The 144,179-nt window shown below is 46.6% G+C and overlaps 2 protein-coding genes across 2 annotated transcripts; one reads left to right on the top strand and one right to left on the bottom strand.

The window, feature by feature from the left end:
- The first annotated feature begins 17,743 nt into the window (after positions 1–17,743).
- ATP5F1E (ATP synthase F1 subunit epsilon) lies at positions 17,744–52,762 on the top strand. The gene is made up of 3 exons (XM_085619456.1): positions 17,744–17,902; positions 41,986–42,127; positions 52,603–52,762. Exons 1-2 carry the CDS (start codon positions 17,871–17,873, stop codon positions 42,113–42,115), a joined length of 162 nt encoding a protein of 53 aa, XP_085475582.1. The 5' UTR covers positions 17,744–17,870; the 3' UTR covers positions 42,116–42,127; positions 52,603–52,762.
- A 29,954-nt stretch (positions 52,763–82,716) lies between these two features.
- Positions 82,717–138,588, bottom strand: TUBB1 (tubulin beta 1 class VI). The gene is made up of 4 exons (XM_085619455.1): positions 138,107–138,588; positions 128,296–128,404; positions 92,010–92,120; positions 82,717–89,264 (listed from the first exon to the last, which is right to left on the bottom strand). The coding sequence occupies exons 1-4, from the start codon at positions 138,161–138,163 to the stop codon at positions 88,177–88,179; spliced, it is 1,365 nt and encodes a 454-aa protein (XP_085475581.1). The 5' UTR covers positions 138,164–138,588; the 3' UTR covers positions 82,717–88,176.
- Between the last annotated feature and the right edge of the window lie 5,591 nt (positions 138,589–144,179).

Below are 144,179 nucleotides of genomic sequence, written 5' to 3'. Positions count from 1 at the left end.
CGACATAAAGTCAGCTTTCCGGCAGCTTCCAGTTCACCCTGATGACTGGGATCTGTTGGGCATACAATTCGGCGGTCACTGGTACGTGGACAAAGCTTTGCCGATGGGCTGCTCCATGTCTTGCGCACTTTTTGAATGTTTCAGCACGTTCCTACAATGGTTGTTTACGGAACGGACGGGTCACCAAGGAGTTACGCAATACCTGGATGACTTCTTTTTTGTGGGCACCTCAGACTCCACGGACTGCCAGAAGGCTCTGGACAGCTTCAATGAGATCATGAGGGAACTGGGTGTGCCGCTGGCCTCAGAGAAAACGATGGGACCTAGCACGGCCCTGGCCTTTTTGGGAATCGAGTTGGATTCAGGTTTGATGGAGGCACGCCTTCCTGCGGACAAAAAGCAGCAAATGTTGGGGCTGCTGGCAAGCGTTTTGGCAAAACCTAAAGTGACGGTTAAGGACATACAAGTTCTGCTGGGCCATCTTAATTTTGCCTGTGGGGTGGTCAGAGTAGGGAGGACGTTCTGTAGGCGACTGGGGCGGGCACTGGCGGGGCAGAGGCCCCCACATCATCATGTACGTCTGTCAGCCGGGGTGAGGGAAGACTTGAGGATGTGGCAGTTTTTCTTGCATCAGTTCAACGGGATACCTCTGATGAGGGAGGCGGACATGGTGTGGGACGTACAGATTTTCTCAGACGCAGCAGGGAGCACTGGATTTGGTCTTTACTGGCAGGGGAGGTGGTGTGCCGAACCCTGGCCCGCGGTATGGTTGGATGGGGGCAGGTGTATTGCCTTTTTGGAATTTTTTCCCCTAGTGGTGGCCGTCACGCTGTGGGGGGCTCTGTTGGCCCACAAGAAGGTCAGCTTCAGGATTGACAACATGGCAGTGGTGCATGTGGTCAATCAACAGTCGGCGAGAGATGAACAGGTTCTGAAATTGTTGAGGGTTTTCGTGTTGGGGTGCTTGAAGCATGATATTGCTTTTCGCGCGGTGCATGTGCCAGGTGTGGACAATGACATTGCGGATGCTTTGTCTCGTTCACAGTGGGGGAGATTCCGTGGGCTCGCCAAGGACGCGGACGTGACCCCGATCAGAATGCCGCACCAGCTGTGGTACGTAGGCAACACCGGATGTTGCAACTGGTTTTAGGCTCAATAGCACAGTCCACGAGGTCAGCATATGGAGCGGCATGGGAAGAGTTCTTACGTTCGGGGGCAAGGCGGCGGGCCTCCTGGGTGGTTAGACAGGAGGATGTAATACAGTTTATTTTGGACTTGGTGGAGAAGGGGCTTACGAAGGTCACGATTGTGGGCAAGCTGGCGGGAATTTCTTTCGTCTGGAAATTGTTGTGGGGCTATGCCCCCTCCGCGGGTGAACTGGGGGCACGGATTTTGGAGGGCTGGGCACGGGAGTGTGGGCGCGCCTCTCGAGTGCGGAGACCTTTGTTGTGGGAACTGTTGGAAGGGGTGCTTGGGATTAGGGGTGGGCGGAATTTGCGAAAGCGACTTTCGCAAATTATTGCGGAAATGTTAAAAATCTCCGCAAACAAGCGGAAATATCGCGAAGATGCGGAAGTTTTTTTCCCGCCCGTTCGCGATATTTTTTGCATGGTTGCGGGTCGCTAACTTACCCCTGTGGTTGCTCGCGGGCGCGGCCATCTTGTTTTCAGTTGTCTCGCGGTGCATGATCGCGAGAAAAAAGACGTGATCGCGCGACGCATGACGTCACTGCGGACGCGAACTGTCGCGAGACAGCGCAAATGGCTAAAACAATACAACATCTCATGGAGAACGCGACCGGATCGGGAAAACTTGTCGGCGAACACGGGGATTCAGGTAAGGCGATCGCGCGCGCGCGAGAATGTATTATTTTACAGCGCGAGCAAGAACCAATTTATCGCAAAGCTGCGGAATGCGGAAATTTTGACATTTCCGCGCTCTCCGCGGAACGCGGAAATGCCAAATTATCGCAAATTCCGCGAACGGAACGGAAATTTTGCCCAGGCCTACTTGGGATGTTGCCTGGGGTGTGTTTTGATGAAGGGGAAGCAATCCTTTTTTCCTCACTCATGTCCTGGATGTTTTTCGGGGCCTTTAGAGTTTCAGACTTGTTGGGATTCAAAGGGGAGCGGGGTTTGTCTTGGGGGGAGGTTTCTTTCGGTACAGAGGAGGTCAATATCTGGCTCCGGAAGGCGAAAACGGATTAGAAAAGCAATGGGAAATGGGTACCTTTGAAAAGGGGGCGCACGTCGCCTGTTTGTCCTTTTCGGTGGGGCTTACGTTAGAAATCCTTGTCAGGGGATGTGGGAGGGCTGGTCTTTTCTCATGGGGATGGGCGGTGCGTCAAGGCTTCACAGCTGTTAGCGGTGCTGAGGAAAGCGCTGGGTAGACTGGGGATCGACGGGAAGGGGTTTGGCACGCATTCATTTCGGATTGGGGCAGCGTCAGAGGCCCATGCTAGGGGTTGGGGCGAGGGGACATTATGAAGCTGGGTAGGTGGTCATCGGATTGCTATCAGCGTTATGTGCGCAGCGACGCTGGGGGAGGTTTTATGTAAAAAAAAAAAATGTGTTGTTTGGTTTTTTCTTTAGTCTCATTCTCGTTTCTCTTTTCAGGTTCGGTTATGGGTCCCCTCACCAGGGAGATGTCCATCTGGATTGTGGGGCATTCCTTTGAGAAACAGGCGCAGGTCCAGGCCCGCTCGAGTTACTTTGGAGACAGTTTGGGTTCAATAAAGACTTATTTTCGGTGGCTTGGAGGGGTAGGGGCGGTATGCGTTGGAAGGAGTTGTTATCGGTGCTGAACGGGCTTTTGGTGGCTGGTAGGTGCCCGGATGTGTTGGTGTTACATCTGGGGGAAAATGATATGGTCAGGGAGACTGGTTTGGTGCTGATGCGGGCTATGAAGAGGGACTTGTCATTGATCAAAGCTCAGTGGGCAGGGTGCTCCATTGTATGGACGGAGTTTGTCCCCCGGAGAGTTTGGAGAGGGGCTGTCAATCCTGGGGCAGTTGACAAAGCCAGGAGGAAGTTGAACACTGAGATGGTGAGGTTTTGTCGGCACTTAGGGATTGGTAGGATTGCTCATAGGAAAATTCGTTACGACACGCAGGATTTTTTCAGGGATGATGGGGTACACTTGTCTCGGCTTGGCATGGACCTGTATCTGTTGGAGTTGCAGGAGGTGTTAGCGCGGTTGTTAGGAGTTTACCGTCGTTAGGCACAAAAAAAAAACAAGGCACAGTGGGGGGGGGGCAGAAAAAGGGGGAGGCGGCGTATCCGCCTACACTCCCGCCTTTTTCTGGGTGGCGGGGTGGTTGACAGTTGGCCGGGATTGGCTGGAGTTTGTTGTTATATGTTTGGTAGTTTGTGAGCAGGAACAGGGAAAGGGTAACCAGGTAGGATAAGTTTAGTTTAGAGGTTGGTTAGTTACAGTAGCACAAACGCAGGTAGGGATTACGGTCAGGGGAGTTTAGGATTTGGAAAGGCTAGGTAGGATTGGGTTATATTATGGGTATGGAATGTTATGTTGTATTTTGTGGGATGGGGGAACTGATGTAGGGATCGTAGGGGTGGGGGGAGGAACAAGGGGTCAGGAAATTCTTGTATAGTGAGGTGTTTAGTTTTGTAAGGCAGTGGCCAAGGGATGAAATTGTGATATGCACTTGTTTCAATAAAGCGGTGTAGGAGAGTAGGGTCTGCTATCCTATGGTCACCCCAAATTTTTGCTTTTTGCTTCACTGGTTTTTGACATATTGAGGCTGTGGGCCTGCTAATCAGACCCCCAGCCTGCTGTTCTCTCTAACTAAATTGACACTATGCACCCTAGGTGCATAACCAATTGGAAGTGGATCACCCTGTGAGCCCCTGTACCAGTGTACACTAGGTACCCAGGGCATTGGTGTATCTAAGGCCTGCCAGGGGCTGAAGCATGTATTATGCCACCCCAGGCTTGGCCTAACAAATTTGACACAACTGGCTGATCACTCAGCTGGGGTAAGTTGGTGTAACCACCTCTTACTTAGGTGTAGTATACCTATACCTAACCTTAAATGGGACACATGTTAACCTATAAGTCACTCCTATGGCAGGCCTTGACAATCCTGAAGGCAGAGTGCTTGGTTCCATGTGAGATGGTGCTCTGGCATGAGTTGAGCCTGTCTGCAGTGGTCGGAACAACTTCCTTCTACCGTTTCCAGATATCGTCATACCATATACTCTTAAGTGCATTATGAACCTCGCGGTTAAATGCTATCTTTGGTTTGGCTTTATCAAAACATGTCGAGTAAGGTGTCATACGAATTGGAATACTAACCCCTCGCCAATTCTGGCGACGGGGTTAGCATTCCACCCTTCTAGAGGGACACGACATGTACAGTACCTGGAACCCGGGTAAAATCAGACATAGCCTCAGCTCCACAAAATGGATGCTGCCACCACAGACACAAGTCTGCCCTCCTGCTGCTGGGAGTCCTTCCAGCTTGGGAGACGTGGACAAAGGGTTTCCTGTCAGGGGAGGTGCGAGCACCACCCCAGACAGGATTTTGTGTATTGGTCAGGTAGGGCTTGAAAGGAAACAGACATGCCTGAGGCTCACAAGGAGCCTCGGTGCATATGCCAGTTCAAACCGGTCCTGGGGCACACCAGCCCCGGACCTGGGGCGAGCTGGACAAAGGATTGGGGGTGTAACCACCCCCCTTCCTGGTCCCACCCTTAGGGAGGGACCTAGCAGGTAGTCCGGCCCCTAGAATCCGCTTAAAGGTAGGAGCTGTGTCCTAAGACTTCAGACATCCTGGAATCAACTTACTACAAAGAAGAAGACGGGAACTTCGATGCTCTGCTGCACAGAGGACTGAAGGAAATCTCCCCTATGGTCAGGGAGTGACCATCTTGCTAATGCAAGCACCAACCAGCTATTCGACGTCTGCTCTGCCGCCGCCTCCCGCCGGAGCCGGAGCCCAGAGCCCGATAAGACCTGGACCTCCAGACCTCTCACCGCCCGATCCACAGTCCCTGAAAAGAAGGAACCCGTGGAGGCACCGAGACACGTGGAGCCAGCCATCTTGGAAGACCGACGACAAGCTGCAAGCGCAACAGCAGAGGCTCCCTCCAAGTTGTGCTTTGGGTCCTGAGAAGCCCAACCACCGAGCAGCATCTGCACCAAAGGTGAGCCCTCCAGCATCTCCACGATCTGCGTGGGACCCCTCTGCACTTTGCATCTCGACGCGCCTGCCCGGTCCCTGGCCCGTTGGCTAGTGGCCATTTTGGCGATCTAACTTGAAACCAACGATGCTGGTCTGGTTGCTCCAGACTGGCCCCAGCTGCTCTCCACAAGAGCAGCCCCTCTGACCTTGCTGGTCAGAACAATCAGCTTACTTCTCTTTCCACGACTCCTGCCTTTGCCAAGGCTTGTTTGCCTCTTTCGAGTCGCCCGCCGACAGCGAGAACCTGCGTGGGACAGCTCGTGAACCGACTCCTGGACGTCGTCGACCTTCAGGGACCACGTGGCTGCGGAGACAAGCTACACCTCATCACCTGTTTGCACCCGACATCGCCTGGTACCTACCTGGTGCCACGCCGGTCACTGGCTAGTGACTGTGAACACTGTCCCCTCTGCTTTCAGGTCTTCTACAACTCCGATCCACTCTTGGATCCACCGCATCTCTTCTGGACCGACCGCCTGCAGCATCTTTGTCATCAGGCTCCATTGAATCGATAGAAGAAACCCGACGCACTTCGAGACCTATGCACTCGCTTCCTGTGGGTGAGGTAAAGCTGGCACTCCGGTGCCCAAGTGTAGAGAAACATCTCTAGTGTCTGTGTTTTGAATCTTAAATTCGTAGTCCATCCAGAAGACCCTTCTAGCAGTAACTTTTGAACTTTTACGCACCCATTGAAAACCTATGGGAGCACGCGTGTAACTTTCCTCACTGCACACGCGACCCGTGGACCTCCTGGTCACTAACTGAAGTTAGCTCCTTGTAGGCCCAGCGATTCTAGAGGCCCTAGGCCTTTTCCCTTTCCTGTTCGTGGTACTTATACCACTATTTTAGTATATGGTTTGAGTGGCCACCAGGGCCCATCCATATAAAGTGCAACTTCTGTATATTATAACGTTGTCTTGTTTAACGATTTGTGCTCCTGTGCTCATAAAGAGTCTAGGGGATACTTTGAGAAATAAATACATATATATTTTGAATATATATCTGTATGGTGCCCTTTCATTGGTATAAAGGGGGGTTACATATGGTAAAACAGCTTGCTTAACACGCTTTAACGAGTTTAGCCTCAAAGACTGCTTAGCCTACGCTACCACTAGGGCAGCTAGTCCGACAAGGTTGACTTACAACCACACCATAAGGGTTGCTTGGCATGGTACAAGGTGGTCACTTTAACTAGTGAACAGCATATACCAGGCCAACTTCTCACATTGGTGAGCAGCGGTTGGATTTGAGCTTGCTGTGTTTTACCTCTGTAATCTCTTTGTTACCAATTGAAAGATCATACAGGTACCTTTAGGTACATATAAAACAAGATAGATATACTTAAGTTCTACTGAACTTAGTTGTTGTAGAGCAAAGGGAGTAGCACACCCTGACTACAACTACTAGATAGGTTTAGTAGGAAAACCCAAGTGTAGGTAGATTGCAACACATCCACCCACACTTAAGAGCAATGGCTGGGGCAGAGGGGTCAAATGTACCCATCTCTGTTGAGAGTGACCCCCAGAGGGCACCATCCATCTTTGCTACCCTAAACCAAAATGAGCTCAGGCAGTTGGCAAATATCAGGGGCCTTAAACAGCCCAAGAACCCTACCTCTGCTGAACTCAGAGAGCTTTTACAAGCTGATGAAGATCAGAAAGCTCTCAAGAAAGCTTCCCAGTTAGGCCCCTTAGGGACTGGAACAGGAGGCCCCCCTTCTGAAGATGCTACTGAGGTACCCCTTTCCAATAGTCACCCCTTAGATGAGAATCATACTACAGAGGATGAAAGTGATAAGGGTACTGATACAGAAGGTAGTGGGGATGAAGGGAGAACTAGCCCAGTGCCAAGTGTTATATGTGGCCCAGCTAACCTAAGGCTACTGGGGACTGACAATGGGGTCACCCCATTGGATCTCCCTAGTGGACTTAACCAGGGGTTTGGGAGGCAAAGGAATCACTCAGGTGAATCTAATGCTTCTCATGCCTGTAGAGGCTCTCAAGGTCACTCCAGAAGAAGGATGACCACCCCTCAGAGGAGGGAACATGAGGCCAGAATGCAGGAAGCTCAGCTGAGAATTAGGAAACAGGAGCTAGAAGTAGCCCTGATGCAAGAGAAACTGAGTAAGGCTAGGCAACCTAGAGAGAGTGGGTCTATACCCACTGGTGGCAGCATTGTCCCTAAGGACAAAGATAGGGTCTTTGACAATAGGAACCTGTCCAAGGTTGTGCCCCCCTACAAAAGTGGGGATGACATCCACAAATGGATGACTGCTCTTGAGAGAGCCTGCAAAGTGCAGCAGGTTCCTGAAGACCAGTGGGCAGCAATCTTATGGCTCTCCTTTGAAGGAAGAGGCAGAGATAGACTCCTCACTGTTAGGGAGGAGGATGTCAGAAACTACAGAGCCCTGAAGAGTGTCCTAGTTGATGGGTTAGGCTTAACCACTGAACAGTACAGGTTAATGTTCAGAGACACCCAGAAGACACAGACTCAGGACTGGTCTGAATACATTGAATGTGCCACTAAGGCTTTGGAGGGTTGGTTGCTGGGAAGTAAGGTATCTGATTATGCAGGATTGTACAATTTGATGATGAGAGAACAGATTTTAAATAACTGTCAGAACCAGCAACTGCATCAACACTTGGTTGACTCAGATCTGACCTCTCCCCAAGAATTGGGAAAGAAGGCAGACAAATGGGTCAGAACCAGGGTTAAGCAAAAGAACCAGAACCAGGGCCAAGGGGGTGATCAGAAGAAAACAGACCAAAAGGGTGGAGATCAGAAATCTAAAGACCAGAAGTCTTCAACAGGGCCCCAAACTAGTACTAACGAGGGTGGGTCCCAGCCTAAAGGGAAGAAGAAAGAAGGTCCAAAGAAACCCTGGTGCAAATCTTGCAAGAATACAACTCACTGGACTAGTGATTGTAAGAAAGGTGGAGCCCCCAACACTGTTGCCCCTAAGGCACCTGCTCCCAGTACTACTGTTAGCAGTGTTGGTCCCCAGACAAAGGGTGTAGTGGGAATCACTATGGGAACTGAAGGAGATTCTGACTTAGACAGAACCCTGACACAGGCAGTCTTGATCTGTGATGGGGACATGGATTTGTCCCTGACTGTGAGCCCCAGTAACCTGGGCAAGTACAGACAGACTCCTTTAATACATGAAAAAGTGGCTCAAGCCTACAGGGACACATGTGCCAGTGTCACTATGGTGACACCAGGCTTTGTGGACCCTGGACAGTACATACCAGGTGAGAATTACCTGGTGACCAATGCCAGCAATGCCACTACTTCACATAGTGTGGCAGTTGTTAACTTCTCATGGGGAGGGGTAACTGGCCTCAAAAGGGTTGTGGTTAGTGCAGACCTCCCAGTAGAATGTTTGTTGGGCAATGACCTAGAGAGTTCTCTATGGTCAGAAGTGGAGTACAGGACACATGCAGAGATGTTAGGTATATCACCACATGTCCTTGCTGTGACCAGGTCACAGGCCAAAAAGTGCCTTACTGAACCACAGGTCTTGGATCCTGGAACAATGGACGAAGCACCTACCAAGAGGAAGAACAGGAGGGTTAAGGCTGTGCCTTCCCCACTGCCTCCAAGTGATGATCAGCCTTCCCAGGAAGATGATCTAGAGAACCCTGAAGGAACTGTCCCTGAAGAGCTTGAACCTGATCAGGTTGAGTTTCTGGGGACAGGGGGACCTTCCAGGGCTGACTTGGGGCAGGCTCAGTTAACCTGTCCATCTCTTGAACCCCTCAGACAGCTGGCTGCTGCTGAGGCTGCTGGGAATGCTCAAGGTACCCATAAAGTGTATTGGGATGATGGGCTCCTTTATTCAGAGGCTAGAGACCCAAAACCTGGTGCAACCAGGAGGTTGGTTATACCTCTGCAATTTAGGGGCTTCCTTCTTACCTTGGCCCATGATATTACTCTAGCAGGACACTTAGGCCAGAACAAGACTTGGGACAGGCTTGTCCCTCACTTTCACTGGCCTCACATGAATGAAGATACCAAGGAGTTTTGTCGCTCCTGTGTAACCTGCCAAGCCAGTGGCAAATCAGGTGGCACAACAAAGGCCCCCCTAATACCACTACCTGTGGTGGGGGTTCCCTTTGAAAGAGTGGGAATAGATATAGTGGGTTCCATGGATCCTCCCACTGCATCTGGGCACAGATTTATACTGGTGGTAGTGGATCATGCCACCAGGTATCCAGAGGCAATTCCCCTTAGGACCACTACAGCTCCTGTTGTGGCCAGGGCCCTGCTACGAGTATTCTCCAGAGTGGGGTTTCCTAAGGAGGTGGTTTCTGACAGAGGTACCAACTTCATGTCAGGATACTTGACAGCTATGTGGAAGGAATGTGGTGTCAACTACAAATTCACCACTCCTTATCACCCACAATGCAATGGGCTTGTTGAGAGATTCAACAAGACCCTAAAGGGTATGATCAAAGGATTACCTGAAAAGCTCAGGCGAAGATGGGACATCCTTCTACCCTGCCATCTGTTTGCTTACAGAGAGGTCCCACAAAAAGGAGTTGGCTACAGCCCCTTTGAATTGTTGTTTGGGCACCCTGTAAGAGGCCCACTGTGTTTAGTGAAGGAAGGATGGGAGTTACCTCTCAAAAAGCCTAAACAAGACATAGTGGACTATGTACTTGGTCTCCGCTCCAGGACGGCTGAGTATATGGAGAAGGCATCCAAAAACCTTGAGGCAAGCCAGGCCTTACAGAAAGCTTGGCATGACCAAAAGGCTGTCTTGGTTGAGTTTCAGCCAGGACAGAAGGTATGGGTGTTGGAGCCAGTGGCCCCAGCAGCACTCCAAGACAAATGGTCTGGACCCCATACAATTCTGGAAAAGAAGGGAGAGGATACCTACTTGGTGGACCTAGGAACTCCCAGGAGTCCCCACAGGGTACTCCATGTTAACAGGCTAAAAGCATATGTTGACAGGGCAGACATGGGCTTGCTCATGGCTACAGATGAGGGACAGGAGGAAGAGAGTGACCCTCTCCCAGACCTGTTGTCTCAGAACCCTGAAGATGGTTCAGTTGAAGGAGTGACCCTTGGAGGCAACCTCACTGAGCATCAGCAGATTGAATGTAGACAGGTTCTACAATCATTTCAACACATGTTTTCATTGATACCTAGTCAAACTGACTGGTGTACCCATGTGGTGGACACTGGTGACAGTCTGCTTGTAAAGAACAAACTTTACAGACAACCTGACCACGTCAGGGACTGTATAAAGGCTGAGGTACACAAAATGCTGGAACTGGGTGTCATTGAGCCCTCAGCGAGCCCCTGGGCTAGCCCAGTGGTTCTGGTCCCCAAACCTCACACCAAAGATGGCAAGAGAGAGATGAGGTTCTGCGTGGATTACAGAGGACTCAATGCTGTCACTAGGACAGATGCACATCCTATTCCAAGGGCAGATGAGCTCATAGATAAACTGGCTTCTGCTAAGTTTTTGAGCACATTTGATTTGACAGCTGGCTATTGGCAAATCAGGTTAGCGGAGGAGTCCAAGGCCAAAACAGCATTCTCAACCCCAGGTGGGCATTATCAATTTTTGGTGATGCCCTTTGGTCTGAAGAATGCACCTGCCACCTTCCAAAGGTTGGTGAATCAAGTCCTTACTGGGTTGGATGACTTTTGTGCAGCATATCTTGATGACATTGCTGTCTTTAGCTCCACCTGGGAGGATCACCTGATCCACCTGAAGAAGGTACTTGAGGCTCTGCAAAAGGCAGGCCTCACTATCAAGGCTACTAAGTGCCAGATAGGGCAGAGTAAGGTTGTGTGTTTGGGCCACCTTGTAGGTGGAGGCCAAGTTCAACCACTGGAGAGTAAGATACAATCCATCAAGGACTGGTCTCCTCCAACCACCCAGACTCAAGTTCGAGCTTTCTTGGGCTTGACTGGGTACTACAGGAAGTTTGTGAAGAACTATGGGTCCATTGTGACTCCTCTTAATGATCTGACATCCAAGAAGATGCCCAAAAAGGTTCAGTGGACAGTAAGCTGTCAAAAGGCATTTGATGACCTGAAGAAGGCCATGTGCTCTGCACCTATCCTGAAAAGTCCTGACTACTCCAAAGAGTTTATTGTCCAAACAGATGCTTCTGAGTTGGGTGTGGGAGCTGTGCTGTCACAACTTAATGTAGATGGTCAAGACCAACCCATTGCTTTTATTAGCAGAAGGTTGACCCCCAGAGAGAAGAATTGGTCAGCTATTGAGAGGGAGGCCTTTGCTGTGGTGTGGGCCCTGACGAAGCTGAGGCCATACTTGTTTGGCACTCACTTCAAGATTCAGACCGACCATAAGCCCCTCTTGTGGCTAAATCAGATGAAGGGTGAAAACCCCAAACTGCTTAGGTGGTCCATTTCCCTACAGGGGATGGACTTTACAGTGGAGCACCGGCCAGGTACAGACCATGGGAATGCAGATGGTCTCTCCAGGTACTTCCACTTAGGACATGAAGACGAGACTGGTCAAGGCTAGTTTAATGTCCCTGCGTTTGGGGGGGGGGTTGTGTAGGAGAGTAGGGTCTGCTATCCTATGGTCACCCCAAATTTTTGCTTTTTGCTTCACTGGTTTTTGACATATTGAGGCTGTGGGCCTGCTAATCAGACCCCCAGCCTGCTGTTCTCTCTAACTAAATTGACACTATGCACCCTAGGTGCATAACCAATTGGAAGTGGATCACCCTGTGAGCCCCTGTACCAGTGTACACTAGGTACCCAGGGCATTGGTGTATCTAAGGCCTGCCAGGGGCTGAAGCATGTATTATGCCACCCCAGGCTTGGCCTAACAAATTTGACACAACTGGCTGATCACTCAGCTGGGGTAAGTTGGTGTAACCACCTCTTACTTAGGTGTAATATACCTATACCTAACCTTAAATGGGACACATGTTAACCTATAAGTCACTCCTATGGCAGGCCTTGACAATCCTGAAGGCAGAGTGCTTGGTTCCATATGAGATGGTGCTCTGGCATGAGCTGAGCCTGTCTGCAGTGGTCGGAACAACTTCCTTCTACCGTTTCCAGATATCGTCATACCATATACTCTTAAGTGCATTATGAACCTCGCGGTTAAATGCTATCTTTGGTTTGGCTTTATCAAAACATGTCGAGTAAGGTGTCATACGAATTGGAATACTAACCCCTCGCCAATTCTGGCGACGAGGTTAGCATTCCACCCTTCTAGAGGGACACGACATGTACAGTACCTGAAACCCGGGTAAAATCAGACATAGCCTCAGCTCCGCAAAATGGATGCTGCCACCACAGACACAAGTCTGCCCTCCTGCTGCTGGGAGTCCTTCCAACTTGGGAGACGTGGACAAAAGGTTTCCTGCCAGGGGAGGTGCGAGCACCACCCCAGACAGGATTTTGTGTATTGGTCAGGTAGGGCTTGAAAGGAAACAGACATGCCTGAGGCTCACAAGGAGCCTCGGTGCATATGCCAGTTCAAACCGGTCCTGGGGCACACCAGCCCCGGACCTGGGGCGAGCTGGACAAAGGATTGGGGGTGTAACCACCCCCCTTCCTGGTCCCACCCTTAGGGAGGGACCTAGCAGGTAGTCCGGCCCCTAGAATCCGCTTAAAGGTAGGAGCTGTGTCCTAAGACTTCAGACATCCTGGAATCAACTTACTACAAAGAAGAAGACGGGAACTTCGACGCTCTGCTGCACAGAGGACTGAAGGAAATCTCCCCTATGGTCAGGGAGTGACCATCTTGCTAACGCAAGCACCAACCAGCTATTCGACGTCTGCTCTGCTGCCGCCTCCCGCCGGAGCCCGAGCCCAGAGCCCGACAAGACCTGGACCTCCAGACCTCTCACCACCCGATCCACAGTCCCTGAAAAGAAGGAACCCGTGGAGGCACCGAGACACGTGGAGCCAGCCATCTTGGAAGACCGACGACAAGCTGCAAGCGCAACAGCAGAGGCTCCCTCCAAGTTGTGCTTTGGGTCCTGAGAAGCCCAACCACCGAGCAGCATCTGCACCAAAGGTGAGCCCTCCAGCATCTCCACGATCTGCGTGGGGCCCCTCTGCACTTTGCATCTCGACGTGCCTGCCCGGTCCCTGGCCCGTTGGCTAGTGGCCATTTTGGCGACCTAACTTGAAATCAACGATGCTGGTCTTGTTGCTCCATACTGGCTTCAGCTGCTCTCCACAAGAGCAGCCCCTCTGACCTTGCTGGTCAGAACAATCAGCTTACTTCTCTTTCCATGACTCCTGCCTTTGCCAAGGCTTGTTTGCCTCTTTCGAGTCGCCGACACCGCCGACAGCGAGAGCCTGCGTGGGACAGCTTGTGAACCGACTCCTGGACGTCGTCGACCTTCAGGGACCACGTGGCTGCGGAGACAAGCTACACCTCATCACCTGTTTGCACCCGACATCGCCTGGTACCAACCTGGTGCCGTGCCGCTCACTGGCTAGTGACTGTGAACACTGTCCCCTCTGCTTTCAGGTCTTCTACAACTCCGATCCACTCTTGGATCCACCGCATCTCTTCTGGACCGACCGCCTGCAGCATCTTTGTCATCAGGCTCCATTGAATCGATAGAAGAAACCCGACGCACTTCGAGACCTATGCACCCGCTTCCTGTGGGTGAGGTAAAGCTGGCACTCCGGTGCCCAAGTGTAGAGAAACATCTCTAGTGTCTGTGTTTTGAATCTTAAATTCATAGTCCATCCAGAACACCCTTCTAGCAGTAACTTTTGAACTTTTACGCACCCATTGAAAACGTATGGGAGCACGCGTGTAACTTTCCTCACTGCACACGCGACCCGTGGACCTCCTGGTCACTAACTGAAGTTAGCTCCTTGTAGGCCCAGCGATTCTAGAGGTCCTAGGCCTTTTCCCTTTCCTGTTCGTGGTACTTATACCACTATTTTAGTATATGGTTTGAGTGGCCACCAGGGCCCATCCATATAAAGTGCAACTTCTGTATATTCTAACGTTGTCTTGTTTAACGATTTGTGCTCCTGTGCTCATAAAGAGTCTAGGGGATACTTTGAGAAATAAATACATATATATTTTGAATATATATCTGTGTGGTGTCCTTTCATTGGTATAAAGGGGGGTTACATATGGTAAAACAGCTTGCTTAACAGGCTTTAACAAGTTTAGCCTCAAAGATTGCTTAGCCTACGCTACCACTAGGGCAGCTAGTCCGAAAAGGTTGACTTACAACCACACCATAAGGGTTGCTTGGCATGGTACAAGGTGGTCACTTTAACTAGTGAACAGCATATACCAGGCCAACTTCTCGCAAGCGGCCTTTTTCACACACAATAAACTGGTCTTGTGTCGGCTCGCCCCCCCCCCCCCCTCCCCCCTTTATCTCCCAATGGGAGCTTGGGGGGCAGCTGAGCACAGCGAGGTCTGCCCCCGGGCAGATTGGGAGGGGGGAGGGGGGGGGGGAGTGGCTGGAGCGGCCATTTTGGAGGATTTGGGCTATTTTTGAGAAGTATAGCCCAAAGGGGATATAACGTATTTTACGCGCTAACCCAGCCACTATTCTAGGTTTGGTGACCTGGTGGCTGGGAGCGCTTGTTTAGGGCAGGTTTTTGTCCCCACCCTAGTTTCTAGGGTTTTAGGGGGCGTTTTTTGCGGTTTAGCCTTTTTTGGCATGGGGAGTTTTTTGCAGGCGGCATTTGTTGGAACAGGCACATAAGGGCAACTTATTATTATTATTATTTGGAGTTTTATACCGCGCACGGTTACCCTTGGGCATCCCAGCGCTATCAATAGATCGGAGCAGCACCCAGCGCATGTCATCTCAAACCGGGAACAGGTGAGTTTTTAATAGTTTGCGGAAACGCAGAGTGTTGGTTTCTGCCCTCAGTCTGAGTGGCAGGGAGTTCCAGGCGGAGGCCGTATTCACTGAGAACCGTCTCCCTCCGGTACGGGCTCGTCTTACTCTATAAGACTGGAGAAGAAATTTATGATCAGAGCGTAGAGCCCTTGCTGCTTTGTAAGGTTGGATCATGTTCCTCAGGATCGCTGGGCCCTTCCCCTGCAGACTCTTCTGTGCCATGCAGAGTGCCTTGAATGTTACTCTTTCCCGCATCGGGAGCCAATGCAGTGCCATCAATGCTGGTTTAGAAGACTGTCTTCTGGGGACATTAGTTAACAGTCTGGCTGCTGCATTTTGCACCTGCTGCAACTTCTTGAATGTGGATTCCGGAGCACCCAAGAAGAGAGCATTGCTGTAATCCAGCCTAGAGATAATGAGCCCCTGTATAAGCAACTTACGAGAGGTCTCAGGGAGGAGTGACAGAATCTTGCGGGCTGACCGAAGCATACCAAAACAGACACCCGCGGTCTTTTTGGCGTGTGTTCTGAACGTCAGGTCTTGCTCCAGCCACACTCCCAGGCTCTTAATCTCCTTCTTTGGGCTGGGAAGAGCTCCCATGCAGTCAGGCCAACTACTGGGAGACAGGGAGACGGAAGACTGACCTAAGATCATGAGCTCGGTCTTAGAGCCATTCAATTTCAGGGATGAGTTACACATCCACCCGAATACTGCCTCCAGGCAGGAATAGAGCGCCGCTGGTTGCTTCTCTAACTGAGAAAGCCCCACCACCAACTGCGTGTCGTCCGCATAGCTGATGATATTAATTGGTGTATTGTCGCTTGGAACAGGTGCAGGCGGGGTGGTTGACAGTTGGCCGGGATTGGCTGGAGTTTGTTGTTATATGTTTGGTAGTTTGTGAGCAGGAACAGGGAAAGGGTAACCAGGTAGGATAAGTTTAGGTTAGAGGTTGGTTAGTTACAGTAGCACAAAGGCAGGTAGGGATTACGGTCAGGGGAGTTTAGGATTTGGAAAGGCTAGATTGTGTAGGATTAGGTTATATTATGGGTATGGAATGTTATGTTGTATTTTGTGGGATGGGGAACTGATGTGGGGATCGTAGGGGTGGGGAGGAACAAGGGGTCAGGAAATTCTTGTATAGTGAGGTGTTTAGTTTTGTAAGGCAGTGACCAAGGGATGAAATTGTGATATGCACCTGTTTCAATAAAGCGGCCTTTTTCACACACAATAAACTGGTCTCGTGTCGGCTCGCCCCCCACCCCCTTTATCTCCCAATGGGCTGAACATTTTAGAGTTGCTTTTCAACGGAAAGGTTTGAAACTGCTGCAGGGCAAGGGGCGTCCTGTGGTGCCTCTGAATGGGCAGCAGGACGGGAGGCCTAATTGTGGGACAACCCTGCAAAAGGTGTCGCCTTGCAACTGTGCCAATAGGAGGGGCCCCCTCCGCTAGGTCTAGCCTCACTATACCATGGTTGTGAGGCCCAGGGAAGGGGCATCTCCTGTGGGCACAATTGCAAGGAGCTACCTTTCTCTAAAATTAGATAAGAAGGCGTCGGGAGAGAACCAGTGTGCTGTGACACACTGGTGTGGGGCCCTGTGTTCGTGAGGGGAAACAGCCTTTACCACGAAGCATTTTCTACGCAATACGTTTACAACGATACACTTACCTCGTAAACGTCTTCACAACGCGTAATGCTTCAACAACCATCTTCACCACGCAAGCAACGTCATCACGGAACAACGTCATCCTAATCCGAAAAAAAGCATCAGTCCGTTTTCAGTGTCGGCGGAGACCTGCGGAAAAAAAAAAAAAAAAAGGGGGCTTGGGGGGGTCTCCCCCCAAAAAAAGGAAAAGCGGAGTAAAGGTAAAATCGGGGTAAGGGTAAAGCGTGGAAAACACATTCCGTTGTAACGCATGCGTGCTAAAGGCATGCGTTGCAACGGAATGCGTAGTAACGACATATATTCGTTCGTGAGCTGACAGCGGGGCCCTGGGCAGCTGCCCATGCCTAGCGCCGGCCCTGACTACCGGGACCCATGGACAGCAGTCTTTATATCTCGAGATGCAGCGGTGACTCAGAGACTTGGTAAGTGTAAAAAACGAGAGCTGCTGACATTATAAATATTTCTGCAAAGGTCGAAGTTGTAGTTTTAATATCATTGTTTAAGTCTTAATTAAATGGCTAAATATTTTTTTACGGTGCAATCAGGTTACAAGGGCACTAGGTTAGTGCCCCTTCTGTCTCTGCTTTACAGCAGTTTCAACACGTTATAGTTTTTTGTCGCTCAAATGAGTATAATTTCTGATATTTATTTCCCTCGTATTCATTGCTTGATTTTGGGCGAGAAAGTGTCACTCATAGTTGTTGAAATGTAACTCATAATTACACAAAAATTATGAAAATGTCACACTTACAAATCTGAAACCTTGGCAGCTATGCAAATGCCAGACCGACTACATTGCAAATGCTTGATAAACATGCATTAAGATCGTCGTTTCTGTATCAATACGAGGACCATATGTTTTCATTGACCAATGTGTTTCTCTCTTCCTTTCGGCCTGCACAAATAAAGTCACCCGTTAGTATTTCGTCTGTTGGAAATGCAGCTGTATCAACACCTTCTTTTATTTTTAGTGCAATATGATTTGCCTTTCACTCTGACCTGTTTTTCCGCCGGATTCTGTAGTATTTCTTTTATGTTCATGCCGACCGGCGCGCTGTCTAATTGGCTGATTACAAGCTTTTCTCCTTTTACCCTTGGCCGAGTCCCACCCCCTGCCTGTCCGCCATCGCACGAGCAGACACTGCAGCTCCAGCACCAGTAGCAAAGATGGTGGCGTTCTGGAGACAGGCCGGACTCAGGTACAGAGGATGGGGTGTTCCCGGATCAGAGATTGCCCTGAAATGTTTGGGGCTTTTAAATTGAGGGGTGGGGTGCTCCATGAGTTTTTTTCCCAGGTACAGGGGTCGTTGGAGGTGCTGTGGTAGCTTTTGCTTCCAGAATCTCAGTGTTCGCTACAGACATGCTGGTCTGAGATGAGTACTAACCGGGTTCAGTTGGCGATCGATTTCCGTTGGACGTTTACTTATATTTCCAGGTTGAATTACCTGGAGTGGGGCAGTTCGGGATTCAGATCACGAGTGGTGGTAAGGAGACATTGTATATTTGCCGCAGAGAGCTGTTTGGTTTTCAAGTCCTATACGTTCTCATCGGTGCACTTTTAATTATTCTGGTGTGACAGCCAGCTTTGGCTCCCATTAACGCTTTTCTTTTTATCTCATGGTGTTGGCTGTTTGGTGTATCGTTCATCTTCCTGTGCGGTGCTATTACTGCAAACGTTCAAGGGCTACTCTACAGCTCAGCGATACATTGAATCCTCGCACTTTAAATTCAGTATCTCTCTGGCGGCCCTCAACATTTTGAACAGGCTGGAATCGTACAGAGCCTGATCCACCCCACTCAAAACCTTTTTGAAGTTGTCACTTTGTTGCCGGTCTACAGAATAGCTAATTAGTCTGTGGGGAGGCTGCTTCAAATAAAACAGACCTACTAGGTTACTGAAATTTTTCAATATGTTGAAAAGTAAATAATCAACACAAACAAGGTTTCTGAGCGACTGCAGCAGGATTGTCAGAGTGCTGTGTGAAATATCTAAGAGAATGGTGTCATAACTGACATTTTCACTCATTCATCCTCCTAAATATTCCTCTCAGTGAGTTGAGCGCACACTAGAGATCTACTTGTCACTCCTTAAGTGTACATGTTCTGTGGACGATGAAAGCTTGTACAAATCTGTCCTGCTGGATCTGTGTTGCTGGGAAATGAAAGATTGCACTTATTGACTTCTGAGACAGAGGGAAGCTTGTTTCGCTACTGCCATGCAGTCCCTATCCTGTAAAGTAGTGAAGCTACTGCCCAACTTGTAACTTCCCAGTAACGGAAAAGCTTGTGCTGATGCTGCCCTAGCTGTGCCCGTCATCTGAATGAGAGCAACTTGCAGTGTTTCTGCCCAATGGTGTAGCTGTTCTATGAAAGGGTGTTGCCATAGCTGGTGCCCCATCACCTAGAAAAACAAGACCTGCATTACCTACCCAGGCCAGTCAGAAGCTTTTATTGGACACAGGGCAGAACAAGTGGCGGGGTCCTGTTTCAATCACAGCTTTGCAGCTTGACCAAACTGATTCTGCACAATTCTTTTCTTTCCTGTGCTTCCTTTTCAAAGTTATCACATTTGACAGTATCTTAAAATCATTAAGTTCAAGATGTACATTTTACAGAAACCTCTTGTGGGTGTATATAGTTTGATATACTATAATTTTGATCCTTCTATAACAGTAATGGCTTGTACGGGAGGCATTAGACATCCAACTTGGGTCGCTAATAAAATTGTCATCAGGGCTGATGGGGGAAAGAATGTTATAGCCATCCAGGATCTCAATTGTACAATGTATAAATCAAGAAACCTGGCTTCCATTCCAGCTTCCAATCTTCAGCAAGCAGCATGACACTAGAAAATTACTTTTCAGCACTGCACCTTCTTTTTAGTGTTCTTCACATTTGAGAGCACCTGGAAATATTTCAGGAAGTACTCTGTACAACAACCTCTCTTGTGTATTATTTAATAGATCCTAAAGTTGCTCCCTTCGTACAAAAATAGGCTTATTTAGAAGAAACAGAGCAGCTTGTCGTTAATAAAACTGTCACAGCAGAAGGGGTGTGGGTTGCTCATTTTTATGAAGGTCATTTAGTGCAATTATATAATCTAAGGTGCTAAAGTGAAACAAAACCTGGCAGTCACTGTCTCACTTCCATTGCCCTTCTGGCAGTGATAACAAGATAGGAGATTATTTGGTGTTGGGTGCTTAGCTCACAGTATCAAGGCCTACGCACTCGCTCTGCCCACACCCAGTAAGCTGCAACTTGAGCATGGCCTGTTCATAGCACAGGTTGCGATTAGTGACTTACCATGTAAAACGTGCAGCCTTATCAATAGCAAGTTGCTTGACTTCTTCAAGAAGTGGGACCTCAGGACCCCCCCCTTCCCACCCCCAAAAGGCTGGTTAACATGCCCTAAGAAGCGGGAATTATTTTACAATATTTGATGTAAGGTTGTATTGTCGGGAACACAGCCTGAGCCCATATGGGCATATTCAAGCACCGAAACATGTTGAGGGAAAACAGGAGTCTGGCCTGTTGCTCTGCCCTCCTGTATTTAATCTTGCTGTAGAAACTCCAGTAAAGCACCTTCTTAACACACCTGAATGCAATTTTAATATAGATGTGACAATTTAACATAGGGAGAACATAAATGACGTAACCTCACCCAAACCACAGCAGCCATAGCTGGCAAACTGTACAACCAGTGAACAGTAGTACTCTTGAATGTGTTGTTTCCCAGCGTAAGATCTGGAACACAGTAATGTAGCGTACCATAGTAGGTAGGTGAGAGTTCATCATCCTATGTGAGTACTTAAATAAATGGTAATTCCATAACAGGTTTGGCTGTTTCTTGCAGGAGTTTTGTACTTCTTATGGTTGTCATTAAAATCATACAATAGTCCTTAAGTGCTGCTCCCGCACTGGTTAGTGTGTAAGCTACTTGTGTTGTACCCGTCCTGCTCAGTGTTAAACTTTCCACTACGCGTTAGAAAAATGTATCTACGTTGACCATGCTTGTTTAAATGCATGGAGTGAGTGAATCCTCACAAAATATGTGAGCAGGGTTTGCTTTTGGTTTTACACACCTAACAAGACGTTTTTTAAATGTAGTAGGCAGCTTTACAACATTTTAAACCCAGCTTATAACTGACTTATCAGCACTTTGCATGCTGAGGGTTTGAGCCCTTAATGAAACTGCTAAAAGCAAAAATGCAATGTAACAGGATGTTGACTTAATAAAAAAAATAGATAATAGAATTCTATGTGGTAGTGCCAAAGTCCAGAGTGGTGAAATGCAAAATAAAAGGGAAGTTCCTAGCTTTTTGTCTTTTTTGTTGTAGGCTCACAGTTTGAACATCCGAGGAGGTAAGAGGGCAGAGGCAGCCTTTCAGATGCAAATGAAAGCAACTCCTCGCTAACATTAACACTTCTCCTAAAAACGTACGTTCTAATTTGCAAAAGCAGTGAGAGCAAAAGCAGTTTGATGTGATAGTCCTAGGGAAAGGAACATGAAAAACATCCTAGCAAACATAAAGGAAAGTTTTAATTCTATTAAGGTCATAGAGGGGAGGATTATGCTCAAACTTTCTTTACATTCTCCCACAGCAGACATGTGACCTGCCATACCCAGTAGACATGTGAAGGAAAACTACTGTAAATCACCTGACCCATAATGTCCAATTATGTCCTTTTTAACCATATAAACGCCTGTTATGATTCTTCTCCCTCTTACTGTGTGCAAGGATGCAGCGATGATTGAAGTCAATGTAGCCAGTTCTTGTGAATGTATCCATTTAGCCTTTAACTACTGCTTTTCTTCTCTGGAACTTTAAAGATAAAATCTAATCAGAATGTTGTTGTTTGTATAGAAGTATCCGTATCTATAATGCATATTGCCTATATCACCATCTAAAAAACATGTTAAAATCAATCTGAAGACACATTGCAATGCAATAAGATTCTACCTAATGCAAGATGTAGGACAGTACAATTTTAAATAAAACCATTCCATACTTGTCAGAGTAGTCCTGAAGGGAGGGAGGAAACACTACTCATGTTCAGGTTGGATAATCCATTGCCTCTGTGTCCTTAATGAAATTGAAAGATTTAATTAAAGAATCTTTATTTTATCGTAGTTGGTCATAAGAGAACACAAATGATAAAAGCAGAGAACAAATTGTCCACGGTAAAAATATCTGCGGGTATCATAAGATACTAACAAAAAGCGAAAATAACAGTAATCGGAGCACACCTAAATTAGCAGCTATCCTGGTTAAATTGTTTCAGGTACCTTATCACATTAATCGTCCTTTGACCTAAAATTTCACAATTATAAAAGTCAAATAAGACTGCTAGTGGATGGCTTTTGTAAAGGACAAATGTATATTTAAGCCAAAATACAAGTTACACTAAGAATAAAATAATCGTGCCTACATGCACAGTGAGTTTCTAGTCCTTACTACAGATTTGAAAAAGGAGCTCTTCCAAAAACATTTCGGGGGAATTCAATAATTGCATGTGAAACAAAGCTTCTCTATACCTGCAATGCCCTATATTCTTTAGTTTAGGTTTAGGAAAGTGTTTGCGTGAAGAAGAAAAATGTGCAGCAATGATTGTTCACTTGTATTATCACATAGGCAAGGCAGAGCTGAATCCGCCGACCAATCGGGGTGTCTATTAAAACACAGAAACCACCATATCGTTACTGCTCTGAAATAAAAAAAGTGGTCTTTCCCAGTGTGTAAGATCTAATGATAAGAGGCTCCAGATGCTAAAGATCTCTAATAAGCCAACACTGACTGTTCTGATAATTCTGTTCTTCATTCTTCTTCCTCGTTATACTCCAGAAAATTAGATTTAGCCCTAAATTTGTCTTTTTTGTTAATGCTTCTTGGGTCTGTAAACAAAGAGGATAGTCACAAAATCGTCAAGTTTTATAGAGATAGTTCAGCCACGGGATTTGAAGACTCCTTATCCAGGCTGAGGCAATCTGAAATTATATCTCTGCATAGTGCGGCCTCCGGATTTGGCCACACGCTAGCCCACACCAGTAGAGGGGCCCGATGACCACAGAAGTGGTTTTCCTCATTTTGGAGGAGAGAAGTGCTGTTTGGTATTGTATACTTTCAAAGGAGGGGAAATGGTCCCTTTGCCCCTTGATCTTGAAAGACTGCATATAGCTCCTGCAGATCTGCAGAGTTTAAGGCGTGAACTATTTAGCTGTGAGTGCCAAGACCCAGAGGAACCAAAAATTACACCTAGGTAGCTAAAATTGCTAACACTAGTAAGCAGTTGGCCTTTAATCTTGAGTCTGCTTGGATTGAATTTACCAGGCTCGCATGCCATGATGTGTGATTTCCATAGTTGGTCGCTAGGTCAAGACTGCACATAAAGAAGGTGAAGCGATCCACCAACAACCTCAAAGCGTTGGGAGTACGGGCTAGGAGGATCGCGACGTCTGCGTAACGCAGTGCAGGCACCTGCATGCCTCCATTCCTTAGAGTACCAGATTTTAGTTAAAATAGGGACCCAAGCTGTTGATGTCAAAGATAAAAAGCAGTGGAGCCAGGGTGCAGACTAGGCGCACCCTTCCACTAAAGAGAATTCAGGCAACATTTCACCAGTTCTCATCCTATGGCAGGACCCTGAGGCTTGGGTTATGCTTGTTTAAAGCTTATTCACCACCAACGTAGCCATGTCTGAAATTAGTTTAATGTAGAATTATTGAAAGTGTAATCCGATGACTCTTCGGCTGCTTGAAGGATGTCATCTAAACTAGCACCTAGGGGTATAGTTTTGGAGGACTTTGCACTCCTGGTGGAATGGGTGCCAAATGACTAGGTGTGCATCACCCATCTAGCTAGGGTAGGGGAGGACACTGACTTGTGTGGTCTTCCAGAAGGGAAACTGCTAACTGCGATTGCTGTAGGAGAACTCAAGAGTTGCCTGACATCATGATGTTGTCCAGGTACATTTTCAGACGACAGTCCTGAGATCGCAGCCAGGACCTATCAATTTTCAGCGTTTTGGGAAAGCACCATGGTGCTGAGGAGAGGCCGAAAATCAAGGTTTTGAACTCCCAGATCTGTTCCTTCCATATGAATGGCAAGAAACACTGGTGAGGAGGAAATATTGGGCTAGACAGGTGTCCTTCAAATCAAACAGATCTTTCCGTCGCCTGTCCTCAAAGATGGATGTCCTCCATCGTGAAGTGTCTGTAGACAAGCTATGCGTTGAACTCTCGTAAAATTATTACTAGCCTCACTCCTTTCTCTTGGTTGACTACGAATAGATTTCTGAGAGAACCTCTCGGGTGTAGGACATATTGCTATATGCCCCTTTGTCCTTGGAGCTCTTGATCTACTGTATGAAGGAGATAAGTCTCCTGAATAGGCTATTTGATTTAAGCCTGTGGGTTGTTAGGGGGAACCCAAAACTCTATATGGAAACCTACGCATCTGAAGAAATGTCCAGCTCTTTTGGGAGACATGGCGCCATCCTTTCCCCCTAGATTTTTTAGTAGAAAAAAATGGAACACTCCTGTCCACCTTGTTGTCGTCTATTGGAACCTCCGCCAGTGAGTCCACTTTGAAACTTGTTCCAGGAGGGGGAAGAATGGGGTATAGCCTCTTGGCTCTGACCATTCTGCTCTTCTATTGCCCTATGCTCCTGGGGACTATTGGTAAAATCACAGCTGGACGAGCATCTCCTGCCACTTCTGACCCAGCTGAAAACTTCAAGGGGGGGAAAAACCTTTTAGGGAGGATTGGGCTTTTTCTAGTGCCATAAAGGCTTGGACAAACTTTGTCAAGTTTCTGATGAAAGCTGCTCAAAAATGGTTCCCCATCGCGTCTGCTTCCGTTGTTGACACATCCTTTAGTTTGAGGTCTAATATTGGTAAGATGGAGCATTTCCTCTCTGTTGAATTGGCAAAGTTTGCATTGCAAGCATGCAAACTGCCCAGCTTATCAGGATTTCAGGGACCACAGGTTCACCTGTCTGCTTGGCGGCCTCAGCTAACTCCATAATTTTGGTAAGGGCCCTGGCTATGTCTAAGATCTTGTACTGGCAAGCCCTCCAGGATCAATCCATTCTCCTCTAGAGTCTTTGATCAGTTTTCCAAGGAATGTTACCATTGTGGCATCCATCTCGGGAGTTGAGACCACTTTACCTTCAATTGCCGATCGGGCATTCCGATCGTAAGCGTTTATGCACCTCTTTGTCTCCAGTGGCTGCCTAAGCCTTTGTTTGAGGTAGAATGCCATTTTTGGGAGAGGGTTCTCACTACAAGGAGCAAGGGTATTTAATGTGCTTGAAGTCAAACAGGTCTGTATGTTGACCTCGGTCTGGGTTTGTCCTGGTCCGTTTTTTTGGTTTCTTAGTGACCCCTCCTGAGAGATGCCATTCCCTTGATCTTTCAGACTCCCGATCGGATTTAACTGAAGTATGAGTTTTTTTCTCCCTTGTCCTCAGTCATGTTGCTGTCAGGAGGACTATAGAAAATAGATGGAAGTGAAATAGAAGTCCCACTAGGGCCTGGTATTTCCCCCTGAAGAAATACTCCATTGGGACATCTGGATGAGGCGCAGTAACTTGGCAGAGGATTCCAACTTATGAGAAGGGCCTTCGAACCTCATGTCTCCAATGGAGGCCTGCCCTGCACCCGAAGAATGCATCGACACTGGATGACTGTGAACCCTGTGGAGACGGGGTGGTAGTGTCCAGAATCTTTTTGTGCACTGTCCGAGGATGAATCACAAGAGTGGGAGTCTGATTGATCAATCATTGGATCAGTTAAGGATCCACCTCATGTTTCTAGGTCTGCCTCCTGGTGTACGTAGCCGCGATACTCAGCCATTATGTGGTAAATGTGTAAATTCAGAATCCTGTGGAGAAACCTATCCTGACTAACTTTACCCCATATGATAATAGGTTGGTAACTAAAACTAAGTATTTGAAGGAAATAAAACGGCCCAGGGCAAATTTGTTAAATTCACAGAACCAGTCTAATGAGGGAGATTTGAATGTTGCGTTGCATCCGCAATGCCTGTAAAGTGGCTGCCACACTCCATAGAGGAGCGAGGTAGATCGAGGGCTATGTGCTCTGATGGAAGCGTGCTGTCCCTGAGGTACCGGAGGTGGGCCACAGGCCGCTCTGGGCCCCCCCCCACCCCCGGGATGACTTTGTGGCCCACCACACACTTTCCTGCACCCTTTAATCATGGATGCAACCTCGAAATTGTCCTGGCCAGCCAACTTACCGCGAAGAACCAAGTCAAAGCTGTCTCCTCCTCTTGCTTCAACACCCTCTGCATGCTCCTCAAAATCTACCTCTGGATCCCCATCGCCACCAGGAAAACAGTCACCCAAGCCCTTGTCTCCAGCCACCTCGACTACGGCAGCCGACTGTATGCCGGAACCACCAAACTACTCAACCTCTTCCAGAACACCGCAGCAAGACTCCTCCTCAACCTTCCCAGGAGAACTTGCACCATTCCCCACCTGAGAGCCCTCCACTGGCTCCCCATACAGAAAAGATGACTCTTCAAGCTCCTGGCTCGCACCTAAAAGGCGCTCTCCCACTCCGGACCCGCCTACATCAACCACCGCTTGACACTCCATCGCCCCACCAGGGATCTCCGCTCCACCTTCCTTGCCCTGGCCCACACCCCCTGCATTAGTCGGCACCTCTGAGGAGGCCGTTCTTTCTCCTACCTTGCTCCCAAGTACTGGAATGACCTCCTCCTTCACCTACGCGCCTGTACTTCACTTTAAGAATTCAGGAAGAAGCTCAAGACATGGCTCTGAAACCAATGACGTTAGGACCTAGAGCCTGTAGACCACCTGGGGGGACAAGTCTTGCTTTACAATAACTCTTTGATAATATAATGACAGTAAATCACGTGACACATAATGTCCAATCAAGTCCCTATGACTGGACATTATGAGTCACATGATCTACTGTTTAAGTCTCGCCTGAGCCAGCACATGCGCTGCACTGGTGAGACATTTAGTAAGCGGCTTTTCGAAGTGCTACCAAAGCGGCCAAGAGCTTGCGGTCACGCGCACAAGCATGCGCCACGCTCCGCCTCTCCAATAACTGCTGCACGCGCATCCCTAGCGTGCTTTAGCGAGGACTTTTGCTTTCACGGCCGCGCGGCTTTACTTTTACGGCTGCGCGGCCAATGCTTGTTTGCGGGGTGATGGTGTCAAAGAATGCTGTGTAGCTGTAATAGAAAAGCTAGTGCGACAATAGAAGATCCTTGTCGCCAATGAGTGCTGAATCTCACTCGCCCAGCTTGCGATTTAAAAAAGAAAAAGGAATTTTTTTCTTCTCCCCCACAAGTCTCATATTGGAGAAAATCTCACACATGTAGAGAGAACTGAACCGTTTACACAGAGTCGGGCAAGGTTAACCCCTTTGTTGGGAGCACTTTGTCACCATTAGCATATCTTTCCTGGACCTGCATGATGCTTTGGTGTGAGGTATATTCTCCCCCCGCCCCCATACACCCTTCTGGACTTTCTCTCTCTCGCTCTGTCGTCCTCTCCTCCCCACCTGCCCCTCCCCTCTCCCTACCCCACAATTCCAGTGTTGAGGGGCTCTATGGCAAGCAGGCTCTTCCAGCAGAGTAATAATCGCATGTGTAATTTATTGGTTCTGTGTACCATACACCAATTATGAGCGAAGACTCACCGTTTGCATCTTGGGTTTTTATTAGGAGTTGGCGAATGCCACATGTGAAACCAAAGCTGAAACCAACTGCACTTCGGAGCCAAAAGCTGGGACCTATAGAAGCACTTCATTCAGTCCAAATGCCTCAGTCACGGTCCGAGTTTCTGTCATCCACTGTCATTCACCTAAGTCCTTCACGCAGGCGCATACAAATGGGAACTGGCTCAGAGTTCTTGAAAAATAAATTTCAATGGTATATACCTAGGCTGTCCGGAATTCGGTTTAAACCGAATATTACCGACAGTACACTACCGGACGAAAATCAGCGGACTCGGTTTAAACCGAGTGTCACTGATTTTCGTTGCCGTTGCACCACTTGGCCACTTGATGGAGCCAAAGCGTTAGAGCCAAAGGCCCGAGAACAGAGCAGTTTACCATTAACCTTTAAACGGACAAGGACACTCCATCTGCAAGATGATTGACATGAATCTGCGGGAGGACGCGGTGCGGGAGGTCAAGCTGCTGTGTAAGGGGCGGGGGGTGGAGGGGGCGAGTCGGGCGGTTTTAAAAAGACCTACTTTAGTGCTGCAGGAGTGAGGGCTGGAAAGCAGGGGCGCAACGGAATTGGGCTCAAAGAGCTGTCCGTGTGTGTGTGCGCCCGGCTGAGACAGCTTCCCACACACACAGACAGCTTTGAGATTATCGTAGCCGCACCCGGGTATTTCACAGGTCTTTACAAGACCATTTACATGTTAACGAGGCTTTGTTTAATTTTTCTCTCCTTCATCTCCACATGGCGAAAGGGACAAATCTTTTGTTTGGCACTGGATAGCAGACCCTACTCTCCTACAACTCTCTATAGTCGGACACACTACAGATAGTGCAAAGTCTTCTCTTCAGTCAGTTTATGAATTCACAAGTACTGCTAAAATAATATTTCCCATCAATCCAAATGTATTCGAAATTTGTATGTTCTTTTACTCTTTTGTGCTTTATTCATTTGTTCCTAACTTACTGTACTCTCATCTTCATTATCATCTCTGCTATGAATCCATAAAAATTATTCTACGTACCCCAAAGCATTTCACGCTGTATACACTTCATCAGGAGAATGTTTCTCAGTGGTAGTTCTGGCACCTTCCATTACCGGTCTTGCTTCACCCCACCCCCCACTTTGTTTGTTTGCTTCCCCTTTCAACCTCCATTGTCCGTTTGCTGCCCCATCCCTGTTCATTGTCCGTTTGCTTCCACATCCCTGTTTGTTTACACGGGTCCGCCATTATCCCATACTGCCATCAGAAGACCACCAGTAGCCCACTCAGAGGTCCCCATGGATGCAAGTTCATGAAGAACTCCAAATCTGTTCCGAACAGGGGCCCCCAAATCCTTAAGATTTTCTGCCCTCAGCCCTTCCTGGTGCCAGGGGTGCCGCCACGTTTTCAACAAAAATTAAATATTTTCAAATGTAGTTACTCATGACCTAATCATTGTTGTTTAGGTAGCTAATACAGCGCATCGGCAAAGCCAAAAGGTCAGTCTTGTTTTTAAGCAGGCTGTTCAAAGACCAGGATTTCAGTTTACATGGTTAACGCATGCCTTGAATTAGGTGAGGCACTCCTCTTGGAAAAGAGCCTTAATTTGCATTTCTTCCGCCACGACCATTTAGAGACCCCCTCCCCCTCTCACCCAACCAGGCCCGGTTCTAGCCTTGGCCCTCTCAGTGAGGGCTTGAAGGCAGGCGCACAGAGCACACGTGGTGTGTGTCAGCCCAGACCGAGACAGTTTGCCGGGCGCGCACACACACAGACAGTTTTTGAGATTATCGCAGCCGCACCCCTGTACTTAACAGGTCTTTAAAAGACCATTTACATGTTAATGAGGCTTTGTTTATTTTTTCACCCCTTCATCTCCACATGGCGAAAGGGACAAATCCTTTCTTTGACAAAGGTAACCTTTGCCTACTGTCCTGCTGCGTGGATATTTCCTTTTCTATGCAGTGCAGGAGAAAAGAAGTTTGCTTATTCCTGTCACCTTTCCTGACCCCTGCAGCAGTTTATCACATCAGGCTGTGACAGTTTGACTAAGTAGTAGGTAAGAGAATTTGTCGCTATTTGTTTTTCGGTTTAAAATGTGCACAGGACCAGCAGGACACATACTTCGTGTACGCTTCATTTAAACAGTTTTTATCATTATCATGGCCGATGCAGAATAAAATAAGACACCACAACATGCCCAGATAACGCTGGTGATCCTGCTGGAGAGCAATCTTTGTCCGTAGTTTTTAAATGCAGATGAACTGTATTTTATGTGGAAGCTCAGTGGGTTACTGCCTTTGACACAGAGATCCTTGTGTTACTTGCAGTTCAGAAGTTACAATCCTAAAATAGGACAGTGACCAATGAACTGTCAAAGAGCTGCATACAAACATGAATGGTGTAGTTAGAAATTCGCTTATTTTTGTTTTGTAATATAGTTAGAACTTCCTCAGTCTTTCATTATTCTAATGTTGCTAAAATGAGTATGTTTGGGCAGACATACATTTTTATCAGTAAAGCTGACCCCCATGGAATACTCTTAAATCCTAAAGTTGTGTTTCCCCACACCAAACCCTCTTAAAATATATTGCCCACCAGTATGGATGACGTGATTCATACACCTTGTAATCCTCATTGGCTTATGTGACATTCCCTGTAGACTGATTTACATACTTGTATGACTCATTGTCTCTGTATAATGTGTGCGTGGTGTAAAGTACTGACATGAGTAGCGCTGTACAACAAATGAAATGCATATGAGAGAGGGGCTACGTAAAGATGAGGGGCACTGTTGGAGGGTGGCAGTGAGGGAATCTGAGGAGGAGGTAGTGGGAGGGGCTATGGAGCGATGAGGGGCACTGTTGGAGGGCGGCAGTGAGGGAATCCGAGGAAGAGGTCATGGGGTGGAGGGGGGCAGCTAGGGAGAGACAAGCCGCACTGGTGGAGGGTGGTAGAGAGGGAATCCGAGGAGGAGGTCACGAGAAGGAGGGGCTATGGGGAGATCAGGGGCACTTGTGGAGTGTGGCAGTGAGGGAATCTGAGTAAGAGGTCAATAGGGGGAGGCATGGAGGGATGAGGGGCACTGTTGGAAGGTGGTAGTAAAGGTATTTACGGAGAAAGAGGTTATTGGTGTGGCGCCAAGAAAGACTTTTGCATCAGCGCTAAACCCGGCCCTGTCATGGCCTTTCTGTTTTTGTTTAATTAGCAGTCTGGTCATACAGGCTACTGTGGAACATACTTTCAAGTGCGTGCTAATTATATTTACTGCTTTATTCAATGTTTTAAGTTTGAAGGTGATTTTACTATTGTTTTTACCGGGAAAAATGAAAGTGGAGACCGATGGTGCCTGATATAGGGCTGGGGCCCAAGGTCAGCTGTGAGATAAGGTGCACTGGAGAGGAGTAGTGGATAATCAAACAATATTTAACAAATTAGATTTTGCTTCGGGGTTGTGCAAAAAAATTATGCAACCCTGATGCAAAATCAGGGCCTTAACAGACAAGAGAATGGGGAGCCGAGGTGTGAATGGCCAAAGGGCCAGAGCAACACCAGGCCCCCTGCCTGGCTCACATGGGGAGAGGAGCTATTGTGTTCTGCCGTCTGTCTTACTACAGCCGCACCGGAGTACTTCACAGGTCTGATTTTTTGCTTAGTGATGATGCAAAAGGCAAGAAATGTGAGGATCTTCGGGTGCATATTGATAGTGATGTCAAAAAGTACATTGTACTGCATTCTTAGATTCCTACAGGAAAACATGACTGTTGTAGTGGACATAATCAAAAAACTCGAGTCAGAAAACACCCTGGTCTACCAAGTGTTCAGCATAATTGGTGTAGATGTCAAACATCTCCTCGAGAGTAGGCTTGGCGACACTTTTAGTGACTTTGGCACTGCAACATGTTCTCTGTTAGAATGCTTGCCACTTGGTAAGCAGAGAAGTGTTGAGGACCAATTCAGGAAATTTTATTTTACAGTGCATGAGAAATGGCTAGCTATGATGCATAGAAATGTCCCTTCACCAACCATGGCGTTTGAAGCCAATGAAGCCTCACTTTGGTACTCTGCGCAAGTGTTAGATCCCTTCCGTAAAGGGGAATTTTCTCCAGACTTTGCGAAGTACAGCTTCATTTTTGACCGCTTTAACACCTCTGAGGGCATATGCACCCAGTTCAACGCATAAGTCGCAGAACCTGGCCCAGAGAATGTCAACCTTGAGGTGCGCCAGTATTGGCATGGAAAGCTACGTCAGTGGCCAGAGTTGGCAAATTGTGTACTGTCTGTTTTAGCGTTGCCAGTCTCAAGTGCCAATGTCGAGAGGGCCTTTTCCCAAATAAAAGTGTACATGGGTAGGAAAGAGAGAGCGCGAATGACCAACGATTCACTGAAAAAATATTGTATGGTGTACTACAATAAATTCGACTTGTAAAAATGTATTTTAACCTCATATACACTGTACATAGACTGTCTATATTCCATGCACCAATTAAGAAAGCAAACAATAAAAAAAGCAAAGCGTCCCATAAACACCGGTAAAACACCGTTGCAGTTGTTTTTTTTGGGGCGAAAATGAGTAACCACTGAAAAGCACTGTTTTTTTGAGGTTTTGAAATCACTGGAAAACACTGAAAAACCACCACCAGAATTCACCAAAAATAGAAACTGAAAACAGGAAAGCCTATATATACCAAAAAGAGTGCTGCGGTCATCAGAAGCAAAACTAATATTAGTACCCAAAGTGCACAAGGCCAGTTCGGGAGGCAGAAGCTTTGTTGCATGTGCAGCTAAAGCATGGAATGACCTGCCGCTGCAGCTTAGGTCCATGACAAATCCTGTCTCTCAGAAAAGTCTTAAAAACCTGGCTTTTCTCCGCCTAAATATCAGCGTTCCATCCTCTCCTCTCAGGCCCCAAAAGGACTCTACAGCGCCAGGACATCCATGGGTAACAGTGCGCTCTATAAATAGCTATAACATAACAAATGGCTAGGGAAGCTTTCTGTACACTTTGAAGAATTGCACTTCTGGTCCCGTAAACAGTCATTCCATTTCTTAAATGTCATGAATGAATATCAAGTGCTGCATAACATTTGGGTCAGTTTTTACAGATCTGCACCTCAATGTCACAATCCTAACGGGAACAAAATAATTCATTCACAGATACATTATTTCACACACATCCTTTTACACACACGCACAAATACAGACTGCACTTACCTTATTTTTTCCATTACTGTTTTTTTAGGGTCAGCGATCTTATTATGTAATCTACATAATCATTAATGAGTGTCGGAGGATAATTTTATTTCAAGATGCAAATGTCGAGCATGATGCTGCTCCATTAGTTGTTGCAGCCAAATGCTTTCCCGTACCAGTGAAGTCACCACATCAGACAAATATGAACAAACGCTGTTTCTCCAAGCATTTTTTTCCTTCCATCCATGTCATTGTCATACTCCGACGTTGGATTTGCAAGACAAACAGTATTGCAAATTTTCTTGAGATGGTGTTTTAGCAGTCGAATGCTGGGACACCTCTAAGGGTGAAAAACAAATGTATCTCTTCTTCCAGATTAGAACTAAGAATTAACAAGCATTGGCATAGCCTTTGGGACCTTATAAGTGTTTAGCCATGCAACAGTTGATGTTGTTGCACCAAGGATTTTGTGCTGCATAACTAAATACTTATAAGGTCCTAAAAGCAAGACCTATTGGCTTTGCCAATGCTTTTTATTTTAACGTGACTACTGGGTATTGTAGTTTGTTTATTGGCTGCTGTTAGAGAAAGTAAAGAATGTCTGGGCATTCGCTGAGCCTCCGGGTCCTGCCATAGATTTACTGACCTGTCACCCCCCTGCCCATCCTCAGGGTGTGTGTGATTTAGGGGGCACATTCACAACACCACAGTGAGGCGCCTTGCGCTGGACAAGTGCAGCATAGTCTGCAGGTTATCCCCCTAGAGGGCCGTTGGTGCTGTATCTCACCTTAAGTGTGGAGGAGGCTTCTATATGTCTGCCGTGAGATTTAAAAAAGACAAACCAACGCGTGCCTCACGGATGGCAGGACTTGTCCGAAGAAAGGCATTTGTACACCCCGGCCTTCGTGGACTACCAAAAGTTCGATCAAATAAAAACTGCTCCCCCCCCCCCCCCCCCCTTTGTGGATATTGAGGCCTTTAAACATTACTCTTACGGTGACAGCAATTAAATGGAGTGCTGCAATATGTTCAGAAACGAACTGCTGGGCTCGTCTTTTGACCACTGTTAGCAGCATTCACGATTACAAATAAGGTAAGTGCTTTATGAAAACGGGTCTTGCTGCCCCTCTTGTGGAGGTAGTAAAAAAAAAAAAATACTAAACACGTTCTAATTGCTAATTATAAACTAGCCACCACGAGGGTTCTTTTTCTTGCCCTCTAATACTCTTCAGTTTTTCTTTGTCTAGCTACAGAAAGCTCAATGCCAGGCGTGACTCGTGCAGGTCGGCGCAGATAGTGAAACCAAGCAAGTAAAAGGTAGTTGGCAAAGCCTAAACTGAGGAAGTGGATTGCAGATTGCCAGATACAATGTATGCAAAATGTTTGTGAAAACACGAGATGCAGCTGTGACTTTTAATAGAAGAAAAGTGTAAAACAGATCCAAGAATTGTCGAATTTTATTATTTATTTTTTTAAAGCAGTCTCTCCTTTTTAGGGCTTGCGCCCTGCGTTGCAGAGCGCAGCAATGCTCGCGCAGGAGAGAGCCCTTTTGTATGCGGTTTGAAAACTGACCCTGGAATTGCACACGCTCGTGCGTGTGCGTTTCCTTTTGGGTTCTGCTATTAGGCTTTGAGTGCGTGTTTTTGTTTTTTTAAACAGAGCACGCAATAGGCCAAAGGGGGGCGCATTGCTCCGCCCATGGCCTATTGGTGTCTGTTACGCACACCAAAGCCCATGTGGTTTCAATTATCATGCCCAGACACGGTTGCGATAATTGAAAACATATGGCTTGCTGTGGCGCGGGCGTGGTTTTTTTTTTAAATTTATTTTTTTTAAATCCCGATCGCTTTCAGTGCTGCTAGTTTAATTTTGAAATGGGCAAATACATACCGCGTGGGAGGGAAGTTTGCTGTTGCCTATGGTGTAATATAAGGAATGAAGATCCATTCGTTTTAGCATTGCGCGCCCTGCATCTGCTCAGTTCGAGTCCGGATATCAAATTCAATCTGGGGGTAAGAGCGTCTCCTCTCGCGAGATCCCGCCGCACCATCCACAATTCCTCGCTGGCAGTAACCGGGGCTCCGCAGTGAGAATGAACTTTCTTCAGCCGGCCCAGATGCCCTATGAAGAAGCAGAGGAGCATCCGTAGCTTTCTTGACAGGCGAGTGGATGGCGCACGTGGACACTGAAGAAACATTGGGCTCCGTGTAATAATGAGATCACATGTTAACTCCTTTCTTTCTGCCTGGGGCCTCTCTCCAGCCATGCGGGCTTCTGGTCCTGTGGCGGGGTTTTTTGATGTTGGTCTTGAGGTCCTGGCCTGGTCTCCGAAAGTCTTGCAGTTGTAGTCCAGGCGTTCCTGCTCTGGTGGTAAGTAAATATTCAGGTCGCTTATGTGTGACATTTCTATCTACTGTCAAGTGTGACACTTCAAGTGACACATTCTTGCGAGCAAATCAAAGCAATGACCATTATGTGAGTGTTTCCAGTTAATTTATACAGACATATCACACCGCAGTAAACGTACACATTAACTAAGACATACACAGGGCTTTAAGTGGGATGGAAAACTGGAGGGGGGGTCTCTCAAAGGGGAGTGGCGATGTAATTAAGGGCGTGACTTTAAATGCATAGGCTTAAAATCTGTGTTTAGCATAGTGCGCCGTCCGACTGGTATTTTGCTGCTTGTCACTGCCTCCATATATAATAAGAGTAACACTACACCTACCACGTCAGGGCTATTAGCTTCGCTCTCGTGTTGGCTTGTTTGCGCCACCTCGCAGAGAGATGTGCAAAAGCCCTCTCTCGCCGGCGAGACGGCCCGCTCTCGCCCTGCCGGTGGAAATCCTGGGCTCCCACTCCCTCGAAGGCCTGAAGTAACTGCCTGTTTCTGTGCCAGCCATAACCTCTGATGCATGTGAGAAGCCGCTCGTTTGACCTAATGGAAAGAACACTGTATGGGCCGAGGGTGTCGTGTGTAGGAGGGACCTTCATTTCTGAAGGGTGGCTGCAAACGAGGCGCTCATTTTGTTGTGCAAGTCGAACATTGAAAAGCAGTGACCTGTTTTCGTCTTCGAGAGGTGCACATTTTTAGCCTGGTCTGTAGTGATTTTGGAAAGGGGAGCCCTGATCAGTAAATTGCACTGGTACAGGGCGATTCTACACAGCATTTGAGAAATTTTGTACCGTGCTGGTTAATTTTGGACTAGTTCTCAGTACTTTTGCACTGGTTCTGTGCAGTTTTGTACCAGTGCAGGGTCAGTTTGCACTAGTTCTGTGCAGAAAGTGTTGTACCCAGCCGGGCAATTTGTTAGTAAGCGATAGCAAATTGTGCACTGGTGCCGGTTAATTTTGTACCACTTTCAGGGCATATTTAAGTGACGTTTGCACTAATGACTCGTGCAAAAACAATATGCGCACCAACCGAACGTTAAACATTTTCTGTAGTCCATCGGTGCACACGTCAGTTCATGACTGATACAAAATTGCCAACATTTCACTTTCTGGCGATGCGGGGGTGGGGCATTTTGCCAATTGCCACCACAACACCCCTGCGAATTGCACCCATTTGCATTTTTCAGAGTTTGTTTTGGGAGCGGGCTTTTTACCGGATGGAACAATTTTTCTGGAAGCAAAGTGACTCTTGTGAGTTTCACAGTGCAACACAAGGTGCTCCTAGAACCGGCGATTTGCGACTGGGCGCTAGGTCCCTCGAAGGGGTGTAGATCTGGTGAATATGAGGCAGCCCCCTCCCCTCAAGAGAAGGGTGTGATAAGAGGTACCTTCACTCAGCCCCGTTCTTAGCCATCTTGGCAAAGGAGAGCTGACAGACGCTTTGCAGAAAAAAATGACAAGACAATTCATGAACTATTCCAGAATAACTAAACAATATATCTATCCTTCCTTTTGAACTAAGGGAGTATAGCTTTTGGAAATGCAAGAAAAGCTTTGCTAGGATCATGCGGGGTAATGTGCCTCAAAATCCAACCTTTCTGTGAGCAGGAGTTTTCATTCAGGCGTCAGCGCAACTTTTCAAATAGTTCGCGAGAATCCTGACCACTCACTTCCTATGTATTTTTCAGACCGTAATATAAGGGGTCTTGGGCACTCGTGTTCTCATTCCAGCGGCAATAACGCAAGACACACACGGCAGCTTTCGTGACAAGAAGGCACATGAACAGGATCCACTCCCTTACTCGGGCTCTTACACTCCCATCCATGTGCCTCCTCACCCCCACACGCAAATACTCACTCACTCCCAGACATGTAGATACCCACACACAGGTACACTCACTCACTTAATGCTCTTTCTGAGTAGTGTTTTAGGCGCCAGTACCTTCGCGATTGGGTCTGCAGTGTTTGTCAGCTGAGGCGTGGCCTTAGTTAAGAATAGTCTCACTGCACAGTGATGCCTTACCCGTACTGTCTTCTCCATGCCTCATTTCACCAGCTCACATGTCTCGTCATTTCTTCTTCTCTCTGCCCCCAACACACTTTATTTTTATTCTTATTTTTTTAACTTTAATAAGCGTGGTACCGTCTTCACGAACACCGTGCTATGCAATAAGTGTTGCTTTTGGTTTTGTAAACAACAATGCCTTTTAAGTTTTTTTTTTTTTTTTTTTAAGGCATTGCCATTTACAATGTCAATAGCTCAAAATAATGTCATTGCGAGACCTATTGCATTGTAAATGCTTGTTTTGTCTGTGGTACATGCAGGCCTTCCCCAGGCACTCTGTTTAGGAGAAACCATGCACTTGTATTTTTTCTGTGGGCTGTCCCATGTATGCACCTTTCTTACACCTATGTGTTGGTGCTACTTTTACGTTAAAAACCCAGCCGTTTCCTGTTGTAATTTCTAAAAGCTTCACTAGCCACTGCTTTTGAAGGCTGATAATAGTCATAATCTTATGTAGGAAAATTGAAAATGGATTATAAATTGTGTGGACTGTGCTCCTTTAAAGCAACATCTATTTGAATCGAAAATCTGCAATACATAGTGTCGAACGTGAGTTCACAAGTGGAAAATGTGTACCATACAAATCTAAATTAAAATTAGTCTGTTATCCTGAAAATGTGGCATTTAGAAGTCCTTCGTGGGCAAAGTCTGTCAACCTCTGAATTTGAGTGTCTTTTGTAGAAGCGTACTTTTTGTGGCTCTGATGGTAGTTAGTTGAAAGTGCTTTAATTTACAGTGCTTTAATAAAAATGCATATAATATAAACGGTTCAGTTTAGAAAACTACCTTTTTGCAAAAGAAACAATTTAGAGGTCTGAAAGTCACTGGCCAGAATTTCCCTCTTTTGACTTCAAAATTTCCAATTATGTGTGTTCCTCTTCCTCCACGCTTTCTCTCAAAGATGCACAAACCGGTGAACCCATGCAGGCATTTAGGTGCTTTACTGTTTGTGACACCATCCCCATTTGGATGTCCGTATTCAGTCAATGGCTTGCAATCACAGTTGAAGTCACAATCCGTTATATTTTAATTTATTGAATTACAAATGATTTGGAAGTGGAAATGCTTATTTAAGGCCCTTTTTCCCAACTTTTCGTAATAGTTCACATAGTGTATATTTCCACAAACAAAGGAATTTTGTAAATTTCTTTGATTTTGAAAGCTTTTGCTTTAGTGAATTGCAGGCTGCGCAATTCCAAAAGCCAGTGGTACATCAGGCCATAAATAACCCCCCCCCCCCCCCCCCCCCAACGCCTGGAATTGATAACGCACCCATTTTTAGGTTTCGTCTAGGCAGCGCTTGCTCTGTCCCTTGGATAAATGCTGTATTCAGGACTGAGGTTGGCAAAGTGAGCTGAAGAACGATGATGGATTCAGCACAGATCTGTGACTGGGAGTGTATCTGAAAAGTGGCAGTTCTCCGTCCATCTCCTTGTTTGTTTTGTTCACCCTAAGTTGGCAGGGTATGCCCAGACTAGTGTCCTTTGCTGACTTTGCCACTGGATTCAAGCTAGCCTGGCTGATGAGGGGTGTTACCCCAAAACTGGTCCCTGGATGCTTATTTCCAGTCCAGAGAAGACCCGCTGGCAGTTCAGGCTGGACTGTTACCAAGAGGCACAGGGTCAAGACTGATTTGCATATGCTGGGTCTGAACTAGGGTGGCAAAGTGAGCTAAAGAAGGATGATGGATTCAACCCAGATCTGTGACTGGGGAGGGGGGGTGTCTGAAAAGATTCAGCTCTCCGTCCATCTCCTTGTTTGCTGTATTCAGGATATGGACATGAAGCCCACCCTTTTAATTGGCTCCTGTCGCGGTCCTTTATAAATGGTCTTTTCTTTGGTCAATAGGCTTAGTAGCCTTTTCTCTTCTTGTAACCTCCCATGAGGACACCCCTGTTGCATCTGTTGGTACTCTGTTCCTTTTAATTATAGCCTCGGAGCACTATTTTCTTAAATGCCCTTCTGCCTGCTATTACAGGCAGGAAAGGCTCTTCCCACATTTTTTTTTTATTTTACCAGCGTGGCACACCTCAATGGCGGCCACACATTTCTTTTATTTGTCTTTCTTCTGCCTGCTGTTGCAGGCAGGACAGGCTCTCCGGCAACGTTTATTTCTAAAAAAAAAAAAAAAATTCAACTAGCGAGGCAGTCCTCAGGGGCGGCCGTGCCTTTTTTTTTATTTGTTCTTTAAATTCAATTGCCAAAGCTGGAGTTTTTTTTTTTTTTTTTTCCTGTTCATTTACTTTTGTTTACAATAACAGCACACGCGCTTTAGCTTTAAGCATCTTAAGCTAAAGCCGGGGTAACGCGATTGCTTCAAAAATGAAGTAATAGTTTTTCTATTTCTTTACTTTTGAAGCAATCGTGGCGCTTTAGCTTCATTTGTTCAAAACTAAAGCGAAGGTGCCGCGATTGCTTCAAAAGCAAAGAAATAGAAAAGAAATGCACATTTTCTATTTCTTAACTTTTGAAGCAATTTTTACCCACGCTTTAGCTTCAGATGTTTAAAGCTAAAGCGCGGATGCCGTGATCCATTTGTAATGCAATAGGTCTTGCATATCTGAAGGTTTGAGCTAATGGTGTTGCATTACTATTAGCAACACCAATAGCTCAAACTTTCAGTAATGCGAGACCCATTGCATTGCAAATGCTAGTTATATTTTCGAGTTAAGCGCCAAAAACAGCATTCAGTGATTGACGCAGTACACCTGATTAAACAACCTTGCTGAACTTTAGTCAGAAACAAACATACAAGTTCTTATTTTAATCATCGTTGCATTGAGATGCTGAGTACTACCAGTAGCTCCAGGTTCGTTGGAAGTTTAGAGTGAAAATCTGATTTTATTAAAGGGGCAATCCTAATAATAGATTGAGAACCCAAATCTTAACTTTGACCTTCGTATGAGTGAGTGGAAACTGAGAAGGCGGATGCCTTTGTGGCAAGGGAAAACATTGAAGATATGGGGAGTGGGTGAGAAATAGGTCCATAAATGGCCAAGGGCCCGTTTATCTACAAAATAAATTTGTTCCCTACATTCCGCTCCGATCACTAAGATCTAGTAATAACCTCCTCTTGGTGATCCCTCGTGCAAAAAAAGCCAGACATGGGAATAAAGCTTTATCTATTACAGGCCCCACATTGTGGAATAAACTTCCTTTATCATTAAGACAATGCAAGGAACATCTTACCTACAGGAAACTTCTTAAAACTGTGCTGTTTAAGAATGAGATCTAGCCCCTCTTTCATCTTATCCTTGCTTTACCGATTACTGAAAAGCGCAGAGATACTCCATTGGAGTCGATTCTAGCGCTATATAAACTAATAAATAAATAGTCAAAAATGGGTGGAGGCATCGGAGTGTGCAGAGTACCTCCCTGTTCTTTGGAGCCCTAGCTAGCTTCAGTTTTCAAATAAGTCTTTCAGGAGCAACCTCTAGAACTCGGAGGGCATAAAGAAGGGCAGCTATCCTATACTGGTTTCTTAAATGGTTTTTAACTCCTCTTCATGTCACTACCTTTTGGTAATGTAAAATATGTTTGAGGAAATGAGGCATTCTATGATGCATGATCATTATGGATTTGCAAAATAAACTTTTTTGCATTATAGATCGTTTTCTCTAAGCATACCAAGCTGGAACCAGTAGACTTCAACTAGGTTTACATGTGTTATTATTTTATTCTTCGCTTTATGTTGTGCAAAAGTGCCTGACGGTGCACCTTCAGTAATGTCAACTCAATTGGGTGTTGCTAACGTTTAAGCTTTTGCCTGCTGTCCAATCCTAAATTCTTTGGTCAGCCAAGTCCCCTAGTTAGCCCTCGGCAAGGGCTAGGCATCAGCATGAAATTCCACTCTGATTAGAGTTTGGAGTCTTTCCTCCTCTGTAGCGCTCGGAGTTCTACTTGAGCTGGGAAAATCTTACTCCAGACCATCTCCCGGCGAGATTTCTCAACACTGGCGATTGCAGGTGGCTGCTATCGCTGGCATTGAGAAACTTTGCATTGAGGAAGCTGCTGCTAGAGTAGAATATCTACTCGAGCGGCAGAAAGAAGCTGCGCCCTCTTGCGCTGCGCAATGGACCGTTTGCGCTGATTTTCTAGCACTGCTCAAACATCCGGTGCTAAAAATCAGGGCAAACTGCGCGACCTAACACGTTCCGCATGCAGAATGCTGCAGAGTTTTTGGGACACTTTGCAAACTCTGCCCGGGCCTAGCAATGACGTGTGCAGTAGAAACCATGCACTGATGTTTATGGCCTTTGAACAGATCTTCATAGAGTGAACACTTTATTTTTCAGCCTTTGTTCTTAGTAGTAGTATTAAGCAAAGGTGTTCTCTTTTTTTTTTTTTTTTTTTTTTTTTTCCTTCGTCGAACTTGGTACATTTTACTGTCTGTCTTTCCTGAGTGGTAGTGCTTTTTTCCCAAATTTGCAACATAATTTTTGCTTTGGCCAGAACCATCCAATCTGGAAAATGCATGCAGATATTTTTTTTTATTTCTTTCACGTGTACCTTTTTCAGTCCTTTGTACCGTTCAGTGACATAGCACAGTAAAAGAACACGGTGCATGTAAAGTGCGTTTTAGGCAAAGTCACCTTTTATGTAGAATAAGGAAATTATGTGAAATAAGTAGTCTCAAAATGCACAATTTTTGGTCAGAAATGGCAACCGAAAAACTTGGCAACCATCGCAAAGTTTTCCATCGACCTTTTAATGAGGTTGCCAGCAACAAAACTTTGCTTGGGGCCTGGTCTTTAGATCTGTTGGCTGATGCTTGTGATGCCTTGGATTTGTGGGGTCTAACCGAATTGTGCAGGGGTGTTTTTGAGGCCTGTCGATCTTCTGGATTAACAATTTGAAATTTTCGGTAGATTTGTTCTCTATGAAAACGGACTTTTTCTAACCAAATGTTTTTTTATCTTCCCCCAGCTACATCCGTTACTCTCACATCTGTGCCAAGGCGGTACGTGCTGCCTTGAAGCCAGAGTTCAGAGTAGAGGCCGAAAGAGCTTCTGTAGCCAGCGTCAAACTTGCAAAACCCAAGAAGGAGGGTTCCTAGAACGTCCACAAGGTGAGTTAAAGTCTATAAAGTATTTTAACTGTTCGTCTTTAGTGGGTCCTCCTAAATGCCAAGCCTCATTTCTTTATGGAGCCGGGCTAACAACTTGCAAAGAAATGCTTCCCACAAAGGCACTGACTGACTGTCCGGAAGAGTAAGCTCAGGGACATCTTAAGGATTTTGTGGGCCCTGGGCCAAACGTTTTTTGGAGGCCCCTGTTCGGGACAGCCTTGAATTTGATACAATTTCAGCTCTTTCATGCCCTCTTTGGCCAGGTCACTGTCAGCGCATAGACACACTAGTCCAAATTCTAAATGTGTTTACATCTGATATTCAGGGATAGTGACGTGTTTTCAATATTGTACCCCTGCAGCAGCTCACTAATATTACTTCAAATTTCTGTGATATCCTCGCACTTCTCATACGTGAGGTCATGGTTCATCTAAAAGATACTTTTTTATGCCTATTGCATAAAAACATAAACACAGCATTTCTCTTCAGAATGTCTGTAATAGACTCGCACATCCCCCACATTAAAAATAAATGAAAGGAAAAGGGTATTAAAAACATCTGTTTAAGAATTATTCAAGGTAACCAGGGCAAGACTGCAGAATAGACGGGGCTTCATCGGGGCCCCCCTGACAGGCTGGGGCCCTGGTTCAGAGCCCACTTTGCCCATGCCTTAAATGGCCTCAGAGTAAGCTTTTCAATAATCACCGTAAGAGGCAGCAGATCATATATTATAACAGTGCACTGCAGAAACCAAGAAGGACGTAATATCTTTCTCACACATTGCTTCCCGTTCCAGACAAACGACTGGAGGAAGTTTTTAATGCTTCTATGCAAAGGCAATACCCACATTCTGCATACTACTTCCCATTCCTGGCTCCCAACAACCTTTAGTTTAAATGACACGTGTTCAGTTTCAAAGAGAGCAGTCAGATCTATTGGGAGCGGGGGCATTGGCAGCAAATCAAGGTTCAGGTCTTATTTTTCCAAAATAATACAGTCCATTTTTTAAAATGCAAGCTTTTAAGTCTTTTCTGTGACTGCACAAAATTATTTGGTTTTTAACGCACTCCTTTTAAAAAAACATTTTTTTTAAACTATATTATTCATTATTCTCATGATTCCAGAAGAGGTGCAACAAAAAAGCATTTCCAAAAGAGCTAGCTCAAACATTTTGTATCATTTAAAATCAAATCAAAGACCATCTTAAGTTCTGTATATCAAATGCTCAATCATGAGCACCTCCATCCTCTAATGTGTAGCAGAAGACCTGTATTACGTTGTTCTAGTTGGGCCCAATTCCAGCTTCGATTCTTCAGATGGAGCAGGTTTTAAGCATCCATAATACTTTTTTCATAAGAATACCCTCTTGCTCCTTAAACCATTAAGGATTTTTTTTCAAGTACTCAGTCTCATTAAAGAATATTGGAGAACCATTTGACTTGTGTCTACTTTACACTGGTTGGCAGAAACCGAGGAAAAAGGTTCTTTTGGAAGACTATTCGATCTCAAACAAGATATAGTGCTTTCTCCTCTTGCGCTATTCAAATAAAATACTTAAACAAGAATTGAGTTCTGTAGATTGGCTAATGCATGCCTTATCATTAATTAGGCCTTTTAGACAGTTTTATTAAGATAAAACTGTCTAAAATGTATTTTAATTCAAATTCTTGCTGAAGAACCCCCCCCTACAGAGACACCAGCAAGAGGGCCAGCTGGTTCACCCTAGAACTCCTAACCTCCAAGCAAGCCTGCCGGAAGCTAGAGAAGAAACGACACCATGAACAGACCCCGGACAGCCTCGCAGCACACAAGAACGCCATCCGCAACCGCCACCTCATCAAGGCTGCCAAGAGGACCTCCTTGACGACAACGCACACAACAGCAAGGAGCTCTTTAACATCGTGAAGGAACTCTCCAACCCCAGCTCCAACACCAACGACATCCCGCCGTCGCAAGCCCTGTGCGACTCCCTCGCCACCTTCTTCCACCGCAAGATAGCAGACATGCACGACAGCTTCAACACCCAGACAGCCCCAACAGACAGCAACACAACAGACTCTTCTCACATAATCGACTACGACCCCCTGCTAGCCTGGGCCAACGTCAGCAGCGATGACACCATCAAGACCATGAGCACAATCCACTCTGGCTCTCTGTCAGACATATTCCCGCACCACGTCTTCAACAAAGCAAGCAGCTCCATCGCACCCCACCTGCGCAACGTCATCAACCCCCTCCCTCGAGACCGCGACCTTCCCAGAGAGCTAGAAACACGCCGAGATCAACACTCCCAAGGCAGACCCAAGAGACCTCAAGAACTTCCGGCCCATCTCTCTGCTCCCGTTCCCGGCCAAAGTCATCGAGAAGATAGTCAATAAACAGCTAACCCGATACCTCGAAGAAAACTGAATCCTGTACCCTTCTCAGCAGCACCGAGACCGCCGCCACCGCCGCCATCCGGGCCCTGCTGGACAACGGTGAGACCGCAGCACTCATCCTCCTAGACCTCTCTGCCGCCTTTGACACAGTCTGCCACCGCACACTATGCGCACGCCGCAGGGATCCGAGACAAGGCTCTGGAATGGACCATATTCTTCCTCTCAGGCAGAACCCAGAGCGTACCCCCCCCCCCCCCCCCCCCCCCCCCCCCATTCCGATCCAAAGCCTCCGAGATCATCTACGGTGTACCTCAGGGCTCCTCCCTCAGCCCGACACTGTTCAACATCTACATGACCCCGCTTGCACACGTTGCCCGACAGCACGACCTCAACATAATCTCCTACGCCGACGACATTCAACTGATCCTCTCCCTCACCAAGGACCCAATCACCGCCAAAGCCAACCTCCACGAAGGAATGAAGGCCGTCACTGACTGGATGAGGGCCAGCCGCCTGAAGCTGAACTCTGACAAGACGGAGGTCCTCATCCTCTGCTCCAACCCTTCAGCCTGGGACGACTCCTGGTGGCCGACGGCACTGGGGACAGCCCCGACATCCACAGACCACGCACGCAACCTGGGAATCATCCTAGACTCAACGCTCTCAATGACCAAGCAAGTCAACGCCGTCTCCTCCTCTTGCTTCAACACCCTCTGCATGGTCCGCAAGATCTACAAATGGATCCCAACAGATACAAGAGAGACAGTCACCCAGGCCCTCGTCAGCAGCAGACTACTACGGACCGCCCTCTACGGCATCCGCGCTTTAGCTTTAAACCTCTACGCGGGAGCCCCGACCAAGCTCATCAAACTACTGCAACGCATCCAAACCGCCTCGGCACGACTGATCTTCGATGTACCATGCCACAGCACCCCCCACCTGAGAAACCTGCACTGGCTCCCCCGTCAACAAGAGGATATCCTTCAAGCTCCTCATCCACGCACTCCAAGACCAGCCCTGCCTACCTCAACAGTCGTCTCTCCTACATTCCCAACCGCCAGCTACGCTACGCTGACCTCTCACTAGCCACCCTTCCGCGCATCTGAAGAACTACATCTGGCCGGAGATCATTCTCCCACTTCGCCACCAAAACATAGAACACCCTCCCACTGAGCCTACGACAGACCCAAGACCTGGCTGTTCGATCAGTAGCAGCCCCGCCCCCCCCCCCCCGCCCCCAGCACCTTGAGACCCTCGCGGGTATGTAGTGCGCTTTACAAATGATTGATTGAGTCCAAGGACACAGCGAACACGTGTTTCATGATTTTAAAGTTGTAAATGTTGCTTCATCAAGGCCAGACTGTTTAACAGAGTGTTAGGTTGAAGTGTACTGAGACAACAAATGGAATTAAAACAAATATTAAAGATAATCTATACAGGCCACGTGTCGCAACAAAAATACCAAACGGTGAATAAAAAGAAATCGGACAAATAACAGAAATCGAGATAGAACAGAGAATAGATGACCATTAATCCTGTGCATTTCCAATTTTTACACAATTCTTACCAATGCGGCAGAGCCTCGAGCAGTAAAAGGTTGAACTAACTTTAATCGCAGTATTGTAACTCTTACAAATAATGCAAATAGACCTACGAGTGTTGGAGCTCTCTTGCAGTTTACTCTTAGTCTTGTGCCTTCTTTGTCTCACTGTTCAGGTACCTTCATACTAATGTTAATGGTTGCTAAGGTAGTGCAGTAGGATTTTGATAGCCTTATGTAAAAATGGAAGATGTTGCATATGCCCCTGTGATCATTTATTCACAAACTCCTTTGCTCATTTATTCACCAGTTCACGGTGTAACTGCCTCTTCTACATTCCAGGAAACCTTAACTAGCTATTGTATTGTCCAATAGGTAGTACGGGTCTCAAAAGGCCACTAGAGGGCAGCAATGGTTCATTAGATCCACTCTTAGTGATGGCATGTAATTTTTAAGTACGGTTTCCCATGTATACTTAATTTATATGCTGGACATGAATGTGATTGTGTTTTTTTTTTGAATACCTTTATTTAGAGATACAAGTACACAGCCTACAACCCTGCGGGCCGGCCGCGGAGGATATATCTTGTATGTCGCTAAATCACACAGCCCTTTGCCATCAACCCGGGGGTACGGCGGCGTTAATGGATGCGATTGTACCAAGTTTTAAAGAAGGATATTGCAGGTCTCAATTTCTCTTAAAACAACTATACAGTAAAGACATGGTGCCTCGAACAGGCATAAAGGTGTGGAACAATCAACCACCTAACTACTGGTCAACACTGTGCGTACCGCATGCATTCCACGTCCCGGGGCTGTGGCCTCCGCTTCTCTCTCCAGCATTCCGAGCAACAAGAGTTGTGGAATTCTACACATCTCCAGGGTCATCCTGCGCGACGGAAGGAGGCTCGCAAATGCCCCCCCTAAAATCATTCCACCTGGACCACACCTCGACCCACTTACGGGGGCACCCTCTCGCCACGTACACAGTCTTTTCCTGCAGCATGCACCAGTCCATATCACTGTTCCATTCTGACAGTTTGGGTGGAATAGGACTTCCCCAGAGCCTGGCTATATTCCTCTTCGCTACCATTTGCCCGAGCGTCACCCAGAGCCTCCCTTTTGGTGGCAGGTCCGTTGGCTCCCATATATTAAGGAGACACCTCTTAGCCTCCGGGCGAAGCTCCACCTCCCACACCTCCTCCATACACCGCACCACTCTTCGCCAGTACCTCTGAATCTTCGGGCAGCCCCATAACACATGAAAAAAGGTACCCGTGCCCCCACACCCTCTCCTACAGTGGGCTGTGTCCACCCTCCCCATTGCGTGGAGTCTCGTGCAGGAGATATAGACTCTGTGAAGAGTCTTTAGCTGAATAAGCCGCAGTCGGGCTGATATCGCGACCTCCCGCGTGGAAGCCAAGGCGTAAAGCCACTCGTCGTCGTCTATCTCTAGCCCTTCGGCGACCCATTTGTCTTTTAGGGGAATGAGCATATCTGGGGGGTTTTTGATGAGCTTTTTGTAGGTGAGGGATATGGCGTGTTCCGTGAGGTGTCCATCCAGCAACCTATCTTCAAGCGGGGAGGCTGGTGGCAGTTTGACCTCCGTAGGGATATTGGCCTGTAGGGAGTGACGTACCTGCAAATATCTAAAATATTCGGTGTCCGCCAGCTCATATGCTTCTTGCATTTGGGCGAACGTGCGGATCCCTGTAGGGCCCCAGATGTCTTTAATTTGAGAGATGCCGATCAAGTCCCAGTTGCGGAACCCCTTGGTGCGTCCCAGATTACCCAATGTTTCAGAGGCCCAAAGTGGCGTGGCCATCGTGAGGGCCCCGGACCAGCCGAGCCTCTTCTGAGCGATGTGCCATATCTGCACCGAGTGGAGTGTGGGTCCGGTGAGTCGGCGCCTACCTCGTCTCGAGTAAAGTGCTATTTCATAGTTCCCCCCCCCCCCCCCCCCCCCCCGGGGAAGCAACCATCTGTCCATACCGTAGGCTGGATTGTTCCCGTCTCCGTACGTCCCCTGGTTAATCGCGGATAGGTGGGCCGCCCAATAATATTTACGGATGTCGGGGAGAGCTATACCGCCATCGTACCATCCCAGCGTGAGCTTGGCCAGTGATATTCGGGGTGACCCAGCCCAGAGGAGGTCGCGCAATGCGGCTTCAATAGCTAGGAAGTAGCTATTCGGAACCAAGTCCGGGTAGTTTTGTAGCGCGTAGAGAAACAATGTGATTGTTGAATTCTAATTTTACATTCCAAGTAAGCTTGTCTTTAGAAGCCCTGTACACTGTATCTGTGTAATAGTTGCAAATTAACAAAACTTTGTGTTCAGATGTAAATGTATTCAACACTGTTGGGGACCTTTAGGGGTGCTAATAAGTGAAACCCTGTACCATGACGGGGACCTCCTCATGGGTGTCGGGGGGGGGAGGGGGAGTAGCTTACTGGTCATTGAACTAGGAGTGTGGTTGTCCAAGAGCAAGAATGCCCTCTCGTCACTCTAGTATTGATCATGATGTTACTCCATGCCCTTCACTTGCTAACTCTGTACATTGTTTAAAAGGTCGGGCACGGCCATAGGCGGTTTAGATATTGGCCTTGGAGCTCATTCATCTGTAGGGTGAACTGGTGGCTCAAATGGGTGTTTAAGAAGTTCTCTCGGTTAATCATGCTCAAAGACTTTCAGCGCTTCTACTGAGGTGCTAGTCTGACCTGTCCAGTTAGGTTCTTATGTTGCAGTAGTTTAACAAAGCTCACTCGCCTTTTGTAAATGAAGGCTTTGGGTACATAGACAATTATTCTGCAGAACGGCGCCCCTGTGAGATAAATGGGAGTCACGGGGGAGACATTCTAGGTAAGTAATAGCTTATGTAGAACTATGCTTATGTCCCAATCCTGTGGGCCTGAAATACCTTTCAAATACCTGTGCCATTATTAAGTGCAACTTAGGATGTGTGCAGCAAGGTAATTTAGCATGTCATAGATTTTTGTTTTTGCGAAACACCAACTATATAAATTCATCCTGGATCTAAAAAGCTAGGTGCACTACTTCACCAAACAATGAGAAAAATCAAGAAGGTAAAATACCTACATAAGACCAGTTCAACTACCACCAACTCATCACAGTGAACCATAGCACAGTAAAGTTTCCACAATCAATATATTGGAAATTAAGTTGAAACACAGTAGAAGATAATTTCCAAGACTGGGGAGAAAGAAAAAAATGAAACCTTTGTCACGGCAAGCCGTTCTGGGTACTAAATCTCAAAGGGGATTGATTAGCTGTTCCATCATGGCTGAAAGAACCGTAAAGTTTCTCTGAACATCACAAATGGATGCATCTGCTTGTAATATAAATGTCTAGCAAATCATAGGATTCACAAGAGAAGTGGGCAGGTCCTCCAGGTGCAAGGCTGTTGCTACTAAGAGATTAGAAAATCCAAAGTCCGAAAGAGCCAAGCTAGTCCCAGTTTGAGCTGAGATGAGGGTAAAATTTAAATCGCATTGAGTCGTCTGATATACAAAACCAAATAAACCTTCTACGTGCATGCGCAGTGACCAGAGCGGCGGACTACAGAGCGCGGTTCGAGCGCCGGCCTCAGTCCAGTATCATGTGACTCTGGGCAGTAGCTCACTTAATCTCCCCGACAGCCCCCCAGCACCTTTTGAGCCCTTAATTGGTGATATGTTTGCACTTTGCAAATAGGAATTATAATCCACTTCTGGAACAGTCAATCAAATCATATGAAAATATCATAAAGGATTTGCAAATCGAATTAAATAACTACTGTTCATTGCCGCCTGTTGAATAAGATGTCCAACCTGACATTCAGCCACATCTGTTCCTGTTTTGAGGTCTAAGCAAAAAAAAAAAGGGGATAATGGACCGAGTGTTGAACAATGCAAGCACTCTTCCCCCAGTCAACTAATCTGGGTTTAATCCATAATTCTTCAGCTCACGCCGCCACCCCAGTTCAGACATGGCCATGTGCAAATCAGTCGGACCCTGTGCCTCATGGGAACAGTCCAGCCCGAACTGCCAAGCCATGTCTTCCCTTGACCAGAAACAAACATCCTGGGACTGGTTTCTGGCTCATCAGCCAGGCTAGCTTGAATCCAGTAGCAAAGTGAGCAAGGGACCCACGTCTGGGCATACCCTGCCAACTTAGGGCGAACAAAGGAAAACCAAAGGGGATGATGGACGGAGTGCTGAACAATGCAAGCACTCACCATCAGTCAACTGATCTGGATTTAATCCATCATTCTTTAGCTCACTCCACCACCCCAGTTCAGACATGGCCATCTGCAAATCAGTCTGACCGTGCTCTCCATGCCACTGGAATCCAGCTATCCTGGCTGTAGAGGGGTGAAACCCCGAAACCGGTCCTAGGATGCTTGTTTCCAGTCCAGGGAGGACCTGGCTTGGCACTTCGGGCTGGACTGTTCCCATGAGGCACAGTCGAGATTGATTTGCATATGACTGGGTTCAAACTGGAATGGCATGGTGAGCAAAAAACGATGGATTTAGGCCCAGATCTCTGTACTGGGGTGAATGTATGACATTGTTCTGCATTCTGTCCATCTGTTTTTGCACCTGTTTTGAGGTCTGACACTGTGTGGAAAACCTTTGTTTTCCACACACAAATATGTGGAAAACACGTACATAATAGAAGGGTGTTTCATAGCAGTCGCCACTCATTGGTTTGTTGTATTGTTGAGATTTTGCTTCTACCCACAACAGCATATTCCTGCGGCAATAGGTCAGCCCACTTAGTTATTGTCTTTCCTTGGTGACCGCTTTGTGCTTGTGCTCAGCAGCTTGGAAAATGGACTCCTTCAGTGCCAGACTCTGGTCGACCAAAGGTTCTTTTTTAGTTTTCAATATTCTCTTGTTTTGTTTCTCCCTTTTGTTTTGATTTGTGGAGTGCATGCGCAGCCCTTCGCTTTGTGTAGTATGGAGGAATGGCAGTCCATCACATGAGTTTTGTTTACAGCATGCACCTTGGGAAGAGCGAGTGGGCACCACCATTCTCCAAACAACTTTGAGAATAGTGGTGGTCTCTGAGAATAGTGGTGGTCTGCCTAAAACGTCCACGCGCCTGCTTCTCTGCTCACCTTTGCTCTGCGTGGAGAAGGCTTAGCTGACCTGCACAGCCTCTACGCATTTAATGTGTGCAAGTTTTTTTTTCGGGGGGGGGGTCTTTTTTTTTTATTTTTTATTTTTTTATTTATTTATTTTTGCTGCTTCACAGTACTACTGTTGTCTGTGAGCATTTGCTGTTTACATCATTAGTTTGTGACTCCTGATTTGAGCATGAGTGATGCATTAGACGTTCTTGCCTGTTGAAACGCGTAGCTTTGACTTTGAGAACACGTTTCACCCGGTATGTGAGCAGTACTGTGCATCACAGATTTAACGATTCTGTAAACAATAAAACATTTGGACAGTACAGTCGGGGGGGGGGGGGGGGGATACACACCCCGTATAGTTATTTACCGGTCCTGTGCTTTTTGATCCTCCAGTATTTATTATTCGGAAGACCGCGCTAAAGGTACTAGCATGTAAACAAAAAACCACGACTAAGTGGAAATACTTACACCTGCTGGTGTACAACCACTACAGATCCCTGCAGATGGTCGTATGGAAAGTTGATTGATAGTTGAGTTAAAGGGATACTCCATCTCGAGAGTATCCATGAGTATTGACTTCCAATCTAAGACGAAACATGGTTGCTATCTTTCTAAACGCTGCTTTTTAAAGCACATTTTAGAAAATGCTTAGAAATCCTGAGGTATTAGTGTTTCTGTCTGGTAAGTTCTCAATATTAAGTTTAGTAAAGCAAATATTTATTGCACTTCAAATGGAAGGACAGGTGGAAAAAGCATAAGAGAAGTTATACATTGGTTGGCGTTACGGGATGGCTCAGTGTTGCAAAGGCCTCGTAGTTCCTGTTCTTGGCTTTGATTTAACAAATCATTGAATTTTGAGACTTGTAGTTTTAATTTAGTTTACTTGAGCTATTTGGCAGTTTGCGAAATATTAAGCCTAGACTGGAAATTTGTCTTATCGGCACAGTCATTACTAACCCTGTCCTTTTATTCTTTTGTGTCAAGGTAAGGCAGTAGGGTAATAACACATTATACAGTTGTCAGGTGGTCCTATTCCATTTGTCACCACCTGGCACTTCCTGGCATGTAGGTGAACAGAGGTGTGCCTGTGTAATGGTTAGGTCTGACAGTGATTGCTAGGTCGGTGTATGTGAACGTAGTCTCTTGACTATACCCACCTACCTCTGCCAGTTTTATGTTTACCTTGTATGAGGGCGGGGTTATAGTTTTTGTTTATCAAATTTGGTATTTCCTCCACCACAGCAACTTTTAATCATTTTTCCTTATCACTAAAGATAATACTCGGTTGTTCACCTATAATGAACTTCATTTGCAAGTATGCACTCATTTGCTGATGATACGGTGTGTTTGGTTTGCTTTTTTAAAGTTTTTAGAATGTTTTGCGGATAAAAAAATGACTGCCTTGTTTTTCTTCTCCTTAGGGTTTGCCGATTGATGGCGGTCTCGTGAACGCTGCACCTTTTCGAGCAGACAAATGAAGCACGTGTGCTTACAGAGAGGGAACATGTAGTCTGATGGGTTCTACTTTGAAATGTAGATGTAATTTAAATGAAAAATTCCAATAAAACCATACTTTCGGAATGACTGAGGACGAGTCTTTCGTTTAGTGGCAGAAGGTTAGATGCTTGTACTAAGTCTCACTTGAAAGTTTCAATTTGTTCTGCTGTTGTCCGAGTAAAGACTGCTTTCATTTGTCCTATACTTTATCAAATCTTGTTTTATTTATTCTGTTTATGCTTAACCACATGTTCATTTTCGCTCCTGTGCATTTTCTGCATGATTCGTTTTTGTTATGAAACTTTTATTAGATGCTAAAGTGGACTTTCAGATGTGTCCACTAATTCAAGTGCCTTGTAACAGGGGAGCTGGAGCAAGAACCCATAGAAGACAAATGAGAATTGCATCTGGACAGTCACTCTTCTGATATTCCTTCGAAAGGAATCTGGTATGCTTGCACCCTGGACTGATGCATATGAATCATGCATGCAGCTTTGAGTGATGTGCACTCTTCCCATGGATCGTAAACACAGAGGCTTTGCAAGGGTTGTACCGCATAACTAGAGCACGTGTATATGTATGTATATATGGCGATAGATATATAATATAGAGCAGTCCACCTTTACCTACTGTACATAGATCGCTTGAGAAGAGGACCACTTATTGGGCTTCTGGATGAAAGTCAGTGGACTCAAGCTGAATGAGGATAAAACGCAACTGCTCCTCAAGTGTTCATGTCATCAGATGCAGGTTGTAAGCAATGCTTCTCAACCTCCTGGACCTTTCGGTCTTCCTAACTCTACTCAAACAGCAGCGAATCCAGGGGTGATATGGGGTGCAGTTTAGATTTTAAAGCTCTTAGAGAGGGTGATCTGCCCTGTCTTATTCTGGTTGTGAAATCTCAAACGATCATTCCCCTATTTTAATACTAAACATCGTATATCGGGTGTAAAAATGCTTATAATTTCATTATTTGTTTGTGGTAATGCCATACTGGGAAGTCACCCAACAGGCTAAGCAAACCATTGCAATTTGTTCAAAATATGGCAGCTTGTTGAGACTTAAGTTTAGGCAACTTTGATTACGTTCTTCCCTTCATTGGCTACGACTAGGCAAGCATGTCATTCAAATTGACATGTTTGGCGTTTAAATGCCTACAGGGAAATGCTCCAGTCTATCTTTAAGAGAAATTGCCATGCCTCTGCTAGCATGGTGTTTGAGAGCCAGCCATTTATTTATTTACCAAAGCACAGTCTACAAAAGCATCATTGTGATGAAAAGCACACAAGACAAGCCGGCACGCTCAAATTAGGACTCTCAAACAACGAGAAAGTAATACAAGATTAAAGCATAAAAGGTGTATTCCAAGTGAAAAGTAAGAGCAATCCAGAGGTGGGGGCCTAATATTTGTGAAGACTTGACTCTATATTAAGATTTCCTATATTGGGGAATCTCCGCAAGACCGTGAAATGCGGTTCGCAGTACATGGGAGAAGCACATGGCTCCGCCCGATCCGAGAAATGTAGGACCAGTGCAATAGGCTTGTTGCATGATGCACAAGATCTATTGGATTCTTTCCTTGCTTGGAAGCCAGTGTCTCACTCTAGAAGGGACCAAAATATGGTCATACTTGCCTAGAACCATTTTTTTTCCTTATTGACATTTTAGTGTACAAACATATGCATGTTTATAAGCATACAGGAGCTTGGCAGACCATTTTCTTGTAATGCTTTATACAGTCATTTCAGAAAGTGGTATAAAAACCCCAGTCACCAGCGCCTGGAGCACCACATGTGTTCCTGGCTCCCAGCCGCCCCCAGGCCACAAGTCCCTAAATGTCCTCACCCATGCGTGGTAGTGCAAGAACTGTCCAGGGGGAAGGTCATATTGGGTTAAGTCATCTAGTCGAATCAGTTCTCCATTTTGGAAGCATTCACTCACTGAGACTATGCCCGCTGCTGTCCACTCAGTTGGTGTCTTGTAAATGGGGATGGGTTGTCACCATGTGAGAGCCCCATTAAAGGGAGGTCCGGTGCATAAAGCGGAAATATGGACGTGTGCTGGAGACCCCTATACCGGCACTTCAGTGCTACCTGAAGTAGGACCTCCGGTGTGGGAGTAGCCACTTTTGGATGGAGGAGTTTCGCCATCAGTAGTCCCTGGTTATCCATTAGGTCTACTTACTTGCCTAGAACTATAACTAAATAGACAGGCATATTTTGAAAGCAATGATGTTTTCTCAGTTGTTTTTCCACTCTGTCGCATTCCTGTAATCCAGCAAGTGAATCATTGGGTAAAATATTGGGATGGTTTACCTTTAGGGATAAAGGGAAGGAATGGCCTCAAAGTATACAGATGCAGGAAACAGGAGGCAAGTATATATGGCTATGGAAGTCAAAAGTAAGTGTAATCCACGTACCTAGAATTTACGGACATGAGCTTGGACTTGGCAGGTCGCGAGAGACCTGCTGCAGTCTCTCGGACCAGATTAATTGATCAGTGGGAAATTGTAGAATTTCAGTTTTACATTCATTCAGCCTGAATAAGTTATTCAATATCCAGTGTGCTCCAAATAATTTAGTGTTTTGCCAACGTTTAGCAGAACTTGTGTCCCTTGTATAGGACACATAGGACAGCACCTTGAACATAAACTCCAAATTAATTTGTTAAAGGGTTGCCCAAAGATATTAAGCAAAATGGAGAGAGTGCAGATACACGTGGGACCCTCTAGCGATAAGATGTCTCACAGACCAACAAGAGGCAACTAGTATAGTTTGCAAGTCACCTGTTCAGAAAATTTAAACCAGCCCTAATTCTTCTAGATGCTATACAAGGAATGGTAGATCAGTCAAGTTTAGCAGCAGGATGCCAGCAGGGAGACGGTAATGTTGGATGGAGCTGCTTAATTTGTCCAAGGTCGTGACCACAACACACACACTAGGTCTGGACAGGAAACCTGCCTCGGAACACAGGAGTAGCTCCAATTGGTCAAGACTGGAGGGGCAGCTAGTTAGCTGGATACTGTTGCAGAATTGTAACCATATTTGGAAGAAGCTTGATGGACCTATATTTCTAGTGTCCATGGCATATACATCGCCTTTTTATTTTTCATTTATTTTTTTAAGATCCGCGCCTACAGTCCCCTTGCAGATGTCCAGTGCTTTACCTTTCTTAAAAGAATTGATGACTTGGCATATCAAGGTCAGGGTGACAGCCGCATGGTATTGGTGGCCATGGTCGGGGTATCATTTTGCTGCAATTGGTGTATTGTTATTGGCTGCTGCTTTTGAGCCACACCGATTGGACAACCAGAAATTATCCCACAGCACTTGCTTAGAACGGCACGATTAAGAAGACAAGTATATTTCACTCTTAGTTCTCAATGGTCGGCACCCCCTGCTGACGTGGTTTGGGGTCTTTAGAACAGGCATAAATTACAGTTTTATCTCTGCATTGTGATAGGTGGCTTTTTTTTTTTTTTTTTCCTCTGTCTCGTATCATAGAATATAGATAACTGCTTTGCTTTGGAACCATAGATTATGTTGCGGTAATTGGAGGCTGATACTGTACATTCGGAGCTTTTATTTTCTTTCTAATATTAAAAATCGGTCTCTTGTATAGATGTAAATAGCAATCATGCAGGATGGTTTTTAATTTATACTTGGTTCGAAAATGTTTAAGTTCAAGCTAGTTTTAATTCAATAGACCATCCCTTCGGACGTGGAGAGAATTACTATTCTGACAGCAGGAAACATAAGCTGATTTAATTTTGTTCTTGTCCAAGGATGCTCTCCACTGTTGATTCCATGAAAGGGAGGTCGGAGTTTGTAATATTATTTTTCTCTATGCCCTACCAAGTGTTGGACTTTTTTTTGTAGTCGTTATGCAAGGATGTCTTCTGGCAGAAATACCCTTAGTAGTCAGTAATCCTAATCTTGCAAGTCATTACTAATGAGATCCAACACACCTCCGATGTAGACACCATTTGCCAATGCAAACAATCTGGCACTACTAACCCCTGAAGGTAGGTTATAAAAGGAATAGGATTATGCAATCATGTCCTGGTAATATCAAAAGGAGCTCTAACCAGTGAATTAAGTGATTGTATCATCACCTCGTGCTCAATGTCCAGTCCTTTTTTTTCATGGCGAAGAATACCAGAGCAGACGACTGAAAATCATGGCAACAAATTGTTGCGTAAACTGTTTATCCAACCAATACATACTTCAATTAACTACAGCATGGATCCAAGCCTCAAGGCCTATGATTATGTAACGTGAAAGACTATACACACAACTATGGGAAATAGCAGTGTCGGCCTTGGAGATACCTGCCAAGACCTCAGGATAATGCACATAAATCCTTCATTGATCTATCCTCGTCCCTCAAGTAATGAAATGTGTCTAAACCATCTGCCTGACCCATCTGTAGAAGTCCTCCAAACTCTACCTGGTGCATCAAAGTGATAAATTGTATGTCTGTTCAAAAGTGGCCACCCTTCTCACATCCACAAAAAACGGTTTCTCATAAAACCGGAAAAAACATTGTTACCACAATCGTGACTAGAGTGAAGGGAGAATAGATATATTGGTTGAATAGTTGAATGTGAATGAAAAACTAGCGTTGTAAACCTAAAATACGTTTCTTTAAGGCAAAAAAGGTTTGCCATGGCACCTCCCTTGTTATACTTGAGTTTATATTCTCCCCAGAATGTAAAAGGCATAACCCCTGCATGAGCACTGGAGTTTTTAAACTCCTCCCAACTCCTCTTCCCTCAAACATGAAAATCTAGTGAATAGGCAGCTGAAACTGTTATTTACCACAGCTCATAGTTCACCTTGCTGTAAACTTCTCAAGAACATACAATCACTGGTCATGTTTTATTGAGCCTTCTCGGGGCAGCTGTAAAGCCCTCGTCTCAGCCGCTGGCGGAGATGACAACGTTGAGATCTGTAGCGGTCTCCTGGTTCCAGTAGTATGATGGGAGGCGCTGTGGAAGAGACGCTAGGGATTTTCCTGCTGCCATTCAAGTGTACAGTTTCGATACAGAACGCAGAACAGCCTCCTTAAAAGCAACGACGAACTGCCTATCGGTTGGCAAACATTGAAGCGCAGTAACCGTGAACCGGGTCCTGTGCTATGTAAAAAAAAAATAAGACTGGGCATACAGTAGCTCACGTGGAAAAGGAGAAGTCCTTTGGGTGATCCATGGGCGTCAATAATTGTGGTGGGACTAGCAGGAACAGTTATCCAATTATAAGTAACGTTTTTTTTTTTTTTTTTTTAAGTGACACTGACAAAAGCCAATCTGTACCTGGAGGCGGACTGTTAGCTCCCTGACTGAATACAGCATGTTGAGACCGCGCATGCGTGCCTAAGCTCGACCTAATACAGAGCAGCCTTCCTGTTCATGTCTGCAGTCCCAAAAGATCCAGAACAAGCATTTACAATGCAATGGTCTCTGCATTGTTAAAGTTAGAGCTATTGTCACTGCTCATGACATTTTTTTGTTTGTTTTTATTTTTTAAACATTTAAAGAAACGCCATTGTTATTTACAATGTCAATAGCTTAATCTATCTCAAATGCGAGACCTATTGCATTTGCACACACACAGCCACCCACAAACAGAGCCACCCACACAGAGCCACCCACACAGAGCCACCTACACAGAGCTATTCACATAGAGCAACCCACACACAAATGGAGCCACCCACACAGAGCCACCCACACACCGACCGAGCCACCCACAAAAAAAGCCACCCACACAGAGCAACACAGAGGCACACACACACAGAGCCTCCCACACACACAGAGCCACACATACATACACAGAGCCACATACAGAACCACACACACACATAGATATAGACACATACATATTGATCTTGGGAGCCAAAGCAGAAGTGGCACTGTTGTTTCTAGATCTTTGCATTTATCACTAAAAATTAAGCATTTAAAAAATAAATGACTAATAAAAATTGACAGATTATCTGAAAGGTTTCTGAGGTGGCCATAGTGGGGGCGATTGGTCAGCGAACACTCCTGCCGTAGTCGTTACTCTCTGCCTCGCAAAAGAACAGAAAGTTAAGGAAGCTGTTGAGGTTTTCTCTAGGTTTGCTATGATGATTACTCATTGGTCTCAGGATTTTGTATGGTTAGGTCTGAAACATCAGGAAGCTGCTGAGACGTGTCCTGCCCTCTGCCGGAGCAAATTCCATGTGGGAGACACAAACATTATCTGTTGTTCCGTCCCCTGGCCTCACATAACCCCACATTTCCTTTGATTTTCTCTCCCGACTGAAATATTACATTTATTCAAATTACAGGCGTTAGGGGCGGCAAGTAATTTAGAGCAGTTTTCCCGAACTTACTTTTTTCCCCGCTCTGTCCCTAATTTCTCCCAGTGCCGCCCCTCCCCCCGCCCCCACAGGAACCCTTATCCTGCAGACCAGGTCTCACTTCTGATTGCGTATTTTTGCTGTTTATTGTTCACGTGAAAAAAATTATAAAGATTAATTCATTTGGACCATAAATCACTCCAGCTGAGCACAACGACGGGGTCATAATGAAAAGCCTTATATTTTCCTTTCGCTTACATTTGTGTTTTGACAGCCTAACACCCATGGTGCACACATCTGTGATTCGAGCGAAATACTTCTCTTGCACTGCTCTGAACCAGTTTTAGGCTGTTTCGTAACGTCGCGACTGTGTAAATGTAAAATGTGCAGGCACTCGCTAAAGGTTAAAATATGCCGTGGGACCTTTCTCTAACGTTATATCGGTGTTTGTAAATTGGAAAAGTGTTTTTTTCCCACCTGAATTCTGCCTCCCCTACAGGCGCTGCAAATGGAACAGTGTTACACAGTCACGCTACGTGTGCTAGAACACCGAACCTCAATTCATTAGTACTGAGGCTGTCCCCTTTTTGGAAAACAAAGAAGCATACTATCGACTGCCAGCAATTATAATTCCTTCAGCTGCTGCACCTCACGTTCTGTTGTTCTCGAGCTCTACTGTTCGACATTTATCTTTCTGAGGGCAATAAATTAAGTATATTTAAATCGGATAATGGTAATACCTGTTCTTTTACAGCACTGATAAACGTCCAAAATTAAATCATGCAAACCGTTAAAAAAAAACAATAATAGCAATAATAATTATAATAATATGAATTAGTCCAGTTGACCAAGTGCAAATGGTTACTACTTGATCCGTTTGCCGTCCCATCATTTTTTGGATCTCTGTGGAACCGCTGAGCTGAAAATTCCATTTGAATTCTTATTCTTTCTGAATTTTCATGTGATGGTGGAATCAGGTTGGTATTTTTATTTAACCTGATAATTCGCCTAACTCTTGGGCCTTGAAAAACAATGTGGGTGGAGCGTCTAATTGGCCTTTGCACTGCAGCTGTATTGTCCTGCTGCCATGCGCACGCCCCCTCGTGCCGCTGCAATCCATGTAATGCGAGGGATAGCTCCGCTGTTCAGTTATGTGCAATCCGTGTAATGCGAGGGATAGCTCTGCTGCGCGTGTCTATGAACATCTCTGCACTCTCTCCTGTTAGGAGTAAAAACACAAGTTTTAAAAAAAATTATTTTGCATCTTTTATATAGCGCGATCTCGACCCGAAGGTATTGGAGCAGCGTATTTACATTACACATTCAGGCTCCGGGAGATTAAGTGATTTGCCCAGAATCACAGGATGTGGACGCGACCTCTAGACTCAAACCCTGGTTTCCAGCACCAAAGTCGGCAGCGCAGCCGACGGACCACATCCTCTCCCCATTTCCACAGTTACCCTGGGGGTAATTGTACTGCTCAAGGCCTCCATCTAAGCCTGGGGTGGGCGCTTCTGTTCCTGCCGTCTGTCTGAGAGATGGCTCTGCTGTTGCATCTGGTGAGATCCGCTTGGGTAATGCCCCCTGTTGCTCGGGTACAGCGCAGTTCACTTTTGTGCAGGGTCACACGTTGTCACCTTCAGCACGCTGCCTTCCTGGTAACTTTAGATCCAGTTCTGCGCGGCGAGAAGGACACCCGTTGTGTAAATGTGCAGTGTGACCCACGTGCGGGTTGTGCAGTGAATCCGCGTCTCCGCTGCTTCCCGTGGGCATCGGGCCAGTCACCTGGTCTCACGTCCTGAGCCGTGGAGAGCGCCTAGAGGTGCGGTGCTATGCGAGGCGCTGTACAAGACACAAACGCCCCGTGCATTAATAACAGTAATCCTAATATCTTTTAATGTCACCTCGCCTCTACAGGCCCGGCCCTACAGGCTGAGCCCGGCAACGCCTGTCAATCACCCTAAAGAGATTGAATGCAAGGTAAACTTCATGTATGGCACACCCGGAGCAGAACAACAACCAAAGGAAATACAAGAAACCACACCCTGCAACTCACACACTGTGCAGAGCCGACACACCAGCGAAGATACAACTCCATCAATCAACACACCACGGAAATACAAGAGACCACACCCTGCAACTCACACACGGTGCAGAGCCGACACACCAGCGAAGCATCTTCCTGTTTTCCTGTCTCTATTGGGATACTCACAGAAAAGCCCTTTGGTGTACAGAGTAATACCCCGCCATGGCTGAAGTAGTGCAGCAGCAAATCGAGGACCAAGCTAGAGCAGCTGGATAGTGTCTTTTTACGAACAAGGAGATCAGGTGAGGGAGCAACTAAGTATTGGAAATTAACAAATGTGTCCGGACGCCGGGACACCACCGCCTTTCTCCGAGGCGAAGCAGAAATGCCTCGGAGAAAGGCAGCGGCGGTTTCGGATTCGGGGGCGTGTTTTCCTTTCTCTCCTCTTGCCATTGGCTGGAGGAGAGAAAAACACGCCCGGGCTAAAAGCAACGAAAAAACACGCCCCCGAATCCGAAAAGAACTGGGCCTGTTCGGAGTGACAAACCTCTTCTCCAATGGCTGGCCAGCATTTAAGAGGCCAGCCAATGGAGAAGAGGGGAGAAGAGGGGCGGGTTCAAGCCCCTCTTCTCCAAGTCATTAAATCTCGCGAGCGAGACAGCGCAAGCGCAGCCTTCGCTAGCCGAGACCTAAAAAGGGCTTTAACTGTTTCTCATTGGAGGTTAGAAACAACCTACCCATGTCAAATACGTATTGAGCACTGTCATGTCAGACGCTGAATAGAACTTCAATATGTCTCTAGAGCTGCTCTTATGCACCTGGGGGTGTAGCTGGAATAAACAAACCTAATAATAAAAAATATTGAAAAAAGTTACAGGGGAGTGATGAATCTTTGTTAATATCTATTTTAGCATTGTATGTGTGGCTGATATGTTAACAAATAAGCAATATGTATGTGTCGCTGTAAATTTCGTAGAGGGTGAAGGCATTTTTTGTACCAAAAATTCTTAGTTTGGAGGAAAGAAAACGACCAACCAATTCACAGTCCACCCTGAATGAACTACAGAAAAGAATACATTCCACTAGGTTGATGTTCAAGGTCCTGGAAGAGACCCTACTCATGGCAGTCGTACCAATGCTTCGTACGCACCTGTAGAATGCAGAAGTGTTGTGGCTAAATTGCTTGGAAGACTGTACTTGTAGGACTGCTATCAACCTTCAGCTTGCTATCTTGGGAAGCCTAATCAAGCGACTCTTGAGAAACTGAGTAAGGATGGAAGAGAAGACCCGAACACAAGCCACTGCTATCTGCCTAAGCAAAAGAGCTTGCTCCACCACGGCCAAAATGAAACCATAATAAAATTACTTCTATCAGGTTCTACTTGTGCTTCAAAACCTGAGGGGTAATTGTAAAGGATAGAACCTCTGAGCCCCAACATTGAGGATTTTGGAACCTTCTGCAGGAATTTAGAAGCGGTAAATTCTTCATAGAAATAAACAGGATAGGCATGGCGTCTCTTATTTGTCAGTCCATGAAAATTGGTCGGTCAGGAGGCTGGGTGCGCTCTGCTCCCCCAGGAAGTGAGAAGGGCAGAATAATCGAATCTCCTCTGCTCAGTGACACAAATAAGAGGCTAAACCTGCTAGAGGCTTGGACCACACCCTGTTGTTGACACATGCGGCCTGCTCTGGTTACTCACTGAGGCACCAAGTGAGAGTATGGAGGCTCAACAAAAATCCAGTCACAAGAATAGTTTGGACATGTCACTTCTGAAGTAGGTTAGTCCAGATTTGGGATCATGTGGTAGTGCAGAACCTAAAAGGCATTTATTCTTATTTTTGAAGTAGCAGGCATATTTTGCTGAGAAATGCTGGCTATGGCAACAGTTAAGGGTAGGACCATATAAAGAAGGTTCTGGATTGCATGCGTCCTGGATGTTCCTGCATAAATGTGTGACTTACTTGCATGTGTGTATTTACAGGGTCGGTGTCGCCGTTTAGATAAGTATAGAGGTTTCAAAAAATGTGTAAGTTGAGAGCAGTCTTCATGGAGGAGATCAGGGAGATAGAACACGTTTCAGTCGGGAGTGAGATGCAGGACAGCGGTCCCATTAAACAGGTTGCTCGAAATTGAAAAGTAAATTACAAATTGAGATTATCAGATTGGGATTGAGTTTGGAGAGAAGTCACTTATCGCTTTGACAAGCGGGATGTGTAACTTGTAGAGGCATATGTTTTTAGTTGAACATCTTTCAGATTTGGTGCCAGTATGAGTTAGCGTGTTAATGATGATTGTGATGTAGCATAGTTGGATATTGTAGTAAGTAGCCTTTCTAGTTTCTCATTGTATTTAGCTCTATGTTTCTATGATGTCACTGTCATGGTGACGGAATGTGTACTTTTGAATACTGGGGGCAGTTATTGTTATCCCTGGAAGCTGTGGAGATGAACAGACATTAAACCAAGTGTTTTCACTCTTAACGGCCTCAGTGTGATCACTACAGAATTGGCAACTAGGATGGGATGTTCCTCTCCACCCATGTGTGTTGCCGTCTCCCTGGTCGTGTTCCTGTTTCTTCTGTAGCAGCTTTGCTGTTTTTCTTCCAGTCTTGACCCTTTACCTTGCATGTTTCTTGTCCAGGGGGAGCACTTCCGCCTGTCAGCAGGAACAACGTAGCAGAGACGCACATCAACAGGAACAATTGGATAGATCCATTCAGACTGCGCAAGTCAATACACACACTCAGTTTTCCATCCTTCTTGTGCGCGGTTTCATTTAGGGGGGTGAGATGATTATGCGTGGTGATAAATTTCTCCCTCCATTTGCCATGAGATCTTGTGTAATGGATTATGGACATGAGGGTCATATGGGACAAACAAATACCAAAAGGAGGATTCACAGTGTTTAGTGGTGGCCTTCTATGGATTGCCAAGTGAATGATGATGTTAGGGGTTGTGTGGCATGTTCTACCAGCGATAAAGTCATTAAGATTGTCAAACCTCCTGTCCAGAGTGTGGAGTTGCCTGATGGTCCATGGATGAAATTAGCTGTTGATTTCGTGGGTCCTTTCAATATTCTTCCTAATAAGTACAAATTTGCTTTGGTTGTGGCTGATTATTTCAGCAAGTGGTGGGAGGTTCATTTTATGACCGATCCAAATTCTCAAGAAGTCATTACATTTTTTCAAAGGAGATTGTTTCCGATAATGGCGTTCAATTTACTTCCAAAGAGATATCTGACTTTTTATCACAATCTGGTATATCACATCGCCATGTGTCTTTATACCACCCACAGGCCAATGGTTTTATTGAGTGCACTAACCATATTTTGATTGAGTGTGTTCAGTGGGCTGTGTTTTCCAGAATTGAGATTAAAGAGGCTGTTCAAAGCATGTTGTGGGCGCATCGCACCACTCCCAATTCTGTGACTTTATCAACTCCTTTTGAACTTCTTCATGGAATGAGTGCCACTTTCCATATGTGTCCAGCTTGGATGAAGAGATGGGGTTTACGTGCTCAGAATGATGTTCCAAGCTCTAATGTTGACGCATCCAGCAATTCTCCTGTTTGTGATCCGGATGAGTTTGCTTCAGGTGTCAAAGTGGGTGATTGGGTTAGAATTAAGTCACCCCATAATGTGGCAAAAGGTTTTTAAAAATTTGGTGGTCCTGTTAGAGTGGATGCCCCTTCTCGTTTTGCTGTTCGGGTCAATGGGAGGAGTTGGTGGAATCTTTCTAGGATCTACAAGGTTCCCGGAGGAGTTGTGTTGCAATTGGGTCTTGAGTCTGGAGATTCAAGTCAAGCTCCTCCACAATCTCTTGGGAACAGTTCCCAGTTGTTTCAGAGAAGCAGGCTTCCATAGTCTTCTCAACCTTGCAATTTGGTTCTTGAGTATGTCTCTCCTCGCAGGAGGGGTAGGAGAATAATTGTACTGAAGTGCTTAGACCTTTGATTCTTGTTTTTTTTATTGCTCTGTACTCTACACTTTTATGCAATGTTTCTCATTTATGTTTCGTCAATTTTGTATGTTTAACTCTTTTTCTTCTGTTATAGGTTTTCATTTCTATACTTTATTGCTTTCATATTTAATGTTGTACTTCATTGTGTTGAGAGAAAGGAGATGTAGTAAGTAGCCTTTCTAGTCTCTCATTGTATTTAGTTCTATGATGTCACTGTCATGGTGAAGTAATGTGTATCTTTGAATACTGGGGGGCAGTTATTGTCATCTCTGAAAGCTGTGGAGATGAACAGACACTTACCTGCCTCAGTGTGATCACTACAGGTATCTTATTGAATGGGGCAAACGAAGACTAAGGAAAGCCCACCAGAAGATCACTACTGCAGTCGAGTTTGCCATCAAAAAGAAAAGTTATAAGTGTCTTAGTTATATGGAAGGAAGAATTTTTCACATGTCGTGCAAGTGCTGTGGGTGTATTCGTTACCAATGTTTCCATAGTCCGGAGTGAATTGTGCATATAGTTTTTTGGTTGATTTATGCTGGAGTTAGTGTATTTGGGAGAGTGTTGTCGAGGGCAGGTCCTGAGGTGGCAGGAAAGTAGATTTACTTATTGGGTACATTTAGTACATTTAGCTTAAGTGATCTGCTGTCTCTCCAATGACTAGACAGCTGTGAGGTAGTTTGAGATCTGCCTCTAAGTGAAAGAGCGAGGATTTGGGTCTCGAAGGCATGAACATTTTAGGAAAGGCAGCAGGCAGTGGGATGTGATGATTTTATTAAGAGATGGGGAAAAGTTAGTTTCTTCTCATTTGGTTGTAGCCTGCTTCTGCTCTTGCCTAACAGATCCGGTCACAATCCACTGCTCTCTCCTCAGACGCATGCAGTAGTGTTCTACAAGGCTCTATGCTGTTGCTCTTCCTATTTATGTTGTGCTCCTAGCCCATGTTATCTACTCCTTTGGCCTTCACTTCTACGGTACTGTACGCGTACTGTGCATCCAGTTCGTCATCTGCCGTGATTGGGTTGGGAGTTTGTCAACTGCATCAGATAGGCTAAATTCAGACAGAGGACCCAATGTAGGGTCATTGGCACATATTCAGTACTAATCAGACGAAGCTCATGATACCATAACCTGCACATTCCAGCTCCACAGAATCAAGAAAGTTCCCCTGCTCTACATTTGGTGGGAAGAGACAGCCATATATTTCACCATTGCATCTGGGTTTGTTTACGGCATGTATAGCCTTTGCTACCCCTTGCTTCTCATGCTAAGCCATTTGTCAATGTTTTTGATTTTTTCATTTAATATAAACTTCTATTCATTGTTTACTAGTCTGTGGTAGTGTTCCCGCATGGATTTCCTCCTGTCTGGCATCAGCTGCATCAAGTGAGACTTTGGTTGGCTTCTGAAGAGGGTTAGATGTGCATAGTTAGGGGCAGACTAGATATCTGGACTCCTACTCACCTGATGCCCCATCGTCCACCCCTCCCCCCCCCCCCACCCCCCCCCCCCCTTCCCACCAGCCTGTGCCAGGCACTGGATGAAACTCGGTCAGTCATGGAGGAGGCCATATCTCTGTGCCGCATGTTGTCAATTTTCCTATTTATCCTACCTTAAGCACATGCTGCGCAAGACACCATATTTCAGTGTGATCATACGCAGAATCCTGGGAGACCCAGTTAGCTGTGGCCCCTCCCGCCTGTTGTCCCCAGCAAGATTGAAGAAACTGCCCTTGAAGATCCTGTGAATCTATTTATGAACTGCCACAGGAAACCAGTGGCATTGATTTAACCTGATAAAGGACTTTTGTACATTGGACTGAAATGACATTATGTATGAAGCTGTTCTTGTGCATAATGCTTTAACATCCAAAGCGTGTATGCTGCACTACATAAAACTGCAAAATAAATTCCCTATTTGCTGGAGGTCTCAGCTAGGTAATGTGAGGAATGATCCCTTTATTCAGTGGCTGTGCAGAACTCATTGCCTTCCAATTGATATGTCTTAACTTCAACAACAATCAAGGCCACATTTCATTACTGAAAATCCATCTCTTCTATGTACTTTCACATTGACTACACGCAATACAAAAATTACCATTACTTCGACACCCCCCACCATCCCACCAGTCCATGTTTGTCCCGGACCCTGAATACCTATTACTTCGGCCAATCATTTCAACCAGTACTTCATCACCAACCCTAAAAATCACCTCAACCTTAATAATCACCTGAAAACTCAATACAACTGTAATGAGTCTAATCCCAACCATAAGTATATTAAAATAAATACAAGTTCAAATGAATTTCTGTAAATAAATTAGTGCAGTGAATTAATGAAAATTGTATTCTATTGAAAATGGAAAGCTAATCCTAAACAAGGGAAGGGGTGGATGTTGCCTAGCTGTTTGGGGGTGGGGGCATTAGTAGGGCATTACTTGCTCCCCTCCACCTGGGTTGAGGAGATAGTTGGAGACGCGTGACTGCAGCTCGATCCTCCATTTGAGATTTTACAGACCGCATTTTCGAGCAGGTAAAATCAGGTCCTGGTGACTTATAATTGATTGCTGAGCAATTCTACTGTGGAGTTCCCCTCTGCTCAATTTGTCATTAAGACCTTAGTAGAAACAGATGTGCAGTATTTACTGTCATGCTTGACTGTACGATTGTAAATTAGACTTTAGATAATTTAGACAAAAGATCCCAACTGTTGGTGCTGCGACAAACAAGAGGGCTTCCTTGCTCACATGCTATTCGAGTGCCCCCTCCTCCAAGACATTTGACTTTTTGACTGCATTACACATACCCATAATATTCTTCCCACAAGAGATTTCTCATACATTATTCTGGGTCCTTTGGACAACAATCGTTTCTTACTGGACTTAATGCTCACTCTAGCCGGCAAACTAATTCTAAACAACTGGAAAAACTTCACAGCGGTCTCTTTTTCTAAGTGGCAAGAGTGGTTAACTTTTCTTAGAGGTGCCGAAAACATTGCCCTCCAAATCTCCCCGTAGAGATCTTCGCAGTGCTCAATTTGGAATGCGCTAGACACAAGTGCCTTTATTTATAAACCCCCATGATCTCTCCCACTCCACACCACGTGTAGATACTGAAATTGCTCATTAATCGACCACCGTTGAATTAATACGGACCTTCTTCCGTAAGGTCCGTTACGACGATGCACCCTTCGCTTAGGAGAAGAGCGGTGGAATTTCACGGAGAAATGACGAAAATAAATATATATATATATATATATATATATATATATATATATACATACAAACAAAAAAGAAGCAGTGAACTCTGAGTAGTTCCAAAGTTTAGGTTGAGATCCTATGCTTAAAAACTTTGAAAAGCAGACATTTGAGATGAGCAAATTCATAGCTCCCCACCTAAACTTAGGAACTAACCAGAGTTCTCTGCTTTTTTGCATAATTTATGCAGCACCCTATGCTAAGGGTATTGTTTTGATATATATATATATATATATAATTTTTCATTTATACATACACTCTAGAGTTAGAAATAATACACAAGGTTTTGCAGGTGACATGGTCTGAGGATGCCATTGAGTTGTACTGCCAATACGATATTAAATAAGTAGGTTGAAGGATGAAAGGTTTGTAAATGTTACCGGATCTACAATTGCCATGATTAGACCTTGATACATGTTGGTAATTAGATAGTTTTAATATCACATGGTTTTATTTTGTTTTAGTATGCCATGACACAGGCCAAAAGTGACCAGCCTTCCGTTCGCGGTTTAGATTCTGCAAGGACCCGGACATGATTCTTAAGTAGAACTTTATATGAAGTCCTGTGTATTCATTTTTAACATGGCCTGTCAGTCTCTGTTCACTTTAAGTATCAGTCAGGTGTCACCAGGGTAGCTGTAAACCACATTTTAAAGTGTTTTTTGCCAACCTTTACCCTCTAAAGTTTGTACTGATAAGGGATAATGTATTACCACATTTTTGTACCGGCAGGAACATTAAAATACTGGACTTGCCGGTTTAAATCTAGCCAGGTGGCATCTTTAGTTGGAGACCTTTGTATACGATGACAATATGGACATGGAGCTGTGAAAGGATAGGTATACAGGGTACAAATATTGTGCGTAGGTCAGAAAATAGTATAGCCCAGATTTAGCAAGAGTCGCCTAATGATGATGTCATCAGCAGCACTTGCACTAACTCTAGCTATTGTGCTAGGCGAGGCCTCTTGCCTGGGATCTGTACTAGAGATGCACCCTCCTGTGAAAGTTCCTCTGTGTAGACCACCGCACTGGGGTCAAAAGTGTAAGATGGATGCTATCATGTAAAGTATATGATAAATGTAGGCAGAACAGACCATACACTGCTTCACTCAGCTTGCACCTGGTTACACTGGAGATTAGAGTTAGTGACTAAGCGAGATCACGCTACTTGATGGCTATTGCTCTGGTTTGCCCCAACCCCCTCCCTCTCCATAATACATGAAAGGGGATTTGTCGCAAAGAGATTTGGGCATAGCACGAAGACCAAATTGCGGCACCATATATCTTTTGGGGGTGAATGTTGATCTGTTGCTGCTGTTTACTATGCTTTGCATCGCATGAGAGCCAGACCAAACCTGGGCCTAAGAATGTACCATCACTGTTGTCCAGTCACCATGAGCCGACGGCTCTGATTTTACAGCCACGAGGAGAGCTACTGGATGTTCAATGCATCAGTTTTGCCCACTTCCACTTGGCCACCCCTTCAGAGCCTCATCAAATAAGCAGGCTGGAACAGTCTGACAGGAAACAAACTCACCTCCCTGGACCCTCCCTGAACTGACTAGCAGAGGGATCTCTTTTCTGGCAGGACATCCTTTAGCAGTGTAACCTAAGGTGAAGCTTAAGTTATGTTGATGAAGCCCACACCTATCCTGTCTCCATGATCCACTACACGCATCCTGTGGCAATGGAGCTGTCAATAAAAGGCAACGGTCACCACTGCCGGACTGGGAAGAGAAACCAGCCCTGGCAATTCCACCCGATCGGCTGAGGGAGTGGAGGAGGGTGGGGGGGGGGGGGGGCACTGAGAAGCTCTAGTGGCGAGCACCGCTGTTGCTTCAAGTATGCTGCAGGGGGTACAACTGGCCCCCACTGCAGCAAAACCGGCCCCCACGCCTCCAGCCCACCGAGGAAAAGCACGGTGCCCGCTACTGCCAGTCTGGCCCTGAATGTCACAGACCCCTCAGTGACGGAGAGGACAGAGCTACCGACTTTCGAACTGTGGAACCAGTTTAGCATCCCACCCACAGATCAACGTCCTGATTCTGGGCAAATCGCTTAGTCTCCTTGTGCCGTAAAGAAGTGTAATATAATCTGGTGCACATGTAAAGCACTCTAATGCCATTGGGCCAAGTTCACACTATACAAAACTGCCAGAAAAAGAGAGCAGTGGGCCTCTGTCGCTGACTTTGTGGGGCCTGAGAGAGCCACCATGCATTGAGGGGGCTACGGATGCTACTGTTATGCCACTGCCTGAAGCCTGTAGGTGCGGCAATCCACTAGGGGCATGCAAGTTTCTGTCTCTGGATACACTTTGTGCACCATATACAAGGGACTTATTGACAAGTTAAATATACCAATTAGGAATAGGCTAATTCAACCATGTTTAAATAGGGAGCACAGGCCTTCTCCACCTGGTTAGCAGGGAAAAAGTGTGCAGAGTTCTAAAGGCAGTAAAAATATAGGATCAATTTCAAGGTGCACAAGCTGGGGTGACCATGCAGAAATGGTGGCCTTCCAGTACAAAAGCTATGCTTGACATCCAGCACACAGCCATGCACTTTGGTTGTTGCACTGCGATGTGTGAAAAAATAGTAAATCTGCCCGCATTCAGGGGCATATTTACAAGATAATGACGCAGTGCGGTGCTGCAAGTCATCATGCTGCGCCTAGCTGTGTCATTCGGAAAGTGCAGGGATGCATTGTATTTGCAACAATATGATGTATCCCTGTGCATTCCTTTGCGCTGGCACACAATAGGCTGCCTAGCGCCAAAGCAGGCACTCTTGCACCATGGTGCACGGGTGCTTCATTACAGGGATGATTGTTTTTGTGTAGGAAGGGACTCCTTGCACAAAAAAAATTATTAATGGTGTTTCCCCCTATGTTTGCTGAGAATGCAGTGCACATAAAGGGAAAAACGAGGAGAAATAAAGGTATTTGTTCTTGCGCAACTTTTGACGCATTCCCAAGTTTACGAAAGTTTGTCAATCTGGGAATGCGTGAGAATCCATAGGTGTTGCGTGGGCACACCCACAGCAATGCCCATGGAGTGCCCATTTCACCCAAAGTAATGCGTGAAACTGGGCCATATTTACAAGGCCATGAAAAGCCACACAGTGTGGCTTCATGGACTTGTAAATATGGTCCAGCTCACAGCACATCTGGAGCATCAAAAGAAGTGATGCTCCGGTGGTGAAAGGGGCTTGTAAATATGCCCCTCAATGTGTTGCACCACATACCTTCCAAACACAGACCTTGCCTGGGTATTTGTTCACCTTCATTGGCAGCCATGCACATACACTTTTTATTACAGATTGGCTCCCTAAATAAGATAGAAATCCAAAGCCTGGTGTTAGACCTGGCACCTTGGCGTGAGTCTCCCTTCCACTTTTTGTCGCTGTGCCTCATGTGTTTTTATCGTGTTGGCTGCCCAGCGCACTGTGTCACTGCCAACCAGTGCCACAGTGCAAGTGCTCCCTATGTAAAATGTATATGTTGGTTGGATTCCATGATTGGCTTACTTGGTTTACTGTCAGACCCCAGTAAAGTACACCAGGAGTGCCAGGGCGTGTAAATACAAATGCCGCTGGTGGACTTGCAGCACTGGTTGTGCCACCCACAGAAGCCGCCTGGTAAAATGTGTCTAGGGTCTGCCATTGCAGAACCTGCGTGCAGTCTGGTACTGACATGCTGACTGGCAAGTGCACACACTTGCCAGTCCCTAAACCTTCCCTTAACTTCATGTAAGTCACCCCTATGGTAGGCCCACGAGCAGGGTGCATTGTAGCATAAGGTAGGACAAGCCCTGATGTGTGTGGCATGTCCTAATAGTGAATTACCGCCATTTTCGTTGTTCACTATTGTAAGGCTACCCTGTTCTCATAGGCCAGAATGGGCGGTTAAGATTGTTACATCCTATGATCCTAACCGACCCAGGGAACATGGTAGAAGATCGAGTTTAGTATGCCTGAACTCTGAATAATAAGCTACATCTTTTCGTAAGGTTTATTTTAATATTCTGCGTTTGCAAATGCTACTTTTAGAAAGTTGGCCTTTGCTTGCCTAACCATTTCAGCCCGCCTCTGCGTGATGTGTATCTGCTGTCTGGCTTGTGTGAGGGACAGGGCTGGGGAAACCCAGATGGTTAGGGCTAGGTAGTGAATAGAAAGATTGACAGGTAGATGGGTGGGAGGAGTACACCTGGACTCTGAATAGGACTGTGCTCTGCCACTACAATGCCGGCTCCGCCCCCTGTGGAGCGTCTGATGATTCTGCCCTGCACTCTGAAAGAAGAAGCCTGCATTGCGTCAACAAAGTGCTCCAGAACTGGACTGAACTAGGCAAGGGCCCCCCTGGCCTGGGCGAACAAAAGAAACGTAGTATAAAAGTAGGAGCCCTGCTCCTAAGAAATCAGATCCGCTTTGAACCAAGAAGAATCTCTGCCTGAGGAGGAGGCGCCAGGAAAGCTGTAAGGAGGAAGACTGTTCCTATCCTGGGAGACTGGCCTGCAGTGGTGACCTTGCTGCCAAAGGAGAGAAGAGGAACCTTTTGCTAGAGACGTTGCTTTATTTTTATTTTCAAGAAACTTGTGTTTTTCAGGACGATCTCCAAGGGCTTGGAAGCGAGCTTGCCCCCTGAACTGAGCCCCAGGACCATTGGGCTCAACCTGACCTTCACTCGCCCGCCGCTGGACTGTGGTGTTCCTTCCCTCGCCGGAACCGTGACTCTTGTGCCCCCCAGCCCCTCCTTGAGCCGTGACCGGACTGCTTAGCTGCCCCTGCCTTGGGAAGAGCCTCGCTCGATCTGAGCATCTCTCCCTACGCCGTGCTGGGCTGCCCCCGTCACCTCGCTCGCCAGAGGCTCGCTGCGCACCTTCACCCCTCCTGCCGGAATCGGCGCTGTGAGCATCTTCAAGCCTCGGACGGCCCGGACGTAGAAAGCGTGCCCGGCTGTCCCGCCTTGCTCACTGCCCACCTGAAACACCCCGCTCTTGTTGTGAGCCTGAAGGACCAGACCCCCCTCGTGAAGTGTGGGAGCCCCGGACGCCACCTCGCCCTTCTGAAAGGGCCGCTGAGTGTCCCGCACCCGCCTTCATGAAAAGAAACAAGGTACTGTACTTACGAACTCGACTGCGAGCTCGCATCGGATCCAGGGTCCGCAACGTTCTGTTTTCCCTGCCGTCTGACGCGTGCCTCCCGGTTACCGTCTCAGCGCGAAGTGCGCTAAGGCCCACAGTTCACCTTGTTGGCCGCATAAGAAGACTTTCCGTATAAAAGAACTTTCCGCATTCATAAAGATCGTGGCCCCACCGTTTCACCGTTACTGGGTCTTGTACTAAATCTGCTGAGAATATATAAAAGCCTTATTTTTGTATACAACCTGCTGGTGTCCGTTTGTGGTGCATGCAAAGTATTTACTGTGTGTATAACTGCAAGTGCTTAACCGTGTACGCCCTGAAGTTTAGCCTTGACTGCTCGCGCCACGCACCTAGTGGGTGAGCAGGGATTATTCTAAGGAGTCATCCTTCGCCCTGACTAGAAGTAAAGGGTCCCTGCTTGTCGCTGGTACTTGCCTGCGCCAACCAGAGTCCCCTCATTTCTAACACCTGGCCACACATAGGTGCATCTGAGGAGTACACTGTTGCATGGCTGCAGCCTGCCTACGCAATGTGTGTACTACACGTTTTTTCCCACATTCCTGCCACACAAGGCTGTGGGCTGTGTCTGGTTTCTTTTGCAAGCTCTGCAGAAAGCACACGTTACTATCGGGAGGAAACCTATTGAAAAACTCGTATCATATATTTTATTTTAACAAATACCATGTGTTCCTGGCGGCCTGTGTATGCCTCCGTCCCAGTGCATATTTTTCTATCAAGAAGACAACTAGCGTTGCAGTACAATATATATACTGTATGTACTATAGTTTCCCCTTTCTGCTGGCAAAATTCTACTACAAGTTACACAACGTGCGTGTTGCAGGGAAGCAGTGGGCTGGCCAACCGGCTCAAAATAGCAGGAGGCGTTGTTCGGTAAAGAATTTGCACAGTCATTGGGGTTTTCCCCATCCTTCAGCCCATTCTTATCTTTATGCAACATGTTTCTGCTTCAGAGCTGGCCCGCTGCTTAGTAGGAAACAGTCTCTCTTCTTTTGCGCTTTTAATTCTGTGTCGCAGGGAGGTGTGCCCAGAACGGCCAGCTATCATGGACCAGAATTGCCCAATAACCTTGCAAAGTGCGTGCTCTACAATATGGCGCGGCCTACCTGTTATATCCCCTAAGAAGCATGGGGCAGGCAGAGCACACGCTCCTTTAATACAAACAAGAGAGAAAGGCCTGGGTGGAAATTCGGAGCTGTTTATGAAAGGCGGAGCCTGTCACCCGACTGGCCGAGCTGAAACAATCTGTGTGTCACGGCAGTTCCCACTTCCCCACGTGGCAGTCAGTGGTAGATGCAATTAAAGTGGAGGAGCCAAGGACCAAGGCTGGTAGCCTGAAAACCACCTCGGGTCTCTTTAATCCACACCAGACCCTACTGCTGCCCCTTCATCTCGCTCTTGCGCGCTCCTGCTTTCTCCCCTTGTGATGGGTTTGTCATCTTTCTGATCTGTGCGTTTTCCCCTCTTTTGCGCTTCGTAGGTTGAAATTATCGTTGTTGCAGCTGGGAGTGAGATAGGAGCGGCGCTTTAAGTGGGCAGGTACTATCCGGCACGGAGTACCTGCACTTTTTTGTATTTGAAAGAGAGAGTACCTGCACTTCTCAGCACCGCTGTCATACATTTAATGGGGGAGTCCTGGCACTTCTCAGAAGCTAAGTTACTTTGAAAAGTAAGTACCCGCACTTCTATATTTCCATTTAAAGCATTGGGTAGAAGTGGTACATAAAGTAGTGTTGTAGTAGCACTGTAATGTACATTAATGGCATGTAAAACACAGGCATATTCACAATATTTTAGCTTAGAGCAGCGCCGCAAGCCACCTGCGCTGCCCTACATCAATTGGAAAGGGCAGGACTGGGCAGTATCTGTAAGATATGGTACATTCCTGTCCTTTCTGCCAGCGCCTGCCTACAAACTGCAGACGGGCACCAATACAGGCACCCTTGCACCATGGTGCAAGAGTGCCTGTGTTTTGGCCTGATTGTTTTTATGTAGGAAGGCACACCTTCCTTCACAAAAACAATCAAAGGAGGCGTTTTCCTCTTTCTATGCGTGCTGCAGAATGTAAACATTTCTCCTCGTTATGCCTACTTTGAGAAGGCGTTAGTTTTGGCGCTGCCCTAGATTTACACCATGTTGTATATCTGGGTCAGTATCAAAAACCATCGGTGTTGCGTGGGAACACCCGCAGCAACAACCATGAAATGCCCCTTCCACGCAGTATTTACAAGGCCATGAAAAGCCACGCTGGGTGGCTTTGTGTTGTAAATATGGGCCGGCACATTGCTTTTGTGATGCTCCGGAGGCGTAAAAGTGCAGCAGAGACATTGTAAATATGCGCCACAGTCTATTAACAGCTTCTCATGGTACTGCCGGCTACTATCTCAAGAGTACCTTTCCACACGGGGAGCTATCAGTTAAGCTGTGAAGTGTGTGCTTTTGAGAAAGTTATAAAAAATGTATTTTATGTACAATCTGGGTATTATTAAAATCTATATTTTGGAAGCACTATTTTTTTTATCTTCAACCTTTTTTGTGCATTTTGTAGCAGTCTATCTTATACAGTGTGTAATGCAAGTTTTAAATATTGGCTTATATGTTCATAGGGCTTTCTGTGACAGACTGGGACCTTGTAGCACTAAACATACACAATGCACTATTCTCCAACGCACCAACCAGGATTCAATTCTGCTGCTCTGGTGCAGTGCATTAACTAACAGAGGTTTCATAACGTACAATGGTGCATTTCACACAGATTAACATAACCTGAATTTAAGCTGTGTGATCTGAAGGTGAAAAACCGTAAAAAGTTACAGACTATTTTGTTTCTTTAGCCACTCCTTTGACATTACAGTTCCCATACTTTTTTAATGCACTTTGACCAATGAATAAAAGCCAAAGCGGCCCCTGTTACCCCATTTCACACCAACAGCAGGGAGGGCTGCACATTTCTTTGCACCCAGGACGCACTCAGAGTATGGGCCGGCTCTGCACACGGTTCTCAGGTTTTAGTACCAGCATAGAATCTGATTCAGCTTGTGATGTTTCGGTTGTTGTGTCGTCAGTACTTGATTTGTAAAAAGAAATAAAAACAAGCATTGGCATAGCCAATAGGTCTCGCCTTTGGGACCTTATAAGTGTTTAGCCATGCAACAGTTGCATAACTAAATACTTATAAGGTCCTAAAAGCGAGACCTATTGGCTATGCAAAGCGACCGTGCTGCCGCAAAAGTGAAAGTAATCGCGGTAAAGCGCGGCGCGCGTGCCTGCGCACATGCACTGTAGCTCTAGGCTGGCATGGTAGCACTTTTTGGAGCCCTCTCAATAAGTCTCGCCAGACCAGCGCATGCGCTGGGTCAAGCGAGACCTAAAAATTGGGAGACTGGCCTTGCCTGGAGTGCCACTGCCGCTTGGACTCTGCCAGTGATAGCATCAGCCTGTTGAGTGAGCAGCATGCACACCACTGGGAGAATGAACTACTGTCATTCTCACTGTGGTTCATGCAAATAGAAGAAGGGCTGCTAATAGATTGACATGGTGAATGATCACGGTCTTGCCTGTTCTTCCATTTCTATGCTCTTTGGACATAAATGAAGGATGACTCTACTGCCTCCAGCTGCACAGACGGATACCAGGGCAGTGGAGGGGATCCATGGAGTCCATGCACCTAAAATAAGTGCTGGTGTGCCCACCAGCAACCACCAACACAAATGAACCACTGGTCATGGTTATTCATTGTTTCATGGTGGAATGATTTTAGTATTGGAGGGATGCAGCCGGAGTGGTTTACTGATTACTGAATCATCTCTTAAGTCAGGATCTTGCCCGTTGCTTACCAGTTACAGATGGAGTGTAGAGCAGATGGCTTGCCTGAGTTGCATGACGTCTTATTCTGTCTAGTATGTTCCTTGTGGCATAATTGTTATTATTTGACGAAGCGCAACGCAGCAAGACAACTTGCTGCACAGCGTCAAATGGAGAGGGTAGAAATGTGTCCTATCTATCAAGATATGTCACTTTCCTGCTCGCTCCCTGCGCTGGCACGCAATGTGCTGCCTAGCTCCAACGCAGTCACCCTTATGCCATGGTGCATGGGTGCCTTTGTTGCAGACAAGATTGTTTTTATGCAGCAAGGGACACTTTCCTGCAGAAAAGCAATCCCCTTAAAGGCGTTTCCTCTTTCTAAGTGTGCTGCAGAATACTGCACACTTAGAAAGAGTAAACAACGAGGAGAAATAATGATATTTCTGCTTGTTGCTCCTCTATCGGCAAGGCGTACAATTTTGATGCATTCTCAGGTTTACTAGTCTTGGTAAATCTATGCGTGAAATAAGCATAGGTGGATGCATGGGAACACCCACACCCCACCCATGTAACACCTTTTCAGTGCAGAGTAACACAAGGCAGTGACTTACACTTGCATTATTCTAGATTTACCAAGCCACGCAGGGCCACACAAGGTGACCTTGCATCGCTTGGTAAATCTGATTTAAGGATTGCGTTGCCCTTGCGTTGCCCTTGCGTCACCTTGTGCACTAAATCTGGGCTTTAGTGTTTTTGATACGTATGATGTTGGTGCCTTGGTGTTGTGTATGGAATGGATGTATGTGTGATGTGTGTAATGTGTTTTGTTGCGTTTAGATGCAGTATCATAATTGATAGTGAAGTAAATAATGGTGTGATACTCCACTTCGTGGCCAGTGCTACGAAGGATACCCGTGAAACAGTTTGTCTGTGGTCTCCACCTTTAAGTTAATGAGAAAATTAAAATGTTATCCCTACTACTGGGTGCTATATTTTCAAATCTCCACATGTGTATCAACATGCAGGCAAACAATCTGGGCATAACAACATTGCTGTAATGATTACTTTATTAATCGGTGTATCCTTTATTAAAAGTGTTTTGATTTCTAATGAGCTCAGTCTTTGTTTCATCATATCCAGAAGTCGCCCATTGGGCAAGCTAGGCTCTCAATCATCTGTTGTGACGGAAATTATTGACGTTCTACACAGATCTGGAATTCTCAATAAATGTTTTGTCGAAGAGATGACGTGATCGGAGGGGGTAGTCTTTGAAAATGTTGGTGGAATCACTGGTGACAGGGATACGAGATGCAGGATTCAACCAAAGGCCCTGTGCCGCGCACAGCACGCACTGATCATTCCCATAGGCTAGCAGGAACTAGCGGCAAGGTGCTGGGCCCTATACATGGGCTACAGCAGGCCCTTTACCTAATAGTGGACAAGGCTGCCAGCATTTCCCATTGAACACAGTGGGCAGATGGATTCAGATAAGATGGTGTCCTAAGGCCTTGTTCTTTGCCCAAATGCCACTAGGCTCAGTCACAGGCCATGACTCCGACCCTGCACACGTTCAGGAAGGACCTCAAGAGCTGGCTCTTCAACTGATCAGGAGCTGCTTCACCAACCCCCACCCCCCCAGCGCCTTGAGACCCTCACGGGTGAGTAGCGCACTTTACAAACCCCTGATTGATTGATTGATGATTCATATGACATTACAGATTAAACTTTTTTATATTAACTGTGAGGATATTTGGTTGCTGACAGTGGTGCTGCAGCCTTACAATTGTTTTAATGTCTGTGAGGAACTCTGTTATTACTGAGTGCAACTGCAGTACCCCTTCATGTATATATACCTTTTGTGAGGACTTGTAGCCAGCGGCGGGCGGCACAGGTATGCGCGGTGGAGCGGGTTTGGGCGCGGCAGGGGGGGAAGTCGACACACGACGGAATAGGTATTATTCATTTATTTAATTATACCCATTCCATCGTCTATTGACTCCCCCCTACCTGTGCCGGCCGCCGCTGCGTCTAGCTTCTGAGAGTAGAATTCTAGCCTGACTTCTTCATTTAGAAACATGAGGAAACCGAGATGCAGTGTCATACACACAATGCACACCTCTTAAAACACCCTTAAAGTTATTTAATAAAAGTAAACAAAATCTCATTAGCAAAACCCCACACCCTTCTAAGCACAAGCACAATTATTAGCATTCTCGAAGAGCCCCAGGGGCATAAGTTTAATACTTGGGCAGAAAACACATCATCAAGTGAAATTTGTTTGTATTGTTAGCTTAATAATACAAGCAGACTTTGGTCTTTTGTGCCCTGTTCTTTTATTTCTTCTTTTTCCAAATTCCAGGTATGAAAATTGCCAGCTGAGACATGTTTCATCTTGATTAGAAATTACAGTGTTTACAAGGATGTTGGAAGTTTATACATCATAACTTAGAATTTGCTGGTCAACTAGCTTGTTATTCAACAGGTTTACCGACTTGACATCTTCATCATATTATGTATATATGAACTGTGACTTGGTGTGAGTAGTTATGCCTTCTGTTAAATGGAAATTTTGATGTATTACCAGTGTTCAAGTATTCACTTTAGATGCAAAGCCTGATCTGGCTATTTTAGGAGACCAAGCTTTGTGTTAAAGCCTGTAGGTGTGTGCTGATCCACCACTGCATGCCCCCTTAACGCAAAAAGAATCAGTGCTTTTGGCTCTATAAAAAAGTGCAAACATGTTTTGCGCTGGATAGTAGATGGTATGCACCACTTTGCATTGTCTTGCATTGCCTCAATCTGCACCAGCACTGGAGCAAAATCATAGTAAATCTGGCCCCTGGCTGTTAATAGTGGTATTGCAAACGTGCATCTGCATTCAACATCTCTGATCATATCTATTACTTCAGAATGTGATTGCAACAGAATATGTAATCTATATAACTCTGAGTACACCTAGTTGTTGACAGTGGCACTGCAGACTTATAGTTACATTTAATGTCTGTGTAGACATGACCTGTTTTAAACTGCAACAGCCTTTATTTTCTGTATAATCCCAGCTCGGAAGAGGCATTTAACTGCTAAGAGTGATACTGCAGTCCCCATGCATTCACTAGGAGGGCCTGGGTGTAGGGAAACTACAACCAGTACACACTATGGGACATATTTATCAAAATGGCACACAACGCATGAAGACACCTTGCTGCACTGCACTGCACTGCGCTGCGTGAAAGGGAGATGGAAGGAGTGCGCTGTATTTAATATGACGCATTACTGATGTCTGCCTGTGGTGTGCACACTATGCTGCCTAACGCCAACAGAGGTACCCATGTATCATGATGCAAGGGTGCCTGTGTTGTAGGCAGGATTGTTTTTGTGCAGGGAGAGACACCTTTCTGCACAAAAAACAATTCTCAGAGGCATTTTCTTCTTTCTGTGTGTGCTGCAGAATACAACCCACATAGCAAGAGGAAAAGACAAGGAGAGATAAACATATTTCTCCATGTAATGCCTCCCCTAGGGAGGCATGGCATTATGACGTATTCCCGGGTGTAACACTAATGGTAAATATGGGAATGCGCCAAAATCCATGGATGGATGCGTGGGAACACCCTCGCTCCACCCATAAAATGCCTCCCTGAGGCAGAGTAACGCAAGGCAGCAACTTGCTCTGCATTGCATTGCTGCATATTTACCAAGCCACGCAGGGTGGTAAATATTCCACATGTCGCGTCGCCCTTGCACCCCTTTACATAGCACAAGGTTGTCGCAAAGTAATGATAAATATGGGCCTATGCATCTTTTGTGGGGAAATCTAGTTAGTGTGTCTAATACTGCACAATTTAGTCTGTTAGTGGGTGGAATAAGGACACACACAGCTGTGTCCTTCCATATAATCTTGGAGAGGACATCTCTCTACTGTCACAGTAAGAAAAGCCTTTGCTGTTTTAAGAGTAAGTGTCAGGATGTACGAGTGGAATTACAGCATTTATTCTTCATATACAGTGGAAGTACAACCTTTCAATCACATGCAATGTCTGTGAGGAGAGCAGGTAGTGGTCTATGGCATACCTGTGCAGACAGCAGTTGACTGTCAGTGTTACTGTGGATTTCCATGTTCATATTATTTCATATGTGCCACTTCAGTGATCTCACTGATGATATAATTGGTGCAGAATAAATGTGTAAACATTTTTGCTGAACTTTACTCAAACGTTACTCCTGCCTTGAGGAGGTGTAATGTGTTTGTCCAGAGATATGTCCACCATTTTTACTAGCTAGGACTTTGTATCAAATCCTATTGATAGTTGCATGGAAGCACCCATGTACCACTCATGGGACGCCATCTTGCACAACGTAGCTCAAAGCTCTACATTGCATAACTTTTGCACTAGATGGTAAATAGTTTACTGAGATTTCTCACTGGTTTGCATAATTTATTGTGACACTGCACTGGCACAAAAACTTAATAAATCTAGCCCAACATGCTGGGCCAGATGTACTAAGGAAGGGAGCCAGTGCAAACCACCACTGTACAAAAAGAACAAAAGGTGCGTGGTTTGTAACTGGATACTTATTTGCCACTCTCAAATGATATTGCACATCGCAATGTGTGTTGGGGATCTTGGTGCCTCTCCAATCTATTGTCTCTGCAGCAGTGAATGGGGGTTTGTTCTCCATGCTATCAGATAACAAAGGGATGTAAGGAACTTTTTACTTTTGGCTCGCCCCAAAATCTGCATGGCCAGGTCAGGTAATAGTATATTGCAAACAGGCAATGGCACATGGCAGACCACTTTCTGTGAGCATGAAGGTGGTGGGCTAGCCTTCTATACAAAGCTACAAGACAAACAACTAGACATTAATAATAATATTATTATTTAAAAATATAGCTCTAGGTAAGACTGATGGGTTCTGTCTACACTGTGTTGCGCAGGCTGTCAAGCAAATATGGCACAAAGCTTTACCGAAGTACATATATTCAACAATTTGTTCCATTAATCAAGTACTTATTTTCCATTCCGTATCCTATTTACAACTAAACATATTTTTAAATTAGCACCAAGACAATGGTATGTCTATATTTCTCATTTTGCATAAAGTTAAAGGCATAATATTCTTGATAAGGGCCCTGATTACAGGTGGTCATTAAATTGCCACCCTGGGCGATCGCAATTATCACACCTCGTAATTACCAGTTGTGATAAAGGCACCATTTGTTAACTTTCAGCATATCATACCTGCTGGAATTTAACATGGGGGAAAAGACCTGATATTAGCCATCACACCTGCATTTTGGTGCGTTAAGCCTCAAAATCTGCTTGTGTCCCCCAAAACGTTGCACTACACAATAACAAACGCATCCATTAAATTCTGAACACCTCTGTGTTGGATTTTATCTGGTGTGATAACCATCGCTTCAGACAGGGCCATGCATGATTAGAAGCATGGACTTTTTGGTTATAAAAAGACGAAAACTATATGAACCACATCATGTAATAACATCAATATTCCTTTTATAAAAGCGATACATACTTATTCTTTACTCACAAACTTTAAAAACCAACATGAAAACAAACCCTACTATTTTCCCTGACTGAGTTGAAATGAAATATAATTGAAACGTGAGTTATCTAGTCTAGTTCATAAAATCAATGAAAGTTCTATTATTTACATCATTTAAAAAACATTAAAACATGAATCCTAGCTTTTAAATAATGTAATCGGTTTTTGATCAAAGCACAATATGTCTAATTTTAACATGAAGTTTGCACATGAATATCAAAACAAACGTTCTCTTCTGATTAGAGATCGATTCTTTAAATAGATATTTAAAAGCAATTCTAAAACACATAGGGGCGAATTTACCAAAAATTTGCGCTATGTTTGCATCATAATCTATATGAAAATCACACAAAAGGTTTTTTGTTATTTACTTCCCAGCGCAAAACTTGATTTGCACTGGAAATTGCCAAAAAGTAACCCAAAGTAGCGCAAAGCACCTGGGCTTTCCTGGCCAACCACCTATAGTTTTTGACGTAAAACCCTATCTACCAAAAACATGAGACAGGGTTTTGCATCAAAAATGAACGCCATTTGAAAGTAGGCATGAAAAGGAGAAATGTTTTAATTTCTCCTTTCCAACGTTGCATCTGTGCTGCACTGTACAGCACACATAGGATGTATGATGTTACAACGCATGCTTTTACAACGCATGCTGTTACAACTAATTTTTTACAACGCAAATGCTGTGACAACGCAAGTCTTTACAACGCAAGTCTTTACATCGACTTGCAGTAGATGGCGTGCTAACATTAAAAAAGGGTAATTTACTATTCTAACTCCAGTCCACGTTGCAGTAGGGAAGGTGTTTGGATAGTAAACTACACTATTTTTAATGTTAGCACGCCATCTAGTGCAAGTCGATGTAAAGACTTGCTTTGTAATGGCATGCGTTGTCACAGCATTTGCGTTGTAACAGTTTCGTTGTAATGGCAGTGCGTTGTAAAAGTTGCGTTGTAATGGTTGTTCACCGCACACATACAAAGTAGGAAAAGATTTAATAGTTGTGTAGGCATAGTATTTTGTACTGGAAGGTTACCCTTTCAGTACAAAACCTATGCTAGACTCACGAACACACCCTTGAAGTAGAACGCAAAGGTTTCATAAACCACTGGAACAATAAATGTTAAAAATTGGTGGAGAATCAAAAAAAGGAAAACATAATAACACTGTTTGAATTAAAGAATAATCACATTTATTTGTTGAACATCTCAGTACAACTTTAATTTAATTACTTCCTCTTTTTAATTTTGCAAGTTCGTAGCTTCACATAGTACATAACATTACTTCCAAAATATAGTATTGCTAGTTTAAATGTTTCGGATGTAGTACAGTCAAACAATTAAACATTTCAATACAGTCACTTTCCATTCATATCAAGTGCAATAATTGGTTTCTTTGATGGTGTACAGACAACATGTTTCATGGCATAAAGCGAATTAAGAATTCATATTTGCAAAATAATGTATGAGAACATTGAGATTGTGCTTTTTTGATTTTATCAATTAATTTGAGTTTTCTAATTATTTAGCAAATATTAATTCTTAACAGCCCTGAAGAAGTGGCAGTTCACTTTAAGACACAAAACACATATTGACTGTACAACATTACAAAAAAACTAATATAACACATGATATGAATGGATAGTGACTCTATTGAAATTTGAAATTGTTAGACTGTACTACATCAATAACATTTTAACTAGCAACACTAAATTTTGGAAGTAATGTTATGTACTACGTGAAGATAAGAACTTGAAAAATGAAAATGAAGAACTAATGAAATTAATATTGTATTGCGATGTTCAACAAATACATGTAACTGTTCTTTATTTCAATCAGTAGTATTATGTATTCCCTTTTTGGACTCTCCACTAATTTGTAATATTTATTGTTACAGTGTTTCATGACATTTTGGTACTAGGGTTGTTTTTCCAGGATTTTGTCAACCCGGTGGGTTGAGTCCAGTTGGGCCATTATTGCCCACCCCCCTCTGGTTTGGGCATTTTTTATGGTGCAAAGGTATATGGGTGGTGCTTGGCAGCAAAATTCTGCTCCGACACTAGGGAGAGGGGAGGAGAGAGCCATATCTCTGTAGATATTGCGTTCTCCTGCTCTCCCCCTCTTTGCTTTTTTAATCAGAATGTAGAAACCCAAAAAATCAGAGAACATCATAATACACCAAGCCAAAGGTAACTAAAATTGTTCACGTCATATAGTGGAAATGAATTTGTTTTTCATTATGCATTTTTTATCCATGTGCATAGTTGCAAAATGACTCATCCTGTCACTTGTAGTTCTGTTTTTCATTCTAAGTATAGGTTTAAAAAGTCCAAGCATGGAAAATACAGGCTGAATGTTTCGTATGGGCTCTCCTGCTGGTGTGTGTATTAGGGCTGAGAGATCACACCAGTGAAATTCCTGAATTTCATGTTATGTGGCAAAGTCACTTAAGATACAGACGAGCTACATTTTGCTCTAAAAGTATAATTTTATGTGATTACACAAATGTTTCATGGAATTTCGCAAAAAAGGTACACATACTAGACACCTGTAGTGCATATGTGCCTATATGTAACTAGGGGTGTATAAATTTCGCATAATTTGAATTTGCATAATTTCTGAAAAATTACTCAGATTTATAGATAATTGCGTGTAATGGGCCAAGGATGCATTTCAAGCAAAAAAGTGCTGTGAACACAAGTGCTGCAGACAGTAGCCACTCGCTTTCTGGTTGTTTGTGTCGTTCCAGTACATTTCCGCTACCTCTTTTGAGCAAATAGTGTGTAATTACGCAACATGGCGTGGAAGCACAATTTCGTAACAAGTGTAACGCTAAATAGGGAACATTATGTGAGGCTATACCAGCATAGTGGAAATTTCGCTCTGGCCTGTGCTTGTTATATAAGCTTCTTGGGTTTATCTGTGTACGCACATACCATTACAAAATTTGCCATTTTTAATATGGTACTCTGAGCATCCTCCCTTTTTAAACAAATTACTTGAATGGGTCTGGTACTTGTAGCACTGCATTTATAATAGAAATACTACTACATATCCTACAGAGCAAAGAATAAAAGCAGGACTTGAGCTGCTGATGCCTGACACAGGACAACTTCCGGTCTCTTTGACATCACCTTGTGCCCGCTTACCGCACATTGATATATGCTCCCTTTTGTCCCAATTCTACACCGCTAAAAATACTGAATGGAGTGCGCCAACAGTCCTAAATGCCTGAATCAATCAAGGGACTCTTGATTAATTTGTACATCTACAACTGTTGTCATATTCCATCCCGTCGTCTCAGCTGTGTTGACTGTTGTCGTACTCCATCCCATCTTCTTAGATGTGTTGACTGTTGGCGTACCCCATCCCGTTTTCTCAGAGGTATATAGCTTAGGCTCTGTCAACTGCACCCAGGAATTCATTGTTTAGTCCCATTAAATGCATTTAGTTGGGCTTCTAGGTTTTATTTTGGGTCCTTAATTGATGTTAAACTCAACACTTTGTCCTTAAGATGGGTTCATGTACTTTTTAGATAACAAGAAACCGAAATGTCGACGTACCGCCCACTACAGCCTCTCCTATATGGACTATTGATTTATTCCATATCAAAGGACATCAAGTTAAGACATTAGGACTTATGTAATCAGCTGAGTGGTCACCCATGCTGACTAAGGTCACTACTAAAACTCTTTGAGCTTTTGTGACTAGTATTATAGGAAGGGGGGGCTGTTGTATGTGACCCAATAAGAATGTATTTGTTACATAAATTTGAGTGGATTTCACATTGCTGTAAAACTAAGTACGCATACTATTTTTACCATTGGACAGCTCTTCATTACAGCATACGTAATAGATTTTAAATTCGTAACTCAATGCCTTATGCCCTTCAGTGTATGGGCTGAGAAAATTTAACCGATTCTATGGGGAACTGTCCCACAGACCATTGTTGAAAGCGTGTGATGCAATGATACCCCCGCAATTTCTATATGGAGTAGAAGTCCTGTGCTTCAGTGGGAAATCTAGCTGGGATATCGAGGAAGGGAAATGTTTAAAACCCTTAATGTCACTACCTGCCTCCTCTATGATTCAGGCAATCCGTTTGGAGCTGGGCTTGACATCATGGAATGCAATGGCGCAAGTGGCCCTCATAAGGTTCTGGAAAAGATTAGGTTCAGGAGAAGACATGAAAGTATCACAATGGTGTAAGAATGAATCTCTGCATAGTGACCTAAAATGGGCCAAAGAGGTGAGAAAGAAAATGCTTTTGGTCTGCAAAAATCTAAATGTGAGCATTGATCCGCAGACTCTTCTATTAGAAGCAACAAAGGGCGAACTCAGAACATTAGGGAAGGAAGCATCGAGATTAGAAGGTATGGGGTACCTGAGAAAGAAAGTTTCAATGAACTTTATGATGAACAGTTGGGAGAAAGAAACCTGGTACCCCTATCTGGATACATTACCCAATCGATACTTTAGAGATGAAGTTCTAAGATGGAGAATAGGCTGTAATCATTGTGTATCAAATGGGAGTATAAAATCAGTAATACTACGACTTGATGGTAATTGCTCATGTAGGTTGGGTACAAAATGTGATAATTTACATATCATATTGGACTGTCAATATTTTTTACATCTGCGGAAATTGTTTTTACACCCCATTTTTTTAAAGTATAGTGCTGCCTCGCGCTCTTTAGCGACAGAACTCCTTACGGATATGCCAAACCTTGATATAGCGATAGCCATTGCAAAGTACATGAGGGCGATAAAAAGGTCCTTCTTGGGAAAAGAAATGGACGGTTAAAAGTCAGGCCTAAAGTTAGGATGGTTGTTGATCTTAAAACTATTTTGTATTTTATTAGTTTTAAGAAATACTTTTTAGAACAGTTTTTTATTGAGTTTATACTATTATGGGTACCTTTTATATATGCTGTATTGTGGAAGTTGTAAGGATTCAGGTGGGAATAAGGCTATTATAATGGTATAGCTGATGATGTGTATTTAAATGAGTTTTAAATATTTGTTGTATCATGTCTTTGCTGTTTAAAGACCTATGGTATAAATAAATGTATTTCTAAATCTGAAAATCTGAATCAATGCCTTATGGGCTTTACAGTCCAGTCATTGTAATTGCGAATAAAGACTTAAATACCAGCATGGATTGTTTGTAAATGGAAAGCAGAAGACATGGTTGTCTCTGAAGCTGTCTGGTTGACCTAATTAAGAACTCGCATACTTAACATAATTCTGATGTTAAAAAGGTCCTGGACTCTTGATAAGAAGGATTAAAATAGCCTCTGAATTTCGCTCATTGAATGCTGATCCAATATCAGCCTAATATGAATGCAGTCCGAAAAAAGTCCATTGTATTCTAGAATTATTTGCTGAATCTAAAACACTTTTTCAACTACTTCTGTTACATGCTCGGTTTCCTCTTCCCCCTCTTCAAAATTCCCTTCCACGTCAGCTGTAGCTTCCTGATACTGCTGGTACTCGGACACCAGGTCGTTGTTGTTGCATTCGGCTTCAGTAAACTCCATCTCGTCCATGCCTTCCCCCGTGTACCAGTGCAGAAAAGCCTTTCTCTTGAACATGGCAGAGAACTGCTCACCCACTCGCCGGAAGACCTCTTGAATGGCGGTGTTGTTGCCAATAAAGGTAGCTGATAGTCTGAGACCACGAGGGGGTATGTCGCAAACTGCCACCTTGACATTGTTTGGGATCCACTCCACAAAGTAAGCACTGTTCTTTGTCTGGACAGCTAGCATTTGCTCGTCCACCTCCTTGGTGGACATTTGACCTCTGAAAATGGCAGCAACAGTCAAATAGCGCCCATGGCGAGGGTCGCATGCCGTCATCATATTGCGTGCCTCGAACATTTGCTGGGTGAGTTCGGGCACAGTGAGAGCTCGGTACTGCTGGCTTGCACGAGATGTCAGGGGTACAAACCCAGGCATGAAGAAATGTAAGCGAGGGAAGGGCACCATGTTTACTGCCAGCTTCCGTAGATCTGCATTGAGCTGACCAGGAAAACGTAGAGAAGTTGTGACGCCACTCATCGTCATCGACACTAAATGATTGAGGTCTCCATAGGTTGGGGTGGTCAACTTCAAGGTTTTGAAGCATATGTCGTAAAGTGCTTCATTGTCGATGCAGAAGGTCTCGTCTGCGTTCTCAATTAGCTGGTGGATGGAGAGGATGGCGTTGTATGGTTCGACTACTGTGTCTGATACCTTGGGTGAGGGCATGACACTGAATGTGTTCATGATTCTATCAGGGTACTCTTCTCGGATTTTGTTCATGAGAAGGGTTCCCATGCCAGACCCCGTTCCTCCACCTAGCGACTGGACAAACTGAAATCCTTGCAGGCAGTCGCAACTCTCGCATTCGTTTCTAATAACATCTAACACTGACTCCACTAGCTCAGCTCCTTCGGTGTAATGGCCCTTTGCCCAGTTGTTGCCAGCACCTGAATTCCCTGCAGACAGAAAACAGTAAAATAGCCTATGAGACACTTAGAAAATGTATCTAGACAGAAGAAAATGAAACACAAAAAAACAATTCTCACAGATTGCAACCTACACATTTGTAAAGTCATGCATCTCAACAGGTTGCAAGTTCTCAATCAATAGCCAGGCTGCTAAACAGCATGACATCATAGCTTTACCAAACCCCTCCTATGAGTATCTGAAGATTTTAAAGTCTATGACAGTTTAATATTCTGTATATTCAGATTGGCAGCATTCTGTCTAGTTACCTAGATCGGTGTACTTCTCTATGTACATTTCTATACATTTCCCACAATTTTCTGCTTCGTATTATATCTTAATACTGAAAATATACACACATATGTTAATATCCTGACATCTGAGATCAATGTGTGGCTAGCCAGTTACACATTCAGATTGGTTAGTTCAGCCGTTCATCTTTCTAAGGCCCATGAAATGAGAGTGAGCTTAGATTGGATAGCAGCCACATGTGTCAAATGTACTATGTGACCACCAGAAGGTCGGATGCTAGGGTCTCCACCAACTTGGCAGCTGGTGGGCCTGCCCTCCTGGCTTTAAATGACACCCTAAGTTAATTATGCCCACTGTTTCAGTTGTTTTTGGCGTATACATAATGTGGTCAACACTGCTCTGCTCTGTGATTTCAAGTAGGATTTATGCAATGCAGCCAGTTGTCAGCAACTTACACTCTGTAGCAGACTAACTCTAAAAGAGAAGCTGCCATGCTTGCATTGAAATTCTCTTCACTTGCAGGTTCTTCACAACACGAAAGCCAACCCACAGTTGAAATACAATAACTAATGTATCGGCCAATGAATGTGGTGATGATGCTCCAGGCAGTTAATTGCAGGTGGCTTTTCCACTGGGGTGACAGCAAAGGCTCTCTCTAGTCCAAGGTACCCATTGAGATGGAGACACCAAAGAAACAGTTGGAGATGCAACCTGAAAACAGGACTAGCACATTGAAACTGCTGGATCTATGATAACCAGAGGCAGGGGCGAACAAACCCAAGTAATAGAAGGTGATGGAAGAGCAAGTAAGAGCACTGTGGGCTGGGAGTCACTGAGACGGAGAAGCCCAAGAGCAGATAAGTATCGTGCGGTCCAAGAAAGTATGTCTAGAGCTGAGGGGAAGGAAGAACATAATTAACGTTGGCGATACCCTCTGTGTTAGGGTTATTGCAGCTGCTCAAGTCCTGTGCATGAACCAAACAAAAAGAGTGAGTGGAGGAGGCAATGTAGTGTCGTGGACTCTCATCACTAAACGTAAGAATAGGGACAGACAGACAACGGAAGCCAGGGAGGTCGACTAATGTATTTTATTTCATTACCGCACTCCCTCCCTATAATTTGTTCATCTACTGATGTGATAGATAGCCTCTGCCTATTTTGTTGTGTCCCTGTCCTCGGTGTAAGTGAGGTCCTTTTTGCCCACATACTTTCTGTCCTGTTTTCTTCTACCAGAAGTGGTCATTGACCAGGGAGGTTGCAAGATCCCTGGACCCTGATTTTTCTTCAGGGTTCCACTGCCTACTCTACAGCAAAATCACAGGCAATTAGTGGTGGTACAATCTGGTTAGGCACAAAGGTGCACGACTCACCATAAATTCAGGACCCCGACCGGTGCAGCACTACTCTTTGCTGTCCACATTTATTGCAGGAACTTTCTAATGTATGTGACAAATGTTTCAAACAAGTGCTGTCTTACAAATACCTAGTAGTAGCAGGTTCAGGGATCTACCGTTATGAGTGGAAAGAAGTCAACATGTTTCAACACCTTCTTCCGCAGCTGGAGGGGGCAGTTCCTTGATCTTTGAATTCATCTAACTGATCCTGTTGGTATTGTAACAATCTGTGCTTTACACCTTTTCTAAGATATACAAAGCTCCAATTGTCAAATAAACTACTATTCCACCCATTAGATTATATTGCTTATATGATCTATGTAGATAGAATGGCATTTGTCTCCTAGAGATCTTCCAAACACTGCTGGGGGGAGGTCTAAAAACAAGAGCAGTACAAGGCATTTTCAATCAAATGTATGACTATGCACTTACTACACACAAACTACAAACTAAACAACCAATCACTGTAATGTAGATGATGCCAAGACGAACAAACCAAAAACTGGATATTCGGTCTGGCTTACTAAGGGCGGCTCTGACCATTGTAACTCTAGTTAGGCGTATAAGGGCCCTTAAAATGTCAAATAGTCAAGATGTTCATTCAGTGGATGTGTCAAACCTTTATGACATACAGAAAGTCTTATATAACGTGTATGGCCATCAGCCATTAATACAATAGGACCAGTCACATTTAATTTCAGTGAGGGAAACCTAATTGGCTGCCCTTAACCATAGACCACTCAACTACTTGTTTATAATAGGGCAATTGCCCAGCACTCAAGAACATCCCTTTAGTGGACATTGCTGCATTGCTCATTATGTTATTTACCTTAGAGAAGAAAAGTCTGACATAGTATTGATAGGGTTAGAATCAGGTTGGACAGACCCTGTACTGGGTTCATTAGTGAAGCTTACAGTTCTTGCATCAATAAGAAACCATCACCTGACAGATAAATGGAGTTCGATGTTGGTTTTGTAGTGATGTCAAGGAAGACTGAAGACTTCTTGAAATGTTCAAAGGAAGAGTTGCCTCATACAGTACTTACCTGGCACTCTATAACTCATAGCTCTACTGTTTTGAACACATACCATGAATAAAGTTATCAGGCCTGAAGAGAGTTCCTATTCTGCTGGATCGCAAGCTGTCCATGGTTCCTGGCTCCAGATCCACCAAGATGGCCCGGGGCACATACTTGTGCGCTGAAATTAAGAAGAAGGCTTTGAAAACATCCATATGTTCAAAGAACAGAAAATGCACACCAATCACTCTATAAATCATTAACAATTCAGTCACATTACATAGATTTATTTTGATGGGAGTTTGAGCCAGTTCATGCCTTTCGTGCAGGAACATTTATTACATTTTTCTAAACAGAAAAAAATAAAAAATTAGATTTTATATAATGACACCAAGAGGTATTCCTGTTGAAGGGCTTAGGCTATGTCTAAATATGTATTTCAATAGTTATATTGAAAAGATGCCTGGAAGACCATTTACGGTAAGTAAAACTCTCACTTCAAGAATTTGTAAATGCGACCGGCAGAATCACAGGAACTGCTGCCTGTACATTCCAATGATAACATTCTGAACATCATAAACAACATTCTTAAACTATACTTTTTATAGTTATTTATTACATCACACAATACTGTAAGACCCAACACATCTTCCCCCTTTAAAGCAAAAAACAAGACCCCAAACATTACCTCAAAAAATAATAAAGAATAACATAAATAACTCCTTAACACAACATAATCCCTGAACCTTATTGAAGCGATCTTTCCTGGTAGAACTCCTAGAAGGTTCCAATTGGATGTTAGTACTCCTAGAAGGTTCCAATTGGATGTTAAGAGATTCTTGTTTATGAGATTTACTATGAACTTTGCAACTTTTTCTTTATTCCAACACTCTCCATCATCCAACCTTGCAAGATGTTCATCCTTGACCACTCTTATGGGCATAGGGAACTTAGAACATTCCTTTTCACACTGGAAAGGTTTCTTGATTCATCCACTTCTCCTTTCTTCACCTGAGAATAACCACCCTTATCATACGTCTCTTGGGCCTTTCTAATTTTTTCACACACACCTTGTAATAAACTATCTGGTGGTAATTTTCTCCATCCATATTTTGGGTATTTATGAAAGTGGAAACCTTCCCGTTACTAGAAAGAAAGAAGTAGCCATAATGTCCACATTTGGAGTGGTGCAGATTGCCCACAGTAAATATTAACATCTCACATCCAATCCAGCCCACCGACCAGTGACAAACCAGTGACAATGGAATATTTACCTTTATCACTCTATTGCACCTTTCCACAAGACCATTGCTCCTTTGGTGGTACAATGAAGTAAATACATTTTTAACACCAAGATTCTTAAGACAGAAAAACTTCAAAGTCATTATAACTAAATGGTGGTCCACAGTCTGTGATAATTTCATCCAGTTTACCCTCTCAAAAAATAAGTTCTCAAACATTTATTTCACTTTGGTAGTGGTAAAGCTGTTCACAAACACGACCTCATGCCACCTAGAGTAGTAGTTTATAGCTAAAATTCCATATTTGACTTGACAAGCATCCTTTAAAGGTCTAATTTTATCAATGGAAAGTTTGCACCAAGCTTTTTTTGGCACAGGAGCAGAACTCACAGTACTAGGAATAGTAATTTGCATCTTGTCACTTGTCATTTCATCCTCATCACCAATGATAAGATGCAAAAGAGACAATTTGAGGTAAGTCAAAATTCCTTTACTTCAAGTGTCTGTACGTGCGACTAGCAGGAAAGCAAGATCAATGTAACTGCTCCCCACACAGTCAAACTGTAAAATTCCGAACATCATAAGCAACACTCCTAAACTAACTACACTTGTCATCATTGTTTATTACAACACACAATACTGTTAGACCCAACATGTATCATATGTTCATGTTAGTACTGTTTGTGAAGTGTAATTTCAAATCCTCAAATCTAATCTTTAGCAAAAGAAAAGAGCTGAAGTTTAAAAAGAGAATTTAATGGGCACAATAGTGAAGGATGGTTACCGCCTAATTTACCTAATGTCTTTCTTTCAGAATGCATTATCATAATTGATTTTATGTTTTCAACATACGTTCTTGTTGATGCGTAGATATAAATTACAGCTAATAACAGAAATGTTCTTCAACAACCATTAGACCCACTCTGATCAAGACACAGCCTGAAATATGTCATCAGCCATTTCAAATCTGAACATCTCATGACCCAGCTTTGCAAGTATTGGTGAAATGTTTTTATCCAGACAGGAAATAATATTTTTAAGATTATCTAGTAGTTTCAAGGTCAGTCAGTACATTGGTGCGTGTATACCCCTTTCTTTCAAATCACCAGCATACTAGCTCCTCCAAATCGGAGTCCTAGGGGGATATTCTCAAGCACATGTGATAATTATCACAAAATTAGCTGAACGCAACTCCTCACATCGCAGTCGATTGCGGGAAAATAATGCTGTGTGAACGTGGTATTCTCAACACAGCGTTACCATGCGATAGTCTCACGATAACGCGTCAAATGATCGCATTAAAATCAACGCAACGCCGCAAAAATGCGAAACACGAACGTGAAAATAGTAGCGATGTCCCAAACCGTGTTACAGAAATCTGCGATAACCAGCGACAGGCCTGCAATTCCCACACGTCATGCGGGAAAATGCACCAGAAAAGCAGAGAAAAAAAGCACCATGGATCCACCCGGACCAAGTGCAGAGGCCAACGCGAACCCCACAAGCCCCACAGACCACCAGCAAGGAACCCCGGGGTCGGGGAAGGCCAAGGAGAAGAGGAAGACGGGGTTCAGTCCGCAGGAAAACCAGATATTCGTCACAGAGGAGATAGAACACTAACAACAACTGTTTGTCACCTCCACTGTGTCATTGGCAACGCAAACGTAAACATGCCAGTCAATCCTGAACAACATAAATGCAGTCGGACTGCCGCGGAGGTCAATGGAGGAGACCAAGAGGCGCTGGCATGATGTGAAAAGCCAAACCAAGCAGAAACCCGCTGCCAACCGGTAGGCAGCCACGGCGACTGAGGCGGGAGTCCTGCACAACAGGAGCAGCTGGTGGAAATGGTGGCCACAGTCATCAGTGGGGAGACGGTGCAAGGAGGTGGGACACAGCTCTATATGACCTGAAACAACATCAACAGGGTGAGTAACGACTAGGGTCTGGGGGTACGGGAGGAGATGGGAACAATGGCACACATGCATGATCATGTGTAGCACACTGCACACCCACAATGACCCTGGATCATGTCCCTGATCCCTGTGGCACACTGCAGCACACATACAAACACCAAGTAGGCCCCTGTCCACCATGTGCCCAAAGGGGTCCCACCCCACACATCACCAATCTCACAACCAATACATGCACAAGTGCAAAACACAGCAAAGATGCGTATTTGTGAGCCACACTGACAATGCAAGTGACACTATATGACGATCAGCATGGCTGCAGCACAATCATCATGACATGGTGCACACCATGACACTGAGGTGGCTGAGTGTGGACCACATCTGGAAAGGAGGAGCAGGTCACACTCTGACACATCCACGTGCACACACAACCCCTGACATCAACAATACATCTGCAGACAAACAATGCACAAGAGAACACAATCTGTCCAAGAGCACAAATGATTCAAGTCGCCAACATCTCAGCACCGTAAAAGCACAAACATCAAAGGCATACCGCCTCAAAGGGATAAGGGGCAGCAAAATCACTGCTGCAGGGGCCAATCTCCCACAATGCAGCACACACACATAGCAATAACAGCACATCAACAATGACAACAATGTGGTACAAAGTGCAACACATACACTGCAGAACAGAGGATACAACTGGGTCGGCGTGTGTGTAGAAACTGGCCAATCACACCTGACATAGCAGGAAACTGTTAGATGAAAATGTACTTGTACAACCTCACATGCGTGATGTAGTCCAAATGTCCACTTGTCCCGCATCACATAGTCTGCTCCTCCCAAACAGTCACAATGTACATTGTCACGCAGTCCGTATGTAAACGTGAACAATGCGTCAACATACATGTCAACATAATGTCAAAATGTATCTCCCCTACACATTGCAGAGGAACAAACAACACCTCAAGCAGACAACTCATCTGTAATGCTGAAGAGGATCTCCACACCCTTGACACCAACGTCCTACAACAGTTCATGGACATCTTAGGCAATCCACCTCCAGGAGCAGGGCAGCCCAGCTGTATTGAGGAGACCCCCACCCCCTGCACAGGCCACACAGCTGGAAGCACCCACCACCATGGCTGGCTCCCAGCACCCCACCGAAGCACACATCGCATTTCAAGGCCAGGTGTCAGACTGCCAGAAGGAGGTGGCTGAACAGGTGCGGGTGGGGTTCGACCCCATGGAACCCGAACTAGATCCCATATGTGGGTGTCTAAGTCCCATCAGGGACCACTTACACTCCCCAATGGAGACCCACACTGCGACTGAGACACATGCATTTGCACTTTACCAGTACTGAATCACGCCCAGAGCCCTGGGATAATCATTCACACTCCCACGCTGGACTTGCGTACGCCGGCACAGTTCACTCCTCTTACGTACTGATTGGGGGACGACGAAGCTACATGTTCAAGGTCTTACCGCTGCCTGCAGTGACATATCTTCATACCCGTACACAGCACAATGTAATGTTGTAGGGCCTGGGGCCCTCATGCATACGTTCTGACCACACAGACACACTCAGATAGTTAGTGGAACTGGCTACGGGCACGTGCGCCCAGCACCTTTATTGCCAGGGTCACATGTACAGTGACGCCTGTGCTGAATGTGTGTGGGGTGAGTGTAAGCCAGCCCTCATGGAGTGGTTGGTGCTGGCACAACTTGAACAGTGATCACAATTGAAGCGGAAACAGCAGCATAACAGAAACAACTGCGAAGCATCATGGTGGTACCCTGAGCAAGTACAGAAGTCACCCAAGATGCAATCAGAAGTGTCCGTGAGTTGCAGTGCACTGAGGTTGGGGCACCAGAGCTGAGCATGCTCATGTGAACAAATTGTCTAGCATTGTGTCCTTTCGGGATATTCCTGTCGCAGTGAGGTGTGTTACACCTGCATCATCTTCCTCATCATGGTCCCACACTGCCTGAGGTGACATTGCTGCATGAGCTGTCCACAGCACAGAACTCAATCCGAAATGGACCATGAGTTGTGGTACACTGAGTTAGTGGCTTCTGAAGAGCTAAGCGGGGTATCAAGGTGATAATGGCAACTACGACAGGTGTGAGCAACTCTGATAGTCTGGCAGTAAGACACTTCCGACTCTGGCACCTGTTGTTTGGAGTTGGTCCTGGCGGTGGTGGCGTGTGCATCCTGCGGTGATGCGACGTCCGTGCAGGTCAGGACTCGATTTGATGTGTGAGCCCAGGTGGACCGCAGTTGAGGCTGGAGGCAGCGGACAGCGTAGGGCCACAGACATATGGCGTTAATGACCCCCACTTAATTGAGCCAGAGGCCAGCCAATATTCTATCAGACAGGGTCCATGACTTGAGCAGCACAGAGTTAGTGGCCCCAGATGCACTGCGGCCGCACAGGCACACCGACACGGGACGGTGACTTGCGGTGCACTGGGGTAGGGCCACGCAAGCTGAGTGGGTCCTCGTTGATTTGGAAGGTGAATGTAGCGGTGAGTTGCGGGGGTCAGTGGAAGGTGTTCTCCAGGGCATGATGTAGAGGGCAGAAGCCGGCAGGAAGCAGCAAATGGAGGAGTGGAATGCTACAGCCTCGTTTTTACCACCAAGTCAGTATTAGCTACATGATGATGAAGACAACCCCCAGGCCATAGACTTATTCGCCACCCAAGTTCAACCAGAAAGTGTCCATGAATGTCGGGGCACAGACTTGGTGGCACCGGAGCTGAAAGGGGATGCAGTCTACGATGAGGCCTGTACAGTGATATCAATCAACTCTGCCATAAATAAATCAAGACGGAGTCCCAAATGTCTGACCTACTCGACCGCAGTGTAGGCCCGAGGCACAGTCAGCAGGGGCCCCCAGCCACGTGTCGTTGGCTCGCGATGCACAGAGTTAGTGACACCAGAGCAGTTGTTGGCAGTGTTCGATCACCTCCATAACGATGAACGCGTCTTCCTCTTACACCTCTCCTTGCGTGCAATGATATGAACTCTGCCATTGAGAAATCAAGACTCAGTGCCGAAAGTGTTTTTACCCTACTCGACTGCAGTGTGGGCAGAAGGCAGTAGTCAGCGAGGGACCACAGACACGTGTGCTATATTACAGACTTGGTGGCACCACATGGAAGGCTGTACATTGATATCAAATGTCCATGAACTCGGCCATCAGGATATCAAGACTTAGTTCCAAATGTGTGACCTACTTGACCGTGGTGTAAGCCGGAGGCAGCAGTGGAGTACGTCAACGAGACTGGAGTACTGCGGGCCTGTGTCACGGAGGCCGTGATGGTCTGAGGAGGCTGCCAAGCTCGCGGGCCTTGGGCTTGGAGCTTGCACTGGCATGTGGTGGGCCCTCTTGGAGACACACCGGTTTTGGCAGGTGAACAGTGAGGCCTGGGTGCGCAGCGGTGGGCAAGACTGGTTCGGGGACTAGCAGCCTGGGGTGCAACAGGTCCACAGGGTCGCAGGCAACACCGCTCACAGCGTCGGCCTCGTGGCGGGGTGCGAGGCGCCGCCCTGGCGGACTCGTTGGGCATTCCGGAAGAGAACCACACCCAGAGCTACGTGCTTTTTATTCACACCTCTATGCTAGCCTGGCATACGCCGGGCCAGCCCAATCCGCTCACGCTTACAGGGGGGGACGTAACAAGCCAGATTTACGCAGTCTTCCTCACTGGCTGGGGTGAGATGGTTGCGTCCACTGTCCACTACACTCCAAACAGCAGCAGTGTATGTCGACATGGATATGTCTGTTGTCTGCATACTGCAGTCTGTCCAGCACATCCATGCCACACTTGGCATTGTGTACCTATTCATTCATGGGTCACTTGCCTCCTCCGCACATGTCTGGTTCCCACCTCTCCCCACATTCTGCTGTTGTGTGGCTGAGGTGCCAGCTGTTTATGGCTCATGTGCATAGCTAGCCCAGGTTGCCACAGTAAGTTGTGCTGTTGTGTCTGGTGGGTGGGCTTGTTGTTTGGCATGTTGTTGTGAGTTTGTAACGTGTGCATTCCCAGAGTTGTGAGTTGCATGATTGGGGAGTTGGGGTGTGTGCTGTGTTCATTTGGTACTTACCAACGGGCAGAGCATTTCCGTAGGTGCCATCCGGGAAGCCCCGGTTGATGTTGGACTGTCGTAAGATGTAGGTATCATGCACACTGCCTGGGTAGTTGGTGACGACATTGGTGAAGAGTCCCCGGTGGTCCACTATTGCCTGCACATTGATGGAATGCGTGTTCCTCCTGTTGCGGTAATTGCGTGCAGTGTCGGCAGGGGGCACAAGTAGGACATGTGTGCAGTCAATTACCCCCTACATGTGCGGGAAGCCAGCTATGGCGTAGATGCCTTGCTTGGTCTCCAGCTGTTCCTTCGCAGTGTGGGGGAAGTGAAGGTGCTGGGGTATCAAGCTGCTGATGGCATCCAAGACAGTTGTGATGAACTTTGATAGGGCTGGCTGTGAGACTCCTCTGACTCCGGCAGTTGTTGGTTGGAAGGTACCTGAGGCTAACAGATGCAGCACAGCCAGCGACTTTGTCTGCGGAGGGATGTTGGTTGTCCGCTGTGTGGGTACCATCCGCCTGTGGGCTATGATGTTCAGGATGCAGAGGATGGTTGTCCTTTTGAGCCTGTTGTGGGTAATGACATCCTCTTGTGTTGGGTCTGTGAGGCTGGTGCGTTTTCTGAAGGTCCGCTGGCTTGGTCTACGCTGCCTCTATGGTAGTCCGGGAGGGGGGGTGCAGGGGGTATCCGGGGGGTTTGGGGGGTTGTATGCCTGGGTGTGTTGGTGGTGGGTGTTGTGGCCCTCTTGGGGTTCCGGGCTGCATGGTCAGTGGCTCCATGGCATCTGTTGTTCTTCAGGTGTGGCTCCGGGCTGGGCTCCCTTTTCTGGTGCAGGTATTCGTCCGACTTTACACCAGGTCAGAGCAGGTGTTAATTTCCTGCTGCTAACGCGCCTTATCGCCTGTTTTGTGAACTTATCACCGATCTGGCTGGTCGTTGAGAATGTTGCGGAGTGGTGATGTCGCTGCTTTTTGCACGGGAACGCCTACTCTGCATCTCATTAGCGATAGTTGCCGGGGTAATCTGTGGCGATGTTTTTGGCGGCTGCTATTGCAGGTAAACTGGTGATATCGGCTGTTTGCACCAGATTGTGAATGGGGGGATAAATGTATAGCCACTTTGGCTGTGATAAAGTGCCGATAACTCAGCGATAAATCCTTGAGAATATGCCCCCTAGTTCCATAGTATTTATTTATGCCATTTCCCTCTGTATTTCCCATATTTAATTATTTTTTCAAATTTTATTTTTAAATGACTTTATTTAAAGGTTTTTTATGCATGATATCAGTGTATAAAACCTTATCCACAAAGATTAATTCAGCCAGAAATTAAGTTTTAAGACCGAATTTAGCTTTTCTCTTGCCTGCAAGGAATTCACAAAGAGAGTCAGCTGGTGTGAGCCCATTTACATGGGTGGAGACCTCCAAAACAACAGCAGAGTTCTCCACACCAGTAAATTCCACTTAATGGTCGTTTCAATTCGTGGTTAAGCTTTGAATTTTGGGAGCATTCACATACATGCACATTTGTGGGCATTCAGGGGCATATTATCAAGACAGGCGATAAAATTATTGCCGCTTTAGCGGCAGAAAACTGCCGCTAAAATGGCGATAATGGGCTTGATAATATGCTCTATGGAATTCCAATTGAAGCCCATGTTAGACGTCCTTCACATCTAACATGGGCTTCAATTGGAATTCCATAGAGCATATTATCAAGCCCATTATCGCCGTTTTAGCTGCAGTTTTCTGCCGCTAAAGCGGTGATAATTTTATCGCCTGTCTTGATAATATGCCCCTTAGATAACCTGATAATCAAAGTCATTTTGTAGGGGTCGATATTTGCATGAATTGTTGAACCACAGATATGCTACTAACTCCTGTTATAAAAATCGAGGCATCTTCATACAAGTCACAGACCCAAAACAGGAGCCCACCTGTTGTCATACTCTGTATAGTTCCTTATAAGGAAAGCCTAATACATGAGGTGCATTTCAGTTGTATAGTACACAAATTTTAGGAGGGTATATTGGCTCACAGATATTAAACTGGGGCTTCGGCGCAAACAATCACTCCATCTGTTAGAGGATTTTCGTTTGTCTTTGATGGTTTGGCGATTGTCATAGCAAATAATTAAAAATGATTTTGCTTTAAATTCTGATATTTCAGAAAATCATATGGATTCTGTCTCAAAACGTTGGTAGTGAGTGTCCCTGTTGAGGCACACAGTGAAGTTTATCATTTGGGAAAAGTGGTAGTCTGTGTTCACCACCATTAAGCCTTATTTGTTTATGTTTAAGAAGTTCCATAGATGAGCAAATATAAGAGGAGAGTTGGGCAACCCTGTCTAGTCACTCCTGTAAGATATGTTTGTTGAGAATGTACACTTTTTTAAGACTGTTTTTTTGGATGAAGGTATTAAGCTAATAGAATTGTTCGATCAAAACAGGGGGGGGGGGGGGTTGTTTAAGTGCTATTTGTCCTTTAGGAAAATTCTGAAATGGAAAGTACAGTGGAGCTAATTACAGGAGTTAAGCAAAATGCACAAATAGCAAGGTCTGTTAAAAATGGCTTGTTTCCCTCTGTTTTCTGCATTCATGCAGCACTGGGGCAAACAAGCGCTTTGTGAGTCTTGGTCCAGGCAGTTTTGTCTACAGTAGAACTACCACCGAGCTTGGCTGTAATTCCTTATAGGTCTTCATGTGGTCATGTGGACTAACATAATGGATTCTACATGTTTTAAAAATGATGCTCAACCACATGAAGAATTATTTTGTTAGGTAAACAAGGAGACTTTCACAAATCTGTAAGAGCAAAGCAGGCTTTCCATGCAAAAGAGAGGCTCGCCTGTTTTTGAGATATGGGAGATGTTGATGACACAGCCGTCTAGAGAAACAAATGATGTGGTTTAGAGCTAAGACGTGACAGTGAAATGAAGGAATGGTAAACATTGCCAAACGCAGAGGTTCATGTCAGGCAAATAGAAGGCTTTCTTCAGAATGGAAATCAGCAAACAAGAGCCCTCTGTCTGCACCAAACCCACATCCATTCACAAACATACAAGAATGAATGCACGCACCTTCCATGGAACGCTACACTTGGTTTGACCAATCAGAAAATTGGAATGTGGGCATTAACAGCTGTTGTGAATAAGCATTCTAAGGGGCTTATTTATGGGATTTTGGCATAGGGCAGCACAGCAAGGCATCTTGCTGCACTGCCCAATGCCAAAATAAAAGGGCAGGAATGTACCATATTTAAGCAATAGGGTGCCTTTCTGTCCTTTCTACCAGCACTGGAGATGTTTTGGCAGCCTAGCGCCATTGAAGGCATCCTTGCATCATGCTGCAAGGGTGCTTCCGCTGCATGCAGGATTGTTTTTGTGACGGAAGGGGCACCTTCCTGCACAAACACAATCCTGAGGGCTGTATTCATCTTTCTATGTGTGCTGCAGTATGGAAAGAAGAAAAAATATTTCTCCTAGTTACGCCTCACCTCGGGAGGTGTATGGATTTTGCGCCTCTCCAGTTTTTCATCCCTTTGTGAATCTGGGGCAGCATCAAATTCCATGGGTGTTGCATGGGAAAACAAACGGCAATGCCCAGGAAATGCCTCCCGGATGCTGAGTAAGGAGACTCAGCAATTTGTGCTGCGTCGCCTTAGTCATGATATATGAAGTCGCTCAAAGCCACGCAGGGTGGCTTTGTGTGGCTTCATAATTCAAAATGAGAGCCCAGCGCCACGCATGTACCACTTTACGTGGTGCAAAGATGACACAGGGCTCTCATAAATAAGCCCTTAAGTTCAGTGAACATGGGGAACACCTCATAAAGCGGATGGGGGCAGTTGCAGCTTTTGTGTGCATGCGTGAGGTGTGGAGAAAGATGTTATTAACTGTTGAGTGTGGCTCTGACTGACAGCTAGAAGCACGAATGATGGATTCTAAATGTGGTTATTCATTGCCACTACATTACAGCACTGGAAAACAAAAGTGGCCTTCCACTGCTGTGATGTCACTGGTGGAAGCACTCATTTCCATGGTATGTTCCCGCCTCGTCTAAATTTTGAAAGACCAGTGTGGAATCATGGCTAGTAATGCCACCCACTTGGCACTCTGAAGACCCGAGATGAAAGGCAATTTGAAGCTGTGCTGGCACAGAGATCAGAGAGACTGTCATTGAGGTGCTAGCTCTCTGCTCCCTGGAGAGCAGCAAGCATAGATTCAAATGGGAGAGGGTGCTTGTGGTGGGTGGGGTGTGGTCAGCTATTATCTATTTTTATTACTTTTAGCAGTGCTATGCAAAAGAACTGAAGATTCGGTAGGATGCTCTTTTAGGTCGAGACTAGCAGCACGCATGCGTAGCTCTGTGAGACTTGTAGTATCTAGAATAGGGCTTGAAGCACCGCCCTTGTTTTCTATAGGCTCTTGTTAGTGCCCTTCATAAAGCGCTTCGGTTGTTTGGTGGATATGTTTAGTTAGTCCCACCTTTTAGTGTTTCCGACCCTCCGAGGCAACTGCCCTTGTCACTGTGGTGTTCCTGTTTTAATTGTTTTTTATTTAAGGTCCTTTATACGCTCTCTTCTTGATTGCCTGGGCTGTGTAGAAGCACGGCACCAGTTTCAGGTACGCCTACCGACTCACTCCTCTCTCGTTCTCTTCACCAGTGCTGCCTCTTCATCTCCTCCACCCCACCAGCCTCAAATACCGTCGAGTCAGGCTTCTCCTCACCACTGACTCTCTCTGCTCCTACTTGAGTCCGGCAGCAGCTTCTCCCCAGCCCGGAGGTCTCCTCCTGTCTTTTACAGCTCTCCCTTCTATCTGACCTTTCCCTCCCAGCCCAGGGCACCTCCCCTCTCCAGCTCTGGGCAGACTTGATAAAAGGTTCGCCGTGTTCATCAGGCTTTTCACTTCTCTCCCCCTCCCCCCCTGCCAACCCCCCCAACAAGAATATCATTTGTAAATACAGCTTAGTGCCTTTCCTATCAGCCCGTACAAACAGTCGCCCAAAACTCCAGCTGGTTATAGGTGGGGCTGCACTGTCCTTACTGCTAAGTCTCTGCCTGAGTTAATCAGGCTCCTCGACCCCCCCCCCATAAATGTAAGTTTAATTTGTGTGCATGATTTATCTCGCTAGCAGTGTTTGTTACCACACACACGCTTAGAAGCACCAGTCACGGTGCAGCAAATGTACTGTTTCCGCCTCAGGCATGTGTCTGCGTGAGTGCCGCTGCCCGCGGCCCCCGGAGGGGGCCACTAGGCGGGCGGCACCCTAGTGTCGCCTGGGCACCGGTCACCCCTCCCCGCCTCCCCCTCCTGGGGGGCAGGGACGCCGGCCGGTGTCCCCCTCCTCTTTCCTGCCCGGAAGTGACGCAACGGGCGTCACTTCCGGGGCTCCTCTGGGCGTGGGGGGAGGCTATATAGCCCTCCCCCACCATGCCGGCGACCTCTTGTCGCCTCGCACGCCGCATCCACGCTTCACGTGCCGGAGGGTCGCTCGTTGTCGTTTCGTTGTGTCTGCATAAGAACGGTGAGTCCCGCTTGCCACCCCGCCCCCGCCCTGTCCCTGGCCAGCACCAGGCGTACGGGGCCCTGTGGTATGGATTGCCACGGGTGGGAGGGGGGCACGAGCCTCGCACGTGTCCCTAGGTGGCTCGATTTGGCTTGGCGGACTGGGATTAGCGTGGGCTGGGTGCGGAGCGGAAGGCTAGGTGTGAGGCGTGAGGTTCGCGGTTTTCCGGGCTGTTAGAATCCGGGGTCTCTGGTTGGCGTAGGTATGCACTTACGACAAGCAGGGACCCTTTCCTCTAAGTCAGGGCGTAGGATTACCTCTTTAAAAATAACCCCTGCTCACCCTCTAGGTAACGTGGCGCGAGCAGTCAGGCTAGATTCCAGAGGGCATTAGGTTAAGCATTCAAGAGGTCCCACACAATAACCACCAACCCACCACACAGAGACACAAAGCTGTATTTAGGTAAAAATAAAGATCTTTATATAAAAGGATTTCGTTACGCAGGCTTTAAAAAATACAGTTCTTCACTTATATGAGGTTCCAGTTACTTGTATTGCTTTTAGGCAGTCCACAGATCTTAAAATGGCAAAGTTCTACTTTAAAAATGCTTCTTTGGGGTATTGTACGCTTCGTAGCGCCTCCGGTACGCGTCGTACCACTATTTGGACGCGTCGTGCCGTTCCTCACGCTTCTCGCGTGAGTACGCGTATGCCGGACGTGAACCGTACGGACCGTACCCTCGTAGGTACGCGTCGTACACGTTCGGGACGTCTCTTGCCAAATCCCACGCTTCCCGCGTGAGCGCCGGCAATGGATTTTACACTGTACGGACCGTACAGAGGCAGGGACGCGCCGCACACGGACGGCAGAGCAGGTACGGCTCGTACAAAGGCAAGTACGGGTCGTACCACGGCGCACAATTCACAAATACCGTAGTTCTTTGGGGGCAATGTTCGCGGAGGCTTGCAGACGTCTTTCACGAGTGTCCCACGTCGCGTCCTTGTCCCGGCTCCTCCGTGGACGATGATGCTTCGGGGGGGCACTTCTCCGACTTCTCAGCCCACCAGCGAAGTGGGAAGCCGGAGGGGCAGCCTGGGGGTGATCTCGCAGCGCGCTGTTAGCTTCGTCCGGATGTGGCGAACCAGGGCACTTCAGGTCCTTACAGTAGTCTCTACGGCCCGGAGGGGGTCGCAGGGGCTCAGCGCTCAGAGTCGGTGATCTCCCCCTTACGTTGCGAGCTAGGGCTCGAGGGGGCAGTTGTTTGCTTTGCTCAGGCTGGCAGGCCTTTACGTTGCTCACAGCAGCTCCGGCAGCAGAAGTCGCGTTGCTCAGCGAGATGAGGGGGTGCACAGGTTCTCTGGGGTCAGCGTTGTAGAATCACCCACGGCAGCTTCTTCTCCTTCCAGGGGGGGTAGCGCCCACTGTTCCTGGGGCGCAGATCAGGGGGCAAATTCACCAGCAAGCCCTTGGAGATTGTTTAAAGCACAAGTTGATCAAAAGTCTTTCCGTCTTTTTCCTCCTCTCCTTCAGCAGCAAGGCACCCACCACAGGCCAGTCTCACAGGTCAGAGACAGTAGTCCTCCATGCAGCTTTCCCAGGTCCTTCTCTTCGGGCAGAGGTTCTTCTTGGCGCAAACAGGATCTGATTTCTTAGGAGCACAATTCTTTTGTTCTTTGTCACCAGGGGGCCTGGGCCTGGCTCAGTCCAGTTTTGGAGCACTTTGTTGTGGTGACTCTGCTCTTTCCTTTCAGCAGCAGGGCAGAGACATCAGTCGCTCCACAGGGGGCGGAGCTGGCATTGTGGTGGCAGAGCACAGGTCTATTCAGAGTCAAAAGTGTACTCCTCCCACCCATCCTGGTGTAATCTCTCCACCCACCACCTGGCAGCCAGCCTGTCTCCTGGAATTCCCCAGCCCTGCTCCTTTACTGTTACTAGGCAGAACACACACACACACACAGCAGAGGCGGACTGAAATGGCCAGGTCAGTAAATACTAACTTTCTAAAAGTAGTATTTACAAACACAGGATATTAAAATAAACTTTACTAAAAGAAGTATTTTATTATTCTGAGTTCAGGCATACTAAATTTGACTTTCTACCATGCTCTCTGAGTCCACTGGGATTACAGCGTGTTGTAATTCCAGCAGCCCATTCTGGCCTATGGAGAGCAGGTAGCCTTCAATAGTGAAAAACGAAAATGGCTGTAATTCACTATTAGGACATGCCACACACATCAGGGCATGTCCTACCTTATACCTACAATGCACCCTGCCCTTGGGCCTACCAGAGGGGTGACTAAGATGTAGTTAAGTGAAGGTTTGGGGACTGGCAAGTAGGTGCACTTGCGCAATCAGCGCGACAGTACCAGACCGTGCGGAGGTTCAGCAGTGGCAGACCCTAGACACATTTTACTAGGCCACTTCTGTGGGTGGCACAACCAGTGCTGCAAGCCCACCAGCAGCATTTTTATTTACAAGCCCTGGCACTCATGGTGCACTTTACTAGGGGCTGATAGTAAACCAAATAAGCCAAACATGGACACCAATCAATGTATACACTCTTCCAAAGGGAGCACTTGCACTGTGGCACGGATTAGCAGTGGCACAGTGCCCTGAGCAGCTAACACCAACAATACACAAAGAGGCACATCAGCAAAAAGTGGAAGGGAAACTCACGCCAAGGTGCCAGGTCTAACACGTGTCCCCTCCAGCTGAAATGTGGGGGGAACTACCCTACCCCAGGGAGTTCCTCTTCACTAAGGCGGAAAAACCTGGACAGACCGTCAGCATTTGCGTGATCTGTGCCAGGGCGATGCTCCACCGTAAAGTCCATACCCTGTAGGGAGATGGCCCTCCTCAACAGTTTTGGGTTCTCACCCCTCATTTGCATCAACCATCTGAGGGGCCTGTGGTCGGTCTGAACCCGGAAGTGAGTCCCAAACAAGTAGGGCCTTAGCTTCTTCAGCGCCCAGACCACAGCAAATGCTTCTCGCTCTATCGCACTCCACCTTTGTTCCCGTGGAAGTAACCTCCTACTAATAAAGGCTACAGGTTGGTCCCAGCCCCCCTCAGTCATCTGTGAGAGAACAGCCCCTACACCATGCTCTGATGCGTTTGTCTGCACTAGGAATTCTTTGGAGAAGTCAGGAGCAAAGAGCACGGGCGCCGTGCACATGGCAGTTTTCAGGGTGTCAAAAGCCTTCTGACAGGTGTCAGTCCATATCACTTTTCTGGGCTGCTTCTTCGAAGTCAGCTCTGTCAAGGGGGCAACAATGCTGCCATACCCCTTGACAGACCTCCTGTAGTACCCTGTGAGTCCTAAAAAGGCCCTCACCTCCTTCTGGGTCTTTGGGGGCTCCCAAGCCAGGATGGTTTCAATCTTGGGTTGTAGGGGCGCCACCTGGCCGCTCCCTACTTGGTGTCCCAAGTACACCACGGAACCCTGCCCGATCTGACACTTGCTTGCCTTGATCGTGAGGCCTGCCTTGCGCAGTGCCAGCAACACTTCCCAGAGATGTTGCAGGTGCTCTTTCCATGTGCCACAGAACACTGCGATGTCATCCAGGAAGGCGGCGCTGAACTCGGTCAGCCCAGCCAACACCTGGTTGACCAACCTCTGGAAGGTGGCAGGGGCATTCTTCATCCCAAATGGCATAACCCGGAACTGGTAGTGCCCATCTGGTGTGGAGAATGCGGACCTCTCCTTGGCCCCATCAGTCAAGGCGATCTGCCAGTACCCAGACGTTAAATCAAATGTGCTGAGGTACCGTGCAGCCCCCAACCGATCGATGAGCTCATCAGCTCTGGGGATGGAGTGCGCGTCAGTCTTCGTGACTGAATTGAGTCCTCTGTAGTCCACACAGAACCGGAGTTCGGGTGTGGCACCCGGCGCTGCAGCCTTTGGGACCAAGACCACTGGGCTGGCCCAAGGACTGCTGGAGGACTCAACCACCCCAAGAGCAAGCATCTTTGAGACCTCCTCTTTGATGCAGGCTCTGACCCTGTCAGTTACCCTGTAAGCCTTGTGCTTCACAGGTAAGCTGTCTCCTGTATCCACATCATGGACGCACCAATCTGTGATACCAGGAACCAGGGAGAACAGGTCAGGAAACTGCCCCAGCAGCTGGCGGCAGTCATCCTGTTGCTCAGGGGTCAGGGTGGGTGAGAGGTTAACTCCATCCACTGACCCGTCTTGCTCTGAGGCTACCAGAAGGTCAGGAAGAGGCTCAGACTCCTCCTCCGTCCCATCATCTGTGGCCAAGAGCATGCCCACTTCGGACCTCTCCAAGTGGGGCTTCAGTCGATTGACATGGAGGACCCTCAAGGGGTTCTTAGGAGACTGCAAGTCCACCAAGTAGGTGACAGAACTCTTGCGCTCCACAATCTCAAAGGGTCCTGTCCACTTGTCCTGGAGTGCACAAGGCTCCACAGGGGCCAGGACCCATACCTTTTGACCAGGTTGAAGCTCAACCAGAGTGGCATTCTGGTCGTACCACAGCTTCATTTCCTCCTGGCTGGCTTCCAGATTTGCCTCAGCAAGTTGCCTGAAACGCCTAGTCTGGTTCCGAAAGGCCAGCATGTAACTATATACATTCTGGGGAGGTTTCCTGGGAGGTTGCTCCCAGCCTTCCTTGACCAGACTAAGAGGTCCTCGTACTGGGTGACCATACAGAAGCTCAAAGGGACTGAACACCAGAGACTTCTGTGGCACCTCACGGTATGCAAAGAGATGGCATGGTAAGAGGACGTCCCACTTACGCCTCATGGGTTCCTCAAGACCCATAATCATGCCCTTTAGGGTTCGGTTGAATCTCTCAACCAACCCGTTTCCTTGGGGATGGTAAGGGGTGGTGAACTTGTATGTCACACCACACTCTTGCCAAAGGGATTTCATATATTTCGATATGAAATTGGTCCCCCTGTCAGACACCACCTCTAGAGGGAATCCTACTCGTGAGAAAATTCCCATCAGTGCCCGTCCCACCACGGGGGCCGTCACTGTCCTCAGAGGGATGGCTTCAGGGTACCGGGTGGCATGGTCCACCAAGACCAGGATAAACCTGTTGCCCATGGCTGTCTTGGGGTCCGGTGGCCCCACAATGTCAATCCCCACTCGCTGGAATGGGGTACTGACCACAGGGAAAGGTTGGAGTGGAGCCTTCAGCTTCCTTCCACTCTTGCCACTTGCCTGGCAAGTCTGGCATGTCCTGCAGTGAGTGTCAGAACTCCTGCGCATTTGAGGCCAATAAAAGTGGGTGACAAGCCTTTCGAAGGTCTTGTCCTGCCCCAAATGCCCTGCTAACGGAACGTCGTGAGCCAGCCCCAGTAGGAAGGCTCTGAGCTTCTGGGGTACCACCAGCGCACAGGCTTACCCAGGTTCAGCAACCATAGGCTCTGAGTACAGGAGGTCGTTCTCCCAGTAGATTAAGTGAGTACCGGACTGATCACCATTGGCTTGGGCTGCATCCTGCTGCCGCATACCCACTAGAGAGGGGCACTCTTTCTGCTCCCTGCAGAATTCCTCCCTGGTGGGGCCTCCTTCTTGCTGCCAATGGGTCAGCTCAGGCAGGTCCCCCAGTTCGGCTATCTGTTCCCCGGTAGGCTCCAGGGCACCCCCCTCGAGGTCTGCTTCCTCCTGGGCCGTGGGAACTTTAGGAGCCGGTTTCCCGTGCCTCCTGCGCCCTCTCCCTAAAGCTGGTTCCTGGGCCTCTCCTCAGGCTCCAGGGTCCCTTCAACACCCCTACTGGCTGCCATTGACCGGGTGGTCACGCACGCCCAATCAGGTAAACCCACCATCCGCAGGTGAGCTGTCTTCTCCACCTTTTCCCAAGGGGAGCTCTCCAAATCATTACCTAGGAGACAGTCTACAGGCATGGCAGTTCTCACAGCGACTTGCAGAGTACCAGAGACCCCCCCCACTCAAATGGAACTTGAGCCATTGGACAATGACTCTCTGTGTTATCAGCATTGACAACCCGACAATAGGCATGGGGTACGAACTGCTCTTGAGATACCAGGTGCTGCCGCACTGCAGTCACGCTGGCTCCTGTGTCTCTAAGAGCCTCTACCTTCTTCCCATTGACGGTCACCACTTGCCCATATTTCTTAGTGTTAGAGGGCAAGTCGGCGTTAGGGACCATCTCACTGTCTCCTAGTGAGACTAAGGTCAGTTGGACGGGGTCCCACCCACCTGGGACTTCTACCTCCTCCCCAAAGGCTACTGTAGCCACTTGCTTCAGTAGAGCACCAGTGGGTGCTGGTTTCACATACTGGCGACACTTGGGATCACTGGCAAAGTGACCTAGTTCACCTCATTTATAACATTGAGGGGGCCCCTTGGGAACAGGTTTAACTGTCGGGCCCCTGTTGGCTTCGGGGGTGGGGGAGGCTGAGAACCTTTCTGCTGGTTCCCTTGGGGATTACTTTGGGGCCTTTTTGGAACCCTTTCTGTTTTCCCTTGTCCCCCCCACTCTTCTGCTGGGGACCCTGCCCACCCTTGGCGGAGTCTCCCACTTGACCCTTGTGGACCCTGGTGCTGACCCAGCGGTCCGCCTCTTCAGCAAGCTTCCTAGGGTTAGTCAGCTTGCTATCTATCAGGTGTTGGCGTAGCTCAGGAAAACAATTAAGCGACAAGTGCCCCCATGCAATTAAATCAAAGAGACCTTGGTAATCATTCACTTTGCTACCCTTCACCCAGCCATCCAGTGCTCTGCAGAAAAAGGTTACATACTCTACATACGTACTCCCCACAATCTTGGTACACCCCCTGAACCTCTGTCTATATAATTCAGGAGTTAGCCCATATCTGGTCATTAAAGCTTCTTTCATGTGGGGGTAAGAGTTGTAGACATCAGAGGGCAAATCTAAGAGTGTGTCCCGCCCCTCACTGAGGAACCGCCCCCACAACCCCGCTCCCCAATCTCTCTCAGGGACCCAGTGGGAGGACATGGCTATCTCATAGACCCGGAACCATTGCCCTATGTCATCATTCTTGGAATACTCTTTAACTACATCTTTTGGCATGTACACCCTTGACTCCACCTGCACCGGCGTTGCGCTGCCACCAGAGGGAGGGTTTTCCAAACTTTTCTCCTTTATCGCCAACTCCCTCATTCTTGCGTCGTGCTCCATCAGAATCTTCTTTTCTTCCAGAGCCATTCTCTTTTCTTCCAGAGCCAGTTTCTTGCTCCTAGCTCCAACTGGCCATTTAATTTCAGTTTTGCCAAAGTGACCTCTTGCTCTCTGGCGGCCTGTCTGTCTGCCAGCTCCTCTGGTGACTGGCCTCCGCCAAAACTGTGGATGCTCTCCGCTGGCTCCACTGGCACAATCTCCTCAACGCCACCTCTTGATTCCATCCAGGCTTTCAGCGCCTTGTAGAGATCTGGTTTGAGCCTACATCCTACATGTGGAACCTTGAACTTCTTGCAAAAGTACTTGAGTTGGTTTTTTGTGTAGCTGTCCAGCTTTGATTCATCCCATTCCAATTCTCCAGCCTCTTAGGCTTCAGATGCTGTTTTCTCTATGCTGTTTGGGCCCGGCATGACTCCAAACACAAGGGATCTTCTTTTCTTGGCAAGCGAAATTAAAATTTTAAAGTTCTGTGGCTCAAGCTACTGGACTGTCCTCACTGTGCAATGGCTAGTAATCACTGCGCAGACACCAAGAATGCAAATCCGTGAATCCCACCGCTACCACCAATGTTAGAATCCGGGGTCTCTGGTTGGCGCAGGTATGCACTTGCGACAAGCAGGGACCCTTTCCTCTAAGTCAGGGCGTAGGATTACCTCTTTAAAAATAACCCCTGCTCACCCTCTAGGTAACGTGGAGCGAGCAGTCAGGCTAGATTCCAGAGGGCATTAGGTTAAGTATTCAAGAGGTCCCACACAATAACCACCAACCCACCACACAGAGACACAAGGCTGTATTTAGGTAAAAATAAAGTTCTTTATATAAAAGGATTTCTTTACGCAGGCTTTCAAAAATACAGTTCTTCACTTATATGAGGTTCAGTTACTTGTATTGCTTTTAGGCAGTCCACAGATCTTAAAATGGCAAAGTTCTACTTTAAAAATGCTTCTTTGGGGTATTGTACGCTTCGTAGCGCCTCCGGTACGCCTCGTACCGCTATTTGGACGCGTTGTGCCGTTCCTCACACTTCTCCCGTGTGTACGCGTATGCCGGACGTGAACCGTACGGACCGTACCCTCGTAGGTACGTGTCGTACATGTTCGGGACGTCTCTTGCCAAATCCCACGCTTCCCGCGTGAGCGCCGGCAATGGATTTTACACTGTACGGACCGTACAGAGGCAGGGACGCGCCGCACACAGACGGCAGAGCAGGTACGGCTCGTACAAAGGCAAGTACGGGTCGTACCACGGCGCACAAGTCACAAATACCTTAGTTCTTTGGGGGCAATGTTCGCGGAGGCTTGCAGACGTCTTTCACGAGTGCCCCACGCGCATCCTGGTCCCGGCTCCTCCGTGGACGATGATGCTTCGTGGGGGCACTTCTCCGACTTCTCAGCCCACCAGCGAAGTGGGAAGCAGGAGGGGCAGCCTAGGGGTGATGTCGCAGCGCAGCGCGCTGTTAGCTTCTTCCGGATGTGGCGAACCAGGGCACTTCAGGTCCTTACAGTAGTCTCTACGGCCCGGAGGGGGTCGCAGGGGCTCAGCGCTCAGACACGGTGATCTCCTCCTTACGTTGCGAGCTACGGCTCGAGGGGGCAGTTGTTTGCTTTGCTCAGGCTGGCAGGCCTTTACGTTGCTCACAGCAGCTCCGGCGGCAGAAGTCGCGTTGCTCAGCGAGATGAGGGGGTGCACAGGTTCTCTGGGGTCAGCGTTGTAGAATCACCCACGGCAGCTTCTTCTCCTTCCAGGGGGGGTAGCGCCCACTGTTCCTGGGGCGCAGATCAGGGGGCAAGTTCACCAGCAAGCCCTTGGAGATTGTTTAAAGCACAAGTTGATCAAAAGACTTTCAGTCTTTTTCCTCCTCTCCTTCAGCAGCAAGGCACCCACCACAGGCCAGTCTCACAGGTCAGAGACAGTAGTCCTCCATGCAGCTTTCCCAGGTCCTTCTCTTCGGGCAGAGGTTCTTCTTGGCGCAAACAGGATCTGATTTCTTAGGAGCAGGGCTCCTTCTTTTATAGCACAATTCTTTTGTTCTTTGTCGCCAGGGGGCCTGGGCCTGGCTCAGTCCAGTTTTGGAGCACTTTGTTGTGGTGACTCTGCTCTTTCCTTTCAGCAGCAGGGCAGAGACATCAGTCGCTCCACAGGGGGCGGAGCCGACATTGTGGTGGCAGAGCACAGGTCTATTCAGAGTCAAAGGTGTACTCCTCCCACACATCCTGGTGTAATCTCTCCACCCACCACCTGGCAGCCAGCCTGTCTCCTGGAATTCCCCAGCCCTGCTCCTTTACTGTTACTAGGCAGAACACACACACACACACAGCAGAGGCGGACTGAAATGGCCAGGTCAGTAAATACTAACTTTCTAAAAGTAGTATTTACAAACACAGGATATTAAAATAAACTTTACTAAAAGAAGTATTTTATTATTCTGAGTTCAGGCATACTAAATTTGACTTTCTACCATGCTCTCTGAGTCCACTGGGATTACAGCGTGTTGTAATTCCAGCAGCCCATTCTGGCCTATGGAGAGCAGGTAGCCTTCAATAGTGAAAAACGAAAATGGCTGTAATTCACTATTAGGACATGCCACACACATCAGGGCATGTCCTACCTTATACCTACAATGCACCCTGCCCTTGGGCCTACCAGAGGGGTGACTAAGATGTAGTTAGGTGAAGGTTTGGGGACTGGCAAGTAGGTGCACTTGCGCAATCAGCGTGACAGTACCAGACAGCGCGCAGGTTCTGCAGTGGCAGACCCTAGCACATTTTACTAGGCCGCTTCTGTGGGTGGCACAACCAGTGCTGCAAGCCTACCAGCAGCATTTGTATTTACAAGCCCTGGCACTCATGGTGCACTTTACTAGGGGCTGATAGTAAACCAAATAAGCCACACATGGACACCAATCAATGTATACACTTTTCCAAAGGGAGCACTTGCACTGTGGCACGGATTAGCAGTGGCACAGTGCCCTGAGCAGCTAACACCAACAAAACACAATGAGGCACATCAGCAAAAAGTGGAAGGGAAACTCACGCCAAGGTGCCAGGTCTAACACGGGCTCATGTGGCCCATCCGGTCCGCCCGGTTCGGGAACCCTTTGGAGGGTCGTGGGCTGGTTTGTTGCCGCTGTGGGGAGAGGATGTGGTCCGCCGGCTAGACTGCCGACTTTGGTGCTGGAAACCAGGGCTCGAGCCTCGGGGACGCGTCCACCTCCGGTGATTCTGGGTGAATCTCTTCAGCTCCCCGTGCCTGATTTTGTCCTTGAATAACGTAACCGTTGCTCAGGTAACGCGCTCCATTACCTTCGGGTCAAGTGGCGTCCTTGCCCGGCGCTGCGTGATCCTGGGCGAGTCGGGCTGCACAAGGCACGAGTCGGGGGGGCTCTGGGGGGCGCCCGCGTGTACATAGATGCATGCTGTGGCGTTGGAAACTTTTGACCAGGTATTGGGTCCGAGCTTGGCCGCGGTGCTCGATTCCTGCACTGCATGACTTCGGTGAGTTGAACCGCACGATGCACGAGCTCGGAGGGCCCTGGGAGGGCGCCAACATGTTACAGAGGTGCAGCCGCCTGGCTTGGAGGACACCTGATTCCGACATTAACCACGGCGTCCCCGCTCCCGCGCTGTGTACTTTGCCACGTTGAGCTGCACGGGGCACGAGTTGGAGAGCTTTGAAATGCGCCTGCATGTGGCAGAGATTAAATCTTTTGGCGTTGAGGACATGGGATCAAGTACTGGGTCAGAGCGTAATCGCGGCGTCGCTATTTCTGCCCTGTGTGACTTGCGCGAGTTGAACTGCCAGTGCGCGAGTTCGGACGGCCTTGGGGTGCGCCCGCGTTTTGCAAACACTGTGCTCATGCTCAGCGCCCCAATACCTTCGGGTTGAGACCGCGCTACATAAATATGCAGGGCTGGTGAGCTCCGAGGTCGCGTCCACGTCCTCAAATCCGGGCAAAGCATGTACTCCCCCTGAGTTTACCGATTTTGAAGGTAAACACGCTGCTCCCGCTAAGCGCTCCAACACATTCGGCCGGGATTGCGCTACATAAATATGCAGGGCTTGCGATTTCGAGGTCGCGTCCACGTCCTCAAATCCGGGCAAAGCATTTACTCCCCCCGAGTTTACCCGAATTTGAAGGTAAACACGGTGCTCCCGGTAAGCGCTCCCACACCTTCGGGCGAGATTGCGCTATACAAATTTGCAGAGTTTGCGAGCCTCGAGATCGCGTCCACGTCCTCAATTCCGAGCAAACCATTTACTCCCCCCGAGTTTACCCGAATTTGAGGGTAAACACGGTGCTCCCATTAAGCGCTCCAAAACCTCCGGGCGAGATTGCGATATATATAAAGTTGCAGGGCTGGCGAGCTTCGAGGTCGCGTCCACGTCCTCAATTCCGGGCAAATCAGTTACTCCCTCCGAGTTTACCCGAATTGAAGGGAAACATGGTGCTCCTGCTAAGCGCTCCAACACCTTCGGGCGAGCTTGAGCTACATAGATTAGCCGGGCCTGCGAGCTTCGAGGTCGCGTCCACGTCCTCGATTCCGGGCAAATAATTTAATCCTTCCGTGTTTACCCAAATGTGACTGTAAACACGGTGCTCGCGTCAAGCGCTCCAATACCTTTGGTTAGAGTTCGCGCTATGTAAATATACAACAATAAACAAACCAAAAAAAAAAAAAAACTTGCGGTTTCATCGCGCCAGAGTACTGAAGTGACTAATGCGTCCCGGTGCGTAGGAGAGATCTTTCGGTTTCGGGCTTGCCTACAGAAGATTTTATGTTGGATATTTATGCAGCAAATGTTGGTGGGTTCTGTGTCGGTGGTCAGCAAGGACCGGGCGTTGCCCCCCCCCACGTCCCAATGCAGAGATTTGGGTCCAGGGGATCTGTGGATGGAGCACCTGCCGCGGTGTCCTCTCAAGTATTCGCGGGGTGCTCCCCAGGTGCTCGGGGAGAGGAGTTGGCCTAGCGGCTAGGGCGCGCGGCCTCGTACCTGGCAGGCTGGGTTCGAGTCTCGGTGGTGGGGCGGAACATCCTGTGATTCTGGGCAAATCGCTTGGTCCCCCGTACCTAACAGGGAGCTGGGGACAAGTGGCCGCCCCCCCCCCGCCCGGTGCCGCGCGACAGAACGTTTGGGGGTAGGGGGCCCACCGCCCATGTGGCCGCAGGCGGGGGGTGCTTCGGCGTGCGAACGCATTGCGACATGGGTGGGGTTCGCGGACAGCATGTGGGAACAGCTCCTCGCCGGGTGAGGGGAAGGTGTGGAAAGCGTGGTAAAGAGAGTTTACAAAGGAGCTATTACACCACTGATCGTTTATGTAGATTCCTGGTGCAGTGAGGTGTTTAGGCCATTGGATGGCACTGTCCCTCGTTCTGCGATTGTTCACTCCACGTCAGCCTTGGCATTACCACTTAATCGTTTTCCTTCCCTCCAGGCCCTGCGTACCTGGGGCCTAGAATCAAGTGGTAGTTGTAAGAAGAAGGGTATGGATAGTTAATCTAGTTTGGCAGATTTAATGTATACAGTTAAGGTGATAGCACAGAAGCACTGGTCCATTAGAATACAAGAGTCACCAGTGGTGGTAGCTTGGCGTAGTGGCAGTATAGTGGTCGGGGGGGCTGTGTCCTCAAGCTGCTCTCCCGAACCCCCCATGAATATCTAGGAGTTTTTTGGTAGAGGATTGTGCCGGGATATTGACTTTTCTGGTAGGGTAGCCGAGGGCTGCCGGCAGCGTGGCTGGGGCCTGCTGTTTTGGCCGGGTGGGGCAAAATGGGGCCCGCCTCTCGCTGGAAGTGCAACTGCGGGTGGTTGTTGGTAGCGCTCAGTGGGTATGGTAGATGCATTTAGGATCGCAAGCGCTTTCTTTCTGGGGTCAGACTCTGGTGCAAACGCCATGTGTGCCTGTTTATGCACAAAGTCCTGGTTAAACCATAAGCAGTTACACTACGCTCCCAACTGAAGGGGCCAGTGGTGAACAACCTTGGTGTGTGGGGCAGCAGGTGGGGTGGTCACTAGGTGATCGAGCCGTTACTTTGTACCAGCTGGAGGACCATGGGAATGGTGCGTGTTATCCATTCTTTGTCTAGGCAGCCTCAGTGAAGAGGGGACGGTGGCTAATAGTGCATACACTTTGCACGAGTCCCTTGGCTCAGTGTTGGTTAACGAGCAAACGCAAATGAGTCAGATTTGTGGCTCACTTATCCGATGCCAATAGAGGCATTGACAAAGCCATAAGATGAGCTTGTAGGTGGAGTGCCCATATTGTATTGATTACAGGGATGCAACGACACAGCGGCAAACTACACAGCGGCCACTAGGCCGAATTACAGCACAAAGTGCACTGGGTAATTCGACTAAGCGGGTGCTGGTGCGCTGCCCGTGACTTAATTGCTCACTGGCGCGTGGGACAGTCTGCCACGAGTGGGCACTGTCTGTCTATTGTAGAGATGACCCAGAAGGCATGGATTAATGCAATTGGCATTAAAATCACTGTTGCCAGTTGCCCAAGCCATCCTTTTAGTTTTGAGGGCTTGAAATAGGCTGATTTTCACGTTTGCACGAGTACCCGGATCCGTAGTTGTGGTGTTACTATTGATTGGCAGCATGGCAGGAGAAAGGTGTGGTGCATAAAGAAGTGGCCGCCGGACAGGAGTCCGGGCTTATAGGGGCACAATTGTCAGGTATTCAGTAGAACTGCCTTGCGGTATGTAGCGCGCGCGTATGCCGATTCTAGTTTTGCGCAGTCCTGGGCGTCACGATGTATGTGTCGCCGCGAACAGCCCTAGGTCAGAAAGTATTTTACTCGTCCTTATGTTGGCATTGCGGTACGGCTACCTTGGTGGTTACCGGACAGGGTGCCCTGGGTGGGGCAAAGCAGCACACCAGTTTGGGGGTAATTATTGGTTCCCTACCCAAGTGCACTGCTAGGGGCCTCTAAGCAGAAAGCCCACCCGGGGGGCAGGCTCTAACAATTTGGCTGTAGGAATAGATTATTCATTCACTATCCCAATAGTGGGCATCGCTCCACCTTTCCCAGCGAGGTAGACGTAAGCGGGTAGTTGTGTCACTTGACGTTGAGGAGCGTTTCTTTCAATGCTTTTCTCCATAGAAGTAGTCTTGCCAACTTGGTTCCAGAGTTTAGAGGGTGCCTGTGCCTCAAAATCGATCAATATGTACATGAGTATCGGTTGACTCGCTGTCCTCTGTACAGGCTCTGGTATCCTACATGTGTTGTGTTCCATGACTCCAGCTTTGCGAGTATAGACTCCTGGGGAGTTCCCCGGTCTCTGGTCTTCATTTAGTTAGCTTTTGTGGCTTCAGCTCCAAAGTTTTCATTTCCGGTAGGTACAGGGATAGCTCTTCTCAGCCAAGGTCACATTGGGATCACTTGGGAATCGGGTTGTTCGGTGTAAACCTCGGTGTCCTGCTGGAGCCTCTGTGGCATGCGCCGTGAGAAGACTTTCGTATTATTCCAGTTAGTGAGTTTGCGCTGCTTGGCCTACTAGGTCCGTTGGACATCAGGAGTCAGGCATGTGGAAATTATAAATGTCTTTTAATGGACGTGCTGCTGTTGGAAAAGGGTAAAAGGGTTGTCGGTTTTGGCCGGGTACCGGCAAGCATGACTTCAGCTTTCTCCACGACAAGGGTGCATTATGGGCCTAGAACCCATGTATACTTCCCGGGGCTCTGCCCACACCTAGGAGGGCCAATATCGCACAAAGCACAGGGGGAGAGGTCACAGATGACATCACAGACTTGATCAGTGACATTACCAGGGTCTTCCCTGGTCCCAATTTAGACTAAGGTTATGGTCTGGCCAAGGGTTGGCAAAGGATAGTTATGTTGTTCCTGCATGTACCGATCTCGCAGTACAACGAGGTAAAACATTTTGTCTCCGGACGGGGATTGTGCGCCACCACTCCTTTCACAAAGGGCCCCCACTCCCGCACCTCGATCACGTGTATGTGACCTGTCTGGCTGTTGCGGAAGTTGATTAGTGCGTTGGTTCATCCGCGGTTGAGCTCGCTATTCACCAAAGGGAGACGGTTGAGGAAGGTTCAGCACGTTAAGGTGACAGTCCCACCAGGTCAGAATTGAAGCAACCGCAGTAAGCTACGCTGGGAAGCTAGAAGTTTGCTTCATCTTTCTGATACAACTAACAGGCATTGTTTAAGCCAGAGGCACTGGCATGTAGTGAGGCACGGTGTTTGGCTTTATACACGGAGGCAATGTCATGAGCTGCTAAACTACAGCCTGCCATGCCACCGGCTAACAGCCCAAGGGGGTGAGTTCGCGAGGTCTTGGGGCACAGCTAGGCCGCTGTCAGGCATTGGCAGAAGTACATACATCCTCCAGTTGTTGTTACCTGTCTGTGTTCCTTCACCCCTCACCTCAGACGTTAAGGTAACAGACCCCAGCCCTTCAGCAACACCGTGCCAGGGGGGCATGCACGCTTCGCAAACACAGAGCTCCATCCATAAGGGTGCCGAGTAGCAAAACCAGTAGATGGTTTTAAGAGGTATCTCTCTAGCCTCACAGCTGTGTGAAACCACTAGCATTTAGAGGTGCGCCCAGGTGAGAATGGGGCGCTCCTTAAGGTTCGGATGACCACTCCGGTCTGTGGTACCTCCCAGCGGAACCACTGGTAGTGTACTGGAGCTAGCAGGAAACTGGGAACCTGGGATACTGACACTTGTACCTCGCTTGGTGGGGTTGCGGTCAGCCAACAGAGTGTGTGGCCGTCCCAATAAGGAGGTAGCAGCGTGTCAACACAAGGGGACACTATGTCAATAGAAGAGTTGGCACGCCCTGTGTGTAACTAAAACTAAACTTCAACGGAGCAGGTAACTTGTCACCGCCGGGGATGCCCTGGGCTGGCGGTGGGTAACCCTTGGACACCCCCTTATCTGGGAGCATTCTAAGATGAGGAAAGTAGGACTTAGCCAATCCGTAATGCTTGGACCATGCCGCAGGCAATGCGCACTGCTTAAATCAGACAGATTCTCTAAGCCAGTATGCCTGGGCGGTTTCTCCACGGAGTGAGCTGAAAGGGCATATTTCCCATAAAGAATAAGGGATACATGGCAAAGGCATGGGAGCCCTTGCCCATGGCCACTCACTTCAGTTATGAGCACTCCTGCGCGTCAGGATTTAGCAAACATAGGAACTGTTCATAGGCTAAATAGAATCCCCCCTAGCCAGAATAGCCAGAGCAGCCAGGCGGGTGGGGGAGTCGTCACCTAGCTAGCGGAATGCTGTCCCATAGAGGGGCACGCAGGTTTTCAGGCGCACTCAGTGCTAGGAGAATGTCAGCTAGGTGCGTCCATTACATAAACGGGGCCTTGCGAGCCTGGGCACTGGCGGTCACCCCGCCCTGAGCTGGCTCGGGGCCGAGGCAAGTGAAGCAGTGGAACTTTCACGTGTGGGGGGAATTGCTCTTGGCACAACTCCCCAGGCCTGACGGGCCTCTGGTTTCAGCAGACACCATCTGACCCAGGATAGCGTCAAGGGCTTGGGATATAGATGGGGCCATCTAAAACCAGCAGGGATGGTTCCTTTCATCTGGATTGCAGGAAGCTCCAGACAGGAGAGGTGGCAGGTAAGACTATAGCTGCTTTGGTGGGGGGCTCTGGCGGCGACGGTGGCCGCCTCCAGGGCTGTGGCGGAGTTACAGGGCGATCTGGAAGCAGGCCGGTACCATGGGTACCTCTGCGCGGCACCATAGGGGGTGCCAGAGCCAAATCCGAGGAGCCTCATGGGAGGGTCCCGGAAGCCGTGTCGGCGCCCCGCTAGTCCTTCGGGCGGTTGTGGGCCTGAACAACCGGGGGCTTGCTATGCTACGCTCCGCCCCGGGAAGGGGCGTGAGTAGAAGTTACCAACGGTCACGTGATCCTGGAAGAGAATCACTTGGACGGCAGCATAGGCGGGGTTCGCCCCAGTGCTGCCCGGCTCATCAGGCGGGCAGGCGGCCCAGTTGGTTGCCTGCCCTTGCATCGCCCGTAGGATAACCCACCTATTACATAACGGTGTATGTAATAAACCTGCAGCATTTTGTACCCAATCAAACAGTCTGAGTGTGTGTTATTATTGGGTAATGTCTTTTGTTGGAGGGGGGACTGAGGGGTGCCAATGGCGATACTATGCCGCTGACCGCGGCCCCGCAGGGGGCCACTAGGCGGGCGGCGCCCTAGGGTCACCCCTCCCCGCCTCCCCCTCCTGGGGGGCGGGGACGCCGGCCGGTGTCCCCCTATTCTTTCCTGCCCAGAAGTGATGCGACGGGCGTCACTTCCGGGGCTCCTCTGGGCGTGGGGGGACGCTATATAGCCCTCCCCCACCATGCCGGCGACCTCTTGTTGCCTCGCACGCCTCATCCCTCCCTACCACTTACCCGGCGTGGTTGGCAGGTGGGGGTGAGAATATTGTAATATTTTCTTTTTTCGTTGCAGGCGGAGTTACAGGGCGATCTGGAAGCAGGCCGGTACCAAGGGTACCTCTGCGTGGCACCATATGAGGTGCCAGAGCCAAATCCGAGGAGCCTCATGGGAGGGTCCCGGAAGCCGTGCCGGCGCCCCGCTAGTCCTTGGGGCGGTTGTTGGCCTGAACAACCGGGGGTTTGCTATGCTACGCTCCGCCCCGGGAAGGGGCGTGAGTAGAAGTTACCAACGGTCACGTGATCCTGGAAGAGAATCACTTGGACGGAGGCATAGGCGGTGTTTGCCCCAGTGCTGCCCGGCTCATCAGGCGGGCAGGCGGCCCAGTTGGTTGCCTGCCCTTGGAACGCCCGTAAGATAACCCACCTATTACATAACGGTGTATGTAATAAACCTGCAGCATTTTGTACCCAATCAAACAGTCTGAGTGTGTGTTATTATTGGGTAATGTATTTTGTTGGAGGGGGGACTGAGGGGTGCCAATGGCAATACTATGCATTCTGCCATGGCACTCTGTCACTATTTTATTGTGATCCTCAGTCACGCTCACTCCTCGCTGCTGCTATCTCCCACCTCTGGGCGGGCCTCTGTCTATCCCTCAATCACAGAGTGAGGCTGGATGTAAACACAACTGCGTTTGCTGCTTCCCCTGCTCCTTGACATGGGCACCACTCGCCTCTCCGGCTGGGAGGAGAGATTCCAGTTTCAAACCAGAACCAGGTAGGTGAAGGGCACATGACGGCTCTAGACAACACGTGACCGTTCTTTGTGGGGACCTAGCTAATTGTAATGTGCGCACCAGAGGGCAGAACACAGGAAAGACATCGACATGAATGGGAATTACCAAAACCGGAAATAGCTTCCCCATAAATGTTTGAGTGCATTGATCAGGAGCAATGCCTTTTCTGGGTTACACTTTCGATGAACACGGACTGTAACATTCTTTAGGTGAATTGTGTGAGTTTATAAATTATCAGGCACATGGAGCCAACAAGAGGCACCTTTAAGCAGAACGGTGTCACTTTCAAGCCTAGTATCACGAGATCGAGCAATCAGACTTTAACATCGAGGCATATGTTTCATGGTTAGCAGGCACCGAGTACCTTTACTTCTTTGTTTTGAAAGGCAGAGTACGAGTACCTGCACTTCTCAGCAGAGGTTCGGTACTTTCATTGAATAGTACAGACACTTCTGTGCACTTCTAAATTTCCAATTCAAGCACTGATTTGAACAATACAAAAATGTACATAATGTAGAACAGAATTCTCAGATGTACTGGCATTCAAGCTGTGGCATGCAAATACAGGGTCAAGGTCTTTTCTGATTGGATGAAAGAACTCATCTGTCCTATAGAATGAGTACACCCAACTGACTATACATTTTGTTCACCTTCTCACTTTAAGCCTTGCCCCACATTTTTATGTAAACATACAGCTGCCTACCTAAATTAGTAATTACGATCTCTTCGTGGCACAAATTGCACCTGAATTACATCCTGGTGCAAGAAGTGGTGATTAATGCATGCATTTATTGTTTCTGTATACATTATTAAATTTTCTACACATGCTTTTATCCCCAATTCAGAGGTAGTTGTGACAAGTGTAAAGCTGTAGCAAGTGGAAATGTAAATCTCTCTTCCCTCTAAATTTGTGATAATTACACAACCTCAGAATCAGAACCTCAGCACCAGCACAGCAAAGACCACCTCAGCATCAGTGCAGCACCATCATAGCATCAGCACAGCACCACCTCCTCATCAGTGCACCCCCACCACTGCAGCACCAACTCAGCTTCTATGCAGCATCACCTCAGGACAGCATCACTCAGGACCACCTGAGCACCATCTCAGCTCCACCTAAGCACCACCACCATGCCATCCCTCAGCACCATCACTCAACTCCTGCATATCATCACCACCTCATCATCACCCAACTCGGGCACAGCATCACTCAGCACCACCTCATCATCACTCAGCACCATCTCAGCATCAGCACCGCACCACCTCCTCATCAGTGCACCACCTCAGAGCCAGCGCAGCACCGCCTCAGAGCCAGCACAGCACCGCCACAGTGCCAGTACAGTACCATGTCAGCATCAGCACCACATCTGCAACAGCACACCACCAGCAGTGCAGCACCACCTCAGTGGAACACCAGCGCAGCCCCAGCACAGCACCACTTCAGCACAGCACCACCTCAGCATCAGTGCAGCATCGCCACAGCACAGTACCAACTGAACATGGCTCAGCACCACTTGAGCACCATTGCAGCACCACTTGAGCACCATCGCAGCACCACCACCTCAGCATGACTCAGAACCACTTCAGCATGACTTAGCACCACCTCAGTATCACTCAGCATTACCTAAGCACCACCACAGCTCCACCACAGCATCAGCATAGTACCATCTAAGCATCAGCACAACACCACCTCCTCATCAGTGCACCACAACCAGCGCAGCACCAACTCTAACCAGTTCAGCCCCGCTTCAGCACCAGCGGAGCACCACTTCAGGACCAGTACAGTACCACATCTGCACAGCACCGTCTCAGCATCATTCAGCACCATCTTGGCACCAGTGCAGCACCACCACCACAGCATCACTTAGCACCAACTGAGTATCACTCAACATCACCTGAGCACCTCCACACCAGGTCACCACCACCTCAGCATCACTAAGCAGCACCGGAGTATCATTCAGCGTCACCTGAGCATCACCTCTGCACAGCACACCACTACCTCAGCAGCACTAAGCACTATCTCGGAATCTGGCATCTGTTAATTCACCCCTAGTTTCCCTCCGCTGCTCGTTTTGTAATTCATGTACTATTTTCCAACCTCCACCCTCCTGTTATTTTTGCCCTCCCCCATAACAAAAAAACTAGAACAAACAAGCAGTAGAACAGGCAGGAAGAAGTTGCCAGCATTGCAAGGTATAAAAAACTAGCGGACATTTATGAATGATAATTCTTTTTAGGTCTCGCCTGCGAACGCAGCGCGAAGCGCTGCTTTCGGCGAGATCTATTGTTGCTGACTTGCCTCGGAAGTGGGACAGGAGATGTGCACGCGCAGGCTTTTGGCGGATTTGAGTTGGTGTACGCGCTTACAGCCACGCGGCGTGCACATCTCCTGTCCCCCTTCCCTCGCAAGCCAGCTAGCAGTTTCACTTTCGTCCTCACCAGCCTCGTAATTTTTTAGGTCTCGCTCTCGCTGTGAACGCGCTTGCGCGTTGAGTGCCTGCTGAGTTAATTATAGGTCCGCAGCGTGGGGCGCCTGTCGGCATGCTGTGATAATGACCTTTGGTTTTTTAAAGCACGAAGGCTGTGTTTGCACTTTTTTTTTTTTTTAAATAGGCGGACACGTGCAGAGAGACCACGACTGATAGAAGAACTTCCGGCAGCAAGGGGGACCAATAGTTAATTTCCCGTGATTTCGAAGATACCAAGTTTTGCCAAAGCGCAATAACAATGCTTCAAAATAAACTATTTTATGCACATCGCGTTACAGTTTTCAACCCGATAACTAAACAGTTGACAGGCTTATCTACCACCGCCTATCGCTGCTTAAAATCATCCCCCAGGGGCACAAAGAAAACAATATCCTGCGGAATACTGGGGGGGAGGCAGGGCTGACCCTGCTCCCTGAGGGCACAGTCCACAATGCCGCAGATCACAGGCAGTTATGGGGGAGGGACAAATGGTTGTAAGAAGGCTGAGGGACAATATGGCACGAAAAACGTTTGAGTTCCTACCCATACCAGGCGCACCCAACCCTCCCTCCCCAAGATGCCGCGGTACTCACAGGGATCTCTGCCATGGCCAGCATCAACTCTTCTTCCTCCATAGCTGCTCCCACGGGTGCAGGCGCTCACACGCCCCGGCAGCAGGGATTCCGTGGGCGGGGCTTGAGGCGGGGAGGAGCGGCCACGCGCCGGGACTCACGCGATTCTTGTGATGTGGCGGTTGGGGTTCAAGCGGCTGGAACGGTAGACAACGCGCACCCTCCCTACAATCCGCCACTTGCTGGGATGGGGGCGGAACCGCTGTACACTCACCCCCGGCCCGAGCGGTTGAAATCCCTGCCCGCAGTGCCGGATCCGCGGGAAAGCAGAGGGGGTCTACTGCATCACAGCCAAACCAACTGCACAGTTTGCTGACACAGGGAGGAGGTAGCCCAACTAATGCCCGCGTAGAGCAACAGCATCGACGGGCTGGTAGACGGTTGGTGACCGGGGCTAGTTTCAAAGTAGCTCCTGATGTGCACCTTTTAAGATTATTTTAATGGCAGGTCTATTGTCGAAGTGTGCCCAGGGTTTTACGTGGGGTGCGTCCTTCCGCTTCTCAGACCTAGCAGTAATTAACAAGCATTTGCCATGCAATAGGTCTCGCATTGACGCGAGTTTGGGCTATTGACATTGTAAATAACAATGCCTTTTCTTTTCGTTTTCTTTTTCAAAACAAAAATAAAAGGCACTGTTATTTAAAATGCCAATAGCTCAAACTCGTTTTTAGATGTCATTGAAGAGCTTTCTGCCAGGTAAGCCTGCATTGTGTTTTTGGGGAGATAGTAATATGCAGACGTGTTTTAGCGATTGGACGAATTTTAAGTCTGGTTAAAATGAAATAGCACACGTTTCATAACTTAGTATTACTTTGCACAGTTGCTGTAAAGAGTTGGTTTCCCAGGCTTTTTGCACGTTTAAATTGTTTAGCACTCGGTGAAGCTTGACAGAGTGGGCGGAAACTCGTTTTCGATCTGCTTTTCTCAAGCTGGGGACATAACAATAATTTAGTGAGCCACGTTTTGCAATCTTGCATTCATGCCAAAAGCCGATAACACATGATTCTTGCAAAAATTGCTGTTTGGTCAAGCAGAATTCCAGACGTAGCTTTGCCTGAGATGTGGAGGTTGGACAAGAAACAATCATTTGCAATGCAATACGTCTCGCATTTACGCACGTTTATGCTATTGGCATTGTAAATGACACCGCCTTTTATTTATGTTTTAAAAACCAAAACATAAATAAAAGGCATTGTCATTTACAATGTCAATAGCTCAAACTTGCGTAAATGCGAGACCTATTGCATTGCAAATGCTTGTTTTAATAGAGTCGTTCAATTGTACATAATGTCTTCTTGGTTATATATTGGGTAACAAAAATGCTTATAACACTTTTTTATTATAACTTTTCAACATGCTGCACTGCAGCCACAATGCTCTACAGCATAGTTTAAAGACATTGACAAAGCCAATAGCTCTGGCCAAACACTAATAAGGTCCCAAAGGCGAGACCTATTCGCTATGCCAATGCTTGTTTACTTTAGGTGGTAGAGGAGTGGGTAATTGCACAGGCTGGTGGGTGGCTTCACTCCTGTGGTTTATTTTATGTAACTCACAACCAGGGCCACTAGAATTATGTGCTAGTGCCTCCGCAGCGATTTTGGCATAATTATAGATTCATCATATTTACCACATCATCTATCATCTGCAACATAATCTGCAGATTTAAACCCCAAAAAAACATTTTGTTTCTAGCTCAAACAGTTCAAAAGTTAGTCAGAATGCAATGACATGTGTTGCTCCGCAGTACAAGGAACTTAGCGAAGCTGCACTGGTCACCTTTCTGTTGATATTTGCTATATTCAGGTTTTAAATTTGTACTAATGTAATGCAACCAATTTCCAGAAAGTTTAAAAATGACAAAATAATGAAGTAATACTATTCAAAATGTGGCACACTATGTTGCATAATTATCCTTTTCCTGCTGCATAATTTGCTTAACTCTGCTCCATAATTTGGTCCTCTCTTGCCGCATAATTCTAGTGGCCCTGCTCACAGCCCCTCTCAGTGAAAAACATCCCAATGTATTCACAGTTACCCGTCAATACTTCTACATATTGAAACAGCTGTAACTACAGTTAATTGTCCTGTTCCCTTATTATGAGCTCTTGCACTCGGCCCTGGCACATAATTGCATGGTGGGCAATTAATACCCGTAAATTCCCTCACTTAAATTAAGCTGGAGTACTCACAGTAAGCTTCATTGAAGTAGACGTTGATGCGCTCGAGCTGCAGGGCGGAGTCGCCCACGTAGTTTCCGGTGGCGTCAATTCCATGTTCATCGATTATCACCTCCCAGAACTGAGAATGGTAAAAAGGAAGAGGCGTCAGTGGCTGTGGGAGGGGATCCAAAGCGATCCTTTCCCAGACTTCCGAGACACACAGTGCACCATAACTCAAAGTATACCATTTTATTTAATCCATTGTGCTTATCAGCAGATGGGAGGGAGGTATCATTTATAGAGCGCGCACCAGAAACTGCACTGTGCCATTAAACCGAAATAATATATTTTATCACCAACATCCTCAGGGACTTAGCTTCAGGGGCGGTGTTTGGGGTTGTTACACCCCCCTAAAAAATGTATTCTGTAGTAAATAGTTGGGTACAGGTGCTTTCAGTAGAGTATGGTGAGGTATCTGTCGGATTTAAACCTGGATTTTAGCATGCCCCCACTGACAAAAACACTCTTTCTCTATCGTCTCTGCCTTAAAACGTAGTTAATTTGAAAACTTTTGTGGGGCTTATTTACAAGCCTCTTGCACTGCCATTGCGTCACTTTTTTTTTTTTTTACACAAAGGAGGCGCTTAATTTGCTCCATATTTACATGGCATGCGTCAATTTTTTTCAAGTGGTGATGGTTTTTACCTGTGTCAGAATCAGCTGTGCAAAGGTAGAATTTAATTTATGCAAGGTGAGTGTTCCTTTGGAAACGCCTACTGTAAAACTGGTGCAGTAGTATTTACCACTTTTTATCCTGCTTTGGGCTGCTGCACTGCCAATGTGTCACGGTCCCTAAGCCCGCTGAACCCAGGCGCAGGGATGACGCTTTGGCTGTACTCAAGGGACCACACCAGCTGTAGTGACTTGATTGAAATATGCAATCAAGTCACAAGGTAAGTGGGTCACAGAAAGTAGGTATGTGCACATAATGTCACAATTTGTAACATTACGTGCTGGTGTCACACATACAAGTGGGCACTATGCCTACCTGTACGTGTCACATTCAGGACAAATATGTTTGAGCATAAGCTGACTTTGTCACCTTTTCACACTCTAACACGTTGGTCCTCATTCAATAGGTGATGCATCAGTGTGAACTGACGCATCGCCTCTGTATTGTGTATATTGCTGAAGTTGCGTTGGTTTTCCCACCAACTCCAGCAATGCGCCAACAAACCCTGCGCCATGGTGCGTTGTAATGTAAATACAGCGCATCTATTGTGGTGCAAGGGTTTCTGCTGCAGGCGCAAGTAAATTGGTGCATCGCTGCTTTAATGCAGCGATGCGTCACTTTCTTGTAAATGAGGCCCTGTGTTTTGAAGTACCCATAACAATCCTCTGTTTCTACCGCCTCTTAAGCTGCCCCTCCCGTGTTCTGCTTTTCATAATGTATTTTAACAAGATATGCCAGAGTGATTGTTGGGAAATCTGAAGCTTACCCCCCCCCCCCACAATCTTCCTGACCAAACTACGCCCCTGAACCTCATTAATATGAATTTCTTCGATGTCAAAAGGACAGGAGTCTGAGTTGCCCAGCCAGGATTCGAATCTGTGGTGAGGTTAATGGGGAGTACCTTGTGTAAATTCAGTTCCTGTGTAGTTTTTTTCTCGCATTTATTGGCGTGCAAATACCACATACACTAGGGTGTTATTTCCATGCTGTAGTGCTTCACAAATGGATGGTTAGGAATTACGCAAGAGGATCATTCAGATTACCTTTGCGAAATTATGTGGTAATACCACATTGGTAATTGCGGATACAGTGGGATTCGTTTTCTCTTGGGTGCAGTATTACTGACTCATTAAGGATTACACAGGTCGGAATGAGATATGTTATTCCCCTTTATTAAGGGGAAACGTGTAATTGGAGATACTTGTTGCACCTGATGCATAACGTTCCTCAAAGAATAGTTCTTTATCGGGTACAGTAACTATAACAGCATACCCCAGGCCACTTGTAATGAAGGCTTTGGCTATTTTTGGAGGCTTCATATGGAGCACAGCTGTGTAGGTTTGGAGTATTGTGTACAGTTTTGGAACCACACCTAGAGTATCTTACCCAGTCCATTCCACATCTGAAATACTATGTCTATTTTTAGAAAGCTCCTCAAGAGTATTGTACCTAAGTTTGGAAGGCTCCTGGTGAGTCCTGAGGTCAGATCTGAATACCACTGGTAAAGTGCTCTACCCAGTCCTAGAGACCACTCCCTGCAGTCATGTACCTATTTGAAGATATATACAGTGAAATGTATAGTCCAGGGGCCATATTATCAAGAATGGCGATAACATTATCGCCGCTTTAGTGGCAGGAAACTGCCGCTAAAGCGGCGATAAGGGGCTTGATAATATGCCCTTGAGAATTCCAATAGAAGCCCAGGTTCTGGTGTGAAGGACATCAAACCCTGAATTCTCAAGGGCATATTATCAAGCCCCTTATCGCCGTTCTTGATAATATGGCCCCAGATCTCTGGCCCTAATACCACATCCTCCCCTATGACTTGACATCACTTCTTGACATAGGCCGGACCTCCATGCATAAACCTGGTGTAAAAACAGAAAAAAATTCATAGCTCACTTCATCGACCTGACAGCAACCATTACAAGAAGCTAGAACTCCCTCCAGAGGCCCAGGGTTCGTCACAGGAGAAGTCCGAACACACTTCCGTTTTGGAAAAACGCAGCGCAGCAACCATAGCTGTTGCGTTGCAAGAGGGTGAGAAAGCAATGCAGAGCCATTTTAAGAAATATAGCCTGCTGCTGCTCACTACCCCTGCGCTGGTTCATAAATGGGTTGCCCAGCTCCGGGCACAACCTTTGCACCATGGTGCACAAATGTGTATATATGCTGTCTAGCAAAGGTTTGTACTAGATGCATACTGTTCCAGTCGAAAATTGTACGCCAAAACAAAATTGTTACACACATTGCGAGTGTGCTGTACAGCGAGGCACGCGTACAATGCATGGAACGTTTGGCGAAATGAAAAAATGACTCCGTGTAAGCACCTGCTTCAAGGATGTGTTTTTTTTATTTTTTATTCAAAGGCCCAATCTGACCATCCCAGTAGATCAAGCTTTGCTTCCAAAACCGTAAGTGCTTGCACTGATCACCGTAGTAATGCACACTTGACTCAAAGTTGTACAAAGCAACACAGCACTATTTGGACTGAGAAAAAGGGAACATTTCCTGAGCAAGATAACTTTTGCCCCGGAAAGAAAATAGCCCTCATGAGCTTGCAATACTTTGCATCACTTTGCCCCAGCGAAAACCCTTAGGGGCATATTATCAAGCACGGCGTTAAAATTATCGCCGCTTTAGAGGCAGAAAACTTCCGCTAAAGCGGCGATAATGGGCTTTATCATATGCCGCAGAGAATTCCAATAGAAGCCCATGTTGACACCAGAACATGGGCTTCTATGGGAATTCTCAAGGGCATATTATCAAGCCCATTATCGCCGCTTTAGCAGCAGTTTTCTGCCGCTAAAGCAGCGATAATTTTAACGCCGTGTCTTGATAATATGCCCCTAAGTCCCTTGGGGGCATATTATCAAGACAGGTGATAAAATTATCGCTGCTTTAGCGGCAGAAAACTGCCACTAAAACGGCGATAATGGGCTTGATAATATGCTCTATGGAATTCCAATTGAAGCTCAGGTTAGATGTCCTTCACATCTAACATGGGCTTCAATTGGAATTCCATAGAGCATATTATCAAGCCCATTATCGCCGTTTTAGTGGCAGTTTTCTGCCGCTAAAGCAGCGATAATTTTATCGCCTGTCTTGATAATATACCCCTTGGTTCCTGGCAGTCACAGAAGTCAAAGCATCTCATTCCAGGATTCTGACATGATTATGAGACAAACAAGTGGGAGAGCCTACCCTAAGTATGCATGTGGAATACGCATTATGTTAACATTTATTAATAGAGCTTGGTGCTTAAAACACACTTGGAAATGTGGGCAGTATCACTCCCAGTTCAAAAACAACAGTAAATGAAACAGAGAGCAGCACCCTGCGAAAGAAAACCCTTTAACGTAAAACATTGAGCTAAATTAGCCTATATTTTTCAACTTCAAATTCAACAACATGGTATGAGGATCACACCCGGGAAAAAAACCACATTGGACGGCTTTATCTATAAGAAGCAGTTGTATGTACAGCCTGGTCTACCCTTATCGCTGCGGTGCAGTCAGTCTCTCTCTGTACCCCAGCCACACCCTGCATGGCCAGCCTGGTCCTCTTTAAAAAGGGTCTCGAGTGGGACTTTAAAGATGGCGCCCGGAATTTACAAACCCGACATCGAGGACTTCTGCCAATGACGCAGCTTCCATTTTGTATCTGTGTAGTTATGTACAATGTTAAATTATTTCTGAACTCCGCCCAAGTCTTTTCCTCTCTGTCATCTGGGTGAGGTTTATAAACATAATGCTCGGGCGGGAGCCAGGAATCTCTATAGAAAACAGGTCATGGCAATCAGCTATTTCCTTAAGCAGAAGCAAGCAAGCCTGAAGTGAGCAGTAAAACTGGCGGATTCATACTTAAGTAGTTGAATACCAAGGCTTAAACACTATTTAATAACTTCTAAAAACTAAAGTGCTAAAATTATTTTTTCTGCAGTACCTTCTTACCAATGACCACTGTTTTTTTGATTTTACAAAAAAAAAATAATCCTAATAACCCTGTACCCCTTTGCATCCTGGCGCTTGATTGGATTAGATAATTTTTCCCCCACCAGTCAAAAGACACAAATCATTCTTTTCAAATCTTCTCTTCAATATCTATATTCTCTGAGGCAGGTACTTGTTCCACAGCAGGCAAATCTCCAAATGAATGCAATGACACCCGGACTCAAATCTGTCTGGAGAACGGCACGGAGGAGCACCTTCATATCGCGGATTGCCTCGATCCAACCAACCTTTGAATGCAGGAGCACTTCCGGTGTATGAATGGAGCAAGGACTAAATCCCAATAGTTGAAAGGGTAGGCCTTTGGTTGTACCCTTTCAATTGGCCCACTAGTCTGGGCCTTCAACAGCAGAGGTGGGCGAGCAACTGAAAGCTTGAGACTAGCTAAATCCAGATGCTTGTTTTCTTAGAACCAACTCAATAGGTCAACCATACATTTTAGGGGATACTGGTACCAGCGTCAGGGTGCCGGAACAATTAGGTCCTCGGGTGTGGTGGACCTTTTGAGGAAAGTGTAACTACACAGGACACCACCCCCTCCCTGACCTGACTACCGGTATCCCCTAAAATTTAGGGTTGGCCTATTGAGTTGGTTCTAAGAAACCTCAGGTAGGGAGCTTTTAGTGGTAATCTAGGTGCAGTACCTTGTAGGATAGATTGAGTCTACTGTCTAAATTTAGGGATCCTAGAGCCCTGGTGAACACCCCAGACTGGATTGGCTAGTGGGAAGAAACATGCTGCTAATATAAGATGAGTTTGAGTCATTGTTCTCTTCATACCTGCCTGATACATTGTTTTTAGACCTACCATAAGTCCTCACTAACAGAGGTGATAACTGAGGAACTCTAAGGTATTTTTAGATGATCTGGATCCCCCTCTCTTCAGTTGTTTTATTCAAGAAATCCCTCCTATCACCAAGTCTTCGAGTAGGTTGAGTCCGCCCTGGTGGTGCCATCTTACCAGGGTGGGGAGAGGATGACGATGATGAAGCATGACACTTTTATGTGAGTGAGGCATCCTCTTCAATAAAGAATGGCTTTCCCACCTTCTTGGAATCCTGCTAAGTATAACTGTGTGAAAACATTGAGCACTTTCCTAAAATCTAGGATCTTGTCCCCTGTATGATAATTCGGTTTATCGTATAAGCACCATACCTTGTTGTGATATACTAGCTTTTTGCCGGAGGGACGTACAGGAGCTTTTTTTGTGATAATAGTGGAGAAGCAAGCTGACAATGAAGGGCGTGTGGGAGCGCCCCGGAAGCAAGCTGACAACAGAGGGCGTGTGGGAGGAGCTAGCGAAGCAAGCTGACATTGGGTGAGGGAAGCTGGCTGACAATGGAGGGCGGGCTGGAGGGGCAGGGGCGCTAAGCTGACAAAGGAGGGTGAGTGGGAAGGGCTGTGTTAGCAAGCTAAGGCCAGGGGAACACAGACAAAGGAGGGCGGGCAGGTGAGAACTGCTGGGGAAACAGCTGCCAACAGGCAGTGGGTGGGAGAGAATGGGAGATCAAGCTGACAACTGACAAAGGAGGGTGAGCAGGAGGGGCTGGGGAGCACAGGGACATTGGAGGGTTGGTATGCAGGGATTGGGAGAGCATATGGACAATGGAGGGTTGGTATGCAGGGATTGGGAGAGCATATGGACAATGGAGGGTTGGTATGCAGGGATTGGGAGAGCATATGGACAATGGAGGGTTGGTATGCAGGGATTGGGAGAGCATATGGACAATGGAGGGTGGGCAGAGGGGATGGATAAGCAAGTTGACAACAAAGGGTGGGCAGGAGGGGAAGATCGTGGACAACAGAGGGAGGGCAAGAGGGGCTGGGAAAGCACACTCACAATGGGGGGTGAGCTGGAAGGTTGGGGGAAACGCATGCACAACAGAAAGGGGGTGGTAGAGCTGGGGAAGCAAACAGACAACAAAGGTGGGTGAAAGGAGATGGTGGACCAAGCTGACAATGGAGAGTGAGCCGAAGTGGCTAGGAGAAAAACGCTGACAACAGACGGTGGGCAGGAGGGGATGGGGTAGAAAGCTGACAAGAGAGGTTAGCCAGTAGGGGCTGGGTCAGCAAGTTGACACGAAGTGTGCGGGTGAGGATGGAGAAAACAAGCTGACAACGGTGGCAGATGGGGAAAGGGAGATATATGAAGGGCGGGTGGGAGGGGCTTAAGAAGCAAACAAACAATGAAAGTTGGGCAGGCGGGGCTGGGAGAACAAACAGAGAAGGGACGGCGGGGAAGCGAGAACAGCAAGGGAAGGTGGGTGAGGAGGAAGCACGAACAGGACTGAGGGCGGGTGAAAAAGCTAAATACAGAAGAGGTACAAGTGCACAAGTGAGACAGCTGGAAAACACAGGTGCTCTCATAGAGAACTTAGACAAAAGTAGAGCCTGAAAAATGAGCAGTCAAAGGATACTACTAATGCGTTCATGCACTGGGGAGGCACAAACGAAAGAAGAGAAAGAGGAGCCTTCAAGGCTAATGAATAAGAAGCAAACAAATGAGAGTGACAACAAAGCCAACCAATGGTAAGCAATTGGCTGGCTCTAAGTCCCCACTGTAAGATAACAAAATGCCTTGCATCAGACAGACCTAAAATTACTGCAAAGAGTGAAAGACCTAGTAGTATGCTGTGCCTACACTTCAGAGTCAAAACCATACTAAGCCAGCCTAGAAATCCTTCTACTGGCTGCCAGCGAATATCAGAATAACATTTATAAAACACTTTGCATTATGTATTAACCAAACTTGCGCAAATGTCCTAACTAGATCCGAAAACGAGCTTGCCAATATGTGCTAGCCAGGCACTTACAGTCAGCTGCCTCTCACCTGATCCTATAACGCCCTTGTAAGAGACTGAATAATAGACAAATGTTGGAAGTCCAAAGCCTTAGACATTGGAACATCCTTAGCCCTTGGCTTCACGATTAATGCCACTACCTATAAATCAAGAAACTTGTGAAAACAGAACTTCCATTCAGCACCCAGCTAGAAATACTTGCACCAATGGAAGTGGTTAATAAATGCAGGGGCCATCATTCTTCAAGATTATTATGTATTTTTTTTCATAAATTTCACATATGCGAACCAAGATTAATTTTATATATATCAAGTTTATATGTGTACAAGTCACAACTTGAACCTGCCATGAAGTAAATTAAATAGTATCATGGCAGAATGAAATATTGCATGAGAACTCCACCCTAATTTCCATAATGTTATTGTCAATGATATTGTCAGTTTATATAGCACTTATGACAAACTGCATGGCCTAAGGCACTTTAATGATTAGTGCTAATATTGACTAAAGTGGTGGGGTTCTGGGCATCAGTGGCTGCTATGATGGCCTTAGTATATCATTTAATGACACACTTTAGGTTGAGTTGTGCCAACAGACACACCCTTGCACTATAGTGCAAGGTATGTGTGTGTCAAGTCAAGCATAGGGTTTGTACTAGAAGGGGACTAGTTCAGTATAAATACTATGCTTTGACATAGTTTAACAAGTTCATAACTTTGCATGTGTGAGGTACAAAGTACAGCACACATGCTAAGTTTGAAAAGATTTAAGAAAAGAAAACGTTTCTTTAGCGTTATGTCTGCCTGAACGAGGCTTGGCACAAATCCCTGGCTACCAATGTTAGTAGCTAGGAATTTGCGTCAAACCCCTGGGTGATTGCATGGGTACATGTTTTACGCTTGAAAGTAAATCCCCAAATCAATTCTTTGCACCATTTTGCGCCATTTTTGTGATGTAACTTGTGGCACACAGTGTTGATATATTTTGGATCCATTGCCTCTGCATCCTTTAAACAAAATAAAAGTGCAATTTTCATGCTTTGATGGCAATGTTAACAATATCCCTCCAGGGAAATTGCCAGAAACTCTATTCCTGCAGTGCATAAAATTACCATTTTCTGTTATTTTATGGTTCCAATCATGCCAATGCAGCTGAATGGTTTTCTTTCCTATCATTGCACATATTGAAAAACATAAACATATATTTCGAGATTCAACCCCTGTTGTCTATTGTGTGCAAGCAGATACGATAGCTTCTCGGTTAACGCTGGTCACCAATTTGGTATTCTACCAGAATATCGTATTCAAAACATTATGCTACAAAAACTCAAAAATGTTGTAGCCAAAATATCCACTACCAAAATGTTGTGAAGTATATATTGGTAAATGTACATTTACTATACTGAATGACACGTCTATTCTTTCTTGTGTTCCTACCTTCACAATATTATGGTGGACAATATTTTGGCTACGATATTTTTGTACCAGAATATTTTTGGCCGTAATCCTCTGACATACAACCGCACCACAGCAAAGTACAGTATTAGGACGACTGGATAAACTTCCGTATATGCAGCATGCTAGAAGATAAACAGTCTTTGTCACGTTGGACATTTCACTCCATGGGGCTAATTTACAAGCCTCTTGTGCCACTTTTGCGTCATTTTTAAGATGGGAAAAGTGACGTACAGGGGGCACAAGGGGCTTGTAAATAAGACCCCATGGGGCAGATTTACAAGAAAGTGACGCATCTGTAAAGATGCGTCCCTTTCCCTGCGCCACCCTGAGAAACCCTTGAGCCACTATGGATTCGCTGTATTTACAATACGGTGCACCATGGCGCAGGGATTGACAGATGGGTCAAAAATTCTGACGCATCTGTTGACACAAAAGTCACGCATTACTGGAGTTGTGTCGCAAGCACGACGCAACTCCAGCAATGCAGGGGGAGGCCTATCCTCATTGTGCTGCGGCAACTCCTTACGCCTGCAGGCGTAAGAATTTGATGCAGTGGCGTCCTAGAAGTGGCACAGTGAAATCTTGTAGATTTCACTGCGTCACTTCTATGAGGCTTTTTTGCGTTGGAACGCCCACCCTGCATACATTATACCTAACGCAGGTATAATGTGACGCAGGGCTTTACAACGTGACGCATCTATCCTAGATGCGCCACGTTGTAAATGGGCCACATTTTTACGCTACAGGAGTGTAATAAAAAGTGACGCAACGGCAGCGCAAAAATGACGCAAAGGGACTTGTAAATCTGCCCCCTTGTGTCCAGACTCTCGCGCGCTCTTACCTTGGCGCCAATTTGGTTGCCGCACTGGCCGATCTGCAGGTGCACGATCTCGCGCATGGTGCTGGTCTCTGATTGGCCGGTGTGTGGAACAGGTACTGCTGTGCGTCTTCAGAACAAGCCCCGGCTGAGGCGCTGGAGTGACAGTGAGAGGGGCCGAGGGAGAGGCTTTTATATGATGATGTCACCAGCACCGGCCTGCGCGAGCCCACCACGCCCTCGCCGTCCGTCAGCACGAGGCTCTCCTTCGCGAGGCACCGCCGCACCTCTGAGGCTCGCCTTTATCACCACGACGCCATGATTACAGAATATGAGGGCCCAGCCGTGTTATCATTGGGGTTCTCTAGGGCCACTGGACATAATACGTGTTCCTACTGCCGCTCTCGTTTCACCAGTGCGGAGTTCAAATAGTACTCGGAGGAAATACTTATTACCGCACAGTTGAAATCACCAGGACACGGCAGATCGATAATACATAGATTTGTGGGGCACGTGGAAGAATGGGCGTAGTATATAATGATCTTGAATATTTTTGAATTCCTGTGCCAGCCCTCCCTGGACTGGGCTTCGCGTCAAAAGGGTCCGCAGCAAGATGACGGCGCACTTTCCATTTGCAAACAGCTGTGTGTACAGATAAGACGGGTGCACGTACCACGCATGGCAACCGACCTCTGAAAGCCCTCCAGACTAGGATATTTAAACACGACTTTTGCATAGATGGCAACATGCTTTGCAAAATGTTCGAGCCACAGCACCAGTGGGATGCGACAAACAGGAAAAGATAAATAATGCGTGGGTTAAAAAGAAAACGAACAGTGCATACTAATGATAACGTTGACGTGCCATGATGAAATGTATGGAAGAGGGTGTGTTTGTAATCACTAATCTGCAAAGTCATAGGATACATACGTGTAATGTACAAAGGAAGAACCCTTTATTCCATAATTGATGGCGTCGTGTTTCCTCAATCCAAGACATGCATATGAAGCACAGAGTGTAGTCTGTTCAGCATCAGGAATTGTAAATAGGTTCATGGTTAGCCTTGCAGTTTTAACTTCTAGGTTTGAGGCCACTCGCTTGTTAAAGACAGTGATTAGTCGCTTCTGTGTCAACCTTGTCTAACAGTCCAGGCTGAGCTGCCAGGTCCCCTCTAAATGCAAGTACAAATCAGCCCTCAGTGTCCAATAGTATGGGGGCAACTTTGATCCTAGGCATTTATGCACTTTTTCGGGCACTTACATATATCTGGGGATAGACCCTACAGGCACCACTGTCCTTTGCATGAGAACACTTTCATACATAAGAATTTTGTTTAATTTCAGAACAATATACAGCGGACCGGTAGCAGGTTTTAGGTTGCATTCATTTCGTTGTAATAGTAGATTCTCAGGAAGTTCCACAGGCAGCTTCCTGGCCTTCTTGAAGACCACACCTGATATATCAGCCTTGCCATTGTGGTACCCTACCATCTGCTTGGCAGTTCGTGCTGGACTGTTCCCATGAGGCACAGGGTCAAGACTGATTTGCATATGGCCATGTCTGAACTGGGGTGGCCTGGTGAGCAAAATAACGATGGATTAAACCCAGATCTGTGACTGGGGGTGAATGTTTTGCCAATGTGCAACATTCCGTCCATCATCTTGTGTGTTTTGCTGTTCACCCTATGTGGGAAGGGTATGCCCAGACGTGGGTCCCGTGCTCACTACACCACCGGAGTCAAGCTGTCCTGGCTGAAGAGGGGTGAAACCCTGAAACCGGTCCTAGGATGCTTGATTCCAGTCCAGGGAAGACATGGCTTGGCAGTTCGGGCTGGATTGTTCCCATGAGGCACAGGGTCAAGGCTGATTTGCATATGGCCATGTCTGAAGTGGGGTGGCGTGGTGGTGAGCAAAATAACGATGGATTAAACCCAGATCTGTGACTGGGGGTGAATGTTTTGCCAATGTGCAACATTCCGTCCATCATCTTGTGTGGTTTACCTGAGGCCCTCCCCTCAGTGACGAAGAGTAGTGTCACTGATTGCCTTGCACCTGGGCTCTTCAATTTTAAGCCCTGTAGGGCCCAGGGTTGAGTGTCAATCAATGACACTTCATCACAGAGTGAGGGTGGGGTCAGCAGTCTCACCGACCCCATCCCACTCTGTGATGACGTTACGACTGCTGCCTTCCCTCATTGGATGACCCTAGGTCAATGAGGGAAGGCAGCAGTCCCAAGCCTCCTGGGACCTCCAAGGCGGAGCTACAGGTAAGTGTGTGTGTTTTTAAAAAATGAATGTTTGATACATGTATGTATGAATGTTTGGTAATGAGTGTTGTGAATGGATGTTTGTGTGTGTGTGCGAGCATGTGTGAATTAATTGCTGTGAGTGTGTAAGTGTGTGTGTGTGTGTGTGTGTGTGTGTGTCCAATCCGCACCCCTCCCTTCTATAATTACCGGCCGTCCCTGCAACCAAAGCCACCTCGGCTCTGGTAGAGTGTGCACTGACATTCTTAATAGGAAATAACCAGTGCAATATGTCAAGAATGTTGAATACAGCAGGTATGCATTTAGCAATGGTGGCTCAGGAGGCCATCTTTTTTCGATCAGTATCACTACGGGTGATGAAAGCTGGACAGAGGAATGAAGTTCACAGGACCTATCAAGGCTCTGGAGTGGAAAATAAAAGCAGTTCGGCTTGCTTTGAATTCTTTCATCTAAATGTACAGGTTCTGTGCAGTATTCATCAACACATCCAACAGAGAAACAGGGGGCCTCATTTACAAAGATTTGGCGTAGGGCAGCGCCGCAAGTCTTTTGCTGCGCTGCCCTATGCCAAATTGAAAGGGCAAGAATGCAATGCATTAATGAAATACAGCACATTCCTTTCTGCCTGTGCCAGTGCATAAATTGGTGCCTCATGCCAACGTAGGCACCCCTGCACCATGGTGAAAGGGTGTGTGCGTTGTTGCCATGATTGTTTTTGTGCAGGAAGGGGTAGCTTCCCGCACAAAAACAATAGCTACGCCTCCCCTGGGGAGGCGCACAGTTTTAACACATTCCTAGATTTACGCTGTGCTGTAAATCTGGGAATGTATCAAAAACTATGACCATTGATTGGAAACACCCACCGCAATCACCATGGCACACCTCCCAGACGCAGTGTGAGAGAACACAGCAACTTGCCCTGCCTTGCCTTACATCATATGTATAATGCCATGAAAATCCACGCAGGATGGCTTTTCGTGGCCTCATAGATATGGGTCTGTACTCTGCGCCGCCAGAACGTAAAAAACAGTGATGTTCCAGCGGCACACAGGGCTTACAAATAAGCCTTAGGATTTTTGCCTTTCTCCCCCCCCCCCCCCCCCCCAAGTGAATGCTTCGAGGCCCCCAGACTGTGACTGTTTACTTTGTGGCATGGGTGGGTATGGAGGGTGGGTTTTGGGTGGGATTGGGGTTTGTGAATAGTTGAGCGGTTCCCGCTCCTCCTGACCACATTCGTTCAAAAGCTGGGTATGGAGAGCATAATACTGAGACGTACAGGCGACCCTCCTAGCGTGATTGGGACGTTTTCGTGTTCTATTGTGGACAACAGCGCAACTTGACAGGATAATACACAAAACCTGAATTGTATCCTGTGTTTCCGGAAATAATTACCTGTGCAATGTGAGGTGTAATTTGTAATACCTGCATATGAAAATCACAATAAAGTTTGTTAAAAAAAAAAAAAGGATTTTTGCCTTTCTCAACCAAAACCTCAGTTTGCAGAGAAACAGAAGAAGCACCTGTTTCTGCTGGCTTTGTTTATCTATTCTTTTTGTAAAGAATCATTCAAAAGTAAGTTAATTTCTGATATAAGCCCGTTAACTCACGTAATAAAAGGTTGATTATATTGTAAAAATATGAATTACATCGTTATAAATAGATTAAAAATAAAAACCTTTATCACAAGAACTATAGAATATTGAGTACAATCTATGTACAATTTACAATTTAAATGCAAATCAAGCAATAAATCTACAAATGTAAGCACTCATGTTTTATGAGGAGGTTCAACTCATTTCCTGATCATGAGCTGTCTACTTAACCACTATATTGCCTATAAATAATGTTGACAATCCTGATGGCCGTGCTTATAGTCATTCTACAAAACTGTAGGGCATGAACTACAGTCTTACCATTATTTATTATGGGGGGGGGGGGGTGCTATACAAAAAAAAAAAAAAAAAAAGTAAATTACAGTCTCTCCTACTTTTCCCTGCAATGGTCAATGCCGAGCTTAGTCTTCAAATAATCTCTATTTGCAGACTTTTGGGGCATTATTTAGCAATCAAGGTTTGTGCAGAATTTTGCCAAACCAATAAGGTTGTAATGTTGGTTTGTGTGATTAATCCATGGGTGTAAGTGGGCTACCGGAGAACCCATTACATCGGTCAAGACTGAACGATACAAAGCCAAGTGTGGCAAGTTCATATTCTGTTGCAATATAGAATGAATTTGAATTGCAACATACACTAGACCATAACAAGCAAATTCTAAATGCAAAGAGTAGCAAGTGTTCATTTAAAGCAATATAGGAAACCTCTTGAAAATAGAATTTTATTTATCATCAATTCTGTTTACCATGCAAGGCGGAAGCTAGCACATGGTAACAATAAACTTTTAAAGTCCAACCAACTGTGTTTTCCCTAATGAGTCTTCTTTCATATCAAAATAAATGCTTAGTTAATCAAATAAGCATGCTCTCTCTAATGGGGTATCCAAGCAAATGCATACCTTTATACAGTGCAGAACTTTAAGGATCATTAATTAACTTTTTCCTGCATTCACTTTAAATCCCTTCCTTCACTAATCAATCTAAAAGGAATTCAAAAACTGATGATGCTCCAGTGGTGTCTTAGAGATAAGTGTTTTACTAACTATACATAAAGGAATTGTTTTTATCCGCCTAAGATGGGGCAGTATACTGCACTTTTATAAAATTAGAGGCAACATATTTAATATATCATTTTGAAAAGTATTTATTTTATGGTTTGACCAGATATTAATAATAAAGTTCGCATCACATTATGCAAATCGAAATCCTGATCAATGACAAGTTAGTATGCACACTCCACACGATATACCACCCCCTTGGAGACAATCTTCTGTTCATCGAACAAACAATGGAGACCATATCAGTTAACTCTGACCAACTACCAAACCATATCTTTCTTGGGGATTTCAACTTACACTGGAACCACGATAATGACCCTTTAATATGCACTTTTAAGGCTTTCCTCTCTGACCTTAAATTTACTAAATCATGCAACAGGCCTACACATAAAAAGGGTGCCACCCTAGACCCAGTCATAGCCAAAGGCAATGTCATACAACTGGATGACATATCACCATGCGACTGGTCAGATCGTTTCCTAATATCTTTTCTCATCTTGGAAAGGGTTCTGTTTAGACAAGGTCAACCGCTTCGGACCAAACAATGGTCTAGAGATCTGAGGAACATCAACGTAAAGGACCATATCTCCATGAGCAATAATCTTCTTCCTCCCCCACGCCCCCTCAACACAACAAATCTGGATGAACTCACTGGTCACTACATTCATTCCATGACGGATATCTTCGACTCCCTTGCTCCTATGCATCTCCAAAGAATTTCTAGCAAGCATTAAAAACCTTGGGTTAATGGCTCCCTTAATGAGGAACGATGTAAAGTAAGGCTTGCTGAAAGATCTTGGAGAAACTCTCCTTCCATAACTAGCCTCAAGCAGTCAAGGATGACAAGAAGTGCCTTTAACAAACATATCCGTAGCGCCAAAACCAATCACTTTAAGGCTCAGCTTGATAAGGCCAAAAACAGACCAAAAAAACTCTTCGAAATCATCAAACAACAAGCGAACTACTCTACCAATCATCCCTCGGCACTCAAGGACTCACTCCCAAGTGGTGAGGAGTTCTCTTCACACTTCATGGAAAAGAAAAGAAAAGAAAGACTGAATTAGAACTGCAACTCTCCTTCCCTGACACGCAGAACCCGGCCAATCCTCTCCCTTTCCAAAGCCTCTTTGGGCGAGCCCTCTTCTTGCAGGACTGGGGGATT

The sequence above is a fragment of the Triturus cristatus genome, chromosome 7 (genome assembly GCF_964204655.1).
Source record: "Triturus cristatus chromosome 7, aTriCri1.1, whole genome shotgun sequence".
NCBI classification, from domain to species: Eukaryota; Metazoa; Chordata; class Amphibia; order Caudata; family Salamandridae; genus Triturus; species Triturus cristatus.
The sequence above is the reverse complement of the archived record's forward strand: the minus strand, read 5'-3'. Positions and strand labels throughout refer to the sequence as shown.

Excerpts from the sequence above, each read along its gene's own strand:
- ATP5F1E (XM_085619456.1), top strand. The coding sequence starts at position 17,871 with ATGGTGGCGTTCTGGAGACAGGCCGGACTCAG. Across the intron at positions 17,903-41,985 it reads TGGAGACAGGCCGGACTCAG|CTACATCCGTTACTCTCACA; the intron begins GTACAGAGGATG and ends ATCTTCCCCCAG.
- TUBB1 (XM_085619455.1), bottom strand. The coding sequence starts at position 138,163 with ATGCGCGAGATCGTGCACCTGCAGATCGGCCAGTGCGGCAACCAAATT. Across the intron at positions 128,405-138,106 it reads GCAACCAAATTGGCGCCAAG|TTCTGGGAGGTGATAATCGA; the intron begins GTAAGAGCGCGC and ends TACCATTCTCAG. Across the intron at positions 92,121-128,295 it reads CTACTTCAATGAAGCTTACT|CGCACAAGTATGTGCCCCGG; the intron begins GTGAGTACTCCA and ends TCTTAATTTCAG.